The 114,747-nt window shown below is 47.0% G+C and overlaps 9 protein-coding genes across 23 annotated transcripts; 3 read left to right on the top strand and 6 right to left on the bottom strand.

Annotated features, from left to right (window-relative positions):
• Positions 1-14,048: 14,048 nt before the first annotated feature.
• DNAJC5G (DnaJ heat shock protein family (Hsp40) member C5 gamma) lies at positions 14,049-15,966 on the top strand. The gene is made up of 4 exons (XM_043918160.1): positions 14,049-14,161; positions 14,662-14,875; positions 15,074-15,218; positions 15,914-15,966. The coding sequence occupies exons 1-4, from the start codon at positions 14,049-14,051 to the stop codon at positions 15,964-15,966; spliced, it is 525 nt and encodes a 174-aa protein (XP_043774095.1).
• A 2,134-nt stretch (positions 15,967-18,100) lies between these two features.
• Positions 18,101-39,218, top strand: TRIM54 (tripartite motif containing 54). Of its 2 annotated transcripts, none has more exons than XM_043917592.1 (9): positions 18,101-18,632; positions 34,322-34,494; positions 35,018-35,189; positions 36,975-37,070; positions 37,754-37,987; positions 38,277-38,296; positions 38,412-38,536; positions 38,671-38,763; positions 39,066-39,218. In XM_043917592.1, exons 1-9 carry the CDS (start codon positions 18,465-18,467, stop codon positions 39,080-39,082), a joined length of 1,098 nt encoding a protein of 365 aa, XP_043773527.1. In that variant the 5' UTR covers positions 18,101-18,464; the 3' UTR covers positions 39,083-39,218. The 2 variants fall into 2 exon arrangements, with proteins under 2 accessions (XP_043773527.1, XP_043773526.1); XM_043917591.1 differs by having other exon boundaries at positions 18,102-18,632; positions 38,274-38,296.
• Positions 39,219-39,309: 91 nt separating this feature from the next.
• UCN (urocortin) lies at positions 39,310-40,526 on the bottom strand. Its single transcript, XM_043917593.1, has 2 exons — positions 40,448-40,526; positions 39,310-40,181 (listed from the first exon to the last, which is right to left on the bottom strand). The coding sequence occupies exon 2, from the start codon at positions 40,166-40,168 to the stop codon at positions 39,779-39,781; it is 390 nt and encodes a 129-aa protein (XP_043773528.1). The 5' UTR covers positions 40,169-40,181; positions 40,448-40,526; the 3' UTR covers positions 39,310-39,778.
• An 849-nt stretch (positions 40,527-41,375) lies between these two features.
• On the bottom strand, positions 41,376-52,022 carry MPV17 (mitochondrial inner membrane protein MPV17). Of its 5 annotated transcripts, none has more exons than XM_043917424.1 (8): positions 51,342-51,496; positions 50,792-50,864; positions 44,424-44,539; positions 44,114-44,206; positions 43,924-44,019; positions 43,641-43,673; positions 43,331-43,383; positions 41,376-42,322 (listed from the first exon to the last, which is right to left on the bottom strand). In XM_043917424.1, the coding sequence occupies exons 2-8, from the start codon at positions 50,859-50,861 to the stop codon at positions 42,253-42,255; spliced, it is 531 nt and encodes a 176-aa protein (XP_043773359.1). In that variant the 5' UTR covers positions 50,862-50,864; positions 51,342-51,496; the 3' UTR covers positions 41,376-42,252. The 5 variants fall into 5 exon arrangements, 4 of the variants coding, with proteins under 4 accessions (XP_043773359.1, XP_043773360.1, XP_043773357.1 ...); XM_043917425.1 differs by lacking the exon at positions 51,342-51,496 and adding an exon at positions 51,282-51,338; XR_006343431.1 differs by lacking the exons at positions 41,376-42,322; positions 43,331-43,383 and adding an exon at positions 42,330-43,330 and having other exon boundaries at positions 43,452-43,673; positions 51,342-52,022.
• Positions 52,023-53,994: 1,972 nt separating this feature from the next.
• On the bottom strand, positions 53,995-74,808 carry GTF3C2 (general transcription factor IIIC subunit 2). Of its 3 annotated transcripts, none has more exons than XM_043917427.1 (19): positions 74,322-74,808; positions 66,872-67,142; positions 66,388-66,709; positions 65,517-65,796; positions 63,590-63,684; positions 63,089-63,166; positions 62,841-62,939; positions 61,489-61,716; positions 61,205-61,316; positions 60,899-61,007; positions 59,614-59,639; positions 59,300-59,429; positions 57,336-57,480; positions 57,080-57,271; positions 56,816-56,903; positions 56,429-56,557; positions 55,989-56,141; positions 55,731-55,838; positions 53,995-55,432 (listed from the first exon to the last, which is right to left on the bottom strand). In XM_043917427.1, the coding sequence occupies exons 2-19, from the start codon at positions 67,116-67,118 to the stop codon at positions 55,214-55,216; spliced, it is 2,760 nt and encodes a 919-aa protein (XP_043773362.1). In that variant the 5' UTR covers positions 67,119-67,142; positions 74,322-74,808; the 3' UTR covers positions 53,995-55,213. The 3 variants fall into 3 exon arrangements, with proteins under 3 accessions (XP_043773362.1, XP_043773364.1, XP_043773363.1); XM_043917429.1 differs by having other exon boundaries at positions 57,080-57,241; positions 74,322-74,805; XM_043917428.1 differs by lacking the exon at positions 74,322-74,808 and adding an exon at positions 73,844-74,249.
• A 3,592-nt stretch (positions 74,809-78,400) lies between these two features.
• On the bottom strand, positions 78,401-83,110 carry EIF2B4 (eukaryotic translation initiation factor 2B subunit delta). 5 transcript variants are annotated; one of them, XM_043917431.1, is made up of 13 exons: positions 82,863-83,110; positions 82,437-82,480; positions 81,979-82,114; positions 81,593-81,799; positions 81,239-81,321; positions 80,949-81,040; positions 80,599-80,713; positions 80,325-80,401; positions 80,031-80,133; positions 79,668-79,795; positions 79,352-79,529; positions 78,766-78,946; positions 78,401-78,640 (listed from the first exon to the last, which is right to left on the bottom strand). In XM_043917431.1, exons 1-13 carry the CDS (start codon positions 82,891-82,893, stop codon positions 78,441-78,443), a joined length of 1,575 nt encoding a protein of 524 aa, XP_043773366.1. In that variant the 5' UTR covers positions 82,894-83,110; the 3' UTR covers positions 78,401-78,440. The 5 variants fall into 5 exon arrangements, with proteins under 5 accessions (XP_043773366.1, XP_043773368.1, XP_043773365.1 ...); XM_043917433.1 differs by lacking the exon at positions 82,863-83,110 and adding an exon at positions 82,688-82,847; XM_043917430.1 differs by lacking the exon at positions 82,863-83,110 and having other exon boundaries at positions 82,437-82,677.
• On the top strand, positions 83,063-88,979 carry SNX17 (sorting nexin 17). Of its 2 annotated transcripts, XM_043917439.1 has the most exons (15): positions 83,063-83,330; positions 83,793-83,867; positions 84,872-84,989; positions 85,627-85,691; positions 85,973-86,083; positions 86,200-86,290; positions 86,445-86,532; positions 86,767-86,836; positions 87,132-87,224; positions 87,320-87,523; positions 87,667-87,792; positions 87,957-88,034; positions 88,162-88,236; positions 88,330-88,371; positions 88,465-88,979. In XM_043917439.1, the coding sequence occupies exons 1-15, from the start codon at positions 83,268-83,270 to the stop codon at positions 88,576-88,578; spliced, it is 1,413 nt and encodes a 470-aa protein (XP_043773374.1). In that variant the 5' UTR covers positions 83,063-83,267; the 3' UTR covers positions 88,579-88,979. The 2 variants fall into 2 exon arrangements, with proteins under 2 accessions (XP_043773374.1, XP_043773375.1); XM_043917440.1 differs by lacking the exon at positions 83,793-83,867 and having other exon boundaries at positions 83,127-83,330.
• Positions 88,980-89,084: 105 nt separating this feature from the next.
• Positions 89,085-93,006, bottom strand: ZNF513 (zinc finger protein 513). 3 transcript variants are annotated; one of them, XM_043917437.1, is made up of 5 exons: positions 92,372-92,643; positions 91,971-92,129; positions 90,347-90,934; positions 89,580-90,256; positions 89,085-89,368 (listed from the first exon to the last, which is right to left on the bottom strand). In XM_043917437.1, exons 1-5 carry the CDS (start codon positions 92,424-92,426, stop codon positions 89,312-89,314), a joined length of 1,536 nt encoding a protein of 511 aa, XP_043773372.1. In that variant the 5' UTR covers positions 92,427-92,643; the 3' UTR covers positions 89,085-89,311. The 3 variants fall into 3 exon arrangements, with proteins under 3 accessions (XP_043773372.1, XP_043773373.1, XP_043773371.1); XM_043917438.1 differs by lacking the exon at positions 92,372-92,643 and adding an exon at positions 92,658-93,006 and having other exon boundaries at positions 89,085-90,256; XM_043917436.1 differs by having other exon boundaries at positions 89,085-90,256.
• A 213-nt stretch (positions 93,007-93,219) lies between these two features.
• On the bottom strand, positions 93,220-111,528 carry PPM1G (protein phosphatase, Mg2+/Mn2+ dependent 1G). Its single transcript, XM_043917445.1, has 10 exons — positions 111,153-111,528; positions 98,684-98,753; positions 98,146-98,231; positions 97,652-97,784; positions 96,532-96,947; positions 95,813-95,947; positions 95,243-95,477; positions 94,745-94,874; positions 94,133-94,235; positions 93,220-93,831 (listed from the first exon to the last, which is right to left on the bottom strand). Exons 1-10 carry the CDS (start codon positions 111,270-111,272, stop codon positions 93,628-93,630), a joined length of 1,632 nt encoding a protein of 543 aa, XP_043773380.1. The 5' UTR covers positions 111,273-111,528; the 3' UTR covers positions 93,220-93,627.
• Positions 111,529-114,747: the final 3,219 nt, after the last annotated feature.

Genomic DNA, 114,747 nt, shown 5'->3' on the forward strand with positions numbered 1-114,747 from the left:
CCTGCAAGGCGGGAGACCTGGGTTCGACCCCTTGGTTGGGAAGATTCCCCTGGAGGAGGGAACAGCTACCCACTCCAGTATTCTTGCCTGGAGAATCCCATGGACAGAGGAGCCAGGTAGGCTACAGAACATGGGGTCACAAAGAGTCAGACACTACTGAGCGACTTTCACTTTCAAGTTTGGGGACCTCTCAACCAATCTTTGCCCAAGGAACACCGACTTGTGCAGGTCCACCACAGGGCATCTCAATCCCTCTCTCCGCCATCCGTCACCTCGTGGCCCCAGCTCCCCACACACGGAGGCAGAAACAGGTGTGGAGGAGAGAACTAGAAAAAGGACGTGGGGTGAGCAGTATGGTAAATCGGGGAGAAGTCCAGGGACTCTGGCCCGACACCCCTCTGTGAAGCATGTGAGGTCGGAATTCGCGAGCAAAGTCTGCTGCCAAACACTGTACCGCTCATGATTATTTTTATACAGAGACATGGGGTGACAAAAAGTTTCCAACTCTCCTTCAGTCAGTTGTTATCCCTATTTTTTCAGATGAGTAAACTGAGCCCCAGAGGAAGAGGTGTCCAAAGTCATGCGACCAGTGAATAAAGGACCGGAACTGGAGCCGCATCCTCTCTCCCTCCTGGGTCAGGGTGTCGCACGGGCGACTGGACGGAGAGACTGGCCGCAGTTGTGTCGCTCAGAGGCTGGGGTAGCCGGAGGGAAGAGCGCGCCACCTCTCAGTGGTCACAAGCCCCAAGTTCATGGAGGCAGCGCTCAGCTCGCCAGCAGGTGGATTCCTTACTTCCAAAGCTATAGCACCTTCCCAGGCATTACCTCATTTTGCCTCATTTAAACTAAAGCCCAAGGGAAGGAGAGGCTTACAGCGAAGTCGGTGGCTGAGCTGGGAGCTAAAACTTCAAATGCACAATGTTCCCTGCCCCTCACACCTGCCGCCAATGTGGAATGAAAAGGGGATGGTGATGGATTGTGCACTCCAAGCTGGGGCACTCTGTGAAGAGGAGGGTTCGTAGGAGGGGGGCAGAGAGTGAGCATGGATGCGGAAGGTGGAGGGTGGCAGTGGTTAGTTAGCCAAGGCAAGAAACCCATCAAACGCACCCTTCGGAATACACCGGACTTGTGAACACCCGTCAGAATGAATTTAGGGTTCTGGTGATAGACATCTAACCCCAACATTGTTTTTCCAGACAATGAGACTGCGTGTGCGCTTCCTAAAACAACAACAACAAAACTGGAGTACCTGCCAGACTGAGTGGTTGGAAGAGATGGGGTTAACCCGGGAGAGCTTCGCGGAGGAGGTGAGGCTTGAACGGATTAGGCAAACTGGGCGGCGGGCTGGCTGTTCTGGCGGGGGAGAGTGCGGCTCGTGCCAAGGTTTGCGGGCGGCGAGTGCCGAGGGATTGTACAGCGCTGGGAAGCGGTGCGGAACGGAAGCACTAAAGGGTCTGCGCGCGCCCTGGGCGCCGCTCCTCCACCCACGCCCTGCGCGGGGCCCGCGCCAGCCTCTCCACGCGAGACCCAGCCCACAGTCCACGCGCGGCAAGGGAGCGAGGGTGGGGTGGCTTTCTTCCCTCAATCTCTCAGAGAAGCATGGGGCCTCAGCTTCCTCTGTGGGTTATGGGGAGGCAAACTGAATCGGCGCGAAGGGAAGCCACCTGCCAAGGTCACCTTGTTCGCCCGTGTTATAATCAGGGTGCAACTCATGTCCTCACTCAGGTCCCCGGGCAAGTCCCGTCTGGCGCCGTCGGGTTTTTTGTTGTTGTTGTTGTTGTTGTTGTTGTTGTTTTTGAAGCTCCGCACCGGGCCTGGGACTTGGCCAACTCTGAGACCTTTGGAGAGGGGACGCAGGGGCCACCTTTCCCTCCAGGGCTCGGATGCAGTAACCTCTCCCGGAGCGGCCGGCGCCGGCGAGCTGGAAAATGGGCAGACACCGCGGGAGCCTGTGCGGGACAGGGGCCGTTAGGCACGCCTCAGCCAATGACGACAACGGGGACGTGATAATAACAACAATGGCTTCCTCTGATTTCCTTTCCTGGGCAGCCCCTGCATGGCTCAGCCCCGTGGACAGCAGCCCCGGATGCCCGGGAGGGAGCGTAGACGCTGGCACGTGCTCACCCGCCACCCGGCAGGGAGCGAGAAGGCAGGAAGGGAAAGAGACGTCGGAGCAGATGGATCACTGGGCTGCCCTTCCCCTCGGCTCCCTGGCCTTGGAACATGCTGCCTGGGGAAGCTGAGTGCAACGGGTTGGGAGAATACCAACAGTTTCTTTTGCTTGGAAATTTATGCAAGAAAAGCTTGGCTTTGAAACAGACAGCTTGCACCTGTTTCTCAAGAAACCATCAAGTGGCCCTGTGAAAATCTTTGCAAAGTGTCCTCTTGAATGCCAGGTCTGAGGAAGACATTCTGCACCTGGACAGGAGATGGGGAGATTGTGCAGGAGTTAGGACAGCTTAGGGCTGGTGCCCTGTATGGAACATTTCATTCAACCTTCACTGCACATTAATTTCCTGCCATGACCCTTGCTCTCCCACCTGGGAATTCCTGGTAAAAAAAGATGGATGCGTTTTCTCCCCTCCTGGCTTTGACTTGATTTCTCTCTCTCTCTTTTTTTTTTTTTTAGGTCTACCACTTTATTGCTACCAACCCATCTCCCTCCACCCTCGTGCACACATGCTCAGTCATGTAACCCCATGGACTGCAGCCCGCCAGGCTCCTCTGTCCATGGACTTTTCCAGGCAAGAATACTGGAGTGGGTTGCCATTTCCTTCTCCATGACTTGATTTCTTTCCTTCAGTTTTGGGTTACTGATTTACCCACTCTTGATGCTCTTACTTCTTCCTCAGATACTAATTTTCCCTAAGGTGTGTCCTTAGGCTATTCTTAGTCCCAGAGGAGATGAGGCAGGCAGCCCTGGAGGTTCTCAAAAGAACAGGTCAGTGCCAGCTTCCAGAGCACATGGTGACAGAGCAGCTCAAAAAGGGGGCTTCAGGGGGCCTCAGGTTGGACCAGTTCACATTGGGAGAGAAGGAGAGCAAAGCCCAGTGCTGAGGTCAGCATGTAGGCTGAGCCAGAGATCTCGGGCAAGATTTGGAGTCCAAGCCTTTGGGCAAGGGTTAATGTGTGAAAAGGCCAAGTCAAGCTGAAGGGTATATATAGAGGTGTTACCCCCAGAAAGCTTTTCCTGATCCCCTCACCCCCTGTCCCAGGTGGGTTACCTGCTCTTCCCTATTGATCTCAAGGCCCCACTGTGCTTAGGTGCTGGGAGCACTCACCACATGATAACAAAATCATTTGTTTGTCTGTCTCTTCACTAGAGCACAAGCTCCCTGAAGACAGGTGTTGTCTTTCTCACCACTGTGTCCCCAGCTTGATACACAGTCCTCCGTAAAGCCATCCCAGAAAGGAAGAGCTGATTGTCAGAGGAAGCAGGATGGAGGAAGCAAGATTTAGTTGGAGATACAGAGGATGAAGGAAGGCTGCAGCTTAAATGTCACCTCCTCAAAGAAGCCTTCCCTGATTCTCCCAAACCAGGCTAGTGCAGGTTATACATTCTCATTGCATACTTCTTTTTCTTCCTTAGCACTTATCATACCATAATTAAATTGTTATTCAGGGATTATTTACTTCTTCACTTGGCTTCCAGGATGCCATAATCTAGTTTTCCTCTTATTTCATTGACTGCTTATTTTCAGTCTTCTTTGCTGGTTCTTCCTCATCTTCCCAACCTTTTAATGTTGGAATAGTCCAGGACTTGGTCACCCCCTTCTCTTACCTTTCTACACTCTGTCCCATGGAGATATCATCCAGTCTACAAGTTCTAAAGACTACCTGGAAACAGCAAGTAAACGATTGTTGAAGCTTGGGGATGGGTACATGGAGGATCATTGGACTATTCTGTTTTTATATGTGTTTGAAACTTTCTATTAAAAACAAACTTGAAAAAATAAGTGGCATCTTACATGATGATTCCCAGATCTCTCTCTCACTTGATCTCTGATCTCATACACCCAGGTCAACTTGACTTCTCCTCTTTAATGTCTAAAAGCATCTCAAGATTCATCTAAAACCAAGCTCCTGATCGTCACCTCATCCCAAACGTTCCCTTCTAGCAGTCCTCCCCAGGCAGAACATGGGAACTCCATCCTTCCACTTGCACAGACCAGAAACCTTAGAATCATCCTTGACTTCTCTATTTTCACTCCACATCCAATCTGTCAGCAAATCCTGCTCCCATCCTTTTCCAAACCACCATTGTCTGCCTTCTTGATTATTGCAGTAGCCACCTAGTTGTCTTCCTTTTTCTGCTTTTGTTGCCCTGTTGTCTAGCCTCAATCCAGGCTAGGCAACTAGATCTATTTCCTCACTCTCCATCTCACTCAGTATCAGCCAAAGGGCTTCCACTGGCCCACAAAGCCCTATGCAGTCCAGTCCCTCTGATCTCATTTCATACTACTCTCACCTCAATCCCCAGCCACTCTGGCCTTTGTGCAGGTGGGTCCTACAACACACCAGATGTCTTCATCTACACTCTGCCAGATGTCTTCATGACTCACCTGAGGACCTACTTCAGGTCCTGACTTAAATATCACTTTTACAGGCCTTCTCTGCTTTTCTTTTTAAAAATTGTGTTCTTCCCTCAAAAATTTTCCATCTCCATCCCCTGCTTTATGTTTCTCTATAGTGATGATTACTACCCAACATCCTGACTATTTTACTTGTTTACTGTCTATCTCCTCTCACCAGAATTTAAGCTACATGATATCAGAAATTTTTGTCTGTTTTGTATACTGCTATATCCCCAGTACATAGAAGAGTATCTGGCACCTGATAGCACCTAATAAATATTTGATGAAGATATTAATGAATGTCTATCTTCCACAATAAGCTATAATCTATGAAAACTGATTATCATCGTATCTAAGGTACTAGGCATAGAGCAATGCTATATAGGTATTTGTTGAGTAAGTGAACTGATTAATTAAAAGGACAGTTCATGAGGGGAACTGGTGTGAGGGCAATGGTATAGAGGATAGAAAGAACAGGGAGGAAAAAAAAAAAAAAGAACAGGGAGGGAAAAAAGACTGATGGTTACAGAAGGTTTAGGGCAATAGCACACAATGCGTTTGGATGGGCAACTTGGTAGCAAATCGTAGAGTTAATTGCCATAATTTATAGACTTCTTTTTTTATTGTTGTTGTTTCTTTTTTTTATTTTGCTTAGAAGAGTTCTTTATTCCTAATCAAAGAAGTTGACACCTGCTCATGTTCACTGCTATCCTTCCTTAATGGGGAAGAACTCTGCCAGTGAATGTAACCTGGACAGCCATTTTAAAATGAAAATGATTTGATTCCTTAGAGGGGCAACAGGATGCATGCTTATGTACAGTGGTAGCTTGGTAGGAAGAGTGGGGCAATATGAGAGGTGAAGGAGAAATCTGACAATATCTTCAATTCTCTTACTTGGTGCTAGATTAAATGAAAGAAGTCATTGTGTAAGCTGTTACCAACTGCCTTTGGAAATTTGGCCCATTTTATTCCAGGCACTGAAAATACAGATGCTACCAAGTGATTCTTATGTTCTTGTGGGGAAAAAAACCTGACTTTTCTTTGATTTTTAAAAGTTCAGTATTGATCTTTCAAAAATGTACTGAAGCTTTTAAAAAGGATTATGGTAAACATTCACATAACTGCTTTATTTGAATGTTAGTATGTACATTCTAAAAATGTTGGGTACTGATTATCCAGTGTATCAATGAATTAGCATTAAATGAAAATTCAGAGCTGTGGATATTACTTGGTCTTTGGTAATTCACAGGGCCCACTCTTAACTCACCTTCTCTTTATTGCCCCCATGTCTCATTGGCTTCTGAGTTAGTCTCTGCTTTCTAATAATTGTCTTAGAACAGTTTTACTTATATAGGTTGGTTTCATTTTACCCTTTGTTTCCTGCTGCAGTATTGCAGCCATCCTGGCATATAGACTTCTGTATTTATTTATTTGGCTGCACTAGGTCTTAGTTGCAGTACAAAGAATCTTCGATCTTCATTGGGGCATGCAGGATCTTTTAGTTGTGGCAGGTAGAATCTAGTTTCCTGACCAGGCCCCTGCATTGGGAGCTCAGGGCCCTAGTCAATGAACCGCCAGGGAAGTTCCCATTGTCATATTTAAAGGGTTGTTTTGCACCCTGTAGGCTATGAGCAAAGGAGTAGTAATGACTGAGGCACTGCTTTACAAACAAAGATCTGGTAGAAGTATACATCGTGAGACTGGCAGTAGCAAGAACAGTTAGGAGGCTAGAACAGCAGTTAGTGTGACATGGAAACCCTCTAACTGAGGTGCATCAAGGTTGTGGAAGCTGAAAAGAAGAAAAAAATTAGAGAGCAATTTTGAAAAAAGAAATGATTAAGAACTGGGCTTCCCAGATGGCTCAGCGGTAAAGAATCTACCTGCCAATGCAGGAGACATGGGTTTGATCCCTAGTTTGGAAAGATCCAACATGCTGCGGAGCAACTAAACCCATGGGCCACAGCTACTGAGCCTGTGCTCTAGAGCCTGGAAGCCACAACTACTGAGCCCCTATACCACAACTACTGAAGCTTGAGGGCCCTAGAACCGGGGCTCTGCAACAAGAGAAGCCTCTGCAACGAGAAGCCCTCACACTGCAACTAGAGAGTAGCCCTGCTCACTGTAACTAGAGAAAAGCCTACACAGCAACGAAGACCCAGCATAGCCAAAAATAAATAAATAAAAATTTTAAAACAAACAAACAGAAAAAAGAAATGAGTAAGAATTTTTGGCCTGAATTTGGGGAAATAATGGCCCACAGCCCACTGATGTTTGGATTTTGAGCAGCATTATCTTGGAAAGAGTTGTAACATTACTGCAAATGGAGAAAGCAAGAGGAACAACCAATCTGGGGGCAAGGTCGTGAGCTCAGGTTGCAGAGTGGGGTTTTGAGGCAATGGGAGACTGGTGTGTGGATGGCTCTAAGGTGAGCTAAAACAGAGCAGTACCAGCTGAAGCCACACCCACAGACTGCATCTCTGAAGTAGAGAGGAAAGCGCAGAAGCAGGAGCTTAAGGACCAAACCATACAGAATACCCACAATCAGGAGATGAAGGGAGAGGAGCCAGCAAAGGGGACAGGAAACTTATTGGAGGTGGAGGAGGAGACTCAGAACAACCCCAGAGTTGAAACAACCCCAGAGTTGAAAAGACATGAAATTGGTAGAGTCGAACAGAAAGAAGTGATTTAAGGCCCAAAGTCACCTCCCAAAATATAGCCTGATATTTTTCACTTCATTCAGTCACACTGACTGAAACTCTGCCAGTTAGTCCTTTTGTGTTCATCAGAATTAAGGGGGTGAGGTTCTAATAGTTGCTGTCACTGTACACTGAATTACAGGGTTTTAATCAAATTGCTTCCCACCTAACCCTTAGGGATGAGATCATTTTAGGGAGGTGATCATTTTTATTAGAAACATTTAAAGGAGAGGAAGTGAGAGGGGTAATTTTGGAGTTTTGACTGCTTGGGGAATACTGTGGCACTGTGGGGGATATTTTGGATAGCCAGAGGGCAATGGGTAGAGGAATGAGAAAATAGAGTTCTGAGAGGCTGAGAAAGAATGTAGAAAGGGAATGGAAGGATCCCAATGGCAATTTCCAAATCTTCTTAGAGGAGGATCTTGATTTACCCCTTATTCCCAGAGACAGAATGAAAAGCAATTTCTCTCTATAAAATTGGGAGAAGACAGAATAGAAAGTACGACAATGATGATGACAACGATGACATAGCACTTACCACGTGCCAAGCATTGTTCAAATTAAATGTTTAATCTTCCTAATAACCCTAAGGGCAGACTATTATCTCCATTTTACAGGTAGGGCAGGTGTGCCCTGTCAGTGTGAAAGTGAAAGTGTTAGTCTCTCAGTCATCCAACTCTTTGCGACCCCATGGACTGTAGCCCACCAGGCTCCTCTGTCCATGTGCCCTGTTAGCCTGCCCTTATGTCTGCAGAGTCTGGGGCTGCAGGGCAGAGAGCATAGGGGTATAAAGCAGCTTCTCCAGTTGGAAACCCTCCACCTCCCACCATGAGATGTTGGGAGGATGGGAGATGGCCCTGGGGAGGACCAGCAAACAAACTGGGTCAAAGGTGTTTTCAGTCACATGTAGTACATATGCCTTCAACTGGGGGGAGCGAAAGCAGTTCACTTTAACACCATCATGAAAGCAAGTGAATATCAACTACAACTTTGGTCCATTTCTACACCTAGATTTTAAAGTGGGGAGGGAGCTGGTGTGTATAAGGAGCCGACATGGTATATGCACTGAACTTGGAGTCAGAAGACAGGTCTAGAACTCACAGATTGACCTTGTACAGGTTAATCCTCTCTGTGCCACACTTCTCTCATTAAAAAATCAAGGCATTGGTTAAGAGTTAAGTCTCTGAGGTCCCTTCCAGCTCAAAATTTGTACAATTCTAGAACCTGGGAATTGGGTATGACAAATTACGATCTCTCTCTCCCACCACATATGTTCGAGAGCGTGATATTTTGGGTATAAATATGCCAATGTGTGCTGTCTGTATGTGTATATTCCAGCTATATGACTAAAACTTCAGTTGTTTGTGGGTAAATAAGGGATGCTTCTTGGTTTTCTCCAGGAAAGACCACATGGCTCTATGAGGTAGTAAATTTCTGAGATCATTGACTCAAGACATGGTGGGAGGGCAAATGATTTCAGAAAAAATTTGAGTCTGTCATCATCCTTTAGCAGTTACTTAAATTGTTTCCATTACTTTTGCAACCAAATTTAACTTAGTCTTGATCTCAACCCTGTGAAACAGCCCAGGGCTTCACAGAAGAGGGAAGAGACTCAGAGACTGAGTGACTTGTCCAAAATCACACAGCCTTTTAGAGCCAGAGCCAAAACGAAGACCTAGGGCTTCAGACTCCTGTCTTGGGTGTTCTTCCTAGTTCTGTGCTGGGTGTTAGAAGAGACCCCGTGCATAGAAAAGAGAGTCGAAAGGGCTCTGTTTCTAGGGGAGAGCCCCTGGCCAAGAGTGCCAGATCAGCCTGACTGCTCTGTTCCCATCTCTGCAGCCTGCTGGCTGCCGTGTCATCTCCTTGAGAGCAGAGGGCTTAAAGATAATGGCTATTTCAAGAGCCACAAACTATGATTAGAATTAATTAGAATGTCAGAGGGCAGTGATAAGAAGTAATAACATTCTGGAGCCTCTGACAAGATGTGAAAGATGTTTACTAACTCTTCTCTGAACCCAATTTATCCTCTTTCTCAGGCTCGCTTTATAAAGCATGGATGTGATCACACCACCTCCCAGGGTTATGAGGATCAAAGGAGACAATAAGGTAAAAGTGCTTCTGAAAAGATACACAAGTGTGTTTGTTCATTCAATTTAACCAACATTTACTGAGCATCTACAATATTCCAGAAACTATGTTAAGAACTGGAAGAAAACTAAGACAAACAAGAAACAAGGAGCCCAGAATTGCCATTACTCTCTCTCCTAATGCTTCTGTCTCTTTACCCCTCATGTGTCTGTCTTCTTGTCTCAGGCTATATGAGGAAAGGCTGACTCTGAGTCCTGTCCAATTCTCCAGCTAAGAGTTTCTGTCACAGGGAATTCTTGCTATGGCCCAAACTCTGGACCTCCACTGGACCAGCAGAGGGTTCCCTCTGCTATTGCTCATTCAGCAAATCATTCATTCCCTTATTATGAGCAGGCATGGTTCCAGGTGTTGGGGACACAATGGTGAACAAATGGACAAGGTCCTGCCCTCATGGAGTTCACTGTCTACCGGTGAAGGCAGACCTTAAACAAATAAATATATATTCACAAATGATGGTGAGGGTGTTTTGAGATGGGGAGAGAGAAGTGGAACTCAATTTAGAAGGACTCTCCAAGGAGGCATGAAGCTGAGAGCCACAAAGGATGAGAAGTCAGCCATGCACGTAGCCTGGGGAGGAGTCCTCCATGCAGAGGAGGGGGAAGGAACACAGTGTCTTCAAAGAACTGACAGAAAAGTGGTGCAGTGCAGACCTGATCAAGCAAGACAGTGGTACTCATGGAGTTGGAGGGAGAGGCAGGGGCCAGACCACACTGGGCCTGTAGGCTGAGAGAAGGAGTTCAAGTAAGTACAGTGAACTTCCAGTGCCTTCTGCTCTCTTCCCAGTGCTGGTGAAGAAACGACTCGGGCTGTTCTACTATTTCTGTCATCCCATGATGGTGACAAAAAGCTGGAGGTTAGTTAGAGAACAAACCATCAAAAAATTGCCAACTTTATCAATGTTATGTGCCAGCCTGGATAGGAGGGAGACTTGGGGGAGAATGGATACACCTACATGTATGGTTGAGTCCCTCTGTTGTTCTCCTGAAACTACCACAACACTGTTCGTCAGTTATACCCCAATACAAAATGTTTTTAGTGTTAAAAAATTTAAATTAAAAAAAATTAACAACAGTAATAAAATAGAATAATACATTGAAACAATATACTATAGTAAAAAAAAAAAAATGTCAACTTTAGCTCCTTTACTTTGGGTGACTAACCTCTAATCTCATCTAACCCAGAACCTATGAACTGATGCGTGATACCAAAGGTGCAGGGAGCCAACACATGAGATTCTACCCATGACAAGGTCATGAGGAGAAAACCTGACAGGCAAGGCAGATCAGGTTTTCAGGGATTCTGAAAAGCTGCCTCTGGCGCTCACCTTAAAGATGATATCTGTCTTTCTGATGCTTGCTTCAATAGACTACTCCCTAATTTCTGTGACACAGGCAGAAGGCCTTCCCCAATCTCTTTCCAAATAAGAATCAATTTAGAACTTTAATCAATAAGTTTCCCGGGTGGTGGTATTTTATGAGATTATCCAGGCTGAAAGGAGTGTTTTAATTTAAACTCCTTTGCTGGTATTTTAGTTTGTTTGGCAAATGTATCTATGCCCTTGGTACTAATATGCATGACTGCTTATAATACCCTAATCACAAAACAGCATAAAGAACCTGATCATATAAAGGCCCTAATGGACATAGAGCCCTTCGGGGAGTGAGGAAGCCCTATTAGAAAACACAAGAAAAATTATTCTAAAAGTGGCTATTGGGTTAACATTTGCTTGCTGTGTTTTTGCTCTTAATGTGCTAAGGTTGTGTTATAGAAACCATTGTTAATGTAGTTATAGATCTAGAAAAATAAGAGCTTAGCCCTAGTGTGATAACAATGAGATGGTTGTTAATTGCCAGCCAGGAGTGCTAGGCAGGGGCTGCCTCACCAAAGTCGCAAAGTCAATGTAGGGTAAACTTCTTAGATAAATGCAACTGACAACTTCTGCAGAAGGATTAATTTTTATATTAACAAGGTTATACTTCTACTCTGTACTGTTGCCCTATGAGACCTTTCAGTTAAGGTCACCATAGAAACGGAAAATAGGTTTACATTCACCTGACCTGCATAAAATGTTAATAGGTCCCAAGGCCAGAAGATAAAGTACAAGACCCTCATAAACAAAGAAGTATGCAGAAAACACCCTGGTTTCGTGAAGAACAAGCTGATGTAATGTTAAACTATCTTCCCCTTAGAGATGTACTAACTTAGGGTATAAAAGCTACGGTAAAAAATAAAGCATTGCGAGACCCTGCCAGACTCTGCTGCACCCCCCCGTCTGGTCACTCTCTCTCTCTCTCTCTCTCTCTCTCTCTTTCTCTCTCGCTCCCTCACAGACTTAGCCCTATCAAGGCTGGTCTCAAGTGTCTTCTCTCCCTCTCTCTCTCTCTCGCCGACGCCGTTCATCCTGAAGGTACCCCCTGGATCCTGCCGAGGCTGGACCCCAGCACAAAGGTTTTCATCCCCACCCCTACACTGATCACAGACGTACAGAAATAAATTAATCCAGTGGTCGTTGTGCATGTTGAACATGGACTCTTTAGTTTGCTCAGATGACTCACATCTTTGGTGTGCAACTGAATCCACGTGCAACCGGCACAATGACCACTGGATTAATATCTGTAGAAGAGGAGGTAAATGTGCATAAATGACAGTAATAAAAGGAAGAGATAATAAAAGCCAAAAGACAGGTAACAGAGAGAGTACTGAAACAATAAAGTTCTCTCAGTTACACATTACAGGTACCATTGGGTGTTCCTTAGTTACGAAAACCAATATCACGAAGTAGTAAACTACAGGTATGCAAGCCTGTCAGAGATTATAGGAAGTGAGGCCAAGCACCCATAGGTGCCCTCATGCCCTGCAAGTGGCATGTAAATTAGGGAGATAAACTGGTACTTTCGGTAACCTTCTGGAAAGAAAGTTAGTGATACGGATCAAAAGCCTCAAAAAAAATTCGCTTTGACCCAATAATTCCACTTCCAGAAATCTACACTAAAGAAAAAAAAAGATTTTCTTAAAGATTAAAGATAAGAATTTTCATAAGGTTATTATACTATTAATATCAAGATTAGAAACAATTATCCAATCTGGATTATGTTATTATATTATGGTACATCCTCCTAATGTAATAGCATTTAAAGGAAGTTTCTGAAGAATAGGCATGACTTTTGGAAATGTTCAAGACATTTTAAAGGAAGATGCAAGGTAAATTACAATACGATAGGATAAATGCTTTTATAGAGGAAGGTGGGAACAATTGAGGAAATGAAGGAAAGCTTCTTAGGAATACTGACATTTGATGTAGGTCTTAAAACATGTGTAGGAGTTTCCCGTGGACTGGAAAAGAAAAAGGACCAAGTGGCGACCTCTGAATTCTGTGAAAGAAGATTAGGAAGGTAATACACCTCTTGAGAAAGGTTCGCAGCAACCACCCAGCTCATACAGCCACGGTCTGCAAGCCCTGTTATCTTTCCTTAAGTGAGTCGATGAGTCATGTTCCGGATCAGGATGAATGATTCTCCCTCCCACGGGAGAAGGGACGCCCCTGGAGGCTGCACCCGCGGGTGGGGCAGAAACTGACACCCACAGCCTTTGGCGGTGGGCACCGGGAAGATCCCTACGCTCAGGCTTCCTTCCGCGAGCAAAATAAGTCCCACCCCAGACCCCACCAAGACCTACCCGCAGCGCCAAAAAGCGACCCGTAGTGTTGACGCAGTGCGCAGGCTCAGTCGGCCACTGGACCGCTGCCGTGTGAAGTTTCACACCTTCATGGAGGTTGCGTGAGGCCTCCCGGCTGAATAGAGTGACTACGAGGTAGATGCCAGGCCGGATGAGGGGCCCACACAGAGCCAGAGGGGACCTGAGGAACCAGAGCATTCCCTTCTGAGCTGTCGCCTTCGTTTTCCCAGACCACGGTCTCCCAGGCTCTCTCCCACTCTCTGGGGTCCTGCTCCCTGCTACCTCTCTGGTCAGCCCCAACAGCTCCCGGTTTTCACTTCTTCCTTCATCCCTTGAGTCATCTCCCTGTTCTCCCTGAGGGACAGGGGTGGGATGGTTTGAGAGGGGAGGCTAGGAGGTAGAAAGTGTCTGGCCTAGGTGCAGGCACTGCCTTCTGGCCTGGTTTCTAGATGCCTGGCTTCTCTTAGGTAGCTCATGGTTTGGTCTGACTTGTTCTTCCCTTGGGGATTGTGGATCGCCAGGATTCCCCACCCAGCCTGTTCCGAGACTGGGATCCTGCTGGGCTTTCAGACCCAGCAAGGACTTGGACAGGCTCAGGACTCCTTCTGTACAGTCCTTGTAGCTCTGGACAAAATGGATCTTTTTGCAGGGTTTAGACCTCCTTTTACTTCACCTCTGTAGAATGTGGGGTGTCTGGACTCTGTGTATCTGACGGACACTGGGGAAGCTGAGGAGAAGACGTTTCCTCTGTAAAATTTGAATTCAAATGTCTTGTCACCTGCACTCTCCTGCTAGTCACAGGTGCCACTCGCCATTGTCTGATATTTGTCCCATGGTAGCCACTTTCCTGCCTCGCCTCTGAAGGTGATGAGTTTCCTGTCACTGGAAGTTAACTTCTCTGTGGCCCCCACCCCTGGAAGTTTTCACAAACGTTTCCCCTCCTTCCACCCAGATCATGGCTCATGTGGACGAGGCCGCCCGCCGGTTGTCCAAGTCTGGGTCAACCCTCTATGCAGTGCTGGAGCTTAAGAAGGGTGCCTCACCTGAAGACGTCAAGAAGGCCTACAGGTTCAGACATCAGCCCCTTATTAAATCTCACAATTCTCCCTTTTAAGCCCTTTTCCTCCTACCTTGCTTTCTGACCCTTTTTTAAAAAAATATTTATTTATTTGGCTGCATCAGGTCTTTGTTGTGGCATGTAGGATCTTTCATTGTGGCATGCAGGCTCTAGAAGGCACTGGCTTAGTTGCCCTGTGCCATGTGGGATCTTAGTTCCCTGACCAGGGATCAAACCCACGTCCTCTGCATTGGAAAGCAGATTCTTAACCACTAGATCAACAGGGAAGTCCCCTGACCCAATTTTTAAATCCCCAGACCTCCGCTTTGGGGCCAGATGGGGCCATCATCCTCTTTTGTGTGAAGGAATATAGACTTGGGCTGCTTGCTTCCATCCTCTCATGCATTCTTTCTTCACCCTCTAGAGACTTATCCCTGTCATTCATCGTAACCCTCCCACCCCCACCACTCCCATCCTCTGCCCACCCTTCTTTTGGGTATTGCCTGGCTAGGAGACTGGCCTTGAAGTATCATCCAGACAAGAATCCAGGGGACGCTCAAGCAGCAGAAATCTTCAAGGAGATCAACACAGCCCACTCCGTACTGAGTGACCCTAAGAAGCGGAAAATTTATGACCGGCATGGCTCATTGGGGATATATATATACGATCACTTTGGCGAAGAAGGAGTCACATACTATTTTACGATGAATAGTTGTTGGTTCAAGGTACACAATTCCTTCTGGTCCCTTAAAAATATGGAAGGAGGGGCACCCCTCCACTCTTAGGATGGCTGATTCGCCTCTCCTAGAACAAATGCTTCTATTGTCTAATATACTGGGTGCCGGAAGAATTGAGGCGGGGTGGAACTTGAATGGAAATACCCAGGAACTGCTGGATTGAAGCCATTCTTTCCCACCTTGTAGACGCTTATCCTCCTGTGTGCTCTGCTCACCTGTTGCTGTTGCTGCTGCTGCTGCTGCTTTTGCTGTGGAACACTGAAGCCACCACCTGAGGAAGCGACTAACAAAAAATATGCGTCAAATGTCCAGCATCAGCCTCCAAGGTCAGGTGAGAACCACAGGCAGGGACTGGGCTGAGAGCTGAGTTAGGGTTGTGGGTGACACCCTGAACTCTCAACTGTGAACCCCCAACTCTCAAGTCAGGATTGGGGCCAAGTGAAGAAAGAGAAGAGGGTACACTTGGTTTCTGAGGGGCTTATGGCAAAAACTGACGGTTTAAATGTAATGTTCGCTTTCCATGACTGTTAAGCTTAATGAATGGGGTGAGCATTAAGGTAAGGAATGGGGTGGGAGACTGTGCCTAGAAAAGGCAGTAGTTGAAGACAAGTTAGAGGATGCAGTTCTTTGCATTTACTTGAGAGAGAGGTAGTGTCTGAGATTATTCACTGAGGTGTGGGTTGACTGAAATTCACACCAGTGCCATCTAGTGACAGGAATACATAACTGCACGGTAACCCTTTTCTCACCAGTGGACTAAAAAATGGGTTTCCCGGGTGGCTCAGTGGTAAAGAATCTGCCTGCTAAGGCAGGAGACTCAGGTTGATCCCTGGGTCAGGAAGATCCCCTGGAGAAGGAAATGGCAACCTACTACAGTATTCTTGCCTGGGAAAGCTCAAGGGCAGAGGAACCTGGTGGGCTACAGTCCATGGGGTCACAAAAGAGTCAGACATAACTTAGCAACTACACAACAGACTAAAAAATTGTTACTAGATGTTGACATATGTGTTTCTCAATCCATCATAGGACGCAGAGAACATTTTAGAAGAGAGGAAGATGGTTCTAGTGATGATAATTAGTAAAAGATGAAGAAGAGTGAGGTATGAAAACTGAAACGCAGCAATAATTAAAGGGTAAGAAAAAAATACACACTAAAAACAATTCAGCTGAGTCTTTAATGGAAAGTTATATCTTTATAGTGTGGACTACAGGTATTGTATCCTTACCTGTAGGGGGTTTGCTTTAATTCTGCATGATCATTCCTTCTAGTTAATAAGATGCCATCTTCTTCTGCCCTTAGATGCTGACCTAATGAGGGTGACTTCTGCTGCCCAGTCCACTGGACTCGGTGAAGAGAGGAGCAAGTAGCCTTGTCCTAACATTGACCCTGATTTGCCCCTTCTACGTGTAAGACTCCCGTTTTCAGAAGCATTGATGGCCTCCATGCCAGTGAGGATGCCATCTTTGTCCTTGATGCTGTCACTGACCCTGGCCATACAGGGTCATCCAGCTGTTCTTTTTAGCTCTAGTCCCAATTTTAACCTGTTAGAGTGCAGCCCTCCTACCCAACCCTTGTGAGGTCTTAGGCAGGGGTGACAGTCTTTTCCTGAACATTGTTTTTCCTGTGCCTTCCTTGGAAAATGAGCCAGTGTCAGCGGTAGTGTCAGCCACTTATGAGACTTCCATCAGGATCCTGAAAACCAAGCAGGATGGATCCCGTCCTGGAGCTGCTGTATTAGGTGACCCGCCTTTGGTGCAATTCTGTGTGCCAGGAACTCTTTGTTCAGCCTCATTCGCCAGCGGGTACACCTTTCTGGGGGCTGGCCTCATCTTCTGGTGCCCATGCCCTTGGCATTGCCAGCCTCATCCTGTACCACCATGAGACAACTCAGGAAGAGCATAAGTGCATTTGAGGCTTAGAGGTTGTGGTCCCACCTTTCAATTCTCCCTGGACTGCAGCTGCTAGCACAGCATCCATGAGCATGGGGCCTGTGGGCTGACCAAAGTTCATATAGCACTGCCTGCCGGCTTCCATCCTTCTGGTCTCATGTTGTACAAGCTGATCACTATGTGTTTTGCGCTTAAAATAGGGGCATGAAAAATTTGATAGGGTAAAGACTGAATGATTCCAGGCCCTTCCCCCATGTGTGCCTCATCGCACTGTCTGTCTGGTATCCTCATCACACCATTCCCCATCTTCACAGGGTCAGAACCTAGTAACTCCTCAAACTTCTCCTGACTGGGAGAAGGGCTAAGGAATGTCAGTGAATAAAAGAGCTTTTTTTAATCCAATCCCAGTGCATATGTTGGGCCCCCAAAAGACAAATCATGCCTGGGATAGAGAAGAAGAAGGAGAAAAAGGTAGAGGACCAGTGGGCATATCTGAGATCAGCCTGCCTCAGGGAGCCAGAGATCAGGACATGTGTGGAGCTGGGATAGAGGCTTCCCAGAGCCTTGTGATGATGACTTTGTCAATGCTCTAAATTCCCTCTGTAGACCGATTCCCGCTGTGCCCAAAATAGGTCCCTGGCATCCAGGTCCTTTCTGCCCAACTCAGCTTCTCTAGATTTCCTAACAAATTAAGAGATGTCCTTGGTGTGGCTCCAGTGATGTGTTGAGGGACCAGAATCCTATGTTTTCTCAGGGATACACTCATGAGGTCGTTTCAGGCCCTGGCGCACCTGCCAGCTCCAGCCTCCTGGGCTTCTTTTCCTAGGACGGGGGATATAAGAAAGATCTGGGCAAGAACAAAAAAGAGCCTCTCTGTCATCTCTGGTGCCCTTGTTTTGAATCATAGGATTCAGAAGAAGACGGTCAAAGTCACTGACTAAGCCTTGGCGGCAAAAACTTTCATTGTCTCTATCTATAGGTCCAGCAGGATCTCTCCTTTCACCCAGGCCATGTATGGTGCCTGTCACATGGGCCAGTTCAGATTCTGTCACCACCTGGAAGAGGCACCCAGGCCCAAGCATGGGGGTTGGGGGCTCACAGGAGCCCTCTGAGTGAGAGCACCTCTGTTGCCCACCTCGGCTTCCACCACAGCAGTGAAGTTCACCCCACACTCGCTCTGGGGAGTCACCCGTTCCCGAATGAGTCAGGGTCACTCACTCGGTGACAGCTGTGGCTCGCCTTACAGGAGCTAAATTGGGAGTTGGAATGTCACACACACATGCTCCTTGTTCCCCACCCCCACGTTAAAAACTAATCTCCTCTCTGGGGAGTGAGAGACAAACAGCGCTGCCCGCAGAGTGGACAAGAGGGGTTTGGGAAACAAAAGGAGAAATTTCCAGGGACAGAGCCATTCAGGGAGAGAGGAAGAGAAAAAGCTACATGTGCCTGGCCAGGGTACAGAGCAGAAACTAAAGCGAGGCAAAGTGTCTGAAAACAGTTATCTAAGGACGAGGCAAATTGTTTTGAGGAAGGGACAGGAGACGTAGCAGAGCTGTTTCAGGAGTGAGCAACAGAAGGGAACACAAGGAGTCGGAAGACTGTCGAAAGTACACGAGGAAGGGTCCAGAGGCAGTGAGAGAAGGCCAAGACCAGGGCCAAGGCCAGGGTAGGCACAATCGCTGAGGGGATGAACTTCACGGTGGGTTTCAAGCCGCTGCTAGGGGATGCACACAGCATGGACAACCTGGAGAAGCAGCTTATTTGCCCCATCTGCCTGGAGATGTTCTCCAAACCGGTGGTGATCCTACCCTGCCAGCACAACCTGTGCCGCAAGTGCGCCAACGATGTCTTCCAGGTGGGCCGGGGCAGGGCCGGGCCGGGGCAGGGCAGGCTGGTGAGAGGCTTCTTTGTCAGGTCAGCGCCGAGCACCCAGAAGGTGATGGGAGGAAGGTGCTACAAGGTGGCTGGTGGTGGCTGTCCCGGCTGAAGGGCAGAAGGAGAGCCAGGGGTCCTAGCAGATCCCAAAGTAAGCATGAGTCAGCAGCTGCTCTGCAGGCTGCCGAGCATACAGCCTGTGCATGGACAGCCCTGGGATGCTGGTCTCTACAGAGAAAAGGAGACCCGCATGGAAACTGGACAGGGAAGTGATCCTCTAACGAGGCTGTGTGACAGTCTGTGCCAGACTCTGCATTCCAACTTGGAGTTGAGATTTCAAGAACAATGTGGAAAATCTGGAGAAAATAGCAATGAGATAATGAAACATTAAAAAATGAGAAAGGTCCATGATGACAGTAAAATTATTTGTATTTAAAGCCAAAGACTGAGCGCATCCATCTTGGGGGGGTGGGCAGGCAAAGTTAGACAGTGGACAGAACACTGGGAATTCTCCCCCACTAGAGGTGACATTTGTGTCCCTCCCCAGATTGGTGAGTCAAGAGACCTGCTGGTTAAAAGGGATCGAGGTCACTTAAGCGGGGAGAAGGCAGAGAATACATTTTACTTCCCCCAAACGGAACCAATTTTGGCTTGTGTGTGGTCACGGAGCAAAGCATAGCTAATCAAATTCACAGATCTCATTTTAGCTCCTGGTTTCAGAACTAAAAGCAGCACGTATGAGAATGGTTTATATAAATGGGCTTTCTTTCTTGCCCCATGCCCTGGTGTAGGTTCTAATAATCTCTAAAACAGAACAAAAATCAGGGAGAGTGAGGGATAAAGGCACACACAAACACACGTGTCCTTACCAATGAAGTAAAAGCTCAGAATAGACCAGAGCTGGCTGACTTAGTAGGCATGGCAGCGATAAGGAACATCATGAGCACGCAGTCTTCATCTGTATCAGAAATTATGAGGAAACGTGTTGAACACAGTAATTTTTAACTTAACCAAGAGAATGCTCCCCTTTTAAGTTCTTTGGGGGCAGCATGTTTGGGGGAAAATAATTGGCTGGCTGATTCAGGTCATTCTACAGCTGTGCCCACAACCTACCCTTTGTTGTCTGCTGTCTTCCCTGAGCTCAATGGTCTCTCCTGCCATCTTCCCATCGAGGCCTTTTGCCATCTCCTGTTCCTCTAAGTCTCCAAACCTGTCATTATTTGGCTCCAGAGAACCTCAGAGCCAGTGGTTTTCCCTCTCTGGGGTCTGATCATCCCGGGCATTCAGTCATGTACAACCCCACCGTCTTGGCTTTTTCCTTGGTCTGATTAAGTCTGAACATCCTTCAGGCTGAGATGCCAAACGGGGAATGACAGAAGGTTTTGCCATCCCGTCTCATGAATTTGTAGTTAAACATTCTTTCATTAGAGCCTGAAATATGTGAAAGCAAACTTTTGAAAGTGAAGGTAACATGTTCTATAAAAAAAAGAGTGGTCAGAATATTAAAGTGCATGGCACACAGTATCACTGGGCAGAGGGACGCAGGGAGGGTCCTATATATGGAAACTAGACGATGTTCATCCCTGAGTCGGGAAGATTCCCTGGAGAAGGAAATGGCAACCCACTCCAGTATTCTTGCCTGGAAAATCCCATGGACAGAGGAGCCTGGCGGGCTACAGTCCACAGGGTTGCAAGAGTCAGACATGACTTAGCAACTAAACCACCCCCAGAAGATGTTCCAAGTCAGTCTTCTGTATCCAGACACACTGTTTTGGTTCCCTGAAGGTCTGGAATACTGATCTGAGCCCAGAGAGACTTGGGAATTGTTTGGGTCGAACCCTGTGAAGAATATTTGGGAGATAACATGATTCCCAGGGCTTCAGGATGGTTCTGTGGATCTGGACTAATGTGTATCTTTTGAAGTACAGGGCACCCCTAGCCCTCCAAAGAGAGAAGAGTGAAGCAGGTCATTTCCTTGCTGCTTTATTTGGGATGGCCTGGTGGGAGGCTGACCCAGTTTTTTGGCTGCACTTATGTATATACATCTCAGCAGACCTCCCTCTGAAAGATGAGCATATTTAGTTTTTTCACACATTGCCTCCACATTTTGACAACTCTAGGCATAATCAGATACTGTTTTCTAAGTATGGGGACCAGAATAGGACTTCTATATCTTGAAACTACTTAGGAAGAACACACTTAGAACATTGCCTAGAAAGTTAATAGGACTTAGAAAAGTGATACCAGTATATTACACACCCACACACATATTTTTTTCAAACACTATAAGAATGTATATTATGAAAAGTGAATCTTCACCTTCGGCCCTCTCATTCCCTTCTCCAGATGGAAATAGCCATTACCAACTTTCTTGGGTACCCTTGCAGAAATTTTCCATGGTTAGGTACACATTTGTGTGTGTGTGTGTGTGTGTGTGTGTGTATGCACATATTCAAGCTAAATTTATCCTATATCTGCCTTGGTTTACTCTCTTGGCTGTTGTTCCATAGCCACACATTCCAATATGCATCTTCCTTTTTAATGGCTATATAGTGGTCCATTGTTATGACTGAGTCACAGTCTATTTTACCCATGTTCTGAAACATTTAGATGATGCTCCATGTTTTGCTGTCCTAAAAAACTACTGTGATAGACAACAAAAAATAATTTGGAAGGAGAAACTTCCCTGGTGGTCCAGTGGCTAAGACTCTGCACTCCCAATGCAAGGGGCCTGCATTTGATCCCTGGTCAGGGAACAAGATCCCACATGCCCCAACTAAGACCCAGCATAACCAAATAATTTTAAAAATACTAAAAAAATAATTTTGATGGATTGTGACCTTAAAACATCAGGTTATAAGAACTGACTCATTTGAAAAGACCCCGATGCTGGGCAAGGTTGAAGGCGGGAAGAGACGGGGATGACAGAGGATGAGATGGTTGGGTGGCATCACCGACTCAATGGACATGAGTTTGAGTAAACTCCGGGAGTTGGTGCTGGACCGGGAGGCCTGGCATGCTGCAGTCCATGGGGTCACAAAGAGTCAGATGCAACTGAGCGACTGAACTGAACATCAGGTTAATAAAAGAGTCAGGAAACAAAATTTTAAAAATTAAAATATTTCTTTGAGGTAATTACTTGCTGGTCCAGTGGTTAGTCCACTCTTTCACTGTTGAGGGCCTGGGTTCAATCCCTGGTTGGGGAATTAAGATCCCATGGCGGCACCAAAAAAAAAAAAAATTCATTGAAAACGTTGAACAGTATTAAAGGTTTGGGAGGAAATTATCCATAATCCCACCTTCCCCAATGCAATTGTTTTCATGTTTGCATATTATGCTCTTCTCTATACATATTTTTACATAGTTGCCATCACAATTTAACTCATTTTCTTTAGAGCTGTGATACAGTTCTCTTTCTCTCTCCCTCTCTCTCTGAATTTAAACAGAATAAAACACCAAAACACCACATTAACCCCCTTTAATTTCTCTCTTTCTCTTTCCCCACACTTGCACCCACTCAGCTACCAAGCATTTTGGCTAGGGGAAAGCTGTCGGTGTGGGAATTTGACACAAACATCTTCCCATGTGTTTCTGAATTTGTAAACTCTATTCCTTCCTAAACTGCTTTAAAACAGCCTGTGGTTTATTTTTATACCTGCCCCCGCTTCACTGTGGGCACTTGTTTATGAGCTGCAACCTGTTGTAATTTAACAGACAACCAGAAGGCCTTGTGAGAAGGTTGTTCAGAAACAGCTTTTCTGGAGGGTGTCCATTTAGGGAGAGAGTTACAGAGATGGGAATAGCAAGAAAGGGGTCTCATTCTGTCATAAAGGGCAAACTGGGAAAGAAATGACCTCTTTTATTTCATCCCAAATTCAAGTTCCTTTTTTCTTTCTTTCTTTTTTTTTTTTTTTTTTAGGATTTAGGTTGCTTTGGGTCTTAGTTGCAGCATGTGAGATCTTTCATTGTGGTGCACAGGCTCCCCAGTAGTGGTGTGCAGGCTCAGTGGTTGTGGTCTGCAGGGCTTAATTGCTCCATGGCATGTGGGATCTTAGTTCCCCGACCAGGGATCAAACCCTTGATCCCTGCATTGCAAAGTGGATTCTTAACCACTGGACCACCAGGGAAATCCCCCAAATTCCAGTTCTTTACAGTCTAATTGTTAGGGCTGCTGTCATCAAGTACAGGCCAGCTGGTGAAAACCCTACACAGCCTTCCTCTTCAGCCACTTCCACCTGCTGCTGAGGGGCCTGAGATGTCCCCTCCCCAGCCCAGACTTGGGCAGGTCTCTTTTATGGGGAACTGGTTGATTGAAATTTTATGAACTATGTTAATCTTGTAGCAGGCTTAGGATCTTATTTGAGGAAAGAAACTGGATTTACTGGGAAATAAAATCATAAACCGAGACTCAGCACTCCTGGGCTCTAGTCCTACCAGTTTCTTCCTTAATTGGCCATGACTGTAAAGCAGGTTGTTTCACCTCTTCAAGCCTATTTACACACACCTGGATAAAGAGGAGCTTTAAGTTGCTGTTTAACATCCTTGTAATTCTCACAATCCAATTTCACAAATTGAAGAAACATCATCATGTATTTCCATTCTTTCAGGACTTTGCATTCAGTTACTAGTGTCCTATCTTGGCTCACTCTTTTGTTTTGTTTTGTTTCTTGTTTTTCCTGGCTGCACCATTGGCATGTGGGATCTAAGTTCCCTGACCCGGGATCAAACCCACTCCCCCTGTACTGGCAGCATGGCGTCTTAACTGCTGGACCGAGTAGGAAGTCCCGTGGCTCACTTTCCTGCTTACCAGGCCTCTTCTGAGCCAGCCTCCTTTCACAAATCCCTGTGTCACGCTCACTGCTAGGCTCTGCTGGGCAGAGCAAGCTCTCCCATCAAAACCCCTCCCCCACCCACAACTCAGCTTTTGCTGACAATGTCTGGATTCTTCTAAAGGTCTTCAGCTTGCTTCAAATGTGTGGTCTTCTGCCCCTGTTTTCCCACAGTTTCTCTAGTATATTCTGAGGTTCTGTCTCAGAGGACCTGCATGGTTCACTATTCATCATTGGCCAGGCCAACAGTTTAGGGGAGATAGCTGCCAACAACCCTCCTTACATCCTGGGCCAGTATCCCAAATCAGCATCACTCTGGGTAGCCAGGAAAGATGGAAAACATTCTGAGAGAAGTGTAGATTCAATAGAAGAACTGCATTCACAGAGCATCTTTCTAGATGGAATGTTTCCATTGGATGCTGCAGACCATCACCAAAGAAATACAGCTTAAAAGAGAGACAGCTCATGGCTTCGGCAATGTTTCCCCCACCCAACTCCAACACCCCAATTCCTACCTTCATAATAAAGGACAGTGCTCAATTTCTCGATGTTAGTGAAAATAAAGATGTCATTTTTCCCATCAAGGTTCACAGAACCCTTGAATTCTACTCATTTGGGGAGCAGTGGCCCCCAGGTTTAAGTCTCCAGCGTCACAGGCACCAATGTCTTCCCAAGCACCGGTCTTGAAAGGTCTGATTTTTTTTTTACTCCCTCCTCTCTCCGGCAGCCTACTCACATCCACGCGATTGGCCAGATTCCATCTCTGGCATCCCTGCTCTTTGCAGGGTTTTTTGTTTCTGAGGGCAAGCCGGTGACAGTGCTTGTGCCTTGCTTCTGATCTGTGTGTCTATCTGGCCGGATGGACTCTTGGGAGATCTTACTTCCCTGACCAAGGGCGCCCCCTGCAGTGGAAGCGCAGAGTCTTCACCACTGGACCACCAGGGAAGCCTGGGCCTTTACATCAGAAGCAATGGCCAGTCTTCTCTCCCATGTATCCAAATCACTTCTGTTAGATTAATATTCACTCTGATTTTGTCTCTCAGTTTAGAAACCTTGCCTACAAAATTAAGTTCAGCTCTTTACCCTTGGATTCAAAACCCTCTAAGGTTTTACAATTTTTTTTAAAAAAAGCCCCTCATGGTAAAAATCTACCTTTCAAGTTTCCTCTGTCCCATGACTCCTCTATCTGTAATTTGAACTCCTATAGTATCTTTGGTTTCCTAAAACTCTTTCTAACAACCATCTCCTGCTTCCTGTCTACCCTGTCTTCAAGTGGTATTTTCTTAAACACTTTCCTTAAACTAACACAGTTTTTTTTTTTATTTTTTAGATAAACCCTTTTATTTATTTATGCTTCTCCAGGTTGTTTAAAACAACAAGAACAACCCCCTTAATATAACTGACAGTCCTTCTCTCCTCACCCTTCCTTGGGCTGAGGGGTAGTTAATGGGGAAATGGCCCCCAGGGATGAGGTTGACCATAAGAACCCCTTAGGGATGTAACGAAGTGATGGAGCCTGAATACCCTGCAGGAGATAGGGCATCTGTAGTGTATGAACTAGGGAGTAAACTAACATAGGTCTGCTAAGTATCTTTTCTCCTGTTAATGCTTCTGGCATTCTAATACCCCCTGTTCACTCACGGCAGGATTGAGCATTGTATTTTTAAAAAGTAAACATTTATTTCCCCAAACATGAGGTCTTTGTACAAAATTTCAAAAATACATTTTTTTAAAAAAGAAGGAAGGAATCACCCACAATTCTATCACTCAGTGGAAATTATTGCAAAAATATTTAGTTTTCATTTTATGCATGTTATAAAGTAATTCATGGTTTATACAAAGAAATTTGGGAAACGTAGATGACTACAAATAAGAAATTTTAAAATCCTATAACTCCCATCACCCATTTCAAAATTTGGATCCTACTGTCTATATAGACTTACATCCTGCTTTTTTCATGAGTCTCTGCCCATGTTAAGAACATGTTAAAGATAGTTGCATTGTGATACCATTGTAACTCATTTAGTCTTTACTATTAAATAACTGGGCTTCCCTGGTGGCTCAGGTGGTAAAGAATCTGCCTGCAGTTCAGGAGCCGTGGGTTTGATCCCTGGGTCGGGAAGATCCCCTGGAGGAGGGCATGACAACCCACTCCAGTACTCTTGCCTGGAGAATCCCAATGGACAGAGGAGCCTGGCAGGCTACAGTCTGTGGAGTCAGACACAACTGAAGCAAATAAGCAGCAGCATTAAATAACAAGCATGTTAACTATCTGAAAAAATAGTTTTACTGTTTATTCTGGTTACAAAAATAGTACAGCTGTATTATGAATTTTTTTTTCTTTTTGCCTGCTCTGGGGCTTAGTTGCAGCATGTGGGATCTAGTTCCCTGACCAGGGATGGAACCCAGGTCCCCTGCATTAAGATCTTGGAGTCTTAGCCACTGGACCACCAGGGAGCTCCTGTATTATGTAGATTTTAAGCCTCATAAATAATATAAAATTATAGAATGTATAAATCCATCTAAACACACTAGGGCTATTTCAGAGAAGATGGGATTTCAGGAACTATTAATATCAAACAGGAAGAGGGCATTCCAGGGACAGCTAGAGGAAGGCACAAACGAGAGACAGTGGATTCAAAACAGGGACATGGTGACCTGCAAGACGTGAGAGGAGAAGGTTGCTATAAAAACTAACAACTCCCTTCGCCCACACTGGTCAGTATTCTTACATAAATATATCCATTAAGGCTCATTGCTCAGAGAACATCAGCCTTTGAATGGAGCTACTGCTAAGTACAAATCCTCATTTTAGATCTGAGGAAATTTGAGCCATAAGAGAAATTGTTTTCCCAAGGTCATAAATGGTAAATCCCAAACCATATCTTCAGATCACTGCTACTTTCCCTATGTCATCTTGCATTAAATGCTCTCAATTAAAATACAGAGATGCTACCAAGAATGGGGAATAATTTTATCTGCATATCTAGTACAGATGACTTTCTCAAGGTAGTCACTTGGCATTTGCAAACCATTTAGGATGCAAGACACACAAGTTTTGATTATGGGAGGGAGTTAGGAAAGGGTTAGAGCAAATGTCCCAGACTTCATTCTCTGTCATCTTCCTGATTTTTGCCAAAACTGTGTGCACCACTTGTACTATGCTTGAGTATTTCTACTTAAAAGAACTCACTTTGGGGACTTCCATGGTGGTTCAGACTCAGAGCTCCCAATGCAGGGGTTCCTTGGTCAGGGAACTAGATCTTGCATGTACCAAGAACCTGCATGCCGCAACCAAGATCTGGTACAGCCAAATAAATAATTTTGTAAAAAAGAACTCACTTTTAAAGATGAAATATTTATAATTCTAAATGACAAAATCCACGAAAAATCACCAGTTTTATAGGCTGGTTATTTTTTTCTAATATACGTTAAGGTAAACACATAAGAGGGATTACCTGGTATCTCAGTGGTAAAGAATCCGCCTGCCAATGGAGGTTCAGTCCCTGGGTTGGGATGATCCCCTGGAGAAGGAAATGCCAACCCACTCCAGAATTCTTGCCTGGAAAAATCCCATGGACAGAGGAGTCTGTCGGGCTACAGTCCATGGGGTCGCAAAAAGAGTCAGACACAACTTAGCGACTAAACACCAAACACCTAAGAAATGTTTGTGTCCATCCCCAGGCCGCCTGAAATCTTCATGACTGTTCTCAGTATGTATACCACATTTTGGGAAACAGTGCACACTCGGGTAGCACAGTGAGGGTGTCTGAGCTACATACGCTAGCAACACGTCATGCCATGAGCTAGAAGATTCCGAAAATCCAAAAGAAAAACTTTACTGTTTATTAGTAGTCAAGTTTAGCCCTAGTACCAAAGGACATATATACACACCACATACACATTTCAGGGTCTACTCTAGCAAAGGAAGTTGGATGTGAGGTTGGGTAGGGGAAACACTGCTGAAACCATTACAAAAAGGAAGAGGTGAGGAAAAAAAAAAAAAAAAAGGAAGAGGTGCCCTCGAGGTTAGGAGGAAAGCCAACCAGAGGTAGAATATGGCAGGAGGAGTTGAGCTGTGGAACAGGGGAGGACTCCGGAACCCGGGGATGAGTGGCAAAGCTGTGCTCAGCTGTGGCATCTACTCCAGGGAGCAGTGCCAGCCTGTGGCCAGAGAGGAGTAACCCTCCCCCTAGCCTACCCTATGTGCTCTCCAGCTTCCAAGAAAGGTGCTCTTCAAACAAGGGACCGAGGTTGACTGTCTAAGCATTGATTGCTTCTCAAAGGCCCTGGTCCTGGGAGAAAGTTTTAGCCAGGATTAGCCAGTGGGATGAGCCACCAAGGAAATTTCTTTAACAGGTGTGGAAGCGGTGATGAGGTACCGTGCCTCACCAGCCCACCTCAGGTCAATCTCTGGGGTGAGTCCTCACTGTGGGGAATCTGAAGTAGGACCCTTGACCAAGATAACCCAACAAGTCTTGATTACTTTTTCTTCTCTTTTGTAGCACTGTGGTAAAGTACACATAAAATAAATATTCACTATCTTATCCATTCTTAAGTGTGCAGTTCAGTGGCATTAAGAATATTCACATTGTTGTTCAACCATCACTACTGTCCATCTCCAGAACTCTCATCATCCCAAATGGAAACTCCATACCTATTCAATAATAACTCATTTCCCTTCTCCCAACCCCTGGCAACCACCCTTCTATCTCTGTGAGTTTGACCATTCTAGGTACCTCATATAAGAGGGGTCATACAGTATTTGTCCTTTTGTGACTGGTTCTTCTTTAATGAAGGAGACTATGCTTTCTTCTTAAGTGAACAATGCAAAGAAATAGAGGAAAACAGTAGAATGGGAAAGACTAGAGATCTGTTCAAGAAAATTGGAGATACCAAGGGAACGTTTCATGCAAAGATGGGCACAGTAAAGGACAGAAACAGCAAGGACCTAGCAGAAGCAGAAGAGATTAAGAAGAGATGGCAAGAAAACACAGAAGAACTATACAAAAAAGGTCTTAATGCCCGGGATAATCACAATGGTTTGGTCACTCACCTAGAGCCAGACATCCTGGAGTGTGAAGTCAGGTGGGTCTTAGGAAGCATTACCATGAATAAAGCTGGTAGAAGTGATGGAGTTCCAGCTGAGCAATTGAAAATCCTAAAAGATGATGCTGTGAAAGTGCTGCACTCAATATGCCAGCAAGTTTGGAAACTTAGCAGTGGCCGCAGGACTGGAAAAGGTCAGCTTTCATTCCAGTCTCAAAGAAAGGTGATGCCAAAGAATGTTCCAAGAACTGCACAGTTCTACTCATTTCACTTACTAGCAAGGTAATGCTCAAAATCCTTCAAGCTAAGCTTCAACAGTACATGAACTGAGAACTTCCAGATATACAAGCTGGATTTAGTAAAGGCAGAGGAACCAGAGATCAAATTGCCAACATCCATTGGACACAGTAAAGCAAGGGAATTACAAAAAAAAATCTACTTCTGCTTCATTGCCTACACTAAAGTCCTTAACCCTGTGGATCACAACAAACTGTGGAAAATTCTTAAAGAGATGGGAATATAAGACCACCTTACCTGCCTCCTGAGAAATCTGTATGCAGGTCAAGAAGCAACAGCTAGAACTGGACATGGAACAATGGACTGGTTCAAAATTGGGAAAGGAGTACATCAAGGCTGCATGTTGTCACCCTGCTTATTTTTATTTGCAGATTATATCATGTGAAATGCTGGACTGGATGAAGCACAAGCTGGAATCAAGATTGCTGGGTGAAATAGCAACAATCTCACATATGCAGATGATGCCACACTAATGGCAGAAAGTGAAGAGGAACTAAACAGCCTCTTGATGAGGGGAAAAGAGGAGAGTGAAAAACTTGGCTTAAAACCCAACATTCAAAAAATGAAGATCATGGCATCCGGTCTCATAACTTCATGGCAAATAGATGGGTGGGAAATGGAAACTGACAGATTTTATTTTCTTGGGCTCCAAAATCACTGCAGACGGTAACTGCAGCCATGAAATTAAAAGACGCTTGCTTCTTGGAAGAAAAGCTATGACAAACCTAGACAGCATATTAAAAGCAGAGACATCACTTTGCTGACAAAGGTATGTTTAGCCAGAGCTATGATTTTTCCACTAGTCATGTACGGCTTTGAGAGTTGGAGAATAAAGAAGGCTGAGCACCGAAGAATTGATGCTTTCAAATTGTAGTACTGGAGAAGACTCTTGAAAGTCCCCTGGATAGCAAGGAGATCAAACCAGTCAGTTCTAAAGGAAACCAACCCTGAATATTCATTGGAAGAACTGATGCTGAAACTGAAGCTCCGATACTTTGGTCACCTTATTCGAAGAGCCAACTCATTGGAAAAGACCCTGATGCTGGGAAAGATTGAAGTCAAGGAGGAGAAGGAGGTGGCAGAGGATGAGACGATTACATAACGTCACTGACTCAATAGACATGAGTTTGAGCAAACTCCGGGAAATAGTGAAGACAGGGAAGCCCTGGGTGCTGCAGAGAGCCAGACACAACTTAGTGACTGAACAACAAATGTTTTCTTCATTTCTTTAATTGAAATTGAATTGTTTGTTGAAGCAGTTCTTCCAGAAGGTACCTTTGTCCCTTGTCATGCTTTCTTTTCCATTTCCTTTTTGTATAATCTTGGCTTGCATCTCCTGTTGGATCTCTTCTGTTTATCAGTCCTCTTTAAATAGGGATAGCTTTATCTGGTACTGAGGGTAAATTCATCACTCAACCCTGTTGACCCTGGCTTCCTTCCAAAAGCAGACTGGCTCTCTGGATGTTGTCATTGGTTTGTAATCTCTGTTTACCTCTTTGGCTTCTTGGATGAATAGAGGGGTGTGACATGGCTTAGTAGGCAGTTGAGTGTCTCAGTTTGGTTATGTTGCCTCAGAATATTTTTCACACAAATCTGATGAATTATGATGAATTATCTACCATGGGGGTCTGTGTAGCCATGGGAGGAGGTCTCCTGTGAGATTTGAACTATCTCTCCACAGACAAGAAGGTCACTCTGGTTGCCAGCTTGCACTCTGTGGCACACGGGGTTTTGGTATGATGAGTCATCTTCTGTTTATTTCTGTTGAAATAACTTCAATCCACAGCTGTGCAGTTGACTTTTAAGCTGTCCTCTCTTTCCTATGTGAAAGGTTCCTATATGAAAGGATGATGCTTGGTCCTTCATGACTCTTTTACTAAAACACTTCACCTAAGGCTAAGGGAGAAAAATGTTAGCTTTGGGCATCATTCTTCAATGCACCTAAATTTTATTGTATCTGACAATGTAGTATAATGATTATTCAGAGTATAATGACTACTCTGACCCTGAGGTCAGAGTGCCTGAGTTCAGATATTGATTTTGCTACCAACTGGCTGATGACCATGTGCAAATTTATTTAACTTTTCTGGGCTACAATTTCCCATCTTTGAAATGGAGCTAATGATATGAAAATGAAATGAATTAATACAAATAAAAGGATTTAGAGCAAAGCCTGGCATAAACTAAGTGTTCAATAAGTGTTAGACTTGTATATTTCTTACTATATTTCTTGTAGTCCAGGTTAGAGGGTAAATGTTCATCTCCTCCACCATCTTTAAAAAAAAAATATTTATTTATTTATTTATTTGGCTGCTCTGAGTCTTAGATGCAGCACACAGGATCATTCGATCTTCGCTGGGGCATGTGGGATCTAGTTCCCTGACCAGGGATGGAACCTGGGCCCCTGCATTGGGAGCTCAGAGTCTTAGCCACTGGACCACCAGGGAAGGCCCTTTTCCACTGTCTTTACAAGAAATTCTTGAGGGTTAAATTCAAGAATGTGTAGAAAACCCCTAGCACAGTGCTTGGCACATAATAGGTCCTCAAAACATGTGTTGACTGTTAAATAATGAGTATGGAGGAAGGGTCCAGTGAGGGGCAGAGGTTAGCAGAAGCTTTAGGAGTCTGTCTTTGCTCTGGGCCAAGACTATAGAATATGCCCCCTGGACTTCCCTGGTGGTCCAGTGGTTAAGAATCCTCCTGCCAGTGCAAGGGACACAGGTTGGATTCCTGGTCTGGAAAGATTCCACATGCCACAGGGCAACTAGGCCCATGCACCACAACTATTGAGCCTGTGCTCTAGAGCCTTTGAGCTGCAACTACTGAAGCCCATGCACATACAGCCTGTGCTCCGCAACAAGAAAAGCCATTGAAATGAGAAGACCACACACCACAATGAAGAGTGCTCTGCCCTCTGCAACTAGAGAAAACTCAAGTGCAGCAGTGAAGACTGACAGAGCCAAAGATAAAATAATTTAATTATATAAAAAGTAATACGCCCCCTTCCTCCCATTCAGACACTGAGCAGATTTAAATGCTTGCCACCAGCCAATCAAAGAGAAGTAAGATTCCAGGAGTTTGCAGGCTTAGAGTTTTTCTAACACCACCTTGCTCACTTGGATTCTAAATACTGAAAGATAATTGTATCAAGCAAACAAAAGGCCAGCGATCTCACACTTTAGCCCAGTCTTTAAGCTAAACTTAACAATATTCATACAATTCCAATTACTAAGAAGGATTTATGTTTATTTACACAAACACAGCCTTGGGATAATCTCAAGCTAATCTTTTTTAGCTTTATGATGGGCTGAAATGTTAACTTCTTATAATTTTCAAGAAATTCAGCCAAGGGCTTCCCTCTGCTGGCCAATGCAGGAGACTCGGGTTCAATCCCTGGTCCAGGAAGATCTCACATGCTTCCGAGCAACTAAGCCTATGCACCACAACTACCGAGCCTGTGCTCTAGGGCCCGGGAGCCACAACTACTAAAGCCTAAGCACTCTAGAGCCTGTGCTCTGTGACAAAAGAGGCTTCTGCAACGAGAAGCCTGTGCATTACAACTAGAGAGTAGCCCCTCTTGCCACAACTAGAGAAAAACCTGCACAGCAACAGAGATCAAGCAAACCCCAAAATAAATAAATAGATTAAAAAAAAAAAAAAAGAAATCCCGCCAAAATGTGATAAGGATTTGGAGAAGTTTATAGAACCCAACTGTGGGAAATACATCTAAACACACAAAGTCACAGGTGACTACCCTCTCCATCACTCTCTAGGATTGAGTGTTCTTCCAGCCAATTAGGATTAGGTTCAGCTGTAAAAGACAGGAAACCAAAAATAACAGTGACTTCAAGTAGGTAAAACTTTTTTTCTCTCCAGTGAAGGTGGGCAGTCCAGTTCTACCTCATCAGAGACTCCTTTTATCTTGCCATTCTCGGCATGTGGCTACTGCTTGGCTCTAGATGGCTGCTTCAACCTGCGCCATTTCATCTTCATTCCAGTCAGCAGGAAGGAGAAAAGAGGAGAAGTAGGGCATGCCTTTCACATTAAAGATACTTCCTAGAAATTGCACAAAACATTTCTATCTATATCCCATTGGCCAGAACACAGTCACCTCATCACGCCCAGCTGGAAGGGAAGCTTGGTTGCATGGTCTTTATTCTGTGTGTCTTACTAAAAGTCTAGGGTCTCTATTATTGAAGTAGAAGAAGAAGTGAATATTGAGGAACAACAAGCAGTCTCCACCAGTCTTTCATCTCTACTTATCTCCCCAGATTGGTTCTTTCTCTTCCCTGCAGACCAGGCTTCTCTGTTCACAGTGTCTGACCCCTCACACGGCCCCCTTGTACAGATTTTGGGATGGCCACAATGTCGGCTCTTAGCTCAATTCCACAGGTCTTTTTTCAGTTCAAAAGCTGCACATGGTCTAGTCACCTCAGCCTCTGTGTCTCCATTCCAATTTCCTAGAGAGAAAAACTGGTCCTATTGGGTCAGGTGATCATGTCCTCAATTCTGAGCCAACCCTCTGCGGCCTCAGCCATGGCAGGGCTCTCCCTTTTAGGACAGGATTGAACAGGTCCTCTCAGGGGTGTAAGTGGGAGGAACTGGTGATCCCACCTGGTGAGTCTTCCTTCCAAGCTTCCTCCTGTCATAACACCCAGCCCACTGGATGCAGTTTGTCAGTTTGCTCTTCCTGAGGGCAAGGATAGTCATCTTTTCCCCAGAGCCTAGCAATTACCTGGCACACTCAACTTTTGTGGTAGAGTGAATAATCCAGTCTAGTCCTTAATTGTGCAGAGGTTGAATGCTTGCCCAGACATGCACGGTAGGGCACGACAGGAGCAGCATGGGAACCCAGGAACCCTGATTCCCTGTGCCTGGAGAGATTTCCCTGGATTACCCAGCTCTATGTGTCTGCTCTGTTGTTCAGCATTTGTCTCTGTGCCCCTGCCCGGGGTTGCAAAGAGTCTCCCCCAGACGTGGCCCACGAGAGCCCTAGGCTGGAGGCTATTGGCTACACTGCTCAGAGTCCATTTCCTTTCTTGGTCTTCCTGCTGAGGTCAACAGCTCCAAGCTGGGCCCCTTTGAGGAGGTCTTGCCCTGACAAGGCCTGATCAAGCTAGGCTCTGGATGCAGGGACACTCAAAGGGGTGGGCTGAGTAAGGAGACAAAGATGGGAGAGATTTCCATGGCCACCCACCTGGGGCTGCTCTCAGAGGAGCGCCCAGCCGTAGAAAAGAGTGGGTGGGAACTTCCTTGGCCGTCCAGTGGTTAAGACTATGTGCTCCCAGTGCATGGGACACAGGTTCAATCCCTGCTTGGGGAACTAAGATCCCACATGCCATGCAGCACACCATGGCCAAAAAAAAAAAAAAAAGAGCTGCTGCCTCCCCCTCCATCACTGTCCTACTCCCCAGCCCCTGTGACCTTCCCTCCCGCCCCCTCCAGTTCCCCCATAACTCACTGGGCCTTCCTCTCACGCTCTCTGCACCCACAGGCCTCGAACCCTCTGTGGCAGTCCCGGAGCTCCACCACTGTGTCTTCAGGGGGCCGTTTCCGCTGCCCATCTTGCAGGCACGAGGTGGTCCTGGACAGACATGGCGTCTACGGCCTGCAGCGGAACCTGCTCGTGGAGAACATTATCGACATTTACAAGCAGGAGTCCTCCCGGTGAGCTGTTAGGGTCTCATTTCTCTAAAGTGCAGGGCCTGGGACAAAGCAAGGGAGCCCATCAGGGCCAGCAGGGAGAAGCTGAAACGATCAACCTGCCTCTTCAGTTTAGTGATGAGAGGAGTGGACCTGAGAGGAGGAGGGACTTGCCCCCAGCTCGGTAGGTCACCAGCTCAGGCGGCCTCTGATTCCAGGTCAGCACTTCCCCCTCTTCACCTGGGAGGGGCTGGCCATCCACCAGCAAGGTCCTTGCCAACCCTCCATGACCTCCCTCCCGTGGGACTTCCCTGCCCCCTGGAATAGAAACTACTCTTGGATCTAGGCCTCCTGCACCCTGGATGTAGCTCTGTTCCTCAAGTGAAGAGGAAATCACCCGCCTGCCCAGCCACAGCAGCAGCTGTTGGGGCACAGAGGGTGTCAGTGGCTGGTGGAGGCGGAAGGAAAAGTGCTCAGGGGGCCTCACACGCTTGGCCCCCCTGCCTGGCCCCTGATCCCCCCTCCCACCCTGCCCACTCCCCCGCAGTCCCCTGCATTCCAAGGCTGAGCAGCACCTCATGTGCGAGGAGCATGAAGACGAGAAGATCAATATCTACTGTCTGAGCTGTGAAGTGCCCACCTGCTCTCTCTGCAAGGTCTTTGGTGCCCACAAGGACTGTGAGGTGGCCCCACTGCCCACCATTTACAAACGCCAGAAGGTATCAAGCAGCAGAGGGAGAAAGTATGGGGTGGCGGGAGTCGGGGGGAGCGGTGGGGATGCAGGATGGGATCTCAAACTGCAGCCTCTTACTCCACTTGACTTCAAAGGCAGGCAGATCAGGGCTGAAGTCCCAGCTCAGAGTGTGACCTTGGGTAAGTCACTTGACCTCTCTGGCCCTGACGTTCTTCCTCACTTGTAAAATGGGAATGAAAGTGCTTACACCTGAGAGTTGTAAGGATCATATGAGAAAAGGATGCAGTATGGTGAACTCTCAAGGCCATCTCACTGTCATACAGGTAGATTCTACATAAAACATTATTTAAAAATTAAGGGATTCCTCTGGAGGTCTGTCTGGTGGTTAAGCTTCCAGCGCAGGGGGCACTGGTTCAATCCCTGGTTGGGGAACCAAGATTCCACATGCCATGCAGTATGGTCAAAAAAATAAATTAATCAGTTAATTTTAAAAATAATAATTGAAAAAATAAAATAAAAATTAAATTAGTAGACGGGTAGAAAGTAAAGGAAAAAGAAAAAGAAAAAAAAGAAAGGAAAGGAAAGCTCCAAGTGTGGGTGAGGTAGGGAGAGAAGGTGAGGGAGTGAGATGTGAACAGAACCCTGAATGATAAGCATGGGAAAGGTAGGATTTCCCACAGGCAAATTATTACTGAACTAGACAGATGAGATTATGCCTACAAACTCCTGAAACTTGGGGGACCTACAACAAAGACCCCCAAGGATCACAGGATACACTGGAATCCCAGGAATCCCTAGAGTGGTCAGTTGTGCCACCTGGCTTTTGACTAAAGCAAATGCAAATTCTCCCTGGTGGAAAAACCCTCAATTTAGGCCTTGGGTTTTTCTTGGATTAAGATCAACATAAGATGAGCTCACAATTGAAGATAAACAAAGAAACGTACTCATGAGTGAAGTCAGCAGAAACAAAATTTTCAGATTTAGACCCTTAAGAAATTAAGATACTGGTATTATTAAAGAAGGTAAAGTCAGCTTTGTATAAAATGCTTTAAAAATGGAATTTAAAAATAAGCAATAGTAGACTATCAAAAGTGCAGATTTGACAAAGAACCAAACAGAGCTTTTAGAAATGAAAATATAATTGTAGAAAACAAAACATTCAAGGGACGAATTAAATGACAACTTCCTCTCAGTAAGAGAGGACTGGGGAATTCCCTGGCTGTCCAGTGGTTAGCACTCTGTGCTTTTACTCTCAAGGGCCTGAGTTGGGGAACTAAGATGCCACAAGCCACACAGCATGGCCAGGAAAAAAAATTTTTTTTCACATAAAAAAATTTTAAAAGGGAAAGAGAGGACTGAAAAAATATCTTAGAATATAGCCCTGGGAGATGAGGAGGTTGGAAATGAGAAGGTCTAACATATATCTAACCAGAGTCCCAGAATGAGAGAATAAAGAGAATGGAGAAGAGGCAATATTATCTTAACAGATAATCCTGAAGACCTTTTCAAAATTGGTGGATGATAAAGCACGCAGCCCAGTGCCTGGCATTTGGCGGATATTTGTGTGAATGTCTCTTCCTCACTTGGTGGTGGAGGACTTCCTCTCTCCACTTCCAGAATTTATAGACTGTGCTTCCAAACTTCTTGAATGGTTCCAAACTCTCTAGATCTCTCTCAGAATTGCCCTGAGGATGCCCTGATGGTGGAGTGGAGGGGACAGTCCTCTCCTGGGTAGCCCTGGACAGGGAGGGAGGGACTTAGCTCCAGACCAGGTCCTCCAGCCCTGAGTGCTGGCCTCTGTGTGTGGCAGAGTGAGCTCAGCGATGGCATCGCGATGCTGGTGGCCGGCAATGACCGTGTGCAAGCAGTGATCACACAGATGGAGGAGGTGTGCCAGACCATTGAGGTGAGCCTGGAAAGGGAGGGAGGGAGAGTTGCTGGGCTCCTGGAGGTGAATCACAAGTGGTAGAATGTGCTTACCCAGGCTGCTAGGTTTGAATCCCAGCTCTGTCCTCCCCTGTGACTGGTCCAGTGACTTGACTTCTCAGTGTTTGGGTTTGCTTGTTTTTAACTATGTAAAACAGTGATGATGAGAATGATATGATGGCTACCACCATGGAGCTTTTTGAGAATTAAGTGAGATAATATATATAAAAACCAGAGTCAGAGAATTAGGCAGCAGCACTCATGAAACTCCTTTAAATATATAGTGTTATTTTCTGAGAGAGTAGATCTTAAAAGTTCCCATCACAGGGAAAAATTTTTGTCCACTATGTATGGTGTTGGATGTTAATTAGACATATTGTGGTGATCAATTCACAATATATACAAATATTGGATCATTATGTTGTACACCTGAAGCTAATATGTTGTATGTCAATTAAACCTCAACAAAGTATTATTATTACTGAAAAGATCTGGGAACCAGAAGCCCTTGGGTGGAGTCTGGTCTCTGCCACTAATTTGTGGTTGTAATTGACAGGTCACATCTCTTCTTGGCTCCCCGAGACTTCCATTAAGTGGGGAGTGGGACAAGTAGCCTGGTGCTCTCCCAGCTATGAGGTCTCATCCTTATTCCTGATTTTTCAGGAAAACAGCCGGAGGCAGAAGCAGTTGCTGAACCAGAGGTTTGAGGGCCTGTGTGCGGTGCTGGAGGAGCGGAAGGGTGAGCTACTGCAGGCGCTGGCCAAGGAGCAGGAGGAGAAGCTGCAGCGAGTCAGGGGCCTCATCCGCCAGTATGGAGACCACCTGGAGGCCTCCTCTAAGCTGGTGGAGTCTGCCATCCAGTCCATGGAGGAGCCGCAAATGGCGCTCTACCTGCAGGTGGGCCCTGGGGGGAGGCGGAGGCGGGCGGTGGCAGGCCACCTAATGGCTGCAGTGGGGGCCTTCGCACTGGGAAGCCGGGTTCAAGTCTTATTTCTGGCACCTACTTGCCCAATGGCTTTGGGCAAGTCACCCTCTCTGTCCTTTTTTTTTCCTTAACAAATTGGGACATGCATTCCCTGCCCCCCCCCCGCCCACAACCCGCAGGACAGTGGTGGGCATCAGAAATGGGATATTGCCGGAGGTTGGCACAGTGCTTACTCTCACTCTCCTTTCTTCCCTGCAGCAGGCCAAGGAGTTGATCAATAAGTGAGTAGGTGGAGTGGGAAGGGAGAGGAAGGGGTGGGCGGGGACTCCACTGACAAGGGTGGGAAGGGGGTGGTGGTACTGGGAGTCTCCAGCTGAGCCGCTGTGGCTGCTGCAGGGTCGGGACGATGTCGAAGGTGGAGCTGGCCGGCCGGCCGGAGCCGGGCTATGAAAGAATGGATCAATTCACCGTGAGCGTGGAGCATGTGGCCGAAATGCTGAGGACCATCGACTTCCAGCCAGGTGAGGAAGACAGGATGTGAGGAAGCGGTCGGCCGCTAGGACTGGGAGTCCAGACCCTCTGGGTCGGGGAGGGATGGGAGTAAGACGGCCAGAGAATAAGGGACCCCAACTCACCCAGGCTTCTCCTGGCCTAGGCACTTCTGGGGAGGAAGAAGATGAGGAGGTCGCGGTGGAAGGGGAAGAGGGCCACGCAGGACCAGAGGAAGAGCGGACGGATGGGCGGGAAAGTGAGTGTGGACATCGGCGGGGTCTGGCGGGGACCCCCTTCCACCGTCGGGCCATCGTACTCTCCGGGGCATCAGGGATCGCTTGGAACCCCTACTCCCAACCTCAACCAGGAGGGGCGCGCCCCCTAGCGCGCCGGCCGAAGTACAACTTTCTTTAACACTAACCATCTCTCTGGGCTGGTGGGAGACCGGGTTAGGTGGGGCAGTGGAGGAGAAACCCTCCTGCCTGGAAAACGAGTGAGCTGGGCTTCGGAATTGCCTTGCTTCTTGGGAGCGCCCGCCCACTGAGCTTTCTTTCCCAGGCACAGGCCAGCACTGACTCGCTCCTGTTGCGGATCCTGCGCACCCGGGTCCTGGCGCTCGGATGGTAAACGACCTGAGCAGAGACCACAGTGCCACCCAGCCCGGCGCCCCGCCGCGGGGGAGGGGCTCAATAAAGAGCTAATGCGTCCCGACCCGCAGCTCCTTTCACTGCTCACTCTCTGAGCTTCTGCTTCGGAGACATAGCATCACCATCCATCCCGCCCTTCTCCAAATCTGGGACCTCCTGGGAAGCGGGGACGGGTGGGGGTGGCGGGTGAAGCGAACGAACCCTTTTGGGGCACCTCCTTGATATTAGGCACAGATTCTCGAGCCCAGTGCCAAGAGAAGAGAGTCGGGGGTGGTGCGGCGACACTGGGGCTTGACTTCCTGGGAGATTTGGAGACGATAGGGACCCCAGGACCCTGGCATAAAGCGGTTCTCACGGAGCCCTCCCACAGCATCTGGTTCCCTCTCGCCGGCCTAGGAGACCCCACTTTCCCACGGGTTCACACCCTGCTGTGGCTCCCCGCGCCCCCACAACAGAGGCCAACGGCTCTTCAGCACTTTTATTAAAAACCGGTAACGCGGAGAGTGCTCAGGGTATCCCTAGGCCGCTCTAGCCCCGCAGGACTTGGTCAGTTCCTGTTGCTCACGTCTCAACCCTGAGGTGGAGCATTGGGGGTCGAGATTCTCGGGGCCCCAGACCCGCCGATCACTTGCCCACCGAGTCGAATATGATGCGGTTCTGCTCGGCGCGCTCCCTCTGGCTCTGCGTCCGCGCGAGTTCCAGCAGGGTCCGTAGCAGGTGGAAGGTGAGGTCAATGGACAGGGGAGGGTCGTCCCGTCGCGGCCGCTCGCCTGCGGTCCCGGATTCCCACTGGCCCTGCTCCACCCGGCGGCGCGGGAAGCGCTCCGCCAGCAGCAAGAGGAGCGCGCGGGCCCCACCTCCGTGGTTCCGTGTCCCGGGGCTCCAGCGCAGACTCGGATCTCGGACCCCGGCGGCCGCCGCCTCCTCCTCCGGGCTCCACTGGCTGCTCCCCGGGCGCAGCTGTGCCAGGAGCAGCAGCGCGGCCACCAACGCCACGCGTCCCGCCGGCCTCATGGTCCCGCCGGCCCTGGACACACAGGCGCAGCGCAGTGTGTGAGGTGCGCCTCGGGCAGCCTCAGGGGACGCCGCTCCCCTTCCCGAGCACATCCAGCGCTCCTGCCCGGCCCCTGCGACTGCCGTCCGTTGCCCACAGCCTTCCCGCCAGCCCCAGCGGTTCCCAGCCCGGTGCCACCCTTTTCTCCCGCCCTGCCTCCCTCTTGGGGTGTCGCGTTGGGTGAGCTGAGCGCTGTCCTGGTGCTGAGGGAGTCTGGGCAGACGGGCAGAGCCACTCACAGTTAGCAGGAGAGCAGAGCCTCTGCAACCTGCAGGACGGAGCTCCTGTCTCTGTCCCTTGGGGAGGGCTGAGGGCGCCTCGGGGAACACGGGGTCTGTCCCGGGACCTACGCCAGCCTTATATAGTGCCAGGACAGCTCCGGCTGACGTCAGCGAGGAACATGCACTGATTGTAGAGCAATGACAGCCGCAACTCTGAGTCCGACCCTACGGCTTCGAGACCCCAGGAGCGCGCCAGAGGACACCAGACTTTGTGTCTCTGGAAATGACACCGGACTCAAGAGAAAGAGAAGCCTTCTGGGGCGTAAAGATTGCTCTGGGAGCCACGAGAGTCCTTCACTCACTTAGAACGCCAGGAGGGACTAGGGGGCCGGCCAGTCCCTAGACCAGACTAGTCCAGATCTCCAACCTTCTCTGGCACAGGAAAGGGAGGCAGGACTGTGGTGCTGTCCATGGTGCTGACCTTGTCCTCAGCCTCTGAAAGGGGCCAGAGACCTTGGGGAAAATGCTGTGCTGCTCAGATCCAGTTCCTTGCCCCAGCTATCTGTTCTATAAATGGAGGCAATCAGGATGGCACTGCTGGCCTTCAGCTACCACCGTGGTACCCTACCCAAGAGGCAGTTTGAGCTGCCAGGATTCGTGATCTTCTTCCAGCCCCAGGATCTAAATCCTAGGGCTGTCTGACTGACATGCCAAAAAAAGAGGGCCTCTCGACTCGGGGTGATTTCAGATAACAAAGGCTGGTCCATCTGCTTCTTGGTTTGCCTCAAAGCTGAAGTTTAGCCAAGTTAAATTTTCTCCTGGGAATCACAGCAGGAATATTATTTTATTGCTGACCTCCAGGTTAAGATCACTGAGTAGGAAGTAAGAAAACTTCCAGGCTTCTTAGTCTGTTCGAGCTGCTGTAACAAAAATACCATAAGCTGGGTGGCTTATAAACAACAAGCATTTATTTCTCGCAGTTCTTGAGGCTGGGAAGTCCAAGATCACGGTGCCAGTAGGTTTACTGTCTGCTGAGGACCTGCTTCTTGCTGTCTCCTCAGGTGGCCTCTTTTGTAAGCATACGGATCCCATCAGGTCCCTACCCTCATGACCGAATCACTTCCCCAAAGTCTCACCTCTAATACCATCACCTTGGGCATTAGGTTTTCACCATATCAACTTGGAGAGATACAAACATTCAAACAATAATAGCACATGTTCGTGTTTCTACTCTGCCACTAACTCACAGTGTGGACAGGTCACTTCACTTCTATGGACCTCAGTGTCCTCATCTGTAAAAGAAGATTAGGGTTTGGGGGTCTCCAGACTTCTTTCCAAACCCTGGAAAATGAGACTCCCCAGTCATTTTCTGCTGGATCTTACTCATTGCCTCTGCATGTTCCAGATTACCTATTTAGAAATATATTTACAGAGGCACCATATAAAGAGTTTGAGGGAATCTCCCCCAAATTGGAGCTACACTGGGGCTGGGAAGGGTTAAGAAAACAGCTGTCTATGAAGAGTGGGGAAAAGTGGCGTCTGCCAGGATGTGGGTATAATCTAAAGTTGACAAAATGATATGTTTCAACAAATATTTACGGAGTGCCTACTGTGTGGTGGGTTTTCGCCATTTCAATAGGAGTCAGGTTACATTTTAGAGTGAAATGGGCCATTTCAGGGTGCTAATCCCATTAAGTTCTGACCAGCCACCGAACCCTGTGAAGACCAATGTGCCCACTTTGAGGAGGTGGTCCGAGGAGGAAGTGGCCCTTCCAGGGTCAAGGTGCATCACTACAAGGTAGAAGTGATGGAGTGAAGCTGACTTAGAGCCGATGTGCCTTCCAGGACAGGTAGGAGTTCCAGATAACAGCAACACACTGGACCACAGCCAACCTAAGGAACAGGGACGGCACCATGAAGAAGAGGAAGTATAAGGAGGAAGCCAGGGGGAGAGGAGGGAAAGTATAGCAGACAAAGAGCGAATATCTCCAAGAATGTCCAGATCTAGGTCTCCTTCCTTCAGCCCCCATGGATGGATGTGTGGCTCAGATGAGAGGACAACCAGCTCAGGTGCTGGTGCTGGCCCAGAGCTCCGTCTCCTGGACAAGAGCCTCAAAGTTAACTGCCCCCAGCAGCCATTTTGCCATGCATGGCTCTTTATCCATACTCCATCCAAGCTCCTTCTAAACACACATCTGTCTTGTACAGCTGAGATCTCATCTTCCAAAAATGTGCTGCCTGCCATTTAAAGTAGTACCTCCTTCTATTTTAAATATATTTCACTCTAGTTTCAAAGAGCATTTCCAGGACTCTAAAGTTTGATTTGGTTCACAAGTCTGTATTCCTTTTAGTTATGCTATTCATGTCCATTCTGACCTTGTCTCCTCTGAAGAGTTTCATGATTTCCCGTTCCCAAAGCCCCCTCACCTCCAATAATTTTAACCACTCATCTTGTTTCCACTATATTTATTTTTATTGAGTTTTCAGCCACTATCCTGCTTATGTAGGGTAAAATAATATTTTTCAGTGGAACTAACCTGACCATATTCCTACTTGACTCTGATCTACATTTCTGCCTAACCTAGGCTGTAGTACTGTCCCTACAGTCAGGCCATCAAAGGTAAAGAGCCCAGGTGGGATGGAGACGAGGGCTGTGGAGCAAGATCCTCCCTAGGAAGATGAGAGGTCAGCAGGCAGACGCTCTGGGATGTTCTATAACATAAGAGATTCTGAACAAAGTGCTCAGGAGTCTGAGGAGCTCTGACCAGGGCAGGGTGTTCTGGGTGGGGGCGCAGGGTGGCGTGTTCTAAGGTAGTTCAAGGTTAAAAGTGAGGATCACTTTGTCTCCAACTGTTCATAATATGCATCTTCCTTGAAGGGTGGGGTGGGGATCTGGCATACCTGTAATGAAGAGGAACCAGGTAGAAGTTGGCCAACTGCACGGCAGGCCAGAGCTACGAGAGAGAGAAGGGAAAGGTTGGGGGGCTGCTTCCATCACGCGACGCCAGACTCACGGCCTTGCCTGGTCTGACTCCAGCTTCTCCAGGCAGAAACACGTGGCACTGGGTGAGTGCTTCCCTGATTACAGTGCCCATATGGGCATGAGGGAGTAATCCTGATGGAGGAATTTCTGTATCAGGAGGATCCCCCAATCCCTGGGCATTTCTGGACTCAAGAAAGCAGAAGAGGCAGCTGAGGTGCCAGCTCTTACATAGTAGTTGGTGATGAGAGCATCAGGAAAATCCTGAGGAGACAAGAGAAGGAACAAGTGAACACTGGCACTTCCGGGCACCTCGGACCTCCCAGTGCCGACTGCCAACTGGCATGAGTATCGCACACAGACTTTGGCTCAGAGAAGACACCCCTGCACCACAGCCCCCCGGCTCCTCTCCTCCAGAGCTGGGCTCTGCCTGCATCTCCACCCTTCCCTGCCTCATTCCTCCAGGTCTGCCGGTTCACCAGCCAGAAAGCATCCCCACACCGGGCCAGCTCACCCGCTGGAGTTTGGCCCAGTTGTCCTGGGCTGACAGTCCATTGAGGGTCCCAACCAGTGGGAGGAAACAGCCCAGAAAACATGGGGCAAAGCCCCCCTAGGGAAGAGAAATTAAAGTGCTGTGAGGACCTAAACCCCCACCCTCCTGCAACACAGCTCACCCTTCCCAAATCCCTTTTCCTTCTGCTCACCTGATCCAGCAGCATCTTCTTTAGTGCATCCACCTTGGTGGTGCCAGGAATGAGCCGGTCCAAAACTCTGTACCAGCCTCCTACCACAGGGCCCTGAAAGGAACCCCCAGAGAGGTGAGCGGGGATGTGGAGGGGACACCAGGATTTTACATCACAAAGCTGCAACCTCAAATATTAGAAAGCAACCCCCAAGGGGAGCAGATACTCGAGGATGGCTTAGATGTGAGAGGGTCCAATGGAAACCAAAGGATGACAAGGAAATGAGACCACTGTCCAACACACCGGCTGCCCTGCTGTCAGCAAAACTTACCACAAAGCCACAGCCCAAGGAGGCCATGGTCAGGGTCCGGCCAGCCTGGTGTGCCCGCAGACCTCGCCTCTCCACCAGCTGCTGTGAGATCACGTCACCCAGGCCCATCAGAGACCCTGTGCGGGGTACACAGGTGTCATCAGGACACCTCCCAGGGACAAGCTGCCATCCCGAGGAGGGAGGTAAGTCTACTGAATGAATAAGGCTCTGGCACTCTAAGGCCAAGGGCTTCAATCTGGGGCAAGTGGCCAGTCCCTTCCCACTGCTTCTAGAATGGTGACACCTCCCCAAGGATGGTGACACTTCATATGTGTCCTGTTAGAAATTGGGCTGAGCAGCCTGGAGCAGGCCAGGGCCAAGAACCCTGCAGTGAGCAGTGAAGAGAAGTTAGCCTCAGAAACCACAGGTAGAGGAAGGAGAATCCGAGCTGCTGGGGGCTGAGAAGTACCGACTGTAGGAACTGGAAAGGCCTTCCAGATATTTTTGTGCAAACCCCTTATTCCAGAGGCTTGGAAATGAAGGCCCAGGAGTTCACAGAGTCATTAGGTGGCAGAGCCAAGAAGAACCAGGTGGCTTGATTTCCTAGACAGTATTCCTTCCAGAATGCTGTACTATGAACAGATCATGTGCAGAATGATAAGGAACACTGTGGTTTTTTCCTCCTCCGCTGAAGGCAGGACCCTGGCCAATGTCCTTCATCTTGGTTTTGGGAGTTCTCTTTGTGGAGAACAGCAAGAATAACTTTCTAAAGCTGAAGTACTCAAATGATCCCAGGCAGGGGATGACTGGCTGAGCTGCTAAGAGACCCTGCAAGGAAGGGTTTGGTCACCTCCCAGCACAGGCAGGTTGACCCAGACTTCCCATTCACAGTCTCAAACTGAGCCGCCAACAGGCATGAAGGGCATCTCTCCTCAGGTCTTCACACCTGCTTGCCCACCCCCCCACTTGCACAGACACCCAGCTCCAAGTAGCACCAGTTGGACACCCACACCCAGAAACCAAGACAGAAATCATCACTGTTTACAGAGCCCCCCCCCACCCCCGCCCCATCGGTAACGGTGGGTGATGGTTTCTAGCAAACACACACTTCTAGGGCCACTTGCAAGCAACCGTATGACCTCCAGCTTGCCCGTCCATCTCACTGAGTAATGAGAGCCCCCTCCAGCCCCGCAGCCACCACTTTCCCTGTGCCCTCAATTAGCCCTGGGCAAACACATCCTCATCCTTCAACCCCACTCCTTGGCCCGGAGCTGGTGCTGACGTCTGTGCTGGCTGCATACTCACTGCTCCCCACCCCCCGACACACACCCCCGGAACAGCCCTGCCCATGCAGCCTCGTCAGAGGCAGCTGAGTAAGGCTGCGAACTGGGGCGCCCACAGTGACCGAGGCTGCTGGCCTCAGCTGCTGGGACCCCGAGCACACCTATCAAGGGAGCCCTGCCTCTCCTCTCCCTGAAACTCCTGAAGTGATAGAGACTCTTCCCAAAACATGGCTAGCAGGGACAGAATCTTAGACATGTTTGTTCTCTTATCCCCCACATCAAGCCTGGCAGGGACTCAGAAAATAACCAAGGAGAAAAGTCAAATGGACCACCCCAGACAACAGGACTGCCCTGGGAAGGACACGGAGAATGCTAAGTCTGGCCTGAAGGGTGCACACCGGCTCAAGGTGTGAGAAGCAGTGGGGCTGAAAGTTTCTCCCCCTCCATGCAGTTAGCACTTAGCTCCCTGTCCCCTCTAACAACCTGGGGTCACCAGCTGAACACTCAGGGAAAGGAGGGAGCTGCTGTGGCCATGTGACCCTGAAAAGGCCCAGGGAGGGTGGAACAGGAATAGAGTTGCTGCTTAAATGAAAGGACTAACAGTTTGACATTCTACTTTGGTAAGATGTTTACAGTATACAAAGGACTCTCACACATTTAATCTTCACAAAAGGTCTGGAAGATAGAGGTTACCTCTCCACTGAATGTCTTTGAGAATGAGGTGACTTGGTAAGGAAGGGAGCTGGGGCCTGAACACAGGCCTTCTCTCAAGGGGAAATGGGAGGCCAGGAATTCCCAGCAGAGGCAGAGACCTGGGCTCAGGTGCCAGTAGGCACAGAGAGGCTCCTGTGGCTTCAACTCACAGGAGCTTCCTGCCCAAACAAGGGCCCAAAGGCCCGCATATCAGACATTTCCTGGATTAACACACTTCCTGTCTTCTACTCCCAGAATGTGAACCCCTCTGCTTCCTGTCATCCTGTGGGGAGAATAAGCAGCAATACCCTTGGGAAGGAAAGAGTCTCAAAGAGATGTGTGTTTTCACTCTTTGTGGCTTACCACAATCACACAACATGCTAAAGGCACAGCAGGAGTGAAAACCAAAGTCCCTGACTTGTAGCCAGGTCCTGGAAGCCTGCAGCCTTGGAGAGAAGTGGATTCCAGGCCCCCAGACCATGACCATCAGGCCTGAGATGTTACCAAGTGAAAGGGCAGCAGCAGGAGCGAGGTGGTATAGAGCGTGTGGCCCTGTCTGTTCTGTCCATTTCAGACAGAAGCATGCCCAGTTCCTTCTCTGCATATGGATCATCAGGCCCCCTGGGCCAACAGCAGCTCTAGCGCAGTCTAAGGCTCTGGTCTAAGCCTGAATTTCTGGTCCAAGTGATTGTGTGAGCAGGAAGTGCTGGCATTCGGATTCCTCATCCCACCTTCCCCAACCCAAAATCCAAACAGACCCAAACCACCCTAGGCTCGGGGCATCCTCTTGGACCCATTTGGTTGTTCTGGACCCTCCAGTGCTCTGGCTTTCCTTTCCTTGGACTTGTTTCTGGGGGATTGGAGCTGGAGGCCTGCAGAGACATAATGCCTGAGCCCCAGTGGGGCAGGACAAGGGGCTGCCGGGCAGTGATGCCCCAATGCCAGGCTGGGCACAGAGCCCAGTGGGCAGACGCTGGCGCGGCTGTGACATCATGCCCCTGGGTAGGTGCCAGTTCTCATGCCGTCACTCACCACCAGATTGAGCAGGGTGAGGGGGCAGGGGTTGGAAGCACCTGCCTCTGAGAACAGATCTATCTGGGACCACCCTCTGCCAGCAAGTGGAAAAACCCCAACTTCCCATGCCCTCTTCCTAGGCACAGGTGGAGGTAAATTATCTACTTCCCCTGTTTTGTTCCTCTCCTGGCTTCTGTGTGTAGAATCTTGGATGCAGGAAACTAAAGTATGAATGGAAAATGAAGAAACTGAGGGGCAGGAAGTTGGAATGAGGAGCAGGAAGGCCTGCTGAGAGGCCTGGGTTAGCAGGTATAGCTGCTGGCAGGGGGCCCGAGGGCCATCTCACTTCTCTCCAGAAGTCTCCCACAATTAAATAGCTGCCTAGGGGTAGGCGCTTGGTCTGGCAGAGCCCCGAGGGAGCTGAAGCCCAGCAGTGAGAGGGCAGTGCCCTCCCCCGCCATGGCCTGAGCCCTTCTCGCTGCTAGAAAATAAGACACATGGAGAGTTCCACAGCTTCTCAGGAACCTAAGCCCAGACCAAGCAGGGTTAGCGCCCTGGGGGTGCCCCCTTCTAATGGCAGCTCTACCACCGACCACAAAACCTCACCCATGTCCCTCCTCCCTTATGCCTCGGTTTCCTTCTTAGTCTCAGGGATGGGGCTGAATGGTCTCTTATGTCTGCAGAGCTTGCACATTCAGACTCCAGGGAAACCAGTGTCTGCAGAAGCTTCCACAGCAGCACTAGAGTGGCCTGAGATGGATGGAGCGGGGCCCTGGGCCCACTGGAGGCTGGAAGGGCCCTCAAAAAAGGAGGGGAGAAGGCTGATTCAGACTCTGCCCCAGCTGCCCTGTTCCTGACTATGACTTGGCCCAAACTGGGTGTATCAGACACTTCTTTTGAATCAACTCAGATCTTTTTGATTCAATCATCTCTTTCAGTCATCACTGCAGTTCACCCAATAGGTCCTTGTCCTGAGACAAGGGGCTCACATCTGAGACAGGCTCCATTCCTCGGGCAGAGCTACTGATGTGGGGATGATGCCGGGGCAGTGTGGTAGAGCACAGAACACGGGCATCCATACTCCATGTGGCAAACCTCTGACCAATGTAGGATGGAGCCGGTGGGTAAAGGTTTCTCCTCATCTCCAGAAAAGACTATTCACCCACAGACCCTAAGAGGCATTTCAAAAGAGCCCCTCAGTCAGTTACAAGGGGGTGAGTAGCCATGGGCCCTAAGTAATGTCCATTTGATAAAGCATCCTTATATTGACTGTCCCTTTTCCCCTTCTCCCCCTATGGGATTATTTCCTACCAAACTACCTGCACTGATGCTTCAGACTCTACTTTCTGGAGAACCAAGGTAGATGGCTATCCAAGTCCAATTTTACAGCAAGTGGAACAAACCCAACCCAAACACCACTACAAAAAGAAGAGCTTGTTGTGCTTGGCCTGCCAACACTCAAATAAAGGCCCAACTCCTGGAACCTTTTAAGTTTCTTGAGCATTTTTTGATTTCTAAAGCCTTTTCACAGAGGCAATCCCTACACTGACTCTGTGAGGTCATATACCTAAATTCAAATTCTAAATGAGGAAAAAAGGCTCAGAGAGGTTTATCGTCTTGTCTTGACTGACAAAGCTACTAAGAGTTATGGCTCAGAGATTCAAATCTTGGTCTTTGAGCTCCAAGTCTGAAATCTCTATTCTGTTTTCCAGTGTGATGAACTGTCCCAAGGGACCTTAGGAACTACTGTGCTGGGATCTAAAAACAGCTCAGTGAGCTAAATCCACCGCCCCTCTTTATTTGCAGTTTGATTTGAATACACTGAGCAGCAGGGAAGGGAGAGTCTGAAAGGTTTGGGAAAGTCTGAGGAAAGTGTTAACTAGAGGTTGCCTTGGGTTGAGATGTTGGTACAGCCTCAGGAAGATTGGGAGTGAGGGGCCCCAGGGCTCCAGCGCCAACCACCAGTAGCCCCAGCTCGGCTACATAGCTGCATTTGGACCTCTTGGAGCTCTAGCTCCTACCTTGATCCGCTGCAGATCCATTGGGGAGGGAAACACAAGGACAGTCCTTCCCCTCCCTATTCCTGATGGCCACGAGGGAGAGAGGGAGAACCTTCCTTCCGGCAGTTAGGGTCCCCGAGGGAATCTGAGGCTGGGCAAAGGGCCCAGCGTGTCAGTTCCCATCACAGCCACCCAGTCCAGCATGAGTCACCACACGCGCAGCCAGGTGAGTCATGCCGGCTGACGGACACTCCGAGGACAGGATGGAGGGTAGCTGGGCACAGGAGCCTGGAGAGGGGCCCAGGGAGGGGCAAGACTCCTTGGCCAGTCACTGAATGAAGCTTCTAGTGCTGACGTGGGCTGTTCCAGTAGCAGGACTGCTGTTGTACCCTGGCTTTCAGTAGTTCCCTCATCCCCCACCCCTTTTAACAATCTTCCTCTCAGAAGCCCACGGTCCTCATCAGAATCTTGTTCTCTTCCTCTAAACATAGGCAAGACCTCACCATAACCTTGTGACCCCTGCACTGCCCCGACAGTCACAGGCCTTCCAATCCCTCCCACCATAAAACAAAGCTTCATGACATCTCCTCTCATGGTAGCTAATCTGCAAAATAAAGACGATAATACAGGTAAATCACTGGGTTACCTTTGTGAGGTCACTACTCAATCACTGGATTTAGAGTAATAATAAAACCTCGATTAGTATATTGTTTGAGGATACATCCATAGATAGTAAAACTATAAGACAAGCAAAAGAATGATATTAAACAAAATTCAGGAAAGTAATTATCTCTTGGGGTGTATGAATAAGGGACAGGCATTCAAGGGGTCTCAAAGCTGGGTGCAGATTCAGGAGTTTCCAATTTAGTTTTATTTAAATGGCACACACATATCTTCATCATTCTTTTGTGTGTTAAGATATATTTCCCAATAAGAACAATACTAACAAAAATAAACTGGGGTAAGAGTCTGATTCTAGCACTTATTAGGTGTGGGATCTAACATGGACTCAAGTAATCTTAACACACTGACTTTGTGGGGACCCTGTAAGATAATGTGTGTTGAAAGTGCTTTGCACACTGTGAATTGTTAAAGGAGCCTTTGTTACTGTTCGCTTTCTAAGATAAGGGCTCCTGCGGCTAATGCCTTTGTCCTAAAGGGATGACCCTTCAGGTTTGTGAGGACTTTCAGATCCTATGTTATAGCAAGGTCACCTATGCATACTCCTTTCCTTATGAACAGCCTTGGGGACCCTCCCTCCAAAACAGACTGGGGTGAGAGCCAATCTTTCAAGGAGGTTGAATAGAAGCAAGAAACGAGGTGAGGGAGTGTGTGCAGCAAGCTTCTGCCTCCCAAATCAGTCTGCTTTGGTACCACCTAGGTCCCATAGGACACTCACCAGCTGTCAGGACCTGTACTTTCCACGGGTGAGCAGTCAGAGCCCGCTGGTAGGCCCGCCAAAGTGCCATTTCCTGCCAAGCCAAGAGGAGAGGGGGGGGTCACCCCCACTGCCCCTCATCACAGTTAAAGAGACTTTTGTTTCTCCCTTGTGACCACTCCTTCTCCCACCCGCTCTAAAGGGACAGAGGCTTTCTGGACAGCTTCCTGTCACAGGGGTCGCCTTTGACAGTCGGGCAAGAGAAGAAGACTATAGGCGGCTATGGAATCCCCGGGGCTGCCACCCTCCACCCCACTCCCATCCCTGGAGCAGAGCTATCTGGTGTCTCCGTCCGGACCACACAGGACACATCTGCTCGGACTTTCATCCAGAGCCTTGTGGGTCCCCAGATTCAGACTCTTAGTTGGCACCAGGCAGCATCCTTCCAGAGCCCAACTCCACACCGGAAATAAGCTCCCTGACTCCCTGAACCTGCAACGGTCCCACGCACCCTAGGAGCTCGCGGGACGCGTCTCTATGAACCGGTGACCGAGGATCTCCAGCTACTCACCTGGGCGCGAGCGCGGCCTCTCCCACGTGACCTGAGCGGGCGGAGGGACTTCCGCCCCAAGTCCCGCCCTGTCCGTCCGGCTGACTGCTAGGCTTTCCCTGCGTCCGGGGCCGAAACAGGAGTGGACCCAGTCTCTGAAACCGCGGAGGATTCCTTCTCGTTCTGCGCCGGGTCTCGTTGCTGAGCCCGCTAGCCCACCAGGGTCCCTCTACCTCCCTCTGCCCCTTCTCTCCTCGGTGTCAGGGCCTCTTTACCTGAATAGACCCTCACCTTTCCCGTGGCCTGGAACTGGCCAAGGTCCAGACGTAGTTCTAGGTCTCAGGAATCACTTTGGAAACTTGTTAGCCATAATTTTATGTGCGTGTGTTACTTTTTGAAAAATCTAAGTTCTTCACTAGCCTCAACTGTGAACTCCTGAATGGGTGGAACTGGGTCTTGTTTCGGGTTTGTCGTTCTCCTAGCCAACTAGTTCAAAGTTTTGTCCACAATAGCCTTTAGAAATGCTGTGTAAAGATGACTCTTCCATGGAAAGCATTAGGATTATAGAACCTCAGGTTTAGGCGCTGGTTTCATAACTAAGCGGGCTTGCAGCCTTGGTCATCCCTAGATTTGAAGTTCCTCATCTGTGAAATGGTTTTCACACTGGGCTCCTCAGTTCAGTTCACTCAGTCGTGTCCACCTGTTTGTGACTCCATGGACTGCAGCACGCCAGGCCTCCCTGTCCATCCACCAACTTCCGGAGCTTACTCAAACTCATGGTCACTGAGTCGGTGATGCCATCCAACCATCTCATCCTCTGTCAACCCCTTCTCCCGCCTTCAGTCTTTCCCTGCATCAGGGTCTTTTCAAATGAGTCAGTTCTTCGCATCAGGTGGCCAAAGTATTGGAGTTTCAGCTTCAGCATCAGTTCTTCCAATGAATATTCAGGACTGGTTTCCTTTAGGATGGACTGCTTGGATCTCCTTGCAGTCCAAGGGCTCCTCAGTTTTACGGATTTATAGATGTTTGGGGATAGGGGTATCACAGGTTTTATCTCAACTTTTAAAAATATGTATGTATTTCTAAGGGCTTCCCCTATAGCTCAGTTGGTAAAGAATCCGCCTGCAATGCAGGAGACCCCAGTTTGATTCCTGAGTTAGGAAAATCTGCTGGAGAAGGGATAGGCTACCCACTCCAGCATTCTTGGGCTTCCCTTGTGGCTCAGCTGGTAAAGAATCTGCCTGCAATGCAGGAGACCTGGCTGGGTTCAACCCCTGGGTTGGGAAGATCCCCTGGAGAAGGGAAAGGCTACCCACATAAAAATATGTATGTATTTCTAGAAAACCCACATTTAAACAAACGGGCCCACAACTACAAGTGTTTGGAAACCAATAGATTAGGTGATTTCCTAATCTCTTTCCAGCTCTAACATTTGTAACAGTTTGTGAATATACTGCAACATTCTTTCTAGGGCATTGGAAACTTTTGCAAGATCCCTGGCAGATGTCAGCCTGGCACCCTTTGCTTAATTATCCCCAGGGAGCTCACACTTCAGGAGGCAGCCTTGTCTGACTCAGGCTCTTTACCTGACTAGCTCCAGTCCCCCATTTACACAATTCCTGTATGTTTAAGGCAGGGAGAATCCTGTAAGAGATACTGGAGAAATGCAGTTAGGAAGCAAGAGAATTCGATGTCACAAACTTTTAACTAAAGGTTTCTATACACAAAACACCATGCTAGAGGAATTTATACTAGTAAATGTAATTGGAGACCAAATGTGCCAAGTTGGAAAGTTGAAGTCAGACTACCACCACTCAGCAGTTCTATGACCTTCTTCAGACTGCTTAAGCTCTCAGAACCTTTATCAAGTGAAATGGGGCAATATTGACTTTTTAGGGTTAAATTAAGTAATATATGTTAAAGTACTTGAAATAGATCAAGTGCCTAACATATATTCATTTAGCATCATTTCCTTCCTCTTGGGAACACATGGGAGAGAATAATTTTTACTGGAGAAATCTGGGAAGCCCTTTGGTGAAGGTGGAATTTGAGCTGGGACCTTGAACAGTGAATAGCACTTAGGGGGAGATGGTGGAAAAGGACATTCCAGGAGGAGGGACTAGTAAGAGCAAAGGCACAAAGGAGTGCAGGAACCCATGGATAAGGAACGGTTGGAAGGGGAGTGGCCTGGGGAGTAAAGGGTTTAAGGTAGAGAAAGAAAGCAAGGGATGAGAGCATTTTCCTGATTTTCTTTTGGAGGCTGAGGTGAGGGCAGAACCAGCAGCATGGGTAGGGCTGCCGATACCAGCCTACAGCCTCAATGACAAGGGTCCCCAGGCCCCATCTTTCTACCACTGAAAGTGGGATTTCATGATGTAGTGCCAAGGGGCTGCTGTGTAGAATGAACAAAGCAATGCTGCAATGGAAAGCACTTCCCTACCAACCTTCACAAAAACAAACTGGCATAATCGGAGCTAGCACAATAGGATGGTGCAATACTTGGCACTGACGTGAGTTGTGGTCCCTCTGCTGCTAATGGTCTGGGTTGCCTCCAGGTCTGTTTCCTCTTCTGCACAGGGAAGGAATTGAACTACTTGATTCCTTTCCCCCTAAAGGAAATTTTCTGACATATGATAAATTCTTCACTGAAGAGGCAGAAAGTTCTTCCCAGATATTTGGCCAATCAGTCTAGGGTTTTATTCCAAGAAGGCACTGAACTCATCTCCACTCCCTTCAATAGGAGCTGGCTGTGTGCTTTTCTCTATTTCCTGAAGTCATCTGACTCTTCCCCTGCCCCCACAACCAAACCTCAGGTTATACTCATACATTCGAAGACTGTTGTTTGCCTAGTTCTCCTTGGCGGCGGGGGTGGTCCATCCTTGCTTAACAGGCAATATTACAGTCACTGAGAGTCTGCAACATCCCACAAGAGGACTCTTAACGATGAGATATAATATACTACTGTGCTTGGATTTTAAATACTTCCTATACAGAGAACTGAAATAAAGTAGCTAAATATGTTTAATAAGTCAACAATGTGACAAAAGGGTCAAAAATCATGACGGGTAAAAGAATGGTTAAAGTAATTGATGATATTTAATCTAGAGAAGAAAAGACTTGGGAAACACATGATAGCTATTTTTAAATACTTAAAAGAGCAATCACAGGGAAGAGTGACTAGATTTCCTAACACCCATGGTAAAATGTATAGAGGTATACTCTTTGACTTGATATAAAGGAAGATTTTAAAAACATGACTGTCTAGGAGTGCTCAAGAAGGGTCAGATGACCAGTGATTGGGAATATTTCATAAGCAGGAGCAAGTAAGATCTGAGCCACTCTTCTGTTGGCAGGGTGTCTGTGGTGTGTTAGGAAGTCCTATAAGCAGCTTCAGTCCAATGAGTTACCATCACCTGCTCGTGGGCCTGTGTGTTGGGTACTCTAAAGAGGAAGTTAGGAAGGCAGTAATATTGGATCCAGAATATAGTCAGACAGGAGCCTTCATGCAGATACCCTTTCCAGTTCTCCAAACACCCACTCACATGTGGTCTCAAAAACACCCAGTACCTTTACTTAGCTTTACCCACTTCACAATATGCTCAATATGAGCAATTTGACTCCCAAGCCTAGGTCAGGCTGAGTGTTTCTTGTGAGTCATAGTTTTATGCTGAGACTTGAGAGTTTGTGGAGGGAGAACCCCCCTGCCCGCGGGGGGCCATGATGACAAGAGAAGTCTGTGGAAGGAGAGGGATCTAAGGGGTCCTGGGGAGGCAGGTCTAAAGATCCAGGCCTGGCAGCATCACTGTCCAGGAAGGCCCCAGTTCCTATGGCTGTGTGCTCGGAGCCAACTGTTCTCGGCAGACTTCCTTCCAAGGGTCCTGTGGGGACCATGACTAAGGACCGGGCAGAAGGCAATGGCTGGTTGGAGGAAAGCCAGGCCCTGAAGAGGGGGAGGCCAGCTGGAACATAGCACTGAAATGGGCTCGGCTTTCAAGCTGCATACGGTGGCCCAGTGGACAGGTGAGTCCACGGACAAAATGGATCCGAACCAGCCCCGACTGCCCTCCAGAGACCAGCCATCCGTAGGAGTCCAGGTTTGGACTGAAACGTACCTGTGAAAAAAAAAGAAAACAAAAGCAATGCTCAGAGTTGGTACTTCAGGGTGAGTACGAGCTGTAAGAGCAAAAAGAAGGGCCTCAATATGAAAGAACAGGACCATGATGGGGTGAGAAGAAGCAGGATAAGAAGACCGTGAAGGAGGCGTCTGTCATGCTCCAGAGGATGAGCGTGTGGAGCTGTTTCCCTTCCTGCGCCATCTGTTGCCTTTTCCTCTCCGATTACATGGCTCACAGGCCCAGAGTTGGGAGGAGATGAGATGAAGGACAGGAAGATGAGCGGTAAGGTTCCTACCTTGTGAATAGCTTCCAGCTGCAGCCGGTCCAGGCAGAGCCGCGTTTGCCCCTCTCCCTCCTGCATGCGCAGCATTGGTTCTCTGTGGGGCAGACCGTGGAACGAACGCTGGGGCGGAGGGTACGAGAGGAGAGAGAAAGCGAGCAGATTCTTAGTTTTGCATCTTTATGCTGCAACACCTCCGGATCCCCTGCTATACAAGGACTCACGTCTTCTACGTTTTCTAATGCTGCACCCATTCTCCTGGCCTCAATTTACCAAATCTGTGTCTTGAAACAGCAAGTAGTGATGGTTGACCGTTTCAGCGTAAGTTCGAGCCTTGGGAGGGTTGGGGGCCCCAGATGAAGCAGAAGTGTGGTCTTGACCTTCAGGACTGTCCTGATATGGTATCAGATCTGCTTTATATATAGGCTAGAAAGAAGAATGTGAAATTAGGTCCTGTAATACTGAAGACCAGATAAAAGTAAAAGAGAGAAAATTGGTTTGGAGCAGGAAAGACTTTAAGGTAGAAGAAATGGGTATATTTAAACCTATGTTTAGCTACACAAGGGTAGGGGAGATTATGTACAACTCTATGCTAAGACTTCTAGGGAGAATACTGGGGCTGGGAGACTCTTCTGCTACTTGGCAGCACTAATTTGGGAGGTCAGGTGGATTAGGACCCAACAGATGGTGCTATTAAATATTCATATACGTACGAATCTTCGATCTAAAGGTCGCTTGACATTTGTTGGGTTCAGTGCCATATCAGGCAATATAGCTGCAATGAGCTCTCCAGATATATCTCCTGCGGCTATTGTCCCGAGCCAGTCAGATCCTGAAAGACTCTAATAGGAAGAGACAGATATTTGTTGTTCACTCACTCACTCATTAATTCAGTTCTGTGAACTGGTAACAACTGCACAGTCTGTGGGGGGAGAGACATAGTCGCATAAACAAGCATAAATCATTTTAACATAATCCATATCCTTGATGACAATTACCACACACCTGTCTTCTCTTTCTTTCCAAACCTATGGCCTCTTTCTGACCACCACTAGGAACTATTTGCCTATGTACTGAAGGTTTGGAAGAGAGGGGCTCACCCAGACAGTGCCTTTTCGAGGAGCAGTGAAATAGGCCTTGAAACCAAGGTAACCAGCATCAATGTAGTGAATTCCACAGAGTCCATAACTGTAAGAGAAAAAGAAAAGAAAATCTTCCTTTTTCTAAGATTAGACTCATTTCTTCCCCCAGAATCCAGACTCCCTCAGTGAAACAACCCTCCTCTCCCCACAACAATCTGGCACAGTGCACCCCAACCCTGAGGGCCTGTCCCCAGTGCTCATCCTCTCTCCATCCCGCCGTACGAGGCATAGCAGTTGTCCTGAGCCACAGTGACACCATTGTAGGGGAGCAGCCAGGCCAGCTCTGTACTCAAGAAGCGCTTGATAGAGTTTATTGGTTCATAAGGTCGTCGAAGGTCCCAGAATTTGATTTTCCGGTCACTCCCTGCAGAGGCTAGGAAATGACTGTGGGAAGACGGGAGAAGAAGATCAAATCTGAACAACTCTGGAAGTCAGCCTGTCCTCACCTCCCACCTCCATAGCCCCCCCTGTTCAATACCTGTTAGCTTTGCACCACTGAAGAGTACGCACAGCCTGGTCATGGGCTAGGAAACACTGGAAGGGGTAGAGCTTCAAGGAGCCATCAGAGAGCCGTATCCGCTGCAGGGGTGAGTTCGTGGGAAGGTTCCATAAAACCACCATGCCTGAGGGTCAGGACAGAATGTGTAGGTGTTAAAGTCAGGTTATTGCTTCCCTGGTGGCTCAGTGGTAAAGAATCCACCTGCCAATGCAGAAGATGCAGGTGACATGGGTTTGATCCTCTGGAGGAGGAAATGGCAACCCACTCCAGTCTTCTTGCCTGGAAAATCCCATGGACAGAGGAACCTGGCAGGCTACAGTCCATAGGGTGGGAAAGAGTTGGACACGACTGAGCACAGCACATAATCTCTTTTCCTTGCTCTAATTTCTTTCTCTGGCTCCTAGGACCTATGTCTTCTACTCTCAGGTCGGATCCCTTATGATGAAGGGATCATGATTAGCTAGCCAACATTCCCTCCATGATTTGAAGACTCAATCTGATATTTTTAGTTCCGGTGCTCATCAACATAAAATACCTTAGTTTGAGATCTACCATTGAAAGATAGGTTGAATGCACCCAGTAAATAAAAGTCAAGGGGTTTTGTTTTTTTTTTAAGGATAAACCCTTTAGGACAAGGGTTGGCAAACTATAGCCCGTGGGCCAAACACAGCTTGCTGCCTGTTTTGGTAAGTTAAGTTTGACTGGAACACACCCATTTGTTTCCCTGAGGTCTGTGTCTGCTTTCACTTTACAATGGCAGAGTTGGATAGTTCCAACAATGGCCAAACAGCCCACAAAGCATAAAATATTCACTGTCTGAACCTGAACAGAAATGTTTGCCAACTCTACTCTAAGGCAAAGAGAACAGGCAAAGAGCCAAAAGCAACATGTAGAGGAATAGAAAACAAATGGACAAATAAACTAACTGGGCTGATCCAAAGCAAGCTGACCAGCCTGGCAGAGGATGAGGTAATTAAAAGTATAACTTTGATCAATGTAAAAGATATCCCTTTTTTTATACAGAAACTCAGTAAATGTAACACCTATGAGCCTTTCTTGAAAAAACTTGACAGTGAATTACAGCTAAGCAATATAAATAACAGAACCATGGAGGGGAAGCCTGAGATGAAAGGTCTGGTGGAGATAGGCACTCTTTTCAATATAGAGTTAAGATTAAGTAATTCTGGGAATTAAGAGGGCAAAACAGCATCAAGTATCACATACCTTGATGATGTAAGAATAAGACCACCAAAAGGGACACAGGAGATGGTGAGAAGGGTGAGAGGAAGCAGGGTAAGAGTGCTAACTTCCTCATCCCCAGCAGAAAGTCTACTGGTGTGCCTAAAAGTGAAACTGTTATTTAAAAACAGTAACAACTGGGACTTCCCTGCTGGTCCAGTGGTTAAGGATTCACTTTGCAATGCTGGGGATTCGGGTTCAACCCCTGGTTGGGGAATTAAGATACCATGTGCCACAGAGCAAGTTAGTTGAGTCCTTGTGGCACAATTAGAGTCCATGCACCACAAGGAAGGATCCCACATGATGCAACTAAGATCCAATTCAAACAAATAAAAAATTAAAAACAGTAACAACCTAATGATACCAATTACTTAATGTTATTTATAATTTTTTATTCTTTTCCTTTTTAATCTTAAAAGTATCTTTATGATCCCATTTTTATAGAATTCTTTCTTTCCATCTAATCTTTTTATCTTTATATATATGCTATAGAGAACAGCAAGAAATGATGTTTATCTAAATTTTTTTTTTCTGAGTGGAAAGGCTAGTGATATTTTTCTCTTCTCTGTATTTTTTCTACACGCACAAATATTTATAACTACATAATGTTGAACACTGAACCAAAAGGGAAACAACCACCATAAAACAAGCATATATAAAAGTTTAAAGAGCAATAGTTCCCTATGTTTTGCTTTGTTTTTTACCATTGTAATATCCAGCAGCCAGGTGGTGGTGGGGCCGGGTGGGCATCCAAGCCAGGCTAAGGCACTGACCACACTCAGAGGGGTCTGAAGCTTGCATAGACCCTACCTGGAGGGTTGCCACACATTGAACCTGCAGGGACAGAGAGACAAGACCAGGGTTAGGGGTAACTACTGTCTGGAGTGAAGGCTCAAATCAGTGTTTAGTCAGCATGGGGTGGGAGATTTTCCAGAGGTAGGAGGAGACTCACTGTGGAATTGGTAAGGGAGGCTCTAGAAGATGGAGCCTCAGCTAAGGGAGCAGGCTCCTCACTCACCTTATAGATGGCAGGCTTCACTGCATCTGTGAGGAAGAAGAGCAGAAACTGAAGTTCTGGATCCAGATGGCTGGGGTCCCAACCAGGCTGAGCTCACAGACCAGCACCCCTGCGCTCTCAACAATGCCCCTCCTTCTCACTTTTCTCTTGCCACCATCAGTGTGTGAACTTGCCTCTGCCTGCCCCCAGATCCGTCTTTCTTCCTGTTCTACCTGATTGTGCCCTTCCTCCTATAAGAATGGCTAATCTCTCCACTCTGCTCTCTTCTCATCCTCTTTCCTTGTCCAGAGCATGGCTCATCTGATCTCCCTCCTTCTGCACTCTCCACTTTCTCTCCCGCTATTGGGTCACTCGCAAACACAGAAGTAAAACATGCACTCTTGTCTCTGGTTAATCAAATGAATAAACCAAAGCCTTCCTTTACCCCTTATTTTGACCATACCTCGTGGCATGTGAGACCTTAGTTCTCTGACCAGGGATTGAACCTGTCCTCCTTTGCATTGGAAGGGCGGCTTCTTAACCACTGGGCTGCAAAGGAACCCTCCCCCATTACCTGTCATTCACCTCCAGCCACCGCCCTCATTTATTATGATCTCCTTCACAGCCTAACATCCTGAAAGAATTGTCTGTACACTTCTGTCTTCACTTAATTCCCACTCAATCCATGCCTAACACCAGAAACCACTAAATAGGGGATTTCTCAGGGTCCAAACCTAGGGGCCCTCTTCTTTAAACACGCAGTACTGTTGAAAAACAAACAAATTTAATCAAATGGGAGCTGCCTTTCTCTGCCCCTTCCTCTTCATGCTCACCTTCAGCTCCAATTCTCCTTCCCTTCACAACAAAGAGCGTGTTCTCGTGTATGTGTGGTGATGAGGGCAGGAGAGGTGAGGACAGGGTTGGGGGAGGAAGAGGAGTATGGCAGGAGACAAGCCCCAGGCACCAGCCTCAGCCTGCGGCAGCTCCTCACACAGCCAATTAACTGGGGCAGTGAGAGGGGGAAGACCTGAGAGTACAGGAGAGCACGGAAGTGGGGAGATCAAAGACAATGTGCTCAAAGAGGGCAGTTACGAGACTGCAAAAGAGAGGACCGCGTGCAGGCTGCCAAAGACAGAAGTAAAAGAATGGGGAAGAATGAGGTCAGAAAGGGAGGAGGGACAGGGCAAGGCTCTGCACTGGAGACGCTGGGCCTGGAGGAGTTTCAGGCTGGGGTGGGGGGTGGACAGGCCCTTCTATGCTCTGGCCACAACTCCAGCAGCCCCAGCCTCCTTGCTACGATACTCACCTAGGGGCTGCTGAGCCAGCAGGGCCTCGGGATGGGGCAGACTGAACAGCAGCACCTTCCCATCTGAGCAGGCAAGAGCCAGGAGACCCAGTCGGGGCAGGAGAGGCGCCTAGAGGGTGAGACAGATCTGCACTGAGACTTGCTGCTGGCAGGCATGTCTCAGAAAATGTGTGAGTTTCTGGTCACTGAAAATCTGATGTGGAGTTGCTGAAAAACTCCACCCCCCACTCTCCAACTCTGGGAAGACCCAGGGCCCCTTTGTTCTGGCTGTGGCCAAGGGCCATCCCACAGTCGAGTGGGAAGTACCTTCCGAGGGGTGCCTGGAAGTTCCCATGCTCCACTGGGGCAGAACTTGAGGTCCCAGATGCAGCCATGGTCACAAGCTATCCCGTAGACAAAGTGGGCTCTGTTGCCAAGACTGAGAGAGAGAGCATGTGCAGAGAATGGGTAGGAAGGAAGGGTCTGGAGCTTCCAGAGCCTGTGTTCTCCTTGTCTCAACCCAGTCTGAGCCTTCCCCTGCCCCCAGCCCAGACCCACCCTTATTTCCTCCTCCACCACTCTCCCCTGGCAGTGTCCCAGCCCCACCTCACCAGCTTTCTTGCTGCAAGGTCCCCAGGTCCCAGAGCTGGAGCAGCCCAGGGCCCGAATACAGCTGGCTCAGTGAGTGTGTCTCATTCATGTCAGGGCTGGAGAAAAGAGCCACATACTGCGAGGCTGCTGACCCCTCTGGCACGGGACACCAGTCCAGAGCCCAGAGTGGGCCCCCCGTGAAGAAAGACACATCCAGGCGCTCTGGGTGTGCTGTGATAGAGCTAAATCTAGAGAAAAGGCAAAGATGAAAACAAGGAGCTAGTAAAAGGCAGTAAGGACTTCAGCAGATGAATGGATAAATAAACTGTGATACTCCGGACAACGGAATATTATTTGGCACTAAAAAGAAATGACCTATCAAGCCATGAAAAGGCATGAAGGAAACTTGAATCCACATTACTAAGTGAAGAAGCCCCCCTGAAAAGGCCACATACTGTCTGATTCCAACTATAAGACATTCTGGAAAAGGTAAAACTATGAAGACAGTAAAAAGATCAGTGATAACCAGAGGCTGAGGGTGGGAGAGGTAGGGGATGAACAGGCAGAACACAAGAGTATTTTTAGGGCAGTGAAAATACTCTGTATGATACCATAATGACGGATACCTGTCATTAAACCTTTAACCAAACCCATGAAATGTACAACAGTAACAGTGAACCCAAAGAAAACTATGGACTTTGAGTGATTGTGATGTGTTGGTGCAAGTTCATCAATCAAAACAAATGCGCCACTCTGGTGAGGGAGTGTTGATAATGGGGAAGGCTGTGCTTGTCAGGGGAGGGGGGAGGCTGGTGGTGGGGAGAGAGGGAGTATATGGGAACTCTCTGTACCTCCCTCTAAGTTTTGTTGTGAACCTAAAACTGCTCTTAAAAAAGAAAAAAAAAAAAAAAGAAATGCAGACAGAATGGGAGCGCCACCTGGAGCTCCTGACTTAAGCAAGCACCAGAACATCACTCACAGTCTACAAGTGAGACCAGTTCTAGCCACCATGTTATCTTCCTCCTTTCCTTCCCGAAGTCTGTCTAGCTCCAGGCTCACCTTCAAAGGTGACAGGCCATGCATTCTGGTTCACTACAGTGTTCACTCTAGGGCCAGTCTGTCCAGGTCTAGCTGAGTAGATGTGACCTTGAAAACTTGTTCCACCCTCAACCTCCCTAGGCTCCCTCAGTCTGGCCAGCAGAGATAAGCGCTGAAGATTAGAGGGGGTGAGCAGATACAGGTATCTCTCCTAGCCTTGGGACCAACTGGCCCAGCACTCAGGGAGGAACAGGGCCAATCTCCCATCCCTTTTGACATCCATTTTTCCTACTTCTGTCTCCCAGAATCAGAAAAAAAGAGATGCGATCATCACCTGTTTATTCGGTAGAGGGTGCCATCTTCAGGAAGTCCTTCACGTTGTACAGAAAACAGCGGGGACTTCTCCTCCTGAGGCAGGTAGGGAGCTGCCTCACTGTGGGATGGCAAAGGGAACAACAGTCTAAATGAGGAAAAGTTTCACCTATACTGGGATTCCCATGATCAATCTAGAGTCCTCAGTTACCCTTCTGTCTCCAGGGGTGTCACCTGCTCCTAGATTTCAAAGATACCCCTTCAACTTACAGTTCAGATAACAAGCGCCACTTCCAGGCTAAAGGAATCCATTCCGCAAACTCCCAGTATGAATGCTTCTGATCTCGGCTGGAGAAGCAGAAGTAGCATTAGTGAAGGAGGAGAGAAATTCCAGAGCAGCGCTGCCCCATAACTTTCTGTAAGGATGGGAGCGATCTGTTATCGGTGCTAATCTAACACACGAGCTGCAAGTAGCTGTTAGGCACTTAAACGTGGCTAGAGTAACAGAGAAACTGGACTTTTAATTATATTTCATTAATTTTAAATGAAATTTAAATGGCTTCATGTGGCTTGTGGCTGCTATATCGGACGGCACAGCTTGAGAGCTTCTGCCTCTGGAGCAGTACCTTTGAGTTACAAGTGTCTTCCCCATGTTCTACCCTGCGGGTGCCTGCCCCCGCTTCTCACAGCCCCACTGCTAGGCTGGGTCCTTGGTTTCCTTTGCTCTCCACCCCTACCTTTCATCCCCAGCTCCCATTCCCCAAGTCTCACATATCCTTGGTGAGATGAAGGCACTTCCAAACAGGGGCCATGATGTGATTTGGTAAGCCATTGTGAGCCATTCCCCGGACGTGGGGCTTCTGCTTCTGAGGATCGAATTGAAGAAAATATAAGTTAGAGAATTTTACAGGCTAGAGAAAGTTCCCAGGACAGAGCTTTCCCAGCTTTTTCTTCTCCTGGTACTACTTGCTCACTAATTTTTCCCCTATCAGCATCTTAAAAGATTTTGCTCTCTAATTTTTCCCCTATCAGCATCTTAAAAGATTTGTATCTTAACCATTACAATGACCTCTCCATCTTTTGCTCTTACTTCTCCAGCAAAACCTGCTCTCTATTTTCTGTTCATCTTCCTTGGTACGTCTCTACAGCACTTGATTCAGAGCACTCCTATTTGCTTCCTGAAGCTCCTGCCCTGGGGGTAGTCTCTCCTTATTCCTCACCTGCTATACCTTTGTAGTCTCTCCCTCCTTTGATGTTTAGTCACTGATGGTATTTCCTAGAGTTCCTCTGTCTTCTCAACCCTCACTCAATATGTGTACTCCTGGTAATCTCATCCTTTGACTCATGGCTTTGACCTCCATTTTTATGCCTGACTGCATCTTAGCAAATGAAACCTTTACTCAGTCTCAACTTTTCTACAAAATCTAGACTCATACAATGTGGTGCTGAGTCTTATTAGAACTTGAGGCAAAAGTGAATATCACTAGTATACTTCCTGCCTTTATTGAAAATTTTTAAATTTTCTTCATCATAGATTTGTTGCATTAATTTTGACTTTTAAAATGTTGCATTGAGACATTTATCTTTATTAGAGGGTTTTGGTGCTCCCTTAAATGTTGCACCTGGGAGGAGTAAAGCACTGGTCCCGTATATCTGACTGGCAACCAGATGTTTCCAGGAGGATGGCCCTTAACCCACTGGCCCCTCCAACTTGACATGTCAGAAAGTAAACTCATCACTTCGTCTGTCCACCTTCACCCTTCCTGCATACCCCACCCTTTCTGTGTTCCCAAGTTCAGTGTATGAGAGCATCATCAAAGTTGGAAACTCCTACCCTTTCCTCGCCTTCAACTCCCAACTGCTATTAATTCTTTTACATATCTCTTGTATCTGTCTCCTCATCTTTTCTTCCTCCACTGCTTAGTTTAGGCCCTTACCACCTCTCACCTAGAGAACTGAAGCTGACTTCTCTTGTCACCTGCAAATTAACCTATTTTCCTAACTGATCACGTTCTTTTCCTACCTAAAAACCATTGCTGTATAGAGTTTCTGTTTGGGATGACAAAAGTCTTGGAAATGGATAGTGGTGATGGTTATACTACATTGTGAATGCACTGAATGCCCCTGAATTGTACATTTTAAAACAGTACATTTTGTTACATCTATTTTACTATAATTATACATGTACATACTCTTTGTTGGCTCCTACCAGTTTCATTTCTTTCATCCTTTCTAGCCTAATCCACCCCAATTTAACCCAGGCCCTATGCTGCAGGCCACAACCAATTTCTAAGAAATCATCCTCTCTGGCAAACTTCTGTTGCTTTCAAGACCTAACTCAACTAGCATTTCACTATGAAGTCTAAGCAGTTAACCATCCTTCCTCTATATGCCTAAAGCATTCTGTTCACTCCTGGTGCAGCATTTATTACACTGTAAGCTTTGTAATGGAGGACCCTGTCTTATTCATGATTGTGTTTCCTAGCACAGAGGAGATGCTCAATGTATGAACAAATAATCTTGTTTAGTAACACCCTCAGCTCCCAGAATCTCATCTGTGTTTGAACTTGCTCTTTCTTAACTTTCCCCTGTTTTGGCCATCTTAGTTACTAGGCTAAAGCCTGCATTCTGGGCACCCTGATGATCCTCCCAATAATCCTCCTATTTCCCCCTCCACTTTCTTGTCCACTCAGGTTACCTGAGTAGATCCTCGGGCAGTGCTTCGGGGTGCTGCAGGTTCGGGGTCAGAAGAGTTCTCACTTGGGGCCTCGCTTTCTTCTGCTTCTTCAGCCTCAACCTGGAGAACGAAGTCTTCATCCCGTGTGGTGTTATCCCCTTCTCCACGGAGACAGGCTGCCTGAGGCTGGATTATCTTCGGTTGGGTAGGGCTGCTCACCTGGGGGCCCTCCGGACAGGACACTGGAGCAGGCAGGGCTGTTGAGAGCTCTTCCGCCAGTTCCTGAAGATACAGAAGTGCCCTGCAGGACAGGGCGGAGTCAGAGCCACAGCACAGCCACTTCACCCAGAGCCCACTCTGCCTGACACTTGGCTGCTTCTCATCTCACTAGATCCTCCCAGTGACCGTGTGAAATGGCTATTAATTTCCCTTCCCCTTTGACAGATGCAGAAACAGAAATCCAGGAAAGTTAGGTGACTTGGCCAAGATGATTCAGATCACATATGTGGAATCTGAACCCAGGTCTTCTGATTCCAAGTCTGAAGCACTTCACACTCTACCACAGTCAGAAATCATTGAGGGAAAATGGAAAGAATGGAAGGACACATATATACTGACGTATACAGGACAGTAAAACTGCAGTGAAGACTTGGAGGAAATAGCGAAAAATGTGATAGGATGAGGTACAGAAAGAAACCTCCCACAGACAGAATTTAACCACAGACAGAAACTGCTGTGCTAAGACTTAGAAGATTGCTTAAGTGCCCAGAACCCAGCACCACCCCTGCTTACCTGACACCTCACCACAGTCCACTCATCTCTTCAGCATCTGCCCCACCCCCACCCCTTCACCCCAGCCCCCCTCCACCAAGCTGTGCCCCACAATCCTTACACTTGGGCAGCCCTTCGGCGGGGTCGTTCCCCAGGAGGGGTCTCAAAGTCCTCAGGGGGCATCTTTGGATGTGGAGACTCTGGCTGATCTAGGCCTTTGGACAACTTCAGCAGTAGCAGATCTGCCTTGGACTTTCGACCTCGTTTCTTAGGCATGGGGGTGGACAGAGGGTTGGATTGATCTAAGAGACCAGGAACCCGAGGGGCTGATGGAGAATTAGGCTGCTGGGGCCTTTTGGGGCCTTTCCGTGTCCTACCACCTCTCTTCGGGCCAGGCTTTGAGGCCCTAGGCTTTGGGACCTTTGACATCTCTGAAGAAAGATCTGTAGAGAAGAATATGGGTCTGTGAGATGGGACCAGAGCTCAAACCTCTTTGGAACAGATTACACCATACCCAGGTTGTAAAGTCCTATGAGCTTGACCTGCTCTCATTCATCTTAAGCTGAGCATGGGGGGCTAAAAGGCTGAAAGGTCAAGGGACATACCTTGCTGTTGCAGTCTGGAGAGGCTTTCCTGTTCTGGAAGGAGCCTCCTCTCATCAAGAGAATCCTCATATCCAGGAAAAGGGGTAGGTAATGACATCTCTATGGAAGCCTCCACACTGGTTGTTTCTGAGGAGGCCTTGACGTCAAGCTGGTTTAGCACCTCTTGTCCAGGAGAGTCTACCACAGTCATGTTCCCCACGGGGCCGGCCTCCTCCAGAGCCATATAGCCGACCCCGTAGGTATCCATCAGCACCCCCAAAAATGGCTGCCCCTGCATGCAAGAGACATACAGATGACTAGAAGGAAAAAGCTTCTGGTAAGAGCTCAGATTTTTCCACTTTCCTGTCTTTCTCATCATTGTTCCTCCAATCTCCCCCCACCTTCCCCACCAACCAGAAACCCAAACTCTGGTCATTCATTCATTCAGCAGTAATTCCTAAGCATCTTCTATATAACAGACACTACTCTAGGAACTGGTAACATAACAATAAGCAAGGCAGACAAGGTGTCTGACCTCATGAAACTGACAATGAACAAACAATAACAAGCTACCATTTGGTAAATGTTTACTATGTGCCAAGTACTATTCTAAGTGCTTTATTCAGGTGATTTAAAGTGAATGAACAATTATTTAACCCCTCTCCCTGAAACCCAATGAAATAAATCACTCCTCTCTTTAAAAAAAAAAAAAAGAGAAAAAAAAAATCACCTGTTATGAATGAAGGAAAGGGCCACAAGTTTCTAAAATAAACTATAAAGTATAGCTGCCAGATACTATAAAATTTAGATCAAACTGAAGGAGGACAGGATGACTAGAGCTAACATCCATCTTTGTGAATATTAGTCAAGGTGCAGATTTATTTAAGGATAGGTAATTTCTAGTGTCCTGCTAGCATTCTTTCAGCTGGATGGGGGAGGTGGTAGCCTATGAGACAATTAAGGAACATCCCACTACATTAAGAAACTATTTAGACATTGAATAATAGACTAAAAAATAGTCACGGATCTTCTTTTTCTTCAAATCCAAAAAGTCAGCTATGCAACCACAGACCAAAGTAAACTGATAGAGACAAACAAAACACTGACCACCACACCAAAAACCTGAGCAACAGAGAACTCTGCAAAGGGCCAGTTTGCGACCAGAATAACCTACCTGTCTGTGACAAAAGGAAAGAAATAACTCAGATCAAAGAAGGAATCCCTCCATAGATATGTATAGGTCTTAAGGATGAAGATTTCTTCAGCCTCAGTGGAAAGTGTGTTGATACAAATACCATAAGAAATATCATACAAATTAAAATTTCCAGTTGTCTCTCTCTCGAAGATATCCTTATAAACTATAGCAACAGCCAACTCTCTAACTCAGGTGCTAAGGAAACATTATAACACCATATGCTAAAGATACAATATAACAATATCAAGGTAAATAGAGGCAATGAGACTCCACCTACATAGTTCTCTTTGTTGCTGTTTAGTTGCCAAGTGGTATCCTGTTCTTTGCAACCCCATGGACAGTAGCCCACCAGGCTCCTCTGTCCCTGGGATTTTCCCTTCTTTCCCAGGAAAGAAGACCAGAGTAAGTTGATATTTCCTTCTCCAGTGGATCTTCCTGACCCAGGGATTGAACCTGCATCTCTAGCATTGGCAGGCAGGTTCTTTACCACTGAGCCACCAGGGAAGCCCACATTGTTCTCTGGTAAACAGCAAACCCTGAGAGAACTACTCCATTCAAAATCAGAAATAAGCAAAAAGGATCCAATGGGACCTATGTATAGTTGCTATAGAAAGAATAAAAAGGACTCAAATGAAAAAGGTGAAAAGTACCGTTTCAAAGAATGTCTCCAGAACACAAGAAATTTTCCAACAAAAACCTATATACTTTCAAAAAAGCCAGAGATGTGAAATTGAAGAAATAAGAGATCAAAGAAGAGATAAAACAATGGCAAGGCAAAAAAAAGAGTTGGTAGTCATAAGGAAAGAAACTGAATAAAAGAATAAAATCAAAGAAATGAAAATCAGAGAAGCAAAATGTTGAAACTACTGAAAAGACAATCAGTGGTATGAAAGGCGTTTGAGAGAAACCATGCATACTATAAAGAGATAACGGTGACTAGTGAGAAGATGGTATGGGTGAAAACAGAAAGTGGGGAGCCAATATATGAATAATTGCTATTTCTAAAGAACAGAGAAGAAAAATGGGAACAGAAAAAAATGTTCAAAGACCTAACAAAAGAAAATTTCCTGAAATGAAAAATAGAATGTGTACCTCCCTGAAGTAAAGGAAGATCTCAGCCTAAAGTTAAAAGGGCTTATTGTATAAAAAGGACACAAAAATCAATAAAGACTCATCAAGAAATATCTGAATGAAGACTAAATTTCTCCTATAAGTGGGGGTGGGAGAGAATCAGGTCGGCCAGGGAGTTCTTAGAAACATTTGATGCCAGAGGATAAAGAAACAAAAGGATCAAGAGAATTCTTAATTATCATTCATGTAAAGGTAACAGGATGACATTCTAAATATACAAATTTCTAGAAATTACAAAAGTAATCCCCCGAATAGAGGAAGCGTTAGGGGAAAAAAAAGTTTAGGAACAAGTACTTGTCAAACTGAGAAGTGGTTCATAGCTGCTGGTTCAAGAACCACACGGCCTCTCCTCTGCCATGGTGGGGAGTCACAGCTGAATCAAGAAGCCCCTACCATAGGTGATGGCTCCATAAACAAGCTGCCTCTGCAATAATCAGAAAGTGACCAACTGAGGCAGACTCTTCTCTGGCTTGCAGATCCAGAACTGTGTCACAGCCACAATCTGCAATAGCAAAATGCATGCCCTCTGGCCTGCCTCCTTTCTAAACTCAAGTCTAAATTTGAGTTCTTCAAGAGCATATTTGATTTGCAAGACCTAAATCATATTCAGAATCTTGAATGGAAAAATTCCAGGAAATGAAGTTTCTAGCTTTCCAGGCTCTCAAGTGGAGGTTGCTCATTCTCTCGAATCCCACTTACCCCAGGGTAGAAAATGGGATCAGTGTTTTCTCAGTTCCTCTCCAGTGCCAATTCTTGACCGAAAAGTCCTCCCCATCTTGTAAAACCTTTTCCTTCCAAGCCCGTAACATTTGGCTAAATCACTGGTATCCACTCCACTGTCACAGCCTGGACCTTGCCAACATATAAAACTTTTTAACCTTCAAAATCACTAAGACACCCACTATCTGATCAGGACCTCCCATCATTACAGCCAGGTTGCCCAACTATGATCACTATATCTACTCTTCACCATGTTAATTACTCTATCCACTGATCACTCCAGTTTCTCCCTGTGTCAGCCATATCCCATCTAGTTTAGACTCCTTTATTTTAATCAGATTCTTGTTGATATTACAAACTTCCTTTCTTTTCATCTGTTTCATAGGCCTGGCAAAACTCAATCCCTGGATGAACCAATCACCTATTGCAACCAGCGCATCTAAGCTGGTTGGGCACTAAAGTCACACTTTCTGTCAGCTCCCATACCCTCTCCTTTAGTGTCTAATCCCATAGTCTTCAGCAAATGACTAAGTCTTAGATTTCTGAAACAAAAACTAAAAAACTAGCAGTCAAGAATTCATCTTGCAATGCAGGGGCAGGTTCGATCCCTAGTCAAGGAACAAGACTCTATGTGTCACACAGCAACTGAGCCCCCGTGCCACAGAGAATCTGTGTACCACAAGGAAGATTTTGTGTGCTGCAACTAAGACCTGACAGAGTCAAACAAATATTTAAAAAGAAAAAACAACCAAAAGCCATACTTCAATTTCCTGTCAAATAACTAACACTCCCAGCTTCTGAGTCCCTCATCCACTTTCTCAAGTCAAGCTTTCCAGTTGCGTTCTAGCTTCATGCCCCCTCTGGGCCCACCCAAGGGAACTAGAGATGCTTATCCTTTTCCTTTCCCTTGCCTCCTTCTGAATTGGAGCAAACGCCTTCTAAAATTTAACAATTCACTTGTTTCTTGTCTTTACAGCTACTTGGCAGTTTTTTTGCTTATTTGCAAACTCACTGCTTTTGTCCTTCCAAAGTACTCAATTTAGTTTGCTTTCTTTTCTTTTTTAGGTTTGTATAAAACCTCTAATTGATACAAAATACTTATAAATATGTGTAGAATGTAAATAACAATAAAACACCTGTGTATCTGCCATATTTCAACTCAGTTTTAATAGAAATGTAACTCATACATACTCAAATTTCCTTAAAATTTAAACATATGTCACAAATATATAAATATAGTGACAAATCAATTGACATTAAAAATGATGGGAACCAATACAATAACTCTTGGCAAGCACTCAGATCAGCTAGTGAGAGTAATCAGACCTACAGGAAAAAAAACCTATAGGCTTCGAGAAGTCAGTGTGCCATGGGCATCAGTTTGTATGCTTTATAGAGGAAATGGAGAATGTCAGTTAACAGAGGGAATTAGTTAAATGAAGATCAGTTAAGAGAACTTCTATATGTCTTGAAGATTTCTCCATATCTGTACACATACACCTATCTCATTCTTCTGGGTTACTATGTGGTGTTCCATAGGATTATAGTTTATTTGGATATTTCCCATTTAATGAACAATTGGATTATAATACTATTACAAATACTATTGCAATGAATATTCAAGTATAGATCTCTTCAGTAATGAGAAATGATTTTTCTAGAATAATCATCTGAAGTGAAATTACTGGGTTAAAGGGTACACACATTTCAAAATTTGACACTTCCAAACAGGTCACCAAGATGAAAATCAATTTATACTCTCACTAACTGTAAAAATGGATATACGCATTTTACTACCCTTGTCAATCTTTGGTTTTTGCCAGTCTGATGGGTGAAAAAATTCCTCCTTGTGTGTGCTTTTAGTCACTCAGTTATGTCGGACTCTTTGCTCTCCCATGGACTATAGCCTGCCAGGTTCCTCTGTCCATGTGGGTTCTCCAGGCAAGAACACTGGAGTGGGTTGCCATGCGCCCCCTCAGGGGATTTTCCTGACCCAGGGACAACCCATGTGAAGTCTCCCTCATTGCAGGCAGATTCTTTACCCACCAGGGAAGCCCATTTATTTGCATTGTCCTGATAATAACTGAGGTTAGCAACTTCTTTTTTATATGTTGGATATCTATGTCTTTTATGAATTGCCCATTTCTATAGGACAAGTTGATCATTTTCTTTTTGATCTGTGGAGTTATTTATGTGTGAATATTTTCTCTCTGTATCTACCTTTTTTTAACTTTACTTATAATGTTTTTTTGCAAAACTAAGGTTAAATTTTTTAAGTTAAATTTCTCAGTCTTCTCCTTTATGGCTTCTCTGTCTTTGTGGCCACCCTGCCTCACATAGGATCATAGCTGCAGACCAGAGATTGAACCCCTGCCTTCTGCAGTGGAAGTGGAGAGTCCTAACCACTAGACCACCAGGAAATTCCTGTGTCTTTAAAAAGGTGTTTCCTACCCCATTGATAATAACATCAGAATATAAAATATCTTCTTTTATTTTTTTCTAACGATTTTTCTAGTTTTAGCTCTTTAGTCCATCTGGAATTTTTTAGTAAGAGATATGAATATTTACTTATTCCATATCTATTTTCTTTATAAGTTTCATAAGATAGGGACCTTGTCTGTCTGATTCATTATTGTATCCAGAAACTGGTACATTGTAAGTGCAATAATTAACCTTTGTTGATTTAGGATAACTTCTCAAGGTACAAGAATCTCTATAAGGATTCACTTCTCAGAGAAGGCAGCAGCAGGGCGTGGTGGTTAATTTCCATTTTTGACTTTACAATACAAATTTTGGACATAAGCAAAAGAGGTTTAGTAAATTTGTACCAGGATTCATAAAATTTTACATCTGCACCCCAAGTTGTCTGGTTCCCACGCTGCTCCAAGGCCGCCAGCCTGATCTCCCCAACCACAGAAAATGATTAGGTAACACTGTTCTGCAGGTATGGAATTATTTTACACACACTGCATGGTCTAATACATTGTTTCCAAAGTGTTCCTATGGTACAACTGGTGGTATGCAAGATGACTTCTGATACAAAACTGAACAATTTTATTTGATTAATTACGTTTTTATTTTAACTTGTATTTAAAAAAACTGTAACTAGTCCATGAAATCCATGAAATCCATGGACTAGTTAGATCAAGACTAAAGCACTTAAACCTTAAAATTAAATCAATTTAAAGAAAACAAGAAAGTACTACAGTTGATAAGAAAGGGTGGCAAAAAGGAACGAAGACACAGGAATGACGTTTGTGTAACAATATACCGCTGGGGCCACGGGGCTTGCACCCTGCACACTTTTAACAAAGTGAGTTTCGCGGGTGAAGCTGAAGTCGCCACCTCTCCCTTCCCCAACAGAAAGCCAAGTTGCTGCGTGATAAAAGGACTAGATTGGGAAACATAACTGGCCCCTGGCTGCGCCAATGGGGTTGCAGCGCGCGGGGCACAACCCCCAGGGTTAGAAGGACCTCGCCGAGGAAGAGGCTGAACACACTACAAGGAGAAGACTGACCCGCCACCTCTCTAGGGGTGACCGCTTGCCCTTTCTCAGTCCTGGGCGTGGGGTTAGCTTTCACCACTACTAGCCTGTTCGGGAAGTGAGCCGTGAGTTTCCTAAGGCTGAGGACTACAGTAGGTTCGCAGAGTTCGAGGTTTGCAATGTTCGCAGCGCCGGGGCCGGGACACAGGGTAAAATGTTACGGACGCCTCACTGGGAAAGAAGGCGAAACCCGAGGAGATCAGAGATAGGGGCTGCCACCGTGGGTTAGGGAGGTGGGGAGCACGGCGGTTTCCGTAGGAGCTTGGGGGCTGGAGGTCTCGATGCTGAGCAGAGGCGGAAAAGCGGAGCCGGAATTGGTTCCCAATGTCTTAGTGCTACCAAAAAAAGAAGGGGGGCGGGTAGTAATCGTGGGGCCCCTCACACCCCGCTGCGGTACACTCACCCTCACCAAAGTCCTTCCGGAAGTCCAAGTTCGAAGATGGCGCCGCCTGTCTGGTCGCCGTTTTATGACGAAATCTAGTAGCTACTCTTCATTGACGTCCCCCCACCCCCCAGTGCACAAGGTAAACACGTGGGCTTGGTCGGGAATTTGTGCCCCAGAATGTTTTCTATTAGACTATGTATTCCATAATGCAGTGCGGCCAGCGTCCCCGAGCCCGTCGCAGCGGGCGCCGCTCCCGGGCCTCCGAGGCGCGGGGGAAGCGGCACGGCCTTATGGGAATTGCAGTGTCCCGAAGGGAAGACTGACGCCTGCGCGGTGACGGCCGTCGCGCCCCCGCGGGTTCCCACGCGGCTTCTATGTGAGCCTCGAGAGTGCGGGCGCCCAGGCCCGAGTGTCGCTCCCGAACGCTGAATCCTGGCTTTGTGTGGAGACTACTGGCCCGTGGCGAGCAGGGCCGGGCAGACCAGAGAGTACTTACCCGCAACCCCCGCGCCGTCGAGCGGAAGCCTGGGAGACAAAGGAATCCGTGCCTCGGGCCGCGGGGGGACGACTCCGGCTTCCGCCCCAGGGCAGCCCCCAGCAGATCCAGCCACTAGTGAAGCCAGGGATGGACCCGAGACCGAAACACAGTGAAGGGGAGGAGCAGAAGAAAAGCCTGGCTTGGAGACGCTCTACTCAAATGATCCTCAGGCTTGGACCCTCCCCTTGGTCGTAGGCCTCTCCCCACTCCCTCCCTGGGTGGTCGGTTGTGGTTGGAGAAAGAATGTAACAAACTTCTGCCGTTTCCTGAGGCATTTAAAGCTGTAAATCACACAGGTCTGCATATACCGAATAGGAGAGTTCAGGATGTAGAAATATGGACAGGAAAGGATGGGGTAAACCAATCTTTTCCCAGATAATCTCATCTATTAAATTCCCTTGGTTACACAAAATGTTTATGAAAAGCAAGGGAGAAGCTAGCCAAGATTTAAAAGCTAGAGCAAGGGGACTCCCATCCCATTCGTCTTAAGTGGCCTAAGACAAGATAAGGCTGTGCTGTGGCTTAGGACAGGCTTTGCGAGAGTGCTGAAGTGGGTGCAGTGGAGGCTGTGGTTCTTCTAATACATATGTTCAATGTTTCCTCTCAATTTCAAGCATTTCTCTCTTCATTAAAAGATTTGTTTCAAGCATTTATTTCTCTAATGAACAAACCTGACTCTTTTCCATCCCTGTTGCCTCAGATTAGATTATCTTTGACTTCAACTATTGCAAAATCTTTCTTATATTAATAATTGTATCTATTTGGGAGATAAGACATTCACATGATTCAAAATTCAAAAGATGCATAGGGTATAGGGAAGAGTCTTTTCCACTTCTCTCTCCAGTCTCCCAGACCACATCTACCTAGGCAGTTTCTTGTTACAGGTTCAAGACATTTTCTGTATTTATACTCATGCAAACAGATATACATCTTTCCCCATTTTAATTCATACAGCATCTTCGCTGTCCTGTGCTTTACTTTTACCTGAGTGTACCTTGGAGACTATTCCATTGCTATATATATAAACCTTCCTTATTGTTAGGATTTCTTGTGCGTGCTCAGTTGTTAAGTCGTGTCCAACTCTTCGAGACCCCATAAACTGTAGCCCACCAGGCTCCTCTGTTCATGGGATTTCTCAGGCAAGAAATACTTGAGTGGGTTTCCCATTTCCTTCTCTAGGGAATCTTCCTGACCCAGGGATAGAACCTGCAGTCTCCTGCATTGGTAAGCAGATTCTTTACCACAGAGTCACCTGGGAAGCCCCTATGATTGCTTAGTATGTAATTATAGGAATGTAGTGTTAGCTCTTGTTTTTATTAATGGGTATCTAGGTGGTTTCCAGCCTTTTGCTATTATAAACAATGCTGCTGTATGTGTTAGTGCCAGTTCATGTGCCTGATACACAATGAAGCCAAACAAACTGAAACGTGGGAGTTTGGAACAAAAAAAGGTTTACTGCAGGGCCATACAAGGAGCCGAGTGGCTTATTCCTGAAAGCCCTGAATGCCCCAAAAGGTTTCAACTGTGTGCTCATGGTAGTTAACATCTTCCATCTGTTGGAGAGGGAAGATTTTTTACATCTGCAAAACAACTCAGGAAATGTGTATCAAATACTACTATTGAGTTACCTGAGAGGAGCTCAAGCAGAGGATGCAGGGGAAAGCCTGTCTGGGAAGGTCCCATGATGTCCTGCTCTGTTACATATGGCCTTCCCTGTTGGTACAGTGGTTAAGACTCCCTGCTTCCACTGGAGACGACATGCCTCACAGGGGCCAAAAAGGGGGAAAATAAGATGCTGCTGTAAATAACCTTGTATCTAAGTTACTTCATATGTATAAATTCCTAGAAGCAGAATTGCTGGACCAAAATTTAGGCGCACTTGTGATTTTGATTGATGGACAATCTTTTTTTACTGATCTGTTTCTCCATCTCTAATCTCTACCAGTTAGCTCTGCTTAATTTCGATGATTGAGTGATATGCTCAATATTTTAAAAAATGAATTCATAATGATTTTTATAGAGAAAAAGCAAAAATTCAACTTCTCATTGCATGCCATTGGAAGTAACTAGTGATCAATTCCTGAAAATTGACAATTAAAAAAATTAAGCATTTATCTTGCCTTTCCAGTATGAATTAGTAATTCAGAATAGTAACTGATGACTAATAACTGAAGCTGAATCTCCAATACTTTGGCCACTTGATGCAAAGAACTGACTCATTGGAAAAGACCCTGATGCCGGGAAAGATTGAAGGCAGGAGGAAAAGGAGATGACAGACACAGGATGAGATGGTTGGATGGCATCACTGACTCGATGAACATGAGTTTGAGCAAGTTCCAGGAGTTGGTGATGGACAGGGAAGCCTGGCGTGCTGCAATCCATGGGGTTGCAAAGAGTCAGACACGACTTAGAGACTGAAATGAACTGATGAGAGAGTTCTTTATAGAAGATTATCAGCTACTAAGTGTTGAATGATGTAATTAGGAAAAAAAATTTACCATGTTGCATCCTCTAATGAAATAATTCAGGCAACAATCAAAAACGGATCCATTCATCACTGAAAATGGACTAACCAACCTGATGTGAGGCAGTGTGAAACATAATCAGCCTAGTTCCTGGAACAAGTTAAATGTCATGAGAAAAGAAAGGAGGCTGAGGAGACTGCTTTTGATTACAAAAAATTCAAGACATAATAACCACAGATAATGTATGGATGTATTTGGATCCTGATTCAACTGTAAAAAGCCACTTTTGAGACAATCAAGGAAATTTGATTATGGATTGGACAAAGATAAGCAAAAATTTAACAAGTGTAATAACATGGTAAATTTCCATATTTTTTAGAGATATGCTGATGTTTGGAGGAATAAAATATAATGACTGGGATTTGCTCTAATGCAACTTCAGCAAGGAAAAAAAAGGGGAAACAGAAAGCATTCATGGGAAATCTTGATAATTACTGCATTTGGTGAGGGGGATTCTTTATATAGTTCACTGTACTTCTATGCTGCTTGAAATTTTTCAATAAAACACACACATATACACACAAAATGGATGACTCTTCTGTGTTTTTAGGCTAACCATAATGGTCAGACTCTCACAATCTGAACCTAATCCAACCTATGTTAACAGCTTTATCACTAATTTTCCACATAAGCCTCCATTCTAGCTTTACCACATGACTTGACACTTTGGAACTGGCTGATCATTTTAAGGCCTATTCTGTAGTCTAAGTTATTTCCTCTGCTGATCTGCCTTCTCATCCTTTTTCCAACTGGGAAATTTCTTCTCCTTCAAGGCTTAGCTCAGATGTTAGCTGTGAAGTCTTGCCCAACCTCACTAGATCTCCTGAGTTGCTTCCAATGAACTCTGTTCATCACTACTAGTAGAATTTATCTCATACTGTAGATACAGTCTGTCTTCCTCCATCATGATGAGTACTCCCTAACAGCACATAGCATAAAAATTAAAGGCATAGACTCTAGATCCAGGATGCCTGAGATCGCATGCCAGTTTACTTAGCATTACATTGGGCAAGTAACCTCACCTCTCTGTGCCTCAGTTTTCTCATCTGTAAAATCTTACTTCATAGGATGGTATTAATCTCCTGAATGATAAGAAAGGGCCAACAGTTTCCAACACATGTTAAGTACTGAGTGCTAAGAATATAAAATATTAATATATTAATGTGTAACATTATTTAATACAAATATCAATGTATTCATTTAATATTAATATAGTAATAACACTAAATACTAAGAATAGGACTCTTACTTGTCCTTATTATACTGCTCCTCATATCTAGCTCAGTGTCTGGCACATAGATGCTCAATAAATGGTTGATGACTTGGGATAATTTTTGGTCTCCATACTGACCTTCACTTTGGCCCCAAAGCACTGGCATGGACCTAATCACTTGAGAACACTTCCATAAAGGTTTGTCTGAGGTTCGCAGCAGGTGCTAAGAGGGACTGGAGAGTTTGGACTCCTAAGTGGTGGTGATGCTAAAAGAGATAACAGGCAGCAGAGTCGCTGAGTGTAGGGAGTATGTCATTTATTGGCCCTGTGTTCCGCCACTCACTGGTCACTACTCTTGACTCGTAGGACAACAGGTACAGAACTGCAAGGGATCATCCCCAGCTCTGTGATCACCAGGTCCACCAGTTCTGGGGGGGTCACATCATAGACCAGATTCAACAACCGTAGGGACGAGTGGTTCTGCCAGTTAGCCAGGGCCACATGTTCTCCTCGCTCACACAGCAGATCATCAGGGTCATCTGCAATGGGAGGTGCACCCTTTTATGTACTTTTAAAAAATAAGTTATAGTTCAACCTCCCTTCTCCCTCCCAAATCTTCTCAGGCCCCCGGAACTTCCTCTTCTGCCCACCTGGGCCTCCTTACCTAGCTCATTAGAAACAAAGGCATCAGTCTGCACACGCTCACAGAACTTGTATGTTTCACAGCAGACCAGCACGGGTACATTATGGGCCCGTGCCACCAGGGCCAGCTGTGCCGTCCCTACCCGGGACATCACAGATCCATTCGCCAGGAGAGCATGAGCTCCCAGTAGCACCTTAGAAACCTATTTTGAAGAGTAGAAGGAAGGAAAAAAAACATCATGTGTGACCAATGCAGAATAAGGTTTCCAACTCCTACCCAGGATAGCAACATTAAGACAATGAGTAACAAATCGTAATAATGGCCCTTGGAAAACACCTGACCACTGATTCACTGCACCACCCACAGGAAGACTACACTCTGAAGTTACTTTTGTCTGGTTCCCTCCTGGTGGCTGCTAGTTTAATACAAGGTTCCTGTCATAGGTAGACATGCTGTGAAATGTGCTGGAGATGTTCTTCCTATTAGCTATCAACAAGATTATAGAGTTTTAGGATTTCTAGGTAACTGCAATGTTGGGAAAATAAGATTATGTCTATACTACTGTACCCTTTTACTCCACTTTCGAGTCCCTTTACTCTGCCCTCACCTCTGGGAGCACATAGGAAGCTGCAGGAATCAGCAGGTAGGAGGCAGGGACCCCAGCACGGACCAGAGAACGTAGCGTGTGCTTTCCCTCCAGCCGTGGCCGGCTGTCCACCACTACCACGCGAAATTGCCGGCCCTTAGCCCAAGCCTCCTGAAGAATTTGTGATACCAGAGATGAGCTGGAGCGAAGGGAGAGGAGGATTCAGTTATAAATGTCACTGACTGATGGTCAGCTCATTCCTAAAGGGCAAAGGGGCAGTCCCTTCTTCAGATCATTTCACTTCCCAGTTTTCTCAGTCGTAGGGTCTGGCCCATACCATCCGTATACCAGGATCACATCTCCATTACTGATCTTCTTATAAGCAAAGCGTGAGATTGCCTGAGCTGCAAGCACAATCTTCTCTTTTATATATCTGTCAATAGCTGCTTGTAGTTCTGACTTGGCCTAATGGAGTAAGACACTTAAGGAACAAGAAATGGACATTTTTTCCTTTGATTATCATGCCGGATACTTGAACATGTGTATAACAATGGGACTAAAGGGGGCCCAGATCAGACAGTCCAACCACCTCCTTAACGCCTGCCCAGGCAGACCAGAGAGTTGCCCTTCCTGGGAGTCCCAAATAGGTTTCCAACTCCATCCTCCCATGCATGCCTTGCTCATGCCTCATACTCATCACCTCCTCTTCCCGCTTGGAGCTGCTCACAACCGTGATCTCCTTGTTAAGGAACTTGATGGCGTTGTACATGCTTGCTGACAGGGGACGGCACTGAGTCAGGAAGCTACAACAACAACAACAACATCTTGCATCCATGCAACGCTTCACAGCTCATAAAGCTTTTATATTTAAAAACATCTTTTGAAAGAGAAGACAGAAAAATTAAAAACAGAGATAGAAGAGCAAGAAAAAGGGTTCAAGAAAAGGACAGAGCAAGGTAAAGAGTGGGAGCAGACGTGCAGTGGTCATCCTCACCTGAAGTAGGGCTTTAGTTTATTCACCAGGTCCCTTGACAATTCTTCATTGGGAGGTGTTGTGTAGTCCTGAATCACCTATATGGTACACAAGTTGATTGGCAAAATGCCCCCTGACAAGTCTCTGAAAGGGGGATAGGGTAAGCTTCTCTGAGGAGAGTCTTCTAGGATGGCATCATTTCATGTTCCCCTTGAGATGACTCTGGCTGAGAGAAGCTGGGGTAGTGTTGGGGAAGGTGAGGCTAGGTCATAAAATGAAGTAGGATGGGACATACCTGCTGCAAGGCACGAAGCAGGGCGATGCACCGGGCATTGGAGCCGCTGACCAGGCCCTGGGAGTACTGCAGGCCGAGCCGCACCATGGCTGGGTGGATCACAGAGGATGGGATGCTGATGGGATGGCGGTGTCACACACTTTGCAAGGGAACTTGAGCACCTACCGCCCACCTGCCCCTGATGACAATGAACCTCCTTCACTAGCACAGACACCCCCATTTCCTCAAGAGTTCTGCCTTGTGTTCATACTTCTTTCCACAGTTCCAACCCCCAGTTTCCAGTCATTTTGAAAACAGAACTACTAAAACTCCCCAGACTTAAAAGATATGACAGTTTCATAAAATCCTACCTCATAAACTGGGTCAAAGAGTTTTGTCTGCTATACTGGGGTAGGTGGGAGAAGAGACTGACTTTGGATCCATAATCCTTTCGTGTAGGAACCTTGACAAAACAAGAGGACAGGACCAAGGGCCCAGAGTTTAAAACTGTGGGATGATGCTGGGAAAGAAGAGGACAGTGAGCCAGCTTTGACCCAAATTCTCATCCTTTTCCAAGGTCTCACTTTGCCCCAAGCAACTTTCCTCCCTCTATTCCATCTCCCTAGGCTCTTTCTGGCCATACTCCAAACCCACTTCTTACCTGCTGTCGCTCTGGTTTTTTCACAAGCCTTCTCAGAAGTGTGGGGTCATCAACCTGACTATGCTCAGGTAGACGCTTCACTCCTAGAAGAAAACAATCATATCTTCAAGACACTGTAGGTGATTAAAAAAAATATGCTTTCAGGGCATAAGGGACATCAAGAGAAATCTGAGGCGGGGTAGAAAATCGGAGAAAAAACGTAGATGAAGAAACAGGGGTAGGAAGAGGCTGAGGGGAGAACTGTGAACTCTGGGAACCAAGGTAAAAACTGGCAGCTGTTCTCTGGTGGGAAAGCCTGAGCTAATATAGGCAGGCCTTTGAATCAACGGAGATCTTGAAATGAAGGGACAATACCTGAGGGGGTTTCTCCAGCTGTGCTGGGGCAGGCTTGAGGAGGTGGCCCTCCTTGGTCCCCTTTTCTCGCCTGCTTCAGGGCCCGCTCAGCCTCCTGCTTGGCCCGCCGTTCAGCTCGAAGTTCAGCTTTACTCCTACCTGCTGGAACTTTCTCCTTGGTAGTGCCCAACTGACTGTCCGGTCCTGTCAGGTGTTTGGCTGGGCCTCCTAAAGGTAGAAGGAGGAGGTGCCCAAGCCTCTTGGGCAGGTAAGTAATAGCTATGCCCCAACCAAAGCCTCTTTTCCTTTTCACTTATTCTAATCAACTTTATCCTGTCTCCCCCTCTTTTCTCCCACCACATCCCTTTACCAGCTTCACACCCCAGCCCTTTGAAAAGCCCCCGCACCTTGACACTGGGCTGCAGATACAGCGGAGCCAGTTTCTGCTTCTGCCCCCTTTTCCTCCTTCCGTTTCTTCTTCTGCTGTTTCTTTTCCTTCCGAAGCTGCAGCTTTTCTTCTTGGGTCATCTCCCTCCCCCCTGCCTAAGACACAGACACACAATACTTCTCTTCCCCAATAATTCCAAAAATGAATAAACACTACTGGATACTTATTAGACTCCCACACGGTCCACAATCCTTCCTGAGTCTCACCAGCTCCTTGTTACAAGCTAAGAGCCTACAGGGATCGAAGTTTCTCCTTCAAGTCAGAGTCACACTACCATTAAGGCTGACAAAACTCTGTAAAAATCTGGCTTTACCGAAAAATAAAGTGGAACGAGGATGGAAGCTGGGGCGGAATGAAGTTGATACAGGCTCCTGCGTACCGCCTGACAGGGTAGCTTGTGCGGGCACCCTCACTTACCCCAGACCGAGGAGCAAGCTCCGCCTTCATCCCAGATCCCGAGTCTGCATCAGAAAACAGGGCACAAAGTGAACTAGAGAGGCTCCGGGAAGGTTTGGGGGGACTCGTACTCGGCACAGCTGGTTGCTGGCTCGGCATGACCAGAGCTCGGCTCCGCCACCAGGCGGGAGGTGAGCCTGGGATCCGCGTGGGGACGCAGTGCGCGCCCGGATCAAAGGGAAGCCGGGCGGGGGAAAGAAGCGAGCACGCACTCTTCCCGGAGAAACAAGCCGGTGCGCGGCGCGGAGTGCGTCAGAGGCAGCGCGGCCAGAGTCCGTCGTGGCGCGGGAACCAAATGACGGAGCCCAGAGGGACCCAGGGCCCAGCAATAGCCGTCTGGAGCTCGTTGGCTCACGTACTTATTTGTGCCCCCGGCCCTTCACTCACCCTCGCGAACAGCCACAGCCACGGTAGCCATCACCCTCCGTTCTAGGCTCCGCCCGCCGGGGTCACCGCGACTATAGCGCCCCCTGGGTCGGCAGCCGCGGCGCGCAGCCCCAGGCCGACTACAAGCCCCTGCGTGCTCTGGGGCCCCGCCCCGGGCTACGGGTCGCGATAAGGGCCATCTTAATTTTAGGCTCCTAACTCCTTAGACTACAGTTCCCAGGATGCCAGGCGGCGCTGCGTCCCAGAGCGGACGTTCCCAGCCCTTCCCACCGCCGATCTCGCGCCCACCCCACCCCCGAAAATGGCGAGCGGGACTGCGGGGACGCGCTGAGGAACGGAGGCGAGCGTGCAAAGCCGCTGCGGCCCTCATAGTCCGGAGCCCGGCGGGGCCCTGCTGCAGGGAATATGCACTTTTCCATTCCTGAAACCGAGTCCCGCAGCGGGGACAGCGGCGGCTCCGCCTACGTGGTGAGGAGCGGCCAGAGCCCGATCGGGCAGGGGCGGGGATAACGGGCCGGAGCCTCTCCGAGCGGCCTCCGAGGTCTGGCTGCCACCTTTCAGGCCTGGTCACAGGCCGCCGACTCCCGACGGCCTCGCTGGGAGTTTATATTACGTCTGAGATCCGTCCAGCGGTTGCCCCAGCTCCTGTAGGTCCTTTGTTCGGCCGCATCGCCTCCCTCGGCTGGGCCGCGGCTACTCTGGTGGGCGTCACTGGCCTCTGGGGGAAGAAGACTGCAGCCCGAGCGCCCGAGTTTGCCCCGACTGGTCCTTCTGCTTTGGGACCTGGCTCTGAGGGAGATAGACTGGCAATCCTCGGAAGATCTCGGCGCGTTTCTCAGAGCAGCTGTGCCAGGCCACTTCCGGCCAGGGTTCGCAAGGGGACCGCCCAGACCGCAACCCTAAAATGCTTGCCTGCTTTTGTGTCCTCAGGCCTATAACATTCACGTGAATGGAGTCCTGCACTGTCGGGTGCGCTACAGCCAGCTCCTGGGGCTGCACGAGCAGGTGGGACTGGCACCCCTGCCTTGTGGCAGCGTCAAGCCCTTTCCTCCACCTGGGCACCAGCGTCTCCATTTCCCGCCTCGTCGCTTATCCGTAGGCTGTAGTTCCCTTTTAATCACAGCCGCAGGGGAGGATTTAGTGCTTTATCTGGTCGTGTGACATTTCCGGGGAACTCCCTAGGAAGCTTAATGTCTGCCACTCTTAACCACCCCTGTCTATACTCACGCCCTCCTTCCTGCTTCTCTGCCCCCGTCTTACACAGCCTGTACACTGCCTGTGCCTGTGCATGGATAGATCGCCCCCCCTTCCCCCTCCGCTGCCAGAGCACTTTCCTTCTGTCAGCTGAGCTGCAACTTGAAATTCTTTTCCCGGTTCATACAAACCATTCATCAGTTTGGGTCTGTGTTCCTTGACGCACCTGAGTGGGTGTAGCTGTTCCAGTTATCTTGTGTCTGTGATGTAATGTTTCTGTTCTCACCAGATTGTGAGCTCTGTATTTAATTCAGTAGAGCCTTGATTCTACTGATTACTAGTTGTGCAACCCTGAGCAAGCTCCCTGATTTCTTTGGGCCTCAGCTACTCCAGCTGAAAAATGGATTCATTGATCTGCAGTGTCCCTTTTAAGTCCTAAGATGCTTCGTGAATATACTTAGCTATTACTTGACCGTGCACATAAACTCTCCTTACAAAGCCCTTTGCTTCCTGTAGGGGTTCAATGAATACAGCCTTGCTAGATAATGAAGGGGCTCACTAGGCCCTGGCCCTATATAAACCCTTCCCACCCTGTGAAGAGGCTGACTCGCACACTGTAAGATTGTAAAGGGCATATATCTAGAATAGAGGAATGGCTGCCCTTGCCAAAGGAATCATTTCCTGGGTGACCAGGGTCGGTAGGGGAGCAGAGATTGAGGAAAAGGAAAGGGAGCCCAAGAGAACATTATGAATGTGGATTGCCTCTTGTCACTTTCGATGTTTATGTAAAGAGTTGTATCTCTTTCTCCAAATAGCTTCGGAAGGAATATGGGGCGAATGTACTTCCTGCATTTCCCCCAAAGAAGCTTTTCTCTCTGACACCTGCTGAGGTGGAACAGAGGAGAGAGCAGTTAGAGAAGTACATGCAAGCTGGTGAGTGGCTCGAGGGAACAGAGGCTGACTCTGTTGAGGATTATGGGGAGAGAATCAAAACAGCTGATTCTGTAGAAGGCCCTGCTGGGAAACCTCTTGTTTGATCTGTTATTTAATGAGCAAAAGTAAATAACATGCAAGGATGCTCTAGCATCTAGGTACCAGAAAAGCAGTTTTGGCCCTGACATCTATAAGAAATACTAATACGGCACTAAACAGTCTTAAAGCATTTTCAGTTAGTGGGCAGAACTTCATACTTCATTTGTGTCCAATGTGCTTTAGATGAACATTAAGTTCTGTAGACGGTACTTAACTAGATGGTAGCTAAGGGTAGGGCAGGTGAGGAGTTTATGCAGGGGACTTCCCTGGCAATCCAGTGGTTAAGACTGCACTTCCAAGGCTGGGGGTGCCGGTTTGATCCCTGATCGGGAATCCAAGATCCCACATACTGCACGGTCAGCCAAAAAATAAAAATTAAGTTAAAAAAGAAATTATGCAAACAGTGAGTGGGGTGAGGCCAGCTGGGAGATGTGACAGGCCACCATCAGCCAAGGAAAGGGAGCCTACCAAGAAGAGAACTGGAGGGAGCCAAGAGGGAACTGTAAGTTACTAGAACATCAATCTCTTGTCCCCACAGTTCGGCAAGACCCATTGCTTGGGAGCAGTGAGACCTTCAATAGTTTCCTGCGTCGGGCACAGCAGGTGAGGCTTTGGGGGACCAAGATTTAAGGTTGAAGCACCTTCCTGTAGGGCCACATCATTTTAATCAGGTGGGTACAGAGGAGTTATTCTGGCATCTTTCTTCATGGAAGGGGGCTTCTGCTGTACCAGTGAAATCAAGGAAACACAGCTTATAATTAAGCCGCTGCGAATAAAGGCACTGGAAGGACCTAGAAATACATAGTTGGGAAGGGGTCAGAGCTGGACGCCGGGCATGTGGTTAACGGTGCTCCCATTCCATTCCCATGTTTGTTCACAACCAGGAGACACAGCAGGTCCCCACAGAAGAGGTCTCTTTGGAAGTGCTGCTCAGCAACGGGCAGAAAGTTCTGGTCAACGTGCTAACTTCAGATCAGACTGAGGATGTCCTGGAGGTGAGGCACTTGTTCTGCACTGGCGTTCCTTCCCCCATGCCCCCTGCACTTCTTCCTGGGCTTGAGGTGATTGGAACCACCCCATTTGATGAACTGTACTTCCTTCCTTGTCCCAGGCTGTGGCTGCAAAGCTGGATCTTCCAGATGACTTGATTGGCTACTTCAGTCTATTTCTAGTTCGAGAAAAAGAGGATGGAGCCTTTTCATGTGAGTTTCTCTGGACTCTACAACTTCCCTCTGTTTCGAGTAGTGAATTTGTTTCCCTGTCGCCCCCAAGAATGTGGCAGGCATTTCCCCAGGGCTTCCCTCTTGCTTTCCCTCCCCTGAGTCTGACATTTTCATTTTTTTTTTAAACCCATAGTTGTACGAAAGTTGCAAGAGTTTGAACTGCCTTATGTGTCTGTTACCAGTCTTCGGAGTCAAGAATATAAGATTGTGCTGAGGAAGAGGTCAGGGCTGGGCTGGGAGGAGGGAGAGAGTGCTGGGTTGGATTATGGGGCCATGTGTTGAGACAGAGGGACCTGGGCAAGGGGGTAGTGCTGGGTTTTTCTACCAGGCCTACCAACTGTATCACCCTTCACCCCACAGTTCCAGATTGCTCCCGTTTTGCCCCCCTTTCCTTTCTACCTCTTGCCTTCCCCCAGCTTAGCCCCATTACCCCTTTCCACCCCTTGGCCTCACAGTTATTGGGACTCTGCCTATGACGACGATGTCATGGAGAACCGGGTTGGCCTGAACCTGCTTTATGCTCAGGTGAGCTTGGAGCTGCCTCAGAACCCTTCCCCTGAAAATGGCTCTGGTGTCCTACTCTGCTGAGAAAACTACTTTCGTGTCTTTACTGCTGGTTCACGGGGAAGTTCCTAGCATGCTCTGAGGGCATGTGGCACAACCTGTACTCTCCCTGCCTTGTAAGCTGATTGGTCAAGAAGACTCACTGCCAAGAGCTGGCTCAGATGTGGGGCTAGGGGTCAGGCTGGACAGAGGTAACTGGACACTTTCTTTGGACCTCTGACTGGGAGCAGCCCCTCACACCATGTCTCCACTGTAGACGGTAGCAGACATTGAGCGTGGATGGATCCTGGTCACCAAGGAGCAGCACCGGCAGCTCAAATCACTGCAGGAGAAAGTCTCCAAGAAGGAGGTGAGCCTTGCCTCCCTGTTTCCCTCCAAGGGATTGCTTCCTCTGGGCTGTCCTGCTTCCCCTCGTGACTCGCCCACATGGTGACTGGGTTTCAGTTCCTGCGGCTGGCCCAGACGCTGCGGCACTACGGCTACCTGCGCTTCGACGCCTGTGTGGCTGACTTCCCCGAGAAGGACTGTCCAGTGGTGGTGAGCGCAGGCAACAGTGAGCTCAGCCTCCAGCTCCGCCTGCCTGGCCAGCAGCTCCGTGAAGGCTCCTTCCGGGTCACCCGCATGCGGTGCTGGCGGGTCACCTCCTCTGTGAGTTGGGGTAGGAAGGGGAGGCCTTTGGGATGGAGGCCTGGCAAGCCTTGAGCTTCAGGAATGGGCTGGAGTAGGTCAAGACACGAGGCACAGCCTCTCGGGCTGAGAATGAACTCAGCCTGATTCCCCTTCCTCTTCAGGTGCCACTGCCCAGTGGAGGCACAAGCAGCCCCGGCCGGGGCCGGGGTGAGGTGCGCCTGGAACTGGCTTTTGAATACCTCATGAGCAAGGACCGGCTACAGTGGGTCACCATCACCAGCCCCCAGGTGTGAGCCCACCCTCAGGCCTCCTCTGGAGCCCATTGCACCGTCTCTCTTAGATACCCAAGTCTAGGGCTTCCAGGACTCCATGTGAGTGGGAGCCCTTGTCCTAGGGGTGCTGGGCTCAGGGTGACCACTCTAGTCAGGCTGAGCTCTCCCCTTGCCCTCAGGCTATCATGATGAGTATCTGCTTGCAGTCCATGGTAGATGAACTGATGGTGAAGAAATCTGGCGGCAGTCTCAGGAAGGTACGTGGTGGCTGTGCTCTCCCTGCCTTTTGTCCTAGGGCTGGTGCTTCTGAGAGGGAGGGGAAAGGCTCAGGATTCCTATGGGAGTGATCCTGCCCTTACCGGCGCCTCACGTCTCCATCCCCAGATGCTGCGCCGGCGGGTTGGGGGCACCCTGAGACGCTCAGACAGCCAGCAAGCCGTGAAGTCACCACCATTGCTTGTAAGTACTGCTCCCTGATCAGTGCCCCAGCCCACCCCACCCTTGCCTCATCTCCCTACAAGGTCTCTGATGCCGCTGCCTCATCTTCCCCAGGAGTCACCAGACGCCAGCCGGGAGTCCATGGTCAAACTCTCAGTGAGTTTCCCACAAGGCTCGGTGAGGTTGGTGTTCTTAGGGGATCTCAGGGAGGCTCAAGCGCTCTGACCCCCAACCCTGCCTTTATTCCAGAGCAAGCTGAGTGCTGTGAGCCTGCGGGGGATTGGCACTTCTGGTACAGATGCCAGTGCCAGTGACGTCCACGGCAATTTTGCCTTCGAGGGCATTGGAGACGAGGACCTGTGATCTCCAGCACTCGGATGTCTGCCCTCTGCCCTGGGAGAATGTTCAGAAACTTGTCCTGTGCCTGTATCCCGTCCTGACCCCCAAACAGGGGGCATTTTCCTTTCTCTTGTCCCCTTTTCTCCTCTCAGCCAGGGGCCTCCTAACCCACCTCTCCCTCCACCTCCCCCCCCATCCTGGGGCTGGCTACACAAAGGATCACCCAGAGCTGGCCCTCAATGCCAAATTAGCATTTAGTATTTTGCACAAAGTCCACGGGACCATGGCTACCTGCTTGGGGAGGAACCACAGTTCCCTCCAGGCTGCTTCTGGCTTCTCAGGGCCATGAGCCAAGGGGATGGGCAGAGGTCTGTGTACGGTCTGGCCCAGCTCCCCATCATTAAACTCAGCCTGATTGCTGCCTACCTCTGGTTCCCTCTCTGCCCTGCTCCCCCCATCACAGCACACACTGCTGTGCTAAGGGTGAGCCTGAGCCGTGCTTGTCGCTGCCAACTCAGCATAGACAAGGCTTTGTTAGTGTTTCCTTTATTATAAAGCACTGAAATAAGTTAAATAAACAGGTGCGAGGCTGGACAGTCCCCCAGCCAGTTCCTCCACTGCCCTTGGGAGCAGTGGAGATGAATATAGGGCCCTTCTCACTGAGCTTATGAAGTGCATCAGTCAAGGCAAGGCCCCCTGGTCCATGTGGGTCCCCTGCCCATGGGGTTTGGGCTGGTCCATACAGTGCCTAGGTGAGTCAGTGTGGAGCCCCCTGGCCAGCGGGGGAGGAAGGAGAAGGTGGCTTCTGGTCCGTCTGTATAAAACACAGGAGGGTCAGGACTACTGCATGGAGCCCTGGGACAGAAGGACCTAGTTCAGGGTGAGTCTGTATGGAGAGCTCGGCTACTGGTGGCACCCAGGGCTGTTGGGCCCCGAGAGCTCAAAACAGGGGGAGGACTGTGAGGTGGGGCCCAGCCCTCAGAGGCAGAGAGGCCAGGCCCTCCCGCCCCCCCATGGCCATGCACCTTTTGGTGGCGCTTGTAGTTGTCCCAGTGGCCCGTGGTATAGGCGCAGGTGGCACAGCGGAAGGGCTTCTCGCCTGTATGCCGCAGCATGTGGCGTTTGAGGTTCATACTCTGATTGCAGCTGTAGTTGCAAAGGCTACACCGAAAAGGTTTGTCCCCAGAGTGGATCCGACCATGACGTTTGAGGTTGGCCAGGTTACCACAGGCATAGGGGCAGAGGGGGCACTTGTAGGGTTTCTCTCCTGTGTGGACGCGCTGGTGCCGTTTCAGGTTGTCCAGGTGAGCAGAGGCGTAGGGACAACGGGCACAGCGGAAGGGCTTCTCACCGCTGTGTGTCTTCATGTGCCGAGCCAAGTGGTTGGGATAATGAGTGGCAAAGGGGCAGAGGCTGCAGGCGAAGCCTTTGTCACTGGGGCCCTGGGGTCCCCCACTGGCACCACCTCCAGTCTCTCCTTGCATGCAGCGCCCACATGTGGCTGCTCCCAGCCGACTGCCCTCCCCCTCCTCCAGCTCTTGCCCACAGTTCCGGCAGGTCCAAGGGAACAGCAGCTCTGGCAGTGGTTCTGACCCAGTCCCACACAGGCCTTCCCCTTCACCCCGCAGCTGCCCACAGTCCGGCAGGAAGCTGGCACCGCCTGGTGACACATGGAGGCTCAGATCTGGAAGCAGCAGGGCATCTGTGGGGACAGTGAGACCTGGGCTATGAATGCAGGTACCCGCTAAGGCCACCCACCCACGTCCCAGGTTCTTTAGGCCTGGCTTTTTACCTTCGGGTCGCCGAGGCACTGCTCCCTCCTGCTCTGTGGGACTGGGAGGCCGGGCAGGACGTGGAGCACAGCAGCGGAAGCCACAGGTCGGGCAGGGAGGAGTGGGGGGCCCCCCATGGGTGCGCTGATGCCGCCTCAGGTTGCCCAGGCTGCTGCAGGCAAAGGGGCAGTGGGGACAGCGGTAGGGCTTCTCGCCAGTGTGGGTGCGGGTGTGTCGTGTCAGGTTGACGAGCTGGGCTGAGGCGTAGGGGCAGCGGCCACAGCGGAACGGCTTCTCCCCGCTGTGTGTCTGCATGTGCCGCTTCAGGTGGCTCGAGTAGTGGGACACGAAGGCGCAGAGGCGGCATGAGTACAGTAGCCGTGGGGGCAGCGGGGGCCCCCCACCCGGTCCTCCTGCCCCACAACACGGCCCCTCACCTGTGGGCCCCCCACACAGCTGGCAGGCTGGGCCTGGCCTCTCACCCCTGGCCTCCCCTGGACCCCTGGCTGGCTCCTCAACTTCACTCTCCGCACTTAGTGCCCGGCCGCCCCCAGACTCGTCGTCACTCAGCCCGTAGGGAAGCCCAGGCCTGGCCCCCAGAGAGTCTCCTGGTGAGACAGACATGAGAAGAGACATCAACACAGGGCAGAACCAGACTCAAAACTCCCTTTTTCTCACTTGTGGCCTCACCACTTGCTGGGCTCCACCCTTTCTCTTCAATTCAACTAACATTCAGCTAACATTCAACTAACAACTAACATTCAATTCGGCTAACATTCAACTTCAATTCAGCTAAACATTCAACATGAATTAGCTACCGCTGAGCCTGGACTAACCCAGTGATGATAGAGTTGTACATAGGTCCATGGAATGAAAAAAATGTGTGGTTTACAGTGGACCACAGATGGAAATCAATCAACAATTAAGTAATTCTTGGGATAAGCAAAAATACACAAGGCAGAGGCCTGAGACCTTTTTCTAATTCCCCCGTCAGTGAGGACTCAGTTTTTAATTTATAATCAGCTCCATACTATCTCAAGAGACAAAATTTGGAGGGAAGAAGAAACAAAGTAATGCATGTAATACTACTTCTAAGCCTAAAGGATGGATTCCTTTTTGTGTGGATCCCTTCAATGACTTTCAAAAGCATCTTCCAGAAGTGGCATTAAGTGGATAGGTAGTGCAGCAACTTAGGATGGGGTGATGCTAAGATCACAGGGAAGACTGTGGAAGGATATTTGAGGGTAGAAATTAAAACCTCAGTGCAAAAGGAGTTTATGTTGCAGGTGAAACGGAGTTAGAAGTACCAGCATGAATGAGGTTGCTTCCCTAAACCTCTTAAACTCTTAATGAATGGGCTAGGGAGCAAGACAAGGTTATTAAAAGGGCATTTACTTGTAATCAGTTGTTTTCTGTGATTTCTCCACTGTACTATTCATAACATCTTTGAACCAGGCCCTAAAACTTCACCTCAACAAAGTGAAGGACCATCAGACAAATGAAATCTAGCTCAAATCTAAACTTACACTAAACCAGTCGCACTGGCAGTAAAGCATGTTTTGCTCAGAAGCACTAAACCTAACCCGCCTTCTAAAGGCTGGGGTTCCATTGGTCACTTTCTTAAGTAAGTGACCCCAAACCCACCTTCAGAGTCTCTCTCGAAGCCCATGAGCTGGTCGCTGTTGCGGTCACCTTCCTCCTCTTCCTCTTCCTCCTCTTCAAACTCCAGATCCTGGCCTAGTAGCAAATCACTCTCCAGTACCAGGGCCCCGGGTCCTTCGTCGAGGGAGTCTTCGGTATCCACTGGAGAGAGGAGGGGGCTTGTAGATTCTCCCTCAGGAACCGTGCCCATCATCCGCACCTGGGGAGGCAACCCTCGCAGACCGTACTTCCCGCACTCGCAGACCCTCTCGGGTACCTTGATGGGAAGCTAGGAGTCCAGATCGCCCACCCCATCCCTCAGGAGTCGCCCTCCACCCAGACCTGAACCCTCGCCACTGACCCCACCCCCGCTCCTCCCCACCCCACGGCCCCTGACCCCTGACCTTTGACCCCCTCGCATTTCACGGGCTGCGGGTGGCTTTGCTTCCTTCGGGGCATCGTGACCGGCTCCAGCCCGACGCGCCTCCGGCCTGCGGCCGCCCGACCCCGCCCCTCCCAATTCGGCCCGCCCGCCCTTCCTCTCAGGGCCCGCAGGCAGCCCCCATACAGCGGCGCGGGCCCCGGGCAGCCCCCGGCCCTGGCCCCGGCGCCCAGCTCAGGCCGCTCCCGCCGCCGCCGCCGCGTCCATTCATGGAGCCCCCTACCCCCCCTACGGAGACCAGCTGGTACCTCCGTACTCGCTTCCGCTTCCGCTGCCGCAGAGCCACACGGGACGCGTAGTCCGTGAAAAGTAGAAGCAGCCAAGGCGTCCACAGTGTGACCAGGAAGTGATTGTGACGAAGGCAAGCGGAAGAGCCAATCAGGAATCAGGTGGAACCTGGCCAGCAAGGAGGGCAGGTCGAACCCTGCCGCTGGCTTTAAACTTAAAGGCCACCAGCCCGATCCTGACTCCTCGCAGGAGGAACAAGGAAATCATTTCTAACTCTAGGAGGGGGTGAGAATGAGCTGCGACAGCAGGCCAGCCTGTCAGCAGCTCAGGGAGTTACAACACCCAGGCCCCTTCTCCCAAACTTATACTACTACAGGCAGGCGCGCGCGGATACACCCCCCCACACACACACCCACCCACCCACACACCCCCACACACACCCACCCACACCACCCACACACGCGCGCGCGCGCGCCCGCGCAGGAAAAGAGCTACATAGATACTACTCTGGTGGGAATAAGTACGGAGCCAGGGCACCCTGGGTGAGTGAAGATGGCAGTAGAGAAAAAAGGACACCATGGGCACGATTAGGTTTTGGCCTTTAGTCTGAAAAAGTGTTGATTGAAAGTGTACAACAGAGAGCAGGTGCAAGCGGCTAGGGGCCATGGAGCCGCCAATAAAAAAGAATGTCCTTAAATAAAGTTCACAGAGTAAAAACCAGAACCACCAGTCCTTCCCTCCAACACAACAGAGCACAGGCACAGAACCGGTGATGAGCCCCAAGGAGCAAGGAGGAGGCTGGGGAGGACAGCAGAGGCTCCCAGGCTGCTGTGTGGAGGGAGAGCCCTCTTTGGAATGGGCTGAGCCAAGCCACCCAGCTCCCCCTGCACACCTGATAACCACTGCTAAGGCTAAAGGAAAAAGACAAAACTCAGTCTCAGTCTGGAGGGCTCAGAAAACAGTCTAGGTGGGCAGAGATCTGGACAACCGCTAGTCCCGCTTGGCCTTCTTCTTGTCGCTGTTGCCATTTTCTTCAGCTCCCTCGGTAGACAGCACCTCCTCCAGTTTCCGCTTGCCACTCTCTAGCTGAGGCGCTGCTGTGTTTCGGGGCTTGAAGCAAATGATGATGCAGGTCATGTTGTCACACCCTGTACCGTCCCCAGAAGTGTCTGGTGCCAGGCATTGATCCAGCAGCTACAAAAGGGAAGGGGCAGCTCAGCTGCAGAGTTTGAAAACTTGCTGGAAACCTAAAGTCTTAGAGGGCTGGCCTTGCTGAGACAGGGTGGCAGAAGGAAGGGAACAGGCAACAGGTGCCACAAAACAGGCTACATGCTAGTCCATAAGGCATAAGGAAAAGTCAGGGAAATGAGGGGAAGTCGATCTTTCTAGTCAGAGTTTAGTATGTCAGTATTCCCAGGCTCTGATTTTAACTCAGGCTAAAAGAGAAAATTTTGGATACACAAACCAGACACCCTCTTTCCACCCTGGGACTTACCTCTTCCACAATGGATGACAGTAACCGAAGCTCCCCATTTTCATCGCGCTGGCTGATCTTCGATTGAATAAAGTCTATAACTTCCTGGCTGCTCATCACATTCCTGGGGTCATAAACAACAGTAAGAATCTTTTTTAGTCCCACCAAGGCAGAGTAGAAGAATATGGATAGAGATGACAAATGCCCCATGTGTGCATGCTCAGTTGCTCAAGTGTGTCCAACTCAATGGACCCACCAGGCTCCTCTGTCCATGGCATTCTCCAGGCAAGAATACTAGAGTGGGTTGCCAATATCTCTTCCAGGGGGATCTTCCCAAACAAGGGATTGAACCCGTCTCCTGCACTGACAGGTGTCTTCTTGACCACTGCACCACCTGGGAAGCCTGACAGATGCCCCAGGCCAATGTAAACACCCACAGAGACTGTTGTCAGCTCTGCCTTCCCCTTGGGGATCTTGACACCAAGTTATCTATATAGGCTCTAATCTTAGAGCAACCAGAGAAGAGGTGCTGACTACAGTCATTAGTAAGAAGATATAGAAGCTCAGAGCCCCACATGAGAAGTAACGCTGCAGGGGAAAAAGGGAATTTTAGGGTGTTCTGCCAGTGCTCACCATATGCCATCACAGGCAATGACCATGAACTCATGATCATCTGTGAGAGTCAGCACCTTGATGTCAGGAAGGGCCGAAATCATTTGTTCCTCTGGTGGCAAGTTCTTGTTTCTCTTGTAAAAGTGGTCTCCTGAAGTAAAGGAATGGTTGGCTGATGAACAAGTAGTCTGAGCACCTCCCACAGATTTGTGCTTGAGGCCAATCAAACCCTGCCGTTCATTTCTCTTCTTTACAAAGTTCCATTATCTCGTGGGATGAAGTGAGTTCTAGTTTTTCTGGTTTTAGCCCTATCTTTGGGTTGCTGAACTTTAGGTCAGTCATTAACCTGTCTTTTTCAATACCTATCTCACCTATTTCACAGAGATGTTTAAGGGACAGAGGTAGTAGATACAAAAGTAGTTTGAAAAATAAAAGGGCTATGAAGATTAAAGTTTGCTATAGGCATCTGAACAGAGACCAAGACCCCAGAAGTCTTTCCCATAGTTTCTTGGCCCTTACCAATGGCTCTGGAGAGGTTGAGGCCACCGTTGACTCGCCCATCCATGGTAACCTTGCCTCCAGCATTCTTGATGCGTGCTAGCTCCACTTCATCCTCCGGTTTGTGGTCATAGGACATGTCTAAAGCTTTGCCGGCCTCAGACACCACACAGCGGGAGTCTCCTGCATTGGCTACAATCAACTGCTTCCCTCGTATCAGAGCCACCACCGCTGTTGTACCACTGTCAGAGCCAGGCTTAAAAGGAAGAAAGGGAGGATCACAGGAGCTCCTGGATAACAGTTCTCATCATTCTCCTGTATTTCCTCCTCTCACTAGGACCACCAAGAGGGCTTTAACAGACAGGAGGGTCAAAGATTTAATCTCTCCGGAAATTACAGCATGCTCTCCCCCTTTTCTGAGACAATTCTACCCAAAAGACCTAGTTCCCCTTGTAGAGTAAATCCCCCCATGACCACTGACTTCAGTGTGAAGATAGAAAGGGGACCCTTCTCCCAAAATCACAATCAGAGAATTCACCACACCTAGCTTCTTGGCTTTCTCAGACTCATTGCCCCCCTTTCCCCACACACCTCCTCTTTGCCTTCCATCCCAGGCACCATCATCTCTTCTTCTTCCTCATCCTCTTCAGCCTCCTCAGTGTCATCCTCGTCTTCCTCATTCTCTGCCTCTTCACTGCTGTAGCCATCTTCTTCCTCACTGCATTCCTGCCAGAGGGACGACCCCAGGCTACTGAGGCTGGGGTGACCCCCTTGCCCCTCCCCCTAACTCACACTCAGAACCAAGAGGCCTTTACTGAACACAGATTCTCAAAACACTAGTAGATGCATATATATAATATCCTGATGGAAAAAATGTGGCGGAAGGGAGAGAGGGCTAGCATGGATATACTGGTTTCCTGAACTAGGTTCAGTGGTCACTAGCAGGAAACCTTTGGGAAGGCCAGGGCTGCTAGCCAAATGCACCTTCCAGCAACATGACCAGAGAATAAGCTGCCCAGAAAAAAGAAACACCTAACTATCCAAAAGGAACACCATCTTGTTATCTCTCTAGGAGACAGACTCTGAAAGGCTAGAACTAGATCTATTTGTTACAATGTCAACAAAAGAAGAGGTAAGAGGGCACTAATGGTACCTGTGTTAGCAGAGATAATAATTTTCAAAAAGCTTAAACTATATTTGTGGGATGCTGTCAAAATAGGAGACAGAAAAGAGTAGAAAGCAATTATGCACGGAGATCAACCAGGCCCTCTCTACAACTTCAGCATCTGTCTGACCCCATGGGCCCTTACCTCGCTGTCTTCCTCTTCCTCCTCCGCCTCATCTGACTCATCCTCACTGTCCTCAAAGAACTTGGACTTAGCAACTCGAGGCAGCTTGTCGGAGGCTGAAGAGCAGGAAGGCCCAGCCTCACCAGTGGGAGTGCCAGGCTCCCCACCTTGGCCTGCCTCAGTCCCACATTCCGAGTTGGAGGAAAGGCCTGTGTGAGCCTTGGCTGTGGGGCCATTTTCCTCTGTAGAAGTTTCCCTAGATGGGTCCTCAGGTCCTGCCTCCCCATTGAGGCCCTGGGACCCTGGTTCCTCGCCTGTCCCAGCTCCAGATTTGCTGTGGGGAGCACCCTTGTGACAGTTCTGCCCGTAGCGTGTCAGCAGCTCTTCAATAGTCATGGTAGCCTCTTCATGCAGCAGTGCAGCCTCCTCATTGTCCACTGCAGGGGAGATGCTACATCAGCGCCCCATGCCAGACTCCTCCAGGAAGCAGTCCCTTACTACCTCCACAGCCCTGTGACCTGAGTTCCGACTTACTTGCCCACCACCTCCCCTTCTCAAGTAGCTCCTGTCTCTTATCACAACTCAGAAAAACAGAAAAACTGCCCTTTACTTCCTTTTCCTCAAGCAACATCAGCCTCCATATATTTCCTTTGGTCTTTGTGTTTCACTCCCTTCTTAGTCAAAGGAATAGTAGTCCTGTATGTGTCGCCTATTACCTCTCATGTTTTATGGGTAAGTTGGAAACCCTATTCTGACTGAGGACCCAGGAAGTCTACAATGCCAGTCCAGGCCTAGGGCCCAGGCTTAATGACTGGCTGGTATGGCTAACAGCAGTTCCAATCTTTAAAAAAAAGATCACATAAACATTAACAAGGAACCAGAAAGACCCCATCACAATGACAAAAGATAATGTATACAAAAATACAGCTTACAACTACAACACTATGGACTCAACAAAGGTTAATCCTCTCTCTCCTGCTCATTACCACCTGTAGTACAGGGGATTCTTTAACATACAGGGGATTTCCCAGGGCCCGAGGAAGCCATCTTCTCTCAGAGTTGACACGTAATTTATATGCATATTCAAGAATAGGTTCTATAATATGCTGATTTCCTCTCAAACAAGAGGTGCCACACTCACCATCATCTTCATCAGCAACTTTTTCTTTTTCATCCTCATCTTCAGTGGGTCGCCCTGCAATCTGTGCCAGCTCCTTAATGACTTCCTCAGTGGTTAGTTTGGCATCAATAGCTAAGAAGGCATCTTCCAAAGCCTAAATATAAGCAAAATAGTATAAAGCAAATGTAGGAAAACTATGCAGGTACAAAATGAATTGCCTATACACAATCCTGGGCACAAGGATGGGATGCAAATCAGAGTGATCCACCAAGCTGTGAGATAACTCAGAGACAAACAGTTCAGAGACTTGGGGATCAATAAGACACTCTAAAAAGGACCAAGTGGGAATAAGCTCATTTTAGGTACAGAATTCTTTTAAGAAATTAGGTACAGAATTCTTTAAGAAATACAGTAAGAGGCAGCTGGGTGGCAATCAGAAAAGCCAAGGATTGGTGGGGGGAGAGAAAAAGGGAAAGTCTGCAGAAGTGGAGAACGAACAGTGTGGGAAGACAGACCTTCTGTAGCTTGCCTTCTTTGTAGGCCTTCTGATCTTTGATGATATCAGGAAGATATTTGGCACAGTACAAGGCAACTTCCTCCCCTAGAAGAAAGGTAAAGTGCACAGCTTTGCACACACAGAAAGTGATATAATATCAACACACCAGTGAATCCCAAAGCTTGAGGAGATGAATATCTTAGCACATCTGAAACCTATCTGAACGACAATGTTTTGGGAAGTTCTGACCAAGAAAATGGATTTCACCATCACCTCTCTTGGGGCTATGTTAATACTGCCCATGTGTTTTCTCACCTGTATACTTAGTTTTCAGTGAAAAAGAGACAAATACAGGGAAAGGCTTCTTGTATTAAAACAAGGCCTGGTAAGATTAAGAACAAATCAAATATCCTACTGGGAAGAAGGAATGGCAGAATAGAGAAAAACAGGACTAGGCAGGAAATGGTACCTGAGGACCAGAACTCTGGAAAAGAAAAGAACAAAGGACCTGGAACTGGGGTTCCCAGAATGTTACCAATATGATCTGCTAAAGTTACCTCCATGTCCATCATAGACAGAAAACATGGCTGTCTCACTGTCCAGCTCAGGAATACAGTTGTGAGCATCCTACAAAAAAGAGCATAATTAGCATTTCTCAAGGTCAAAGGATATTCTTCCTTGTGCATTTCAGGTCAGAAGGATCGCCTTCACATCTCAATCTCACTAAACCCTTCCCTGGCTGACCTACATGGCCTAAAAATAAGAAAGGAAGATGGGATGATAAGAACAGCACAAGGGTGGGAGAAAGGAAGCGGGGAGGAAGGAGGGAAGGGAGGGAGAGAGCAAAAGGAAAGGAAGGCGGGAGGGAAGAAGGGAAGAGATGAATCAGGTCACTACCTCTGCAGTCTAGCAGCCTCAGCCTAGGAGATCTCAGTCCAGATGGCAGAATGTTTGGCTGTTGGAACTCTAGACCTGACCCTTTTGGATTTGTGGCAACTATGGGAAGAACCAGAATAAAGGATCTTTAAAGTCACTTCCAGACCCCTTCTATGAATCAGTGAACTTCAAGGAAGAAAATGTTAGGGAGGATAGCAAAAAGCGACAAAGCGACCCAAGAGCCTTACCTACCTGCAAAATTTCTAGGAGAATCCTAAGACAGCCTGAGTGGAAGCATCCCCACCCCACCCCCCACCCCCAGAAAAGCACCACCAAAACGGATTAACCCACCAGGCTAGGTGGAGGATACAGTTACAAAAGAAAATCTTTCCAACAAATAGTTATTAAACTACACTGTGTGCAGTACTTGTTAACTGGAATTTACAATTAAATCAGCCACTTCCCAGGTGGCTCAGTGATAAAGAATCCGCCTGCTGATGAAGGATACGTGGGCTAGATCCCTGGGTCGGGAAGATCCCATGGAGAAGGAAATGGCAACCCACTCCAGTATTCTTGCCTAGATAATCTCATGGACAGAGGAACATAGAGGGCTATAGTCCATGGGGTCACAAAGAGTCATCCCACCTCCCACCTCCAGCTGGAACTGAGACACCATTTAATTTGGAAGGCACAGCACATCTGAAAAGAAATTTCCAATGGTCTTATAGGTATATTCTCTACAGACGGAAAGGATATAACTATCTATTTATTCTGATTAATTTAGTAAAGTTAATAGTTCCCTTTGTCTTTCAGGTATTTAGTATTTACATTTTTTTAATTATATTGATAGAGGAAATCGGAGTGCATACGTTCTGCTGTCCCTAAAATAAGACTATGCTGTCATTATACAAGTCTGCTAGAAAATTAAACTTAGGGTTTTAAGATAGGCAAAGAGCACTGAAAAGAAGGTACTCTTTTATTTCCCTCTGATTGTGTCCAGGAGAAAGGGCCCCAGAAGCTAATGGGCATGCTCAGAAGGCCTGTGATGGCCTGTGTGGTCATCAACACAACTGCCTCTTAGCCTCATCCCTAGAGGCTAGAGATCCCAAGAAATCCCTAGAGATCTAGAGAAACCCACACCAGTCATCTTCCTCCTCTCCCCCACTTTACCAATGACTCTACCACCAGCCATGCTGACCTACCATCCCTCTAAGCCAGGGTTTATCATACTGCCCCCTCCTCTCCTTTCACCAACATCTTTCTTGCCTTTTATGATTGTCTCTACAGTGGTTCTCAGACTTTAACGTGCCTAAGAATTCATTCATTCGTTCATTCATTCAAATATCTGAGTATCCATTATGTGCCAAGATGTGCTGGCTGATTAGTTTCAGCAAAACAGCTGTGTCACATTAATGTCGATTTTAGTTCTGTTGATTTTGCAGCTTGGTTTGTTGGCATGGAATTTATGTCCAGGTCTATGTTTGTACACACTGAAGTAACAGTAAATTAAAATCATGTTAGTAAATACTAGAGACCCACAAATATTGCTTTCCTTAAAAAAAAAAGAAAAAAATCCATGGGCGATCTCCAAGATATTTTGTTAGATAAAGCAAGCAAAGCGCATAATAATATATTTATTTAGTAAGCCACTTTTTGTGTAAGAGGGAGTACAGGAATAGACATTTGTCTTCTCATACTTTAATACTACAAGGACACACAGAAAACTAATAAAAATAAACTGTGGGAGGGCATGAGGGTGCCCACAGATGAATGGGAGCAAGAGGGAACCATGGGAATGTTTAGCTTTTCGAAAGTAAATTAAATGTCTTTTAATTGCACTTTTTTAGTAGAGGAGCTTAGCACTCTTCCTGTCCACTACTTCCCAGTGGACAAGAGAATCAGCTGGTCTTTCTCTGTCCTACAACACCACTCTAAATCACAGCCGTAATGAACCCACACCTCTATGTAAAAAAATCTCTTTGACTTCTCATTGCTCCTCACACCTCTTTTGAACCCACACCTCTATTTAAAAAAATCTCTTTGACTTCTCATTGCTCTTCACAAGATCATGTGATTTTGAAGCAGAAGATCTAGCCATCAGTGAACACTGGAAAAATAATTACTCTCTACAGTAATCAAATGGACATTAAAAAAAAACAAGGAGGGAGGGAGGTGGGAGGGGGGTTCAGGATGGGGAACACATGTAAATCCATGGCTGATTCATGTCAATGTATGGCAAAAACCACTACAATATTGTAAAGTAATTAGCCTCCAACTAATAAAAATAAATGAAAAAAAAAAAAACAAGGAATTATCTTTTTATGCAAATTAAAATGATGAAAAAGATGAACAGTATCCAGTAGTAATAAGAGTGAAGATAAAAACACATTCTCATACTCTGATCAACAGGAATATAAATTAGCAGTTTTCCTGGAAGGCAATTTGGTAATATGTATTAAAATGTGCATGTCTTTTGATCTAGAAATTTGACTTCTAGATTTATCTTATGGGAGTACTAACACAAGGATAAAAAGATACAAAGAATGCTCATTATAGCATTACTTACAATAAAAAAATTATAACCATCTAAATTTCCATGAATAGATCACAAACAGTACATCTCTCCAACGGAATATATGCAGTTGTTAGAAATGATGAATATGTGTTCATTTAGAAATGAGTTCACAACATATTAAGTGATAAAAAGCAAAACATAAATTATCTGTAAGTAAGAAATCTATAAGATTGCATACCAATCAGTGGAAGGTGAGATTTGGATGATAATTATTTTTACAATATGGAATGACAGTATCTGCATTATTCATATCCTCACAGGGAATTCATGAGGATGATGTAAAATGCATAAAAATTCTTTGGAAATTGGGATGTAGTACATAGGTATATACATATATTCTGCTCTGAAATGTCGTACCCGGTTCACATCTGTCTTCTCTATCCTTTTTCTCAAAAAGGAATGCCCACAATAAAGATTCATTTTCTGCCTTGAGGTTTCAGTTCCTAGAACTCTCCACATTATATTCACCTCCACTTTTTGGTAAGGCTTTGGACCTATGTCACTTTGAACTGTTCCACCTGCTCTAAGCACTTCAGTTCCCCACTTGTATCTTCAACCATAGCCTCCCTACCTTTATTTACCCTTGTCTTTCTGTCCCTTTGAGTCAGAGCTAAGCATTTCAACACTGTCTCTTAGCAATCTGGAAAAACTCATCCATCCTTGTATAACCCGACCAACTGCTTTCTTTACCCTTGAATCTGAGCCACTAAGTACTGCTAATCATAAAAATGTCATGAAATCATGTTGACTGCAGTGACTACTTCCACTTAGAATTTTTTTCTCTATTCTACACTGGCTCTTAAATACATGAACCACAGTTAGTCACAAAACTTTTCCACACTACTCAAGTTCTCACGGATATTTTCTGTTCACTCTTAGCAGAAAAAAGGCTTCCCTGGGGGCTCAGCAGTAAAGAATCCGCCTGCCCATGCAGGAGACACAGGTTTGATCTCTGGGTGGGGAAGATCCGTTGGAGAAGGAAATGGCAACCCACTCCAGTATTCTTGCCTGGGAAATTCCATGGAGAGAGGAGTCTAGTGGGTGGGATACAGTCTATGAGGTTGCAAAGAATCAGAGGAGACTTAGCGACTAAACAACAACTTAGATGAACCTTCAGTGAACCCTACTACATTAGATTAATTCCATACAACTTACTGGCAACTAAAGGCACTCAGTAATCATTCCTATCCATCTCCATAACCTAATGTCTTTAACTCATACCATTCCCCAAAAGAAACTACTCTTGGCACTCTTGATACTAGAACACTCTACCCTGGCATAGTAAGCATGCCTACCTCAGTCTTTCCTCCTATCCCTTCTAATATTTTTCCTTCTCTCACTTTTCTCCTCCCCATTTGTTACCATTTATACTGTTTCCTAAAGGTCCAGTTAGTCTCACCACCTCCAAAAGATCTTTCTCAATCACACCAATACTGTGTGATCATTCCCCTTCTGAACTCTCTTGACTGTCCGTATCAGTAATTTGGCATTCAGCATATATTATCTTGTATTGTTATCCAAATCCCACAGGGGAAAAGTGTCGTAGGTCCAAAACATGATGAAAACAGGCTGTTTTACAAATATCTTAGGGATAACTCCTCCTTTGTTTACTACTCTAAACCTAGAGATGTGTCATAACACAATAACCGAAATGATCCGAAAGAAATGATGTAGAATACACAGGTCACCTGAATCAGGACTCTCAGGTCTTGCCTTATTAGATCATTTATCACACAGCCCCTTCTGACCATCTAGACAAACAATGGATCTGTTATTAATAAACTCCTGCTTACCTTTCCTGTGGGCTTCCCTAGTGGCTCAGACAGTAAAGAATCCACCTGCATGTGGGAGAGCTGGGTTCGATCCCTGGGTTGGAAAGATCCCCTGGAGAAGGGAATGATTACCCACTCCAGAAGAACTGCCTGGAGAATTCCATGGACAGAGGAGCCTGGCAGGCTACAGTCCACGTGGTTGCATAGAGTCGGACACAACTGAGCAATTTTCACTTTCATTTTTCCTGATGTCAATCTCCTAAGGTTACAAATACATCCACAAACGCTCCTTTGTTACTGGATCAACCATTTAGATTTCTGATACTTAACTTTATCTATATCTTTTCAATTCAAGGAAAAAATTTTGAAAGTGGTTGGAAAGAGAACTACATTTTTTATTTTAAAAAGTCATGTGTTACCGTCTGATTTTAAAAATCATATGCACGTATTACCACTGTGTTCCAGACTGAATGTTTTATGTCCCCCCGACATTCATATATTGAAACTTCATTGCCAATGTGATGGTATTTAGAGGTGCAGGCTTTGAGAGGCAATTAAGTCATGAGGAAGAAGCTCTCATTCTGAATGAGATTAGAGACACCAGCGGAGTCCTTTGCCTTGTGAGGACACAGCTAAACACAGCCACTGTGAACTAGCACCAAGAGGGCCTTATCCAGACAACTTGATCTTAATCTTCCCATTAGGGTCTCAAAGAGGTATTGACACACCTATGTTCATAGCAGCATTGTTCACAATAGCCCAAAAGTAGAAAAACTCACATGTTCACCAACAGATGAATGAATTTTAAAAAACGTGGTATATATGGGCCAAGGAATATCATTCAGCTTTAAAAAGGAAATTCTGACACATGATACAACATGGATGAACCTTGAGGACATGATGCTAAGTGAAATAAGCCAGCCAGTACTTTGGTATCCAGAGCAGTCAAATTCATAGACAGAAAGTAGAATAGTAGTGGTTGCCAGGGGCCGTGTACAGGACGGGAGGGGGATGGGGAGTAGTTTAGTGGGTATAGAGTTTCAGTTTTGCAAGATGAAAAGAGTTCTGGAGATTGGTTGCACAACAAAGTGAATTTACTTAACACTACTCATCTGTACATTTTAAATGGTTAAGATGGCAAATTTCATCTTATGTGTATTTTACCAGACAAACTTCCTACCAAAAGCCCATGCTCAGATGGCATCACCAATGAGCTCTACCAAATATTTAAAAAATTAGTATGAATTCTTCACAAACTCTTCCCAAATAAAGGACAGGGGATAACATTTCCCAACTCAATTCTGTGAGGCCAATATTATTCTGATACCAAAACCAGACAGACATCACAATAAAACTATAGGCTTAATATCATTAAGATAGTTCAGTTCAGTCCCTCAGTCATATCCGACTCTTTGCAACCCCATGGACTGTGCTTCCCTGTCCATTACCAACTCCCGGAGCTTGCTCAAACTCATGTCCATTGAGTTGGTGATGCCATCCAACCATCTCGTCCTCTGTCATCCCCTTCTCCTCCTGCCTTCAATCTTTCCCAGCATGAGGGTCTTTACTCATGAGTCAGTTCTTTGCATCAGGTGGCCAAAGTATTGGAGCTTCAGCTTCAGCATCAGTCCTTCCAATGAATATTCCAGACTGACTTCCTTTAAGATTGACTGGTTGGATCTCCTTGCAGTCCAAGGGACTCTCGAGAGTCTTCTCCAACACCACAGTTCAAAAACATCAATTCTTTAGCGCTCAACCTTCTTTACGCTCCAACTCTCACATCCATAGATGACTGCTGGAAAAATCGTAGCTTTGACTATACAGACCTTTGTTGGCAAAGTAATGTCTCTGCTTTTAATATGCTGTCTAGGTTTGTCATAGTTTTTCTTCCAAAGAGCAAGTGTTTTTTAAATTTCATGGCTGCAGTCACCATCTGCAGTGATTTTGGAGCCCAAGAAAATAAAGTCTGTCTCTGTTTCCATTGTTTCCCCATCTATTTGCCATGAAGTGATGAGACCGGATGTCATGATCTTAAGTTTTCTGAATATTGAGTTTTAAGCCAGCTTTTTCTCTCTCCTCTTTCACTTTCATCAAGAGGCTCTTTAGATAGCAATACTCATTAACTGATCTACAAATTCATAATAAACTCTATCAAAATCCCTGGTGCCTTTTGCAGTGAAACTGACAAACTGATCCTAAAGTTCATACAGATATGCAAGGGACTCAAAAAGAAGAAATGAAAAAAAAAAAAAAAAAGCTGTAGTAACTAAGACAGTGTGGTACACAGATCAATGGAATGGAATGAAGAGTCCAGAAATAAACCCTCATATTTATAGTCAACTGATCTTAAACAATGACGCCAAGATAATTCAAAGAGAGAAAAGAATAGGATCCTAAATAAATGATGCTGGGACAAACAGATATCCAGATGCAAAAATATGAAGTCGGACCCCTTCTTTACACCATACACAAAAATTAACTCAAAATGGATCACCTAAATGGACTTCATCAAAATTAAAAACTCTGGTGCCTAAAAGGCCACCAACACGGGCTTCCCTGGTGGTCCAGTGGTTAAGACTGTGCATGCTTCCATGAGGCACAGGTTTGATCCCTGGTCAGGGAACTAAGATCCTGAAGCACGCATGCCACTAAGAATGGCAAAAAAAAAAAAAAAAAAAATACAAAGGATATGAATAGACATTTCTCCAAGAATACCTAAATGGCCAATAAGCTCAAGGAAAGATGTCAAACATCATTAGCCATCAGAGAAATACAATCAAAATCACAATGGAATATCATTTCACACCCATAAGAATGACTATAATCAGGGGAAAAAAGGGCAACAGGTAAAAGGAGGAGGTAGAGAAACTAACACCCTCATATACAGCTGGTAGAAATGTAAACAGAACCACCACTTTGGAAAATAGTTAGGCAGTTCCTCAAAATGTTAAACATGGGAGTTACTATATGACCCAGCAATTCAACTCCTAGGTATACACTCAAAAGAAATAAAACCTATTTCCACACAAAAGTTTGAACATGATTGTTCATAGCATCATTATTCAAAAAAGTCAAAATGTGGAAATCCCAACATCCATCAACTGATGAATAAACAAAATATGCGTACAATGGAAGATGATTCAGCCATAAAAAGGAATGAAGTAGTGATTGATTCATGCACAACCTGGATGACCCTTGAAATGTATACTTTAAATGGACATGGCACAATAAAGTTGTTTAAAAAGAACCTGAATATACATTTTCAGGGACTACTGATATCCTGATATACTCCATCTTTGAACTAGATCTAGAGGGAAACAGAAAACTCCACTGTAACTGGTACTGAGATGACAATGTGTCATTAAACATCAGAGATGCTATTAGTTCAGTTCGAGCTTCCAGACAGCACAAATTTAACGGTAGCTAATAATGGCAAGAACTACTGATCTGATCTAATTTCTACACTCAAATTCAAGCCGTACAATTCTAAGTAGATAACCCAATAGAGGGTGGTCAGGTGTTGAGAGTAATATTAATTGCTAGAGGACTGGGCAATAAAAATAATTTATGTAAAATATTATTGAAATCTTGAGAAATACATTCTGACTGTACCTTACAATTGTTTGAAAACTTATAAAGGAATAGTAGAAAACAACTTCTATGTACTCAAGGGCATACATTTGATATCATTTCATACAATCTTTGGCTTGTGAAGAAAAGGTACTGCACGCTGATCAAATGAAAAGAATGCCCTTTTATGAAAGTTGCTTAACCATCTCCTAGACAAAGGAATTCTGATCTGGTTCAACAAGTAAAAAGTGCTCTAAGTCACAGAGATGAGACGCTAATCTGAGGATCAAACAATCAATGTTCCTCAGCTTCAGATGCCTGCTCTCCAGTGGAACCCCACAGCATGCCTGTGATATTTCACTTTATATTCCCCCATTAATATAATGATTGAAACTGTCATACATGTATCTTAAGAACTTTCTGCTCAACATTATGTACATTCAATTCTAGATGACCCACTCTGACCATTAATAAGCCAGCTTCTATATGGCAACAGCTATCCCACTCAAAATTATACTTTATGCATTGATACTGCCTTTAAAAGAGGGTAAATATAAGTGTTTATAATATACACATACACACATATATAAACATATACATCTTAACTTCCTAATAGGAAACGATCTTGTCACTTCAGAGACCCTGATAACCAAAAACTAAAATTACCCTAGTCTCTTTGACACATGAAACTCAAGAGCCTTTCCATAAATATTTCTCAGGCACCCTTCCACAACATACCTGTTAACTCCCAAAATACAAGCTGGAATCAAGGTTGCAGGGAGTAATATCAATAACCTCAGATATGCAGATGACACTACCCTTATGGCAGAAAGCAAAGAGGAATTAAAGAGCCTCTTGAAGAAGGTGAAAGAAGAGCGTGAAAAAGCTGGCTTAAAACTCATTCACCCTGGAGAAGGAAATGGTAACCCACTCCCAGTATTCTTGCTTGGAAAAGTCAAGGGACAGAGGAGTCTGGCAGGCTACAGTCCATGGGATTACAAGACTGAACATGCATGCATGAGGGTGGAGGGAAATGGGTTGGTACCAATAAACTGGTAGAACTAAGAAAAAAAAAACCCAAAAACTCAACATTCAAAAAACTAAGATCATGGCATCTGGTCCCATCACTTCATGGCAAATAGATGGGGAAACAACGAAGACAGTGACAGACTTTCTTTTCTTGGGCTCCAAAATCACTGCGGACAGTGACTACAGCCATGAAATTAAAAGACGCTTGCTCCTTGGAAGAAAACCAATGACAAACCTAGACAGTATATTAAAAAGCAGAGATATTACTTTGCCACAAAGGTCCGTATAGTCAAAGCTATGATTTTTCCAGTAGTCATGTACAGATGCGAGAGCTGGACAATAAAAAAGGCTGAGTGCCAAAGAATTGATGCTTTCAAACTATGGTGCTGGAGAAGACTCTTGAGAGTCCCCTGGACAGCAAGAAGATCAAAACAGTCAATCCTAAAGGAAATCAACTCCTGAATATTCACTGGAAGGAATGATACTGAAGTTGATGCTCCAATACTTTAGCCACATGATGCGAATGACCAACTCACTGGAAAAGATACTGATGCTGGGAAGGACTGAAGGCAGAAGAGAAGGGGATGACAGATAATGAGATGGTTGGATGGCATCACTGACTCGATGGAAGTGAGTGTGAGCAAACTCTGGGAGATGATGAAGGACAGGGAAGCCTGGAGTGCTGCAGTCCATGCAGTTGCAAAGAGTTGGACACAACTGAACAACCACCACCACCAGCAGCTTAAGGGTCCCTCCAAATCATGGAGAAGGAAGAAGGGAAGGGAATATCAACTGCAGTAATCTGATTACCCCTCCTCAAAACACCCTGGTTCCACAGCAAGACGGGCTAGAGAGAGGCAGAAAGTATAAAATGCCAGCTACTGGTAGTTGCCATCTTGCCTCAAGGAAAGGGATAAACAGTACTCTCTAAGGCTGAATCTATGCATCAATCAGGATTTTAATAACCTATATTATGTGTGCCGCTATGATAAACTTACCTCAACTAAATCATTAGGACTAAGCAAATAAGGTCAGTAGAATTAATAAACTGGTGGAATTAAGCCCCAAAGGTTAAAAGGAACAGGAGTATACTTTCTGAAAAGCTAAGAGGTAGCTCTTCACTCAAGAGGTTGAAGTCAAAGTTCTTTTCTTGCCATAGCAAAGAAACTATTATACTTTAGGGAGAAAGGAAACAAAGCCAGAAGCAAATGTTATGGATGCAGCAGAACAGGATCCCAAACAGGACTTCAAGAGGATTTGATTAGGTATATTTAACTATTCAAACAAAGGGAAATTCAGAAACAGCATAATAAGATTTTAAAACCCTAAGTGATTATCTCTCAGGAGGAAGATTAGGATTTAAGGAATAGTCTAGCAAGATTTCTACAAACCAAACAGCCTCTCATGAAACACTTATATTCCAATTACCAGAGGAGAAACCAAAAATAAAAGGAAATGCCCTACAGAGAAGCAAACAGTACAGAATCACTGGGCAAATGACTTGGAAAATTGAATATCCAAGCAACTCAATTTATAAAGAAAACTAGAAAGAATATCAGAAAAGTGGGAAAAAAAACCACAGCAGAGAGGAAAAGTGGAAAACACAGAATGAGAAACTTAAAGGAGAAGCCTTACTCTGAGATAGTCACCTCAAATCTTACAGTATTAACAGAAAATGCCATAGAACTGGAACCTCCAAATTACCAACTAACCCAAAAACAAGATTGACATTAAGCCTTTCCTTTCAAAGCTCCATCAAGATATTTTCACCAGCCAGATAATTACATCTTCCAAGCACCCAGCTGAATTGGTAAGCTCCATACAGTGCACCATAAAGAAACATAAATGCTTCATTTCAGGTCGACACAAATGAGAACAGTGTCTCAAACAATTTCCATCCTACAGATTCTTTCCACCAAGACACAGCTATCCTAATCTCTTTGGGCCTCAATTTCTAAGCTGTAAAATGTGGGAGCCAAACTTGGTGAGACGAACTATAGGATCCTCTGTTTTTCAAGATTTTACGTCTAATGATAAAGTCTGCTAGAGGTATAAAATTTGAGTCTGAGAACAAACCATTTAAGTTTATACTGTCATTCCACAGCTAACCACAGGGAGGAGCGAGGGATTTGAAGAAATTCCCAAGGGAGACAGTATTTGGCTGCTACCTGAAGCCCACCTAGTTTAAGTGGATAAACCCTCCATCCCAGACATAATTAGAGCATTTCCCTGGCTCCTCTGCCTAGACCTCACAATACGCTTCACAAAAACAGGTTTTACACATGTCTTTCTCCCTTTCCTTCCTACCATAGTTTTCTCTATTCTCCTTTGCAGTTTCATATCCATTTGCCCAACACTATTCCTTCTAATCCAGAATTTTTCCATTTTATCAACAGTGCAATTTTCTATAAAAGGATAATAAGTTTTCTGTAGATTAAGATTTAAAAAAGTTTTTGATTGAAAATCAAGGAAATTATAAACTACAACAAGCACAGGCAAATGACAACTACTAAGTTGTAGAGGAATTCCGAGTAAGAAAAAAATAATTAGGCATAATTCTAAAAGAAATTAGAATGAGTGACACTATTCAAGTTTTCCAAAAGCTAGGAAATGCCCTGAGGGAAAAAACAAACGAGTGACAATTCTTGGAGGTCAAGTCAAACCTCTGAAATTAACATGTGGTGCCCAGAACCAGGCAACTAGGTAATGTGAATTTGAAACAGACTATTTGCCTGGCTTCCTTTCACTGTCAAACTCCTCGTCCAAAAAGAGCTCTCATACCACATTTTTTCTTAAAGTACAGTCATTCACATCTATCCGCCTCTCCCGGGCAAAAGTCAGTGGATAAATAGTCCCTCTCTTCTTTACTCCTACACTAAACCTCACACCGTTTACGAGCCTGGAAAGCTGGGTTGGCATGAGAGGATGGCGCGAAGGCACGGGGAGGTCGGTCAGTTGGCGGAAGGTGCCTCTCCCCACATGGCTGAGCGCTCGCCGCCAAGCTGGCCACCGTCATACGGTCCCCGAGCACCAGCAAGTCGCTCTTGGCCCCGACCCCGCTCTCGCTGTCGCCTCACAAACTGCCGCTGCGGCCACAGCCTCTCGTTTAGGACCCTCCCCCGGGAATGACCCCATCCCCCCGCTCCCTTTCTCCGTCGGGTTCCCGCCCTGCAGCCGCCAGCCTACGGGCCCCTCCCGCCTCACCTCCATGGAGACGCGCCAGCCTTGCATGGCGGAGAAACCGTAGGGCAGCGGCAGGCGCGAGGCGCCGACCCCGTCCCCAGAGCACTTCACCGTGTTGGGCTGAGAGAGGTAGGCACCCATGGCGGCGGCTGACCGGTGGCCTCAGGGGCAGGCGAACGAAGCGCGACCCGTGCCGGCGCCGGAGCCGGAGCCCCGGGTGCGCGCGTGGCAAGAGCTAGCTGAACTGCGCGGCCGACGCAAGGTGCCGGTGAAAGGCGCGAGGCGGGCCAGGAGGCGGTAACGGGACGGGAGCAGAGAGGGAGCGGAAGCGGAAACGGCGCCGCTTCAGACCCCGCCCGGCCGGCGCGGCGCGGCGCGGCGCGGCGCTCCGGGCAGTCATTTCCTTAGCAACTCGCCCCGCCCGCGGGGACAACGGCCCGCCCAACCGCCGCTCCCGCGAGATTGGCGGAGTCACGCCCACCAACGGCCGCGGCCTGCCTGGGGCGGCCTGGTAGGTTTCTCTTAACCAGTAGCTCTCACTAACTGTCCTCCGCTGTCCCCCGCCTCCGCTCCCCTAGCTTGGCCTCTCGCGTTTTGTCTGAGGCTCTTTTGTGTGGGACTGGGCACTTCCGGTTCATCCTCTAAAGTGTCAGCTCTCTCACTGCCGCGCCCTCGGACTCCCACACATCCTCCCGATGCGGTTCAATTAGAGTTGACTAATATTAATAATTTGTTCTGAGCGCATGAAGTACCCTTGTGAGGCCTATGCGAGTAGGATGTGAGATAGTCTTTCTGACCAAGGAAAATGAAGACCTCTCTCTGTGACCCAGTCTGTGCGGGGGGAGAAGAAATGAAAAGGGAGTGGAAGAGCTATTGCTTGAGGTCCTCAGGATGCCCAGACGTGCTTTATGCCCCGGGAGAAGGGAAAAATGTTACGGGGTTGCAGGGGTGAAGAAAGTGAACTGCTTTGGGGAGGGTTTTTGAGGAAGCTGCTTGCCTCGTTGGAGAGTGATTTTAAGTAGTAACATTAGATAGGATAGAGAATGGTCGTAAGTGCCAAAATGGGTGGCTTGGACTTCAGTGTTATCCTGGTGGAGCCTTTGGAGATTATTGGTTTAGTCTTGTGTGCAGTGTGGTTTGGAGAGAGAAAGCCTGGAGACTAACTGGTTAAGGGGCTCTTAATCTAAGCGTGAGAGAGAAAGGCTGGGACTAAATTGGTGGCAGTGGGAACAGATAAAAGAGCAAATTAGACAAAAAAAAAAAAATGGACAGGATTTAGTAATAGGTTGGATTCAGGGGATGGTAGAGAAAGGAAAAATTCTCAGGATAAACATATTATTTTAAAATACAAAACTAATGGCTTCCTCCTCTTCAGAAAGTTCTAATGCCTTAACATAGTTGACCAGACCTTTCACACTTGATTCAATTATTGCATGTCTCTCCCACTTGCTCTCGTTTCTGCCACCCAGTGCTCCAGCAATATGTCTTTGGGTTTCTCCCTGCTTCGTCTTCCTGTGCTTTCACCCATGGAATACACCTCCCCACCCACCCCCATCTTTACTTCCTTTCAGAATTCTTTTCTAATCTCCCTACATTGGTTTGGATCCCCACTTGTCTTTTCCTGATAGACTATAAGCCTTCGGGAAGGCAGAAGCTCATGTCAAACTTTTGACATTCTATACCCCAGCATCCCTAGCACACTTCTTATCTGTGCTCAATAGCATTTAAATACTTGTTGAACGAATGAACATAACCAAGGTTTTGACCCTGGATGACAAAAATTGGTGCAGCCATTAACAGAAAATGGTGTGATGGGGAAGTGGGGTAGTGCTAATTTGGGGAGACAACTAGATACGCAAACATCGGAAACCTTGGCTTGAAGTTAAGCTATGAGGGTAGAAGATGTTAATTAGGCCGGTTGGTCATCATGAACCTGGATGAGATCTCTTATTTACCAAGGCAGTGTTAAGGGAATGTAAAATTACTCAACCTCTTTTTTTTCTTCTAAGAATGGAATGTGACGTTGTGAAAAGAAAAAAAAAAAAGCAGTTTTGATAGATAATGCCTGCCTATGTGGTCTTTCACAATTTACTTATTCTGTCTCAGACTCAGTTCCTCATCTGTAAAAGAAATACAGTATCTACTTTTCCAGATTGCTTTAAGGCTAAGAGGAGCTAAATATAAAATGCCAAAGTTTGCATAAATGTTGTATTATTAGTCAACCAAAAATCTACCATTTATTAAGTATGCATATATACAAGCTAAATATAGAATGGAAATAACATTAAATTATGTTTACAAAAATAGAAGACAGCCTGAAACAAAATGGGAGAAAAACAGATAAGGAAAAATGTGGGAAAGAAAATATGATTAAAAGAAAAAGTAAGGCACTGGGAGGGTAGTGGTCACCCTGAGAGGAGAAATGGGGGAGACTTAGTGGCTCATGGAAGGAGATAGGGAAGAGGCAATGAATATAAAGATTTTCTTCCTTCTTCACCTCCATTTCCCCCCAAACCACCACATTACAATTCTGAGGACACAAAGGTTTCATGCTTTGATAGGGAGCAAAAAAAAATTTTTTTACTAAAAATACTCCAAAACACTGTATTTCCAAATTGATTTACCTGAGTTTGTAAACTGTGAGCCTCAAAAATCTGGCCAATCACACATGGTAGCAGAAGCAGCTTCTGAACATGTACTTTAGGGGCTGGCCTGAATGTAAAAAAAATCTCTAAAATATATACCAAGTTCACTCAATAAAAAGGGATAAAGGCATGGAATTAGTTTTTTGTTGGTAGAAAATAACTAATTCTAAGAATTTGGCAATTTCTTTATATATTCACAGTATCACAGTATTGCAATTTGACTTATTTTTTAAAATAATAGTTTATTGGGGTTTTGTTTTTGTTTTTCGCTTCACTGCCTGTGGGATCTTAGTTCCCCGACCAGGGATGGATTGAAACCTGGCCACAGCATTGAAAGCCCTGAGTTCTTAACCACTGGCTGCTGCTGCTGCTAAGTCACTTCAGTCATGTTCAACTCTGTGCGACCCCATAGATGGCGGCCCACCAGGCTCTCCCATCCCTGGGGCTCTCTAGGCAAGAACACTGGAGCAGGTTGCCATTTCCTTCTCCAGTGCAAGAAAGTGAAAAGTGAAAATGAAGTCACTCAATCATGTCCGACTCTTAGCGACCCCATGGACTGCAGCCTACCAGGCTCCTCCATCCATGCGATTTTCCAGGCAAGAGTACTGGAATGGGGTGCCTAACCACTGGACTGCCTGGGAATTCTCAACTTTTATATTTAAAATTAGATTGCTTATATTTTCTTGTCCCTCAAATTGGTCAAACATTGAAAATAAACTGACAAATACTTGTCATTTTAAAAACTTTTGTTTGTTTCTGTTAGCCTCTCATGAGCTTCTTTCCAGTTATCTCTCATAAGGAAAGAGAAGAAAGTAGTTTAAGCCAGTTTTTCAGGCATGAGTAATTGTCTACCACTGAGACATATCTGCAGATTTTGAGGGATTTAAAGGACCCCACACACACAATGCCAAGGTTGGGCAACATTGCCTTAAAAGTTAAATGCTAATTTCAGAGTATAATGTGACACTAGT

This window comes from Cervus elaphus, chromosome 11, assembly GCF_910594005.1.
Source record: "Cervus elaphus chromosome 11, mCerEla1.1, whole genome shotgun sequence".
NCBI lineage: Eukaryota > Metazoa > Chordata > Mammalia > Artiodactyla > Cervidae > Cervus > Cervus elaphus.

What these genes read in the sequence shown, in the direction of transcription:
- UCN (XM_043917593.1), bottom strand. Translation starts at nt 40,168, where the DNA reads ATGAGGCCGGCGGGACGCGTGGCGTTGGTGGCCGCGCTGCTGCTCCTG.
- SNX17 (XM_043917439.1), top strand. Translation starts at nt 83,268, where the DNA reads ATGCACTTTTCCATTCCTGAAACCGAGTCCCGCAGCGGGGACAGCGGC. An exon ending in TCCTGGGGCTGCACGAGCAG is followed by an intron (nt 83,868 to 84,871) that starts GTGGGACTGGCA and finishes TTCTCCAAATAG; the next exon opens with CTTCGGAAGGAATATGGGGC. An exon ending in TCACCATCACCAGCCCCCAG is followed by an intron (nt 87,793 to 87,956) that starts GTGTGAGCCCAC and finishes CCTTGCCCTCAG; the next exon opens with GCTATCATGATGAGTATCTG.
- DNAJC5G (XM_043918160.1), top strand. Translation starts at nt 14,049, where the DNA reads ATGGCTCATGTGGACGAGGCCGCCCGCCGGTTGTCCAAGTCTGGGTCA. An exon ending in GACGTCAAGAAGGCCTACAG is followed by an intron (nt 14,162 to 14,661) that starts GTTCAGACATCA and finishes TTGCCTGGCTAG; the next exon opens with GAGACTGGCCTTGAAGTATC. An exon ending in TGAATAGTTGTTGGTTCAAG is followed by an intron (nt 14,876 to 15,073) that starts GTACACAATTCC and finishes CCCACCTTGTAG; the next exon opens with ACGCTTATCCTCCTGTGTGC.
- MPV17 (XM_043917422.1), bottom strand. Translation starts at nt 50,861, where the DNA reads ATGGCACTTTGGCGGGCCTACCAGCGGGCTCTGACTGCTCACCCGTGG. An exon ending in CCTTGGGCTGTGGCTTTGTG is followed by an intron (nt 44,207 to 44,423) that starts GTAAGTTTTGCT and finishes GGTTCCTTTCAG; the next exon opens with GGCCCTGTGGTAGGAGGCTG. An exon ending in AGAAGATGCTGCTGGATCAG is followed by an intron (nt 44,020 to 44,113) that starts GTGAGCAGAAGG and finishes TCTCTTCCCTAG; the next exon opens with GGGGGCTTTGCCCCATGTTT.
- GTF3C2 (XM_043917427.1), bottom strand. Translation starts at nt 67,118, where the DNA reads ATGGATACCTACGGGGTCGGCTATATGGCTCTGGAGGAGGCCGGCCCC. An exon ending in ACCTTGCAGCAAGAAAGCTG is followed by an intron (nt 61,317 to 61,488) that starts GTGAGGTGGGGC and finishes TCTCTCTCTCAG; the next exon opens with TCTTGGCAACAGAGCCCACT. An exon ending in TGTTTCAAGACACAGATTTG is followed by an intron (nt 55,839 to 55,988) that starts GTAAATTGAGGC and finishes CCTCCGCCCCAG; the next exon opens with CGTTCGTTCCACGGTCTGCC.
- PPM1G (XM_043917445.1), bottom strand. Translation starts at nt 111,272, where the DNA reads ATGGGTGCCTACCTCTCTCAGCCCAACACGGTGAAGTGCTCTGGGGAC. An exon ending in GCTGGCGCGTCTCCATGGAG is followed by an intron (nt 98,754 to 111,152) that starts GTGAGGCGGGAG and finishes TCTTTTTTGTAG; the next exon opens with GATGCTCACAACTGTATTCC. An exon ending in AGGAAGAGGAAGACAGCGAG is followed by an intron (nt 95,948 to 96,531) that starts GTAAGGGCCCAT and finishes TCCCTCTGGCAG; the next exon opens with GAATGCAGTGAGGAAGAAGA.
- ZNF513 (XM_043917436.1), bottom strand. Translation starts at nt 92,426, where the DNA reads ATGCCCCGAAGGAAGCAAAGCCACCCGCAGCCCGTGAAATGCGAGGGG. An exon ending in GAAATGCGAGGGGGTCAAAG is followed by an intron (nt 92,130 to 92,371) that starts GTCAGGGGTCAG and finishes TCCTCTCTCCAG; the next exon opens with TGGATACCGAAGACTCCCTC. An exon ending in CTTCGAGAGAGACTCTGAAG is followed by an intron (nt 90,935 to 91,970) that starts GTGGGTTTGGGG and finishes CTGTCTCACCAG; the next exon opens with GAGACTCTCTGGGGGCCAGG.
- EIF2B4 (XM_043917430.1), bottom strand. Translation starts at nt 82,574, where the DNA reads ATGCCGAGCCAGCAACCAGCTGTGCCGAGTACGAGTCCCCCCAAACCT. An exon ending in AAACTAAAGCCCTACTTCAG is followed by an intron (nt 80,134 to 80,324) that starts GTGAGGATGACC and finishes TTGTTGTTGTAG; the next exon opens with CTTCCTGACTCAGTGCCGTC. An exon ending in GCTCCAAGCGGGAAGAGGAG is followed by an intron (nt 79,796 to 80,030) that starts GTGATGAGTATG and finishes TTACTCCATTAG; the next exon opens with GCCAAGTCAGAACTACAAGC.
- TRIM54 (XM_043917591.1), top strand. Translation starts at nt 18,465, where the DNA reads ATGAACTTCACGGTGGGTTTCAAGCCGCTGCTAGGGGATGCACACAGC. An exon ending in TACAAGCAGGAGTCCTCCCG is followed by an intron (nt 34,495 to 35,017) that starts GTGAGCTGTTAG and finishes ACTCCCCCGCAG; the next exon opens with TCCCCTGCATTCCAAGGCTG. An exon ending in AAATGGCGCTCTACCTGCAG is followed by an intron (nt 37,988 to 38,273) that starts GTGGGCCCTGGG and finishes TCTTCCCTGCAG; the next exon opens with CAGGCCAAGGAGTTGATCAA.